Genomic DNA, 125,976 nt, shown 5'->3' with positions numbered 1-125,976 from the left:
CTACCTTTTTGGGCTTTCCTTATAGCTCAATTGGTAAAGAATCTGCCTACCAATGCAGGAGACCTGGGTTCGATTCCTGGGTGGGGAAGATCCCCTGGAGAAGGAAATGGCAACAGACTCCTGTATTCTTACCTGGAGAATCCCATGGACAGAGGAGCCTGGCGGGCTACAGTCCATGGGGTCACAAGAATCGGACATGACTTAGTGACTAAACCACCACCACCACTTTTTCTTTCAGACTCCTCCAGCCTGAGAGGTCTAGGGGAAGGATAAGAAAGGGAATAAAACTTTGGAAAGGGACCTGGCAGGTGAACTCCATCTTAGTGGGGAGTTCAGACAGCTTCACTGTCTACCTCTCAACCCTCACCTCCTGCCAGTTCCCCAGGGAGGCCATAGGCTCCCGCTAGTGCAAATCCCTTGCTTTGTCTTGGCCACCGTCTCTTTCCATCCACTGTTCCATCTGCCCCATGCAGCCCTTACTCAAGCATCATCTCCTAACCCTAAGTAAATTGCAATGCACCTAACAAGTCCTAACTATTCTGTCCTCCCTGTCAGCAGAAGATAGGAAAGTAGGGTGTTGAAATGGCTGCACTGTGATCAATCAGGCTCCCCTTCAGTTATGACAACTGGCGCAGTTAGTGACACCTTCCATCCAGCTGGTGATTCCTATCAACCTTGAAGTCAGCCAGAATGCTTTGGTCGGCTTGGGCAGACTCATCACATGTGACTCAAGCCCACTCTGGTAGACCTCTTTCAACAAGAAAGAAGTCAGGGAATTCCCAGGCAGTCTAGAGGTTGGGGGCTTCCCAGGTGGCACTAGTGGTAAAGAATCCTCCTGCCAATGCAGGAGACTTAAGAGGAGTGGGTTCAATCCCTGGGTTAGGAAGGTCCTCTAGAGGAGGGCACGGCAACCCACTCCAGTGTTCTTGCCTGGAGAATCCCATGGACAGAGGAGCCTGGTGGGCTACAGTCCATAAGGTTGCAAGAGTCGGACAAAATGAAAGCAGCACGCACAGACACATAGACACACAGACAGACAGACAGACAGACAGACAGACACACACACACACACACACACACACACACACTAGTGGTTAAGACTCAGTGCTTTCACTGCTTTCAGCTGCTGGGGCCCAGGGTTCAATCCCTGGTTGCGGAACTAAGATCCCACAAGCCATGTAGCATGGTGAAAAAAAGTCCAGAAAACAAAAACAACGAAGAATTCAAAACTCTTGCCTAAGATAAAGTGCAGATGGTTATATGTTATATGCATATAACCTCTCCACTCTGTTTTAGCTAACTGTGTCAGCTGTGTATAGACGTGATTTCAGGAATACATCTAAAATGCAATACCCCTTTTCCTGGATAGAAGCTCCTGCTTTTTTAAACAAACCCGTTTATTTCCAATGTCTGCTAAACTTGCCATCTGGACCTTCCCGATGCCCAAGAATATGGCACTTGGTGCAGTAAAAACAAGATGCAGATAATTGTTTCTCTATTGTAGCAATAAAAACAAACTCATTTGCAAAACTACTAAATGATTTTCAAATGTGGAATGGTAATAAAAGGCAAGTCCGAAACATTCCCCTGCCCATACGGTATAGTAGCAGATTCAGGGCAAGGTTTCAAGCATCACAGGACATGACATTCTCGAAACACTGCCTATAATTAGGTATAAAAGCTAGAAAACAGAACTGGGCTTAAGTCTGAGAGAGACAGACTGAAACACAAAAATACGTGTAATCTCTCTTGAATTACCAAACTTGTCTTCAACAACAACAAAAAAAAGAGAGATAATAAGTAAATAGTAGCCAGTCCTAAGATTCCAGGATAAAACACATTGGGTCACAGGGGACTTCCCTGGCAGTCTAGTTCCAGTACAGAGGGTATAGGTTCGATCCCTGGTGGGAGAGATAAGGTCAGGCATCCAAAAACCAAAACATAAAACAGAAGCAATATTGTAACAAATTCAATAAAAACTTAAAAAAAACCCCACGGAGGCACACAAAATTAAAGCCGTACATATGTACAAGCATATTTGCAAAATGGGATGCATGGTTCATGCCTATATATGGACCCCGCCAAAACTGAGAATGTGATAAGGAAATTCTGAAGTTAGGGGCTCAGATTCTCTTACATAAAACTTAAAAATAAACTTATCAATGATTCAGTTGGCCTCAAATAAATTCTTCCTGTTCATCTTAATATAAAGGATAGAAGGTGATGAACCCTGGATATGAACGCTGTCCTCAAAGATAAGCAGAGAGAAAGTGGACAGACCTTGCCTGACTCTTGCATTTAACTGAAAGTTGCTGCTCTAAGGCAAGATCTGCAAACTCCATGAATGGCACAGTCAAATCTGGCTCACTGTCAATCTGTATAAATAAAGGTTTATCAGCATACAACCATGCCTATTAATTTACATATTGCCTATGCTATTTTTGAATAGTTGTAACAGAGAGCATAGGGCTTCCCAGGTGGCCCAGTGGTAAAGAATCTGCCTGCCAATGCAGGAGGCGTGAGTTTGATTCCTGAATTGGGAGAAGAAAATGGCAACCCACTCCAGTATTCTTGCCTGAAGAATCCCATGAACAGAGGAGCCTGGCGGACTACAGTCCATGGGGTCGCAAAGAATTGGACATGTCTTAGCCACAAAGCCAAAAATATTTATTACCTGGTTCCTTACAAAAAGGGTTTACAGACCCCTGCTATAGTGTCAGCAGCTTTCTGTGTTCTGTCTTTGGAGGAAATGGAGAAGGGCAAGGCACCCAATTTTACTTCTTCACATGTTAAATAATATATAAAGAACTTTTCTAGAAAAAAATTCAAATTTCTCATTCTCAGGTTTGAAATAGACATTTTACTTTAATCTAACCCTTTGGGTTTCCCTACTGGCTCAGACAGTAAAGAATCTGCCTACAATGCAGGAGACCCAGGTTCAGTCTCTGGCTCAGGAAGATGCCCTGGAGAAGGGAATAGCTACCCACTCCAGTATTCTTGCCTGGAGAATCCCATAGACAGAGGAGCCCGGCAGGCGGCAGTCCATGGGGTCACAAAGACTCAGACATGACTGAGCGACCATCACTTTTTTGGTGTTCAACCCACTTGGGAGATTTAGCTCCTTCTCTGAATATTCTCAAAGATCTCTACCGAAGAGGAGAAGCCCAATGCAAGAGGAGAGACAAACATTTTTGAACCATCAATCAGGAGCTTCTGTACAGGGACACCTCTTTTAAGCCCAGAACTCTGTGAAGCAGGGTCATTCTTGCCATTTTTCTGAGGATGTCTCCTGTTCTTAAACACTTGAGAAAGCTGAGAGTCGGAGAGCTTAAAAAACTCACCCGAGGTCACACAATAGCCTAATAAATTGCAGAGGCAGAATTGGAATCTGGGTCTGTCTCATTGCAACACACATCCACCATACCTTGCTGCCTGCTCGATCCAGTGAATAACCACTGAGCACTTCGTGGGTATTTGCTATGTTCAGTCTCTACACCAGAGCCTGAGGACACAAAGATCATGAAAAACAACGAAGAGGGGCTGCCACCAGGGTAAAATACATTTCCGATAGGATTGATGTGACCTCCTCCAGGTCAGAATCCCCTGAATTCATAATTTAAGTTTAAAAATTAAGAGTAACCATATCCTTCTGAAAGACAGTCCCATGATTATATCTTCCTAAAAGATGTAGCATTGACTAATTAGATTGTAACCCTGAAGTGTAAGCGTACATAGACTGTTGACATCATGTCAGAGAAGTCATCTGACTCATGGATTAAAGCAATTTCTCAAACCAGTTTAGTTCTTTAAAAATCTAGATTACCTTAGAATTTCTATTAACCACCATACCAGACCTAATTCTAGAGTTCTGTTGGTGCAGAACTCACCAGACTGTGATGACATATAAAGTCACTATTTCCTAGTCTCTAACTTGGGTGTCATTATTTTTTCAATGTAGTCTTGAGCTTTTTTTTTTTAATGCTTAAAAGTTGAAAGTTCATTCTATAATCTTGATAGAGCATCTTTAGTTTCCAACAGCAGCTCTAGCTACTTAAGGGATAATTATATTATTTCTTTCCCTTGAATCTTCATGGCTATATGAAGCCTTTTATAGAATCCTAAAAGTAGTAAAGAAAGTAGTATTATATACATTGCAACTCTAAATGTTTTAAATGTAAATAGTGAAGATTCTAGTAAAAGCAGTAAATGTGAATCTGTCTGTGCTGGAACAAGTGACTAGGATGTCATTTCACACAGTCAGAAAAGTCGTTTGCTTATTTGTTTTAAAAAAGCAAGTAGGAGGGGAATTCTCCAGACGTCCAATGGTTAGTACTCGGCACTTTCACTGCTGAGTGACCAGGTTCAATCCCTAGCTGGGGAACTAAGTTCCTGCAAGCTGCACAAGTGGCTCCCCCCACCCCACCACCACCAGAAAACAAAAACAGAATGAATAAGCAAAATAAATTAAAAAAAAAAAAACAAGTAGGAGGTTTGACAGTGAAGATGTGAAATCTGATCATCATTGCATAAGCAATCTACGGACCCCTAATGCTCAAGAATTGTCTGTTTTGAAACTTTCAAACAGATGGCAGGAAGTCATCTATAACTTTATAATTGTCAAACTAAGCACAGTGACAGAACCACAGTTACAGGTAAACCAAATTCTCCCCACTTGCCCCAGAATAAGTCATATGTTCCAGTGTGAAAATGACCAATTAATTAATGGTTGAAGAAAAGGACTAGGGCTCTAGGGCTTCCCTGGTGGCTCAGACTGTAAAGAATCTGCCTGTAGTGCAGGAGACTCGGGTTCAATCTCTGCGTTGGGAAAATCCCCTGGGGGAGGAAATGGCAACCCACTCCAGTATTCTGGATACAGTATTCCAGTATCCTCTTGCCTGGGAAATCCCATGGACAGAGGAGCCTGGTGGGCTATAGCCCATGGGTCGCAAAGAGTCGGACACAACTGAAGCAACTAACAATTTATCTTCATTTTACACTGGTGCGTGACTCAATTTTGAACTCCTTACACCAGGGACAGAAGTGGTATGGACCTAACAGAAGCAGAAGATATTAAGAAGAGCTGGCAAGAATACACAGAACTATACAAAATGATCTTCATGACCAGATAACCACGATGGTGTGATCACTCACCTAGAGCCAGACATTCTGGAATGTGAAGTCAAGAGGGCCTTAGGAAGCATTACTACAAACAGAGCTAGTGGAGGTGATGGAATTCCAGTGGAGCTATTTCAAATCCTGGAAGATGATGCTGTGAAAGTGCTGCACTCAATATGCCAGCTGCCGGGGTCCAGCCCCAGTGGATCCAGGGTGATTCAAAGTTGGGGACGGTGTCGGCGTCCTTGGAAAAAATACATATTTAATCACAGATATATAGAGAGATTAGAAACGGATAGTGTAGTAGGAAAATTAGTGGAGAAAAAGAGGCTGAATAACTTGGTAATTCAGCCAGAAAAACGGGGAGCAGGAAAGAAACGACATGGGGAAATCAGTCTTTCCGGAAACTGATCCCATTTCTTTATTTTTGGGTTTGCTTATATACCTTTTGTTACACATAGGGATGAATACAGAGTCACTCGGGGGTCAGCAGTCCTGACCTTTATCAAAATCAGGTGCTTCACATAAATGTATAAAAAAAAGGTCTTAGGGATATTACATCATCTTCTGGCCACGAGACTTGCTGACATTTTATGATCCTTTCTTTCTGATAACCAAAAAACTTATTTCTTCCAAGGGTGTTTTTTCTTAAACCAGGCACTACCCTCCAAATAAAGTTGCATTCCTATAGGGTGAGGGTATAGTGAGTTACAATCAAGAAAGGAACTTATTTAACCCAAGGTTAACATGATTAATCTTAAACGTTAATACTTATTTCTCCTATATGCTAGTTATATTCATTTTAAGGGCAGGGAACATGGAGATTTAGCAGCAAACATCAACCCAACAAATGAAAATCCTTTCACCAATGTTCCCCTTAATATCTATTTAGTCTTAAGATAATGATAAAGTTACATTTTTACATAGCAAGGACACAGTGATTTACAACAAAGTACAGTGATCTATTACAAAAGAGAAAATTCATTAACTCAAAAGGTCTAGTATTGCTAACCTTAAAAACTACTGTATCTCCTTTTCTATATTCCAAATACATTGATTAATATATTCCCAGGTGCCTAAGGATATGGAGGCCTGGCGGCAATCATTGACTCAACAATGAGAAAAGCCCTATGCTAATCAAGACTCTCAAAATACTCCAAAACTCTCTGTGCTGTTTATGGTTAAGAGGTAGTAAACAATCATGTGCATAGTGGCAGGAGTATGGATAATCCTGTCACACAAGCTAGTCTGTCAGCAGAGAGGTTTGACCTAAGACATCCTTGTCACACCCAGGGCAGGGAATTAGCAGCAATTATTGGCACAACAAATGAAAAACCCTTCACCAATATAATTCCTAACCAACCCACTATACTAATAATTTCCAACTCCCCAAAAGAATTTGCCTTTAGTAAGTCTAAAACATCTCGTGCCTCTCAGATTGGGAGGCTGTAAACAATCACATGTGGCCGGACGAACCTATACAGATGGGCTAGATAACCTTCAGAGGAGTCCGTAAGCTGAAACACTCTTGTCATGCCCAGGAATTTTTATTGACTTGGAGCTGCAAGTTAACTCCTTCTCCGAGAGAAATGGTTATGGGGGAGAGCATAAAACAAACTCTGGTTTTGGGGTAGATGCTCAGGAACAGGGGGTTTCCTGAGGCTTGATCACGCCTTTGCGTATGCCAAGCCTCCTTCCTCATGACCTTTGCCATGGGCGGAGTTCCTCACGCTGGCCCCCAGCAGCCAGCAAATTTGGAAAGCTTAGCAGTGGCCGCAGGACTGGAAAAGGTCAGTTTCCATTCCAATCCCTAAGAAAGGCAATGCCAAAGAATGCTCAAACTACCGCAAAGTTGCACTCATCTCACATGCTAGTAAAGTCATGCTCAAAATTCTCCAAGCCAGGCTTCAACAATATGTGAAAAATGAACTTCCAGATGTTCAAGCTGGATTTAGAAAAGCCAGAGGAACCAGAGATCAAGTTGCCAACATCCATTGGATCATTGAAAAAGCAAGAGAGTTCCAGAAAAACATCTACTTCTGCTTTATTGACTATGCCAAAGCCTTTGACTGTGTGGATCACAACAGACTGTAGAAAATTCTTAAAGTGATGGGAATACCAGGCCACCTGACCTGCCTCTTGAGAAATCTGTATGCAAGTCAGGAAGCAACAGTTAGAACTGGACATGGAACAATAGACTAGTTCCAAATTGGGAAAGGAGTACGCCAAGGCTATATATTGTCACCCTACTTATTTAACTTATATGCAGAGCACATTATGAGAAATGCTGGGCTGGATGAAGCACAAGATGGAATCAAGATTGCCAGGAAAAATATCAATAACCTCAAATATGCAGATGACACCACCCTTATGGCAGAAAGTGAAGAAGAACTAAAGAGCCTCTTGATGAAAGTGAAAGAGGAGAGTGAAAAAGTTGGCTTAAACCTCAACATTCAGAAAACTAAGATCATGGCATCTGGACCCATCACTTCATGGCAAATAGACGGGGAAACAGTGGACGCAGTGTCAGACCCAAAGCATGGCACATTCACAAGGGAGAAGCTCTCAATGACTTTCATGTACCGGGATGAGAGATTGTTTGGGCAGCTCTGTTGTAAACTGGAAAACAAGTGTTGAACCAGGGTTGATGGAACATCAGCCACACATGAAGCAAAAAAGAGCGTATCTGTATAGTTCAGGGCATGTTCCTGCAGGCCAATCCATACACAACTTTATTGGCAGAAGACAGGCAGTGACTGACCATCAGCGTGCCCTCTGGTCGTTGTATCCGGTGGAGGGAGCCAGTGAAAATGGCAAACATGATCAATTCACGGTGACTTAACCTCCACTCTCTCGGCATGCAGTGAGAAGAAAGGGGCAACAAGACTCTGTTTAGCATGGTTTGTATGAATCACATTCAAGTAAGATCACAGTCAAGAAGTGTGCTTCCATTAAATTATGGAAAGGAGGATGAGGTTATAAAAATGTTTTTTTTTCTTGTAACTGATACGTAAAGAAAGACTTCTTTTATCATTCCAAGTGGGCTTCCCAAGTAGCGTTAGTGGTAAAGAAACTGACTGTCAATGTAGGAGGCATAAGAGACTAGGATTCTATCCCTGTATCAGGAAAATTCCCTGGAGAAGGGCATGGCAACCCACTCCAGTATTGTTGCCCAGAGAATCCCATGGACAGTGGACCCTGGCGGGTTATAGTCCATAGGGTTGCACAGAATAAGACACAACTGAAGCAACTTAGCACGTGATTCCAAGTGGCAAATGGCAGTGACATTTTCAATATTTTAGAGATGGTTGAGCTTCTAGCCTCAAAGCTAATGATGTATCACAATCATAAATATCCAAAATAAGATATCAGAGTAATTCCCTGGAGGTCCAGGTGGTTAGCACTCTTCACTTCCACTGCAGGGAGCACAGGTTTTATCCTTGGTTGGGGAACTAAGATCCCACATGCCACATGGTGTGGCCAAAAAAAAGAAAAAAAAAAAGATATCAGAATTTCACAGGGAGGTTGAACTCTGGTATAAAAGACTTTAATCACCAAGTACGAATTTTTTTCTCAATGTTTATTTTCTTCATTCATCAGAGAAAGAAGTCATTATCATATTATCAATTAGGTTGACAAGTCACATTCAAACACTGCACCAGACCATGAAGAAATTGTCTCAGAGGCCAAGTTAGTCAAGGGCAGGACACGGCTATAGGCAGTGCTCCACTCCAGGTTCAAACATTCACCCTCCTGGGCTCCCCGGGCAGTAAAACCGTTGACCTAGCAGCCTCGAAGGATCCTCTGTTCCTAAAATTATGATTTAGTAGAAGCAAAGAGTTAGAGAAGAAAACAACGAGGGAGTTATGATGGCCTATTATTGAAGCTGACAGTTAGATACACTGGTGGTGGAAAAAAACCCTCTTCTCCTAGGTGATCTGAAACTATTGTTATTAATCTTGACTTTTTAATGTCATGCTTCGTAACATTTGAAAGTTGTGATGATTTTTTTTTGAACTAAAGTTGGTAAATGGTGTGATCTAAATTCCCATGGGTTGTTGAAATTTAAAAACAGAATAAATTATCAAATAAGCATATTAAAAACAAACAAAAAGAGACGGAAACATAGCTATTTTTGCAGTACGAAAGCAGGGCAGGGCAGTCACGGCCGAGTCTGAAGAGCCATTGTTCTGTGTGGAGTTCTGGTCTTTGTTTTCCACACTTGCACAGAACCTTCTCAGTTTGAAATCTCAAGAATTTTGCAAGCGTTCCATGAATCTTTAGACCATCCCACTTACACTGCGAGTGGGTGGAGAGCAGGAGACCCAGGGAAGTGAAAAAGCCTCTTCTGTGTCAGAGAGGAGAATAAGGATGAAAAAAAAATGTCCTTAACTTTGTTCTGGTTCATTTTTAATCATGTCATTTGTGAAGCATTTCAGCAACAATAAAATCAGAAAGAAAGAAAAAAAAAACAACCCTCCAATCATCCCTAAGTTTCAGAGAAGGTAGAAAATGTAGATTTTGGTAAAGCTATTTTTAGGAAAGCATTTAAAAAGCACAATTATCTAACAAAGCAAAACTGATAATTATATAATTCCACAGTATTTGGCAGCAGGATGACTTTTGTTTCAAGGAACGGGTGGGATTCATTGGATGCCTTCGTGTCTGCAGCGCTTGGTGCCTCAGACTGCTAGAGATCTCTGGTGCAAAACAAGGTTAACATCAATCAAAGGTCTTGCAGCAACAGACACTATTTATCTTCGTCTTTGGGAAAACAAAAGTTGAAAAGTACAAATGGAAATTACTAGTAATGAAAAAGTCAAGATACGGTTGAAAGAATGCTGTCTCTGAAAAACGAAAGCAAATGACATAATCAGCAACAGAAGACTTGACTCCCAGAAAGATGGCACCTCCTACACCTTGAACTTTAAGAAGGGATCAGCAGGTCTTTGGAAGAGGTGTTGAGACAGGAGGATGTGATGGAGAAATGATGAGCACACCAGAGAAACTGAGGCCGCAGGCGTGAAGGAGATGTTCTGTGGGAAACATCAGGAAAGACAAAAGAGAAGCAGAAGGCAGAGCTCAGAGGACAGCATTTATTATCCACCCCTGCCCCCGCCAGCCAGCTGTCCAAGCTCCTCCTGCACCAGCAGCATCCTAGTTGACCAGATGACTAAAGACTTCGGTCCCCTTTGCTCAGTCAAAACTTTTATCCCAGGCTCTGCTCTCTGTGGCTTGACAACTGAGGCTAATGGTCCAACCAAATTTCTTCCTTAAGATATTGATGCCTTTGTGCCCTGTGCTCAGCTGCGTCTGACTCTTTGCAACCCTTTTGACTGTATCCCACCTGGCTCCTCCATCCATGGGATTCTCCAGGCAAGAATACTGGGGTGGATTGTCATTTCCTCCTCCAGGGGATCTTCCCAGCCCAGGAATCAAACCCATGTTACTTGAACTGGCAGGTGGATTCTTTACCACTAGCGCCACCTGGGTTACCTCTTCTTCAAGAGTTGCTCACAAAGCTATGCCTTAATCCAGTCCCGTGGGCTAAACTGCATCACCCCACCCCTAAATTCATAGGTTAAAATCCTAATTCCTAGTACCTCAAAATGTGACTGTGTTTGGAGATAAGGTCTTTAAAGTGGTGATCAGGTAAAATGAGGTCGTTAGGTTGGACCCTAATCCAGTAGAATCAGTTTCCTTTTAGGAAGTGGAAATTTGGACAGAGTTCCACAGAGGGAAGATCGTGTGTAGACACTGGGAAAAGACAGCCAGGAAGCGAGGCCTCAGGAAAGACCAAACTGCCAACAGCTTCATCTCAGCTGTGGAGCCACCAGAACCAAGAAAATACACTTTTGTTGTGTAAGCACCCCCAAGCAGACCTGATTATCATTAGTGGGGAGACAGCCCTAGTCACGAAGCCCTCTAGTTCTCCCCTCCTTAAGCCAAACATACTGTCCCCTCCCCGCTACGCAGAACTCTCTCTGCCCCTCCCTGACGACCCCACCCCACTCACCTACTCCCGTCACTGCAGGGTGGAAAAGAAGGAGGTGTAGACCCTTCAGATTGCAGGCTCTCACTTGACTTTTTCAAATATCTCCTATAAAAAGGGCAGACAAAACAATGTTTCTCCCTTGGCAAAGACTGCTTCTCAGATATATTTGCGGAGTGCAGTTCACTTGAACTAAACTGCGGTGGCTTCGTTCCACCTGGACACCTCCAAGCAGCCTGTGCACTTTTCTTCCTTTGAGTTAAACACAAAGAAGGGAGAGAAGGAATGAGAAATTCAGCCACATGCACCTTCTTTCATGTCCTGACTCCTCTACACACACACACACACACATGCACACACACATATGCACACATACACACGTGTGTCCTGCCTACTCACAGCTGGGCCTGGGGACAGGCCATGTTTCCGCCTCCAGCAGTCAGCCTGACAGACTAACATTTCCAGAGTCTACTTTTGTTCTAAATAGGATTTCCGCTTCTTTAAAAAATTTATTTGAAAATCCTTGATAGGAGGAAGATTAGAGTTCTTCTGGAAAGTGTTTCTATTACAAACCCAGATCTCCTTGAAAACTCTAACCTGACTTTTGATGAGCTGAGAGGATAAAGTCAGCCATCTCTCAGTTAGTTCTGAGGACTCCGATGTTTGGCATCCGGAACAGAATCTCCAGGAAGACAGACGGCATCTTCTCACTTTGGTCCAGCTGTTCAGCCATCTCACAGCCTCAATGGGGAGTGGGGTGGGGGGGGGTAGATAAAGTGTTTCCTCCTTACTCTGACCCAGAAGCTCTGCGTAAAAGAGAAAAACGCACCAACCTGGTCTGTTCTGATTCCTCCTCTGTGAAGTCAGGAACATTCCAGGTGAGAGGCTCTTTCCCTCCCTCGGTTGTGACTGACCCTGTATTGTCCCCGGGGGCTCCGCTCCTGGGCCAACGTGACCAGAGCCTTGGTGGGAAAGAAGCCCTGAAGCTATCAGCCAGGAAAAGGGACTTTGTGAGCAGTGATTTAAAACAAAAAACATTTGGGAACGCATGTACATCCGTGGTGGATTCATGTCAATGTATGGCAGAACAAATACAGTATTGTAAAGTAAAAAAAAAAAACAAAAAAAAACAACAACAAAAAAGTAAAACAAAAAACAGGTTCTCCCCAACTCCCCACTGCCAAATAACCACCTGCAAAGTGAGCAGTCAAAATAGTCAAAACGATTCCAGAAAACTGGGGACATGCTGACATCTATGTGAAGGAAAACTGAAAGAGGGAGGAAATTGGTGGAATAGAAAATGGAAGAAAAGTGTTTTTTATCCCAAGAGAACTACCACCCTGTCTGTCTTTGTACAACTGAAGCAAACTTACCCGCGATCCCCACAGGCTAGTGCTGGAGAGGTGAGTCCTGAGGGGCGGGGCTACATGGAGCTCTCGCAGCCTCAGTTCTTATCTGCATAATGGGTGTGATCCCGACACCTGCCTCATGGGGTCGCTGTGGGCACTCACTCGCCAGTGTGAGCCGGCAGGGAGGTACTCCATTGGAGCGTCCCTTGTGGCTCAGTTAGTAATCCACTGCAATGTGGGAGACCTAGGTTCGATCCCCGGGTTGGGAAGATCCCCTGGAGAAGGGAAAGGCTATCCACTCCAGTATTCTGGCCTGGAAAATTCCATGAACTGTATAGACCCTGGGGTCGCAAAGAGTCTGACACGACTAAGCTACTTTCACTTTCACTTTTCAAGCTTCAGAGCTAGATGAGCGTGTCTTCGAAGCTCAGGAAAGAAGGCAGGGAAGGTAGCAGGAAGACGTCATCGGTTGGGAGACTCAAGGGCAAGGATACTCTCCGGAAGTATACCTGCGCGAAGATTACTAAGAGGCCATAGCAGGGTCAGGTAATAAAGTTCAAGGTGTAACTGATGGATGCCCTTAGAAGCTGAGGTGCCCTCTTATTACCACTGCCTGTGGATGCACACCAGTTGGACGGGGGTCAGCTGGATAAACAGCACAGGACAGAGCTAGACCTATGGGACCTCAAGGGGTGTCTCCAAGAGGATCCTTTCCTACTGGATTATCATAGCCTCTTTCTTTAAAAGATTTTTTGACATGACATGAACCATTAAAAAAAACTCTTCGTTGAATTTCTTACAGTGTTGCTTCCGTTTTATGTTTTGGTTCTTTGGCCCCAAGACATGTGGGATCTTAGCTCCTCCACCAGGGATGTAACCCACACTCCCTGCACTGGAAGGTGAGGTCTTAACCCCTGGAACGCCAGGGAGATCCCTATCATCACCTCTTAATATCACTTTGTAAGCACATGAGTGGACTGAGCATGCTCCTCTCTGACCACCTCTTTGAGCAACAGATGTGTGCCCTCCTGTTCCTCTCTGTTTTCATCTCCAAAAATATCTTTATTGTTCTTTGTGACCACACATAGACTCCAAACTATTTTTAAAATCCCAGGTCTTACAGAGTACTCAAGATCACCACCAGCAGCAATTTGGAATTCACTTTTATTTTTGTTTGTTTTTACTAAAGTGGATTGAACCATAGAGCCTCCTCTTCAGCATGAGTTTTTGACCCATATTCAAGGTATCCATTTGAAATTTGAGTTGTCTCCAACTCTGCACTTTCCTGGAGGCTCTGGAAGTGGACATTTATCTGGGTACTTCTAGGAATGTTTCTCTAATGGAAAGTCCTAAAAGTAGAAACGCTGATAATATACATACAATGAAATATTCTTCGGCCTTAAAAGGGAGGGAAGGTCTGCAGTATGCTACATGGGTGAACCTCGAGAACCTTATGCTGCGTGAAATAAGCCAGTCACAGAGGGAGAAAAGCTGCAGGAGTCCACTTAATTGAGGTCCCTAGAGTGGTCAAAATCAAAGATGCAGAGTGGAATGGGGGGTGCCAAGGGCTCGGTGGAGGGGGAGTGGGGAGTTGTGCGGTAGGTGCAGTCTCAGTTTTGCAAGGTAAGAAAATTCTGGAGATGGTTGCACAATAGTGTGGATGTGTTTAACACTGAAAAATAATAAAGATGGTGAATTGCATGTTGTGTGTATTTTACAATTAAAAATGATGACAAGAAACAAAAAGTAGAAATGCCGAGTCCTTTTTTAAATTTAATACTGTCAGCGTGCCCTCCAGGAAGGCTGTCCTGGTTTTGTTCCTGTGGCTGTGGGTAAGCCCACCTCCCACAGCCTCCTTGGCAGGAGTGTCACCAAACTTTTCTCCACCGTGATTTGGTTTTGGTAAGCAGAATGGCAAAAAAAAAAAAAAAAAAAAAAACGTTGGAAGAGGACAAACACTCTCAACTTGAAGTGTAGCAAGTGTTCCTCTGGAGACTTCACTGACGGTCCAGTGGTTAGGGTTCCACACTTCCACTGCAGGGGGCACAGGTTCCATCCCTGGTCCGGGAACTAAGATCTCCCATGCCAAGTGGCAAGGCCTCCCCTACCCTGCAGAAAAGGATGTTTATCAGCTTGGTCCCTCCAGAAGCTCCAGAATAGCCACAAAGCAAATGGGGGCTGCAGCATTCTGCAGGGTAGGGGTAAATCTCCCAACGATGCATCTAGAAACTCAGGAGTTATTCTCGTTGTCTTCCCCCAACCCACTCCCTAACCTTAAAATGATGACTCCAAATATCACAGAGTGGCCTACATACTTGCCTGAAACAGCTGTCCTGCAGAATCATAAAAACGTGGGCTAAAAATAGCTTCAGTCTCTAAAAAGGTTGGGCCCCAGGGAACAAAGCCCTCATAGAAAAATATCTCCACTTGCATCCAGGCCACACAAAGCTGACCCAGCTCTGTCCCCGGCGCTCGTCATCCTTCGTGACCACCTCTCCCTGCCCTGGAAATAGATGCCTGGCATCTTTTTGCCTTCTTGGTTCCTCGAGGGAAGGGAGGCAGGGTAGGAGGGAAGATAATGCAGTTACACCCAAGCTCCAAGCTTGTGTCATTATTTCCATGTTATAAATGCCTGCACGGGCTCAGATTTTAAATAACGTGTCTGAATGCCCACGGCCAGAGTAAGTAGCCAAATTTCAAACTTAGGGCTCCCTTCCAAGATCCTGTGGTGACAGTTCTCCTTTCGGTGCAGCCCATCACCCCAAAGGGTTCTATCAGACACTCAGGTCACATCCCCACTGAGGAGGGTGAGATGCTGTGTCTTAAGCAGAGAACACAGGCTCTGAGTAGGGTAGGATCCTGCAGAACTGGGAGGCAGGTTTCTCAACAACAACCCACCTAAAGAACGCCTGGTACCTTGCTGATGGCTTTCTCTCCCTCTTAGTGAGTGAGGAGACACATTTTTCTGGGTGGCAGGTGGGAGTGTGGCTCAGCTCCGTAGTCATTGGCAGGCCTGCTGTCTCTGCCATTGTAAAGTATGTGGGTCTGTCAAGTTCAACTCAACCTCTATGCTGTTGTGGGGGCTGCTTGATGGGGGGATGCTGCTGGATGGCTCCTGGTGGCCCCCACCTGCCTGCCTTGCACTCTATAGGCACAATCTCTAAAGCACGTTTGGAGGGACAGGCTCGATTGGGTAAAGACAGTCTCAGTGCCGAGGAAAGAGACTTAAGGGGTGAGGGAGAGGGGTTACCTGTCCTTTGAGTCAGGAACTTAAGGACCATCCAGGAGTGCAGATTTCTGACAATCACATAGTATCAATCTGGGGACATGTTGAAGGGATCTCAGACTCTTAGTCAGCTGGAGATAGTCAGGGCGTGTGTATGTGTGTGTGCGAGAGAGAGAAGGAGGTTAGGCACTGAGAAGAAGCTGGTGTCGTGCCTGGAGAACCCATGAATGCCAGATTCCCGTCCTGCAAAGACCCCAAAGAGGCAGATGCATGACAAGAAATGACCAGCACACGTGGCACAAGGCAACGTGCATGTTCAGTCGCGTCTGACTCTGCAACCCCATGGACTGTAGCCCACCAGGCTCCTCTGTCTACGGGATTTCCCAAGCAGGAATACTGGTGTGGGTTACCATTTCCTCCTCCAGGGGGTCTTCTCAACCCAGGGACTGAACTGCATTGGCAGGTGGATTCTTTACCATGGTGCCACCTGGGAAGCTACTGACACAAGGTTACCTTGTTATTAAATCCTGGGCCCAAAACCTGCCATACCAGATCCCTAGTCTCTAGGGGTTGGTGCCGCATTCCAGCCCTAAGGGCGTGTGGACCGTGTCTGACTAGTCCCAGACTAAATGGCTCCTTGGACAGGACTAGGATTCAAGGCTGGCTCTCCTGTCTCCCAGGGTAATGTTCTTGTCACCTGTTCAGAACCCTGTCTGTGTGGAAATACCCAAAGGGAAAGAATTTACACAGGCAGGCCCTCAAGAGATGGTGCAACCTGCTGTGGGTCTTTGGGCCCCTGGATTTCTCAGTTTCAGAAAACACAGCAAGCTTCTGTCTGGGTCAGTAGCCACCAGCTGACCCAACCCTCCCCCACCTAAGATTTACCAAGTTTTAAGATTTACCCCTTGAGTCTCTAAGTAAAGAGATGAGGAATAAACAAGTGGACAGAAGTATATAAGAGAAATGATTTAATTTTATAAAAATGTGATCATACAGCAAGATTTTTTTTTTCCTTTTTCTTCTGGCAAATGAAGTTTATAAAAACACCTGGAATAAAAAGTAGAACCATAACCTAATAAAAATTAAAACCCTTACATTTCAAGGAAACAGAGTTGTTTCAGAAAGACAATGAAGAGAAAACAAGGAGCAGCCGAAGTGGCAGCGGCACGGGGAGAGGGGAGAAGGCAGGTTCTGGGGTGATAAGGAAGCAGCGACCGACCAACGTGAGCCTGACCTCTGGCACCAGGGTGGGCTCAGGACTGGGGGCAGGGAGGGCAGTGATCGTGAGAGAGGCTGGTGGGCTTCCGGAAAGGGACAGACCAATGGCTCAGTGGGCAGCAGTGGCCTCCTGCAAATAGGCCCACGGTCCCCTCCTCTTCCCGGACCTACAAGCCACGGGGCAGTGACTCACAGCCAAATCCCTATGAATTTGCCCCGGTGGGGAGCTCAGTGCGGTGAAACTCATCGGAATGTCCAGGTCAGCTAGGGCGACTTGCCACAGAGACCCAAGGAAACTAGACAGACAGGGCTACACACAAAACTGTTTGGAATGTCTGCACCAGAGCCAAGAGAGGGTGGAGACAACCCTGGAGAGACAGGCCGGGAACCCACCGCAGCAACATCCCCCAGCCTCTCCTTCCAGGGAGCTGGTCCTGAGGCTGGCTGCTCCCCAAGGAGATGGGGAATTCTTGACTACATCCTGAGGTAGTCTAATCGCCACTTGCACAGGTGGCGGAGAATGACCTCAACAAACGGGGGCAAGGCAGGCTGAAAAGTTTCCACGGAGAGAAAAGGCTAAAGTATATAACAGAAGGAACTGTGTCACAAGTGGGCTCGGAGAGGACCAGAGTGCAGCCCGGGGTCGGGGGTGGCTGGCAGTGTGAATGGAGATAAGCAGATCTGGGGAGCGCATGGTTCTTATGCCAGGGAAGCGTAACACTGAGGTGAGGGGTGTACCTGCCCCTGCCTGGGGTCATGCTGATGATGAGCCAGAGAACCTGGGGGCCTCAGGGGGCGGAGGGTGGGTCCCAAGGTTTCCTGCAGCTATGACTCTGGTCATTTGAGCTTGTTTTAGGGAGAACCAGTCCTGCTGGACTTGAACTTGGAAAAGCACTTAAGAGGCCCCTTCTCTGAGGAAGCAGTGTACCCTAAGCCACGAAACGATGAGGATGAAAAGCAAAGGTGATGTTAGACCCCTCATCCCACTTTCGATGCTAATATATATTCTTTTCCTCTTCTGCCCCAGCACGTGGGATTCTAAGTCAGGATGGAACGTTCTGAAGGTTTAAGAAGCAGCAGCCATGCGGATGTTAGTGCTTCTTCCGCTTTGCACATTTCCGAGGACGCCTTCTGGGTCGGAGCTCACCAAAGTCTTCCACTTCATTTTCATAAACATCTTCCTGAACGACACCTATTTAAAAAGCAGAAAACAAAAAGCAGAATGGTGATTTTTTTCATTCTACTGTAATATATAATATCCCAGTAACACCTAATGTTGAAAAAAAAGAAAAAAAAACAGCCAGAGCTAGAGTAAACATTCTTCTCCAGAACGTTCTTTTACAGACTAGCTCCTCTGCCCTTCTTTTAGAGGCCCTTTAAATGAAAAATAAGTCCAACAAAAACTAAATTCAACCGTACCTTGAGGTGGTATCCCAGTTATGTTCTTCTGTTTGAAGCAATCACAAAAAATTACAGTGTCACCAGAGACTAAAATCTAAAGATTACTGGCAGAGACATCTATGTCAAGTCCTGCCCAGTCTTCCCCAGCTCCAGGGTTTGGATTTTCCAGTAGCATCTGGGTCACGAGAACTCACAGAAGGGCAATGTGGGGCAAGCGAAATACTAGGAGGACAAAGAAGAAAGATCCTGCCAAGAGGGGGAGGTGTTCCGGATCATACGGAATTCAGCAAGAAGATTCTGTTAGGAAAGAAACCCCGGCTCACTCTATACCAGCTTTCAATTCTCTGAAGGAAGACATATGCCAAGTTTCCCCAAAGATTTTGTTTGTTTCGTTCACAAAGTTGTTTTATATCCCCAAGCCCACAACAGTGCTAATACATTTCAGACGCTCAATATATAAATACTCTCATGGAATTACATGAAGGGCTTGCACAGGCAAATATTTATCAAACGATACACTCCACCCATCCTGGGAGTCACCGTACAGAGTATGAGTAGTAATAGAGCATCAGTGGTAGCAGCTCATGAGTGGCAAAGATTTTTGGAAAAACAATAAGCTGAGTAACAGCCCTCACAGTCAGATAGGGGAGCACAGTCACTCTGCTGCTACTGATCAGAGTCGCTGGGGGTGGTGCTCCTAGACAGTGAGTGACCACTGCTCACAACATAGGCAGCCCCACAGCAGACTGACCGGGGAGTCAGCAGAACCAAGGACCACGAGACCCAGAGCATCACCCTGGGATGAAGCACTCCTCACCTTCCTCTTGGTGCAGCTCTGTTTTCCTCAGCCACTCCTGTGCATCCCTGACGGATGGGATCAGAATGTTCACCAGCCGAGCCATGACCTCCTCCGCTAGAGAACCAAAGAACCAGGGCTTTGAGTGAAGGGGTGGCTGTAGGGATTAGGACGCTCAGTACTAGCGTCAAAGCGCCCACCTCCCAGGCCCTTGTCTCCGCTTCCTCTGAGACAGGCAGTGAAAGGCTGCTGTCTGCCCCCAGGAGCAGAAACTACATGTCCCTGTCTAGAGGTGCTGCCAATAGCAAGCCTTCTGAGGAAGCTTTGCAAACTGTTCTTACCGTCAACTGGACGTCTGAATTCTAGAATGATTTAAAAACATACAATTTCACTAATTTTATACATAACTTCCCTCTTCCCTAGTGGCTCAGTGGTAAATAATCCACCTTTCAATGCAGGAGATGTGGTTTGAGCCCTGGGTCAGGAAGATCCCCTGGAGAAGAAAATGATGACCCACTCCAGCATCCTTGCCTGGGAAACTCCATGGACAGAGGAGCCTGGCAGGCTCCCATGGGGTTGTAAAAGAGTTAGACATAACTTAGTGACTAAACAACAACATACCTAACTTCTACTCAGCGTTGCTAAGATGTAGCTAATAAGGATGTCAGAGGAAGTCTGATTCACAGATCATGTAAGAATTCTGTTTAGAGGCTCACACTGGTTATGGTGTGAGGACCCTCTTAAAAGGGAAGGACCAGGTTTGGAGGCTAGATCTTAGTCAAGTCAAAGTGTTAGTTGCTCAGTCATTTCCGACTCTTTTAGACACTGTGGCCTGCAGCCCACCAGACTCCTCTGTCCATGGAATTCTCCAGGCAAGAATACTGGCGTGGGTAGCTATTCCCTTCTCTAGGGGATCTTCCCGACACAGGGATCAAACCCAGGTCTCCTGCATTGCAGGCAGATTCTTTACCGTCTGAGCCACTAGATCGGGTTCAGCCCATAGCAGGTGCTCAAGAAATCCCTGAATGAATGAACCAAGGAAGGTTTAAAGAATTTTCTCAAGACTGGAAGCATTCTCCCTCTATCTTCTCCATAGAATTGGTTAGCAAACCCTTTTCTTATCTGTCATGCCAGGGGAAACCATCCTGCCCTAAGATTATGACACATTGTTTAACTGGGGGAGGGAGGATCCAAAGAAGGGGCTTTGCTGGGACTGGAGAACACGTGGTCCTCACTGGTGTTTCTGCTACTGCCAAGATTTTAGCATCCCCAGGTCAGACCTCACTACAAAGGGGCTCGACTTGGACACAAGTCCTCAAAGCCCAGGTTCCGCCACCATCTGGGCCCGCCTTTTGAGGACCCTTACCATCAGCCCAGGCCTTCCGCCTGTAGAGGTCCTCTACCGAGTCGGAGACCTTCTTGATGTTCTCCTGGACCTTCCTCTGTAGTACGCGGCTGTGCTCTTTGGAGCCCAGGTGTCTGTGACCCCACACGCTCTGCTCCATGTCCTGCACCACCAGCTTGCCTTCCTCCATAGCCGGGTCCACCTTCTCACGGAAAAACTCCAAGTACCTCTGGTAGGCCACTTGCTGACTCTGGTGGCTTTCCAGGCGGATGTGCTGCTCGTAGGACTCACTGCTCCTCTCCCAACCTTGCTCATCGTCCAGCTCTGCCCCAGAAAGGGCTACAGCCTCGGGAGCTGCACCCTCAAATGCCTGATCTGGGGTGAAATAGTTCTCAGGCCCGCGGGCGAACTTGACCCCACACAGGTCGCACTGGGTCCGGTCCACGTCAGCCTTTTTGAAGTTCCCAGCCGCGGGCTCCCTGCCCTCCTCCCTGAAGTGCTCGGCCTGGCCTCCCGCCCTTCCTCTCCTCCATCTGATGCACAAAGACACCACCAGGCATACCCTCCGCATCTTCCGGAGGATGGAAGCCCTCCGCTGCTTCTGCGAGAGGATGGCGTCTAGGAGGTGGTCCCCCTCCAAGGCCAGCTCCTCTGGCTCGTCCTGGCTGACCTCGTATTCGGGTTCGGCCAAGTAGCCCATGGGATCCACGGAGAACAGGCGGTTCAGCCTGACCTCCTCGTGGTAGAGGCCCCGCACAGCGTTCCCTTTGGCGTGCCCGCTGTCCCACTGCCAGTGGCAGTCCATCAGGAACTCTTCATCCCGCTCAAAGAGCAGGTCCTGCAGCGCCTCCGCCACGGACTTCACGTTGACTGCCAGCCGCACTCGCTTCACCACTCTGAGCAGGCGCTCGGGGACCTGGCCCGCCCACTCCGTGTTCAGCAGCTGCAGCTTGGCTTCGAGCTCCTGGAACTGGCTGGACAGGAGAGGCTTGCAGGATGGCTGCAGCACGCCCTCGGTGTTCACCAGCATCACCAAGCACAGCACTAGGGTCCGCTCGGCCTCCCCGGAAACCACGTAGTCGATGTCGCTGAAAGCGTCCAGCAGGACGTTGAAGTTGGCATTCTCGCAGCCGCAGAGCACCTTGACGAGGTAGGACAGGTGGAACCGGAACTCCTGAATGGCCCTGGTCAGGTCCTTGGGTCTGTACTCCTGAATGATGGCGAACACGTCCCCGGGCTCCCGGTCCTTCTTGCTAAACAGGAACTCCCAGTAATGCAAGAGCGCGATGTAGCTCTTCGGGAGGCACAAGACGGCATTCTTGGAGAGGCGGGCCAGGACCGCCCCGCAGTGGACGAACTGAGACTCCAGCAAGGCCACCGTGTTCCCGATGCTGGGGATCAGCGGCTCTTTGCACCTCTTGACCAGGACATTCATGAAGCGGAAAAAGCGCCTCTTGTAGTCTTCTGGGCTCCTGCACACATAGAACTGGTGGATGGAGTCCTGCAGCAGTCGGATGAAGCACAGGTGGGGCTTCTCCGCGCTCCCGTCATTCTTGTTGGGCGCCAGCATGCCGAATTTCCCTTCTATCCCTTTCATCCTGCTGCCTCTGTCCCTCCCCCTCTTCTCTTGCTCAGACTGCAGGGCTTTGAGTTCCCGGTTGTACTGGTCCTCCTCCTGGTGCAGCAGCTTGTCGAGCTCATCGGGGTAGCTGGAAGAGAGAAGAAAAGCCTGCATGGCGCTCAGCCACAGGTCCGTGGACTCCCGGCGGCTTCGGGCCCGTTCATTTTGAAACAGGACGTGGATGTATTCTTTCAGGGCAGACCTGTAGGATCGGAAGGATTTGTAATGTGGCTTGAAGACTTCTTTGCACGCCATGGGGTTTTCTGACAACACTCGCTGGTGGAAATGCTTAGGGAAGACGACATTCAGCAAAGATTTGCAAAGGCCGTGCTTGTCCAGAGACAAAATGTAATCGATCTCTTCAAGTCCTTCAGCTAAGACTTTAGGGAATACTCTTTTGGCTTCCAACAGTAACCCCTTGATGGCCACCAGGTGTATTTTTGATTGGACCAAACACTTGGCCTCGTGACGCCGCAAAGGCCTGTGGAAGTCTTCACAGCGTCCATCCTCGCATTTTAAGCCTACAAGAAATTTCATGCAGACACCCGGGTAGGTCTTTGCAAGCAGGCTCTCTGTGATCTGACATAGTCTTCTGAGAAGGTGTTTGTTTAGGGCTAATTTCACCTGATCCATCATTATCAAGAAATGGTCTTTTGTTTTCTTCTCTTTCAAGTTCAAATCCAGGTCAGAAATGATGCGTAATATGGGTCCAGGGTCGTTCTGAGCTATCTGACAGTACTTGGCATCCACCTGCGAGATCCCAAAAAACTCGAAGCAAGACTTGACCATCTCCTTCTCAGCGTTGGTAGTCACCTTTCTGAGGGCCCTGACCAGATCGAGGAGGACCCCGAGGCCCCCCGGAGCCAGAGCTAGGACTTCCTCGGGCTGGACCTCGCAGAGGCTGGTGGCTTCGTAGAGCGCCTCCACTGCCCCTGCCGAGTGGTTGAGGGTGTCAAACCTCAGAAAAGCGTCCTTGAGCTTCAGGAAATCTCTCATGATCACCCCCTGCAGGAAATGGGCCTCGGCGATGCCAGACACCTGGTTGGTCTGATGGCAGAGGTCCAGGGCTTCTCTGAGGATGGCCTTGGTAAGGTCAACGTCAGAATCCCTGGCTACGTTGAGACGGGCGGCCGCTAGCAGACACGAGGCCTGGAAGTCCTTGTCAGCAGTGAGCCTGGCAGCCTCCAAGAGGCAGCCGTGCTGCTTCATCAGCAGCGCAGCCTCTTCCCTCCGACCTTCCCTGTTGAGCAGGTCGGCGGCCTCCGCCAGCCGCTTCCGAGATGTCAGGAACACCAGCTGGTCTTCAGTGTCGAGCTTTGAGAGCACAGCCATCATCTCCTTCGTTTTATTCATGCTCAGGTACTTGGCTGCAGCTTCCAAGTAAAACTGACTGGCAGAATAGGAGAGCTTGGAGACAGGAAGGGCCTTGGCCCTTAGCATTTCTTCATACCTGCAAAGACAGACAATACCGATGTCAACTTGGCATCACACATATAAAATTTATAAAGTGCAGAACAGAGCAACTTATATAAAATGCCACTTGTAGATAGGACCTGCCAAACTGGACCTGAAGTTAGCCAGCAAGTTTATCAAGACTGCATTTTATACTATAAAATTAATTCTTTATTCCCCAAAGGAACCCAGCATTAGTATGTTTAATTAATGAAATATAGTAGTATTGCACAAAAAGAAAAAAATAGTTTAAAAAGGAAAAAGAAACCCAAACAAAACTGAAAAAGAATAAATTTTTTTTTTTAATTTGCAAAAAACAATATAATGGAGTTGCATCCTAGGCAAGTGACAGTTACATTAGAAGTCAACCTGTAGGGCATAAAGTATGCATAGTCAAAATTATTCTTGGGGGGGAAAAATCCCTTAAATTTGTATAAGAGCTTGCTAATCATTTTGGGTATACAGTCTATGGAGGCTGATAGCTGATAAAGGAAAAAGTGTGGAGATGGGGGCTGCAGACATACCAGCCATTACGTCAGTCTTCCTCTTATTATCCAACTTGTGACTTTTCTCTTTTTACCAAGAATGCATGTGATTGATTTAGTGTGAGATGGATGAAGCCTTGAAGTCAAGTTCCCTTTGACACTGTGGATCCAAGTGAGTATATCCCACATACCAATTTTCAAGGCACCGGGCCAATCCAGTGAAACATGGCTACTTTTGAACTCTTGCAGGGGACAAAACATATTTTCTCACAACCAGAGATCCCCAGGAACCTCCTGCTGCCCTGGGGTCATCTTACAAACATCAGATCCCCTCTTATAACAGGACCTCTCTGAATGGGTGTGACTGAGGATGAGCTCCTCTCATAAGCTTTGGCTGATAGAATAGAGGGTATTTATAGCACATTTAAGGAACTAGCCAGGTATTTGGTTTTCAGATCTAAAATCTTCTCATTACATGTTAAGTCAGGCCAGCTAGCAGTTGAATTCTATATCCAGTAGGTAGAGCATTCAAAAGACTCAGATAAATCAAGTGCTAGGCTCCAATTAGTACTGATGACACTTAGATCTCAACTCAACATATCAATAAAGAGTAGGTTGAATATCTCAGGAAAGCTGATAAAGATAAACAAAATGAGAGACTCCAAAAAATGTTTCTGGGGAAAAGGCAATGATTATTCAATGCTATCATGGCAAAGTGACAACAGAAGATTAAAATAATTGAAAGTACAAAAAAAACCCCAAAACCCTCTCAATTGCTTTCATCATATGGCTTCACAAGGAAACTGTCCTGGTCAATTACTCAGAGTACATAGCACCCTGACAACTGGGTACACAATCAATGCCACAGCCGGCATCCTGTTATGGACTGATGGTTTGTGACCCCTACAATTCATATGTTGAAATCCTCACCCCTAGTGTGACTGTATTTGGAGATTAGGCCTCTAAGGGAGTAATTAGGGTTAATTGAGGTTATAAGGGTGGAGTCCTGATCTAACAGGATTAGTGTCCTTGTAAGAACTGACACCAGATAGGGAAGAAAGAGAGCTCCACCAGTAGCCCAATTGACTGGAGCCTGGATCGTGAACTTCTAGCCTCCAAAACTATGAGAAAATAAATTTGTGTTCTTTAAGCCACCCAATCTATGGCATTTCATTATGGCAGCCTGAGCTGACTAATATATACATGCTGTGTGTATCTTATGCATAATAGCACCAAGTGAAAGTGAAGTCGCTCAGTCGTGTCCGACTCTTTGTGACCCCATGGACTGTAGCCAGCCAGGCTCCTCTGTCCATGGGATTCTCCAGGCAAGAATACTGGAGTGGGTTGCCATTTCCTTCTCCAATAGCACCAAAGACCTGGATAAAGAAATATGTTCGTTTACTAACTGTGACACTAGACACTTACTGTTCCATTTCTAAACATAAAACTCAATTTCTTTATCTAAGTGCTGGTTATACAAGTGTGGACTTCGCTGGTGGCTCAGACTGTAAAGCGTCTGCCTACAACGCGGGAGACCCGGGTTCGATCCCTGGGTCGGGAAGATCCCCTGGCGAAGGAAACAGCAACCCACTCCAGTGCTCTTGCCTGGAAAATCTCATAGATGGAGGAGCGTGGTAGGCTACAGTCCATGGGGTTGCAAAGAGTCGGACACGACTAAGTGACTTCACTTTCTTTCTTTCTTTATACAAGTGTAATTATTACATGCTTTTTAAAAATATATGATATACTTTAATAAATGCTAACTTAAAAATATAAAGTTTGAACACCTGGTCAATCCCGTTCATTTTGTCACATGTATAATTTGGTAGAAAGCAAAGAAAATACGGAACCAAGCCACAGCTTAATTTTCCAGGAGCTGCTGAGCAGAAATGCAGAACAGCAGCCTCTGCAATTTTAGCTGTCTCCTTCCACCTGGAAGACCTCCTACCACCTGGAAGACCTCCTACCAGGAGGCATCAGGAGGTCTGATGTTTTCTAGAGTCCTTATCAGCTGTTAACCCCATCTGTCTCCACTTCATCTTTGGACCATCAGTTAGGCTGAAGGCTCAAGGAGGCTCCTCTAGGTCATGTATGAAACTTGTGTGTCCTATAGCTACGGGCATGTGGACATACATGTGATATATACAAGTATCAGTGCCTGGCTGGGTGTCTGCCGGTAGATCACGATGAATCACCACCCTGACTGCCCACTAGTGCTCTGACCTCTATCCGTCCACATCAGTGAAACTGTCAACTCAGCTGGTAAAGGTGGAGAGGTCAGAACCATCAACAGGCAACTGCTGGGCATGTGATATACATACTTGCAATACATCCTTCAATCCTTCATCTTCTTCTGCCCCTTCTCCTCATGACACTGTGTTCAAGGAACTCTTGACTCAGCACCAAGGCCACCACTCAAGTGTAAGGAGGGTGACTGGTCAAGCCACTTCAGAAGAGATAGGGACTTCCCTGGTGGACCAGTGGTTACGACTTGGTGCTTCCACCACAGGGAGCACGGGTTTGATCCCTGGTCAGGGAAGTAAGATCCCACAAGCCTCATGGTCAGGGATAAAAACAAAAAAAAGAGCAAGATAACACCTCCCCAAGGAGCAATGGAAAGGTAGGGCTTGGGGATGGGGAAAAGGAAGGAAGAGAATAAAACCACCTACTTTTCCACTGCCAGAGCAGCTTCTTCAAACAGCTCCTCTTGGCAGTACATTTTGAGGGCTAGATCAAATTCCTGAATCTGCTCAAAGCATCGGGAAGCATCTTTGTAACACTGACTTCGCTTATAGAAATAGGCGGCATCTCTTACCTAGGACAGAGTAAAATTTTGTTCAGAATATTTATAACAATTTTTCATCTTAAAAGGAAACCAAAACCATAAATAATAAAGAGGATGTTAGTATGTCTGGAACCTGTTAGAATCCAGTGGAAAACACTCAAACCTAGGTAATTTAGGAAAACTAATTCTTTTCATGAAGAAAAATAAAGTGAAATTCCAACCTCACACCATACACAAATAGAAGCTCCGGGTGGTTACAGGTCTAAGTGAGAAAGCTATTGGAGGAGTGTGTGTGTGCGTGTGTGTGTGTTAGTCGCCAAGTCTTATCTAACTCTTTAGTATCCCATGGACTTCCAGGCTCTCTGTCCATGGAATTTTCTAGGCAAGAATCCTGGAGTGGGTTGCTGTTTCCTCCTCCAGGGGATCTTCCTGACCCAGGGATCGAACCCAAGTCTCCTGCATTGCAGTCAAAATCTTAACTGTCTCAGCCACCAGGAAAGCTACATTGGAGGAGAATGTATGAGAATATCGCTGACTTTGAGGTCAAGAGAGTCTTCAACAAAACTCAAAACACACAAACTTTGGGGGAGATATTGATGGATTTGATTACAGTTGACAACACAGATTTGACCTTCATGGGTTCACTTAGACACAGATTCTTTTTTTCAGTATTAAGTACTACAGTGCTACATGGTCTTCAGTTGGTTGAATTCCTGCTGTGGAACTGAGGACACAGGCACCTCAGATATGGAGGGACAAGTGTAAATTACACATGGACTTTCAGCTGTGTGGAGGGTCAGAGCAACACCAACACTGTTTAAGGGTCAACAGCACATCTAAACTGTTCAACTAAGGGCGTATGAAACGAAGTTAACAGAGAGAATGGAAACATTATATCTAGACCAGCACTGTCAGAGGGAGTCTTTTGTGAAGATGGAAATGTTCTATATCTGTTTATCCATCTATCTGTCCAATTCTGTATCCACTAGACACATGTGGAGGCTTCCCTGGTGGCTCAGACGGGGCACCTGCAATGGGGGAGACCTGGGTTCGATTCCTGGGTTGGGAAGATCCCCTGCAGAAGATCACTCACTCCAGTATTCTTGCCTGGAGAATTCCACGGACAGAGGAGGCTACAGTCCATGGGGTCGCAAAGAGTCAGACATGACTGAGCAACTAGGCACACATGTGAACAGTGGGCACGGGGAATGTGTGAACAGTGCAAACAAGGGACCGAATTTTTAAGTTTCATTTAGTTAATTTTAATATAAATTGCCACATGTGGCCACTGGTTACTATCCAAGAGTAGGCAGGTCTAGAACATAAGATGGATTCCTGCAAACATAAGAAAAAGACATTCGAGAAAACTAGACAAAGGGCATGAACTGGCAATTTGCAGTGGGGGAATCTTGAATCCCATTGACTTGGCTCTCCCAACATTTCTTGGACTGGACAGGACTTCTCAGCACCTGCACCACCGGGAGGCAATCCAAGCTAAAACATCTGAGCCTAAGCCACTACTCGACCCTCCTAACTAGTCTTTCTGCTTCTGCTCTCACTGCCTACTGAGCTCTCTTATTCCAATAAGTTGTTTCACATCATTCCTCCAATCAGCACTTTCACGGGCTCCCCCTCAGGCCCGAACAAATCCAGTCCCTATCATGGACCTGCAATCTACCCTAGTATTCTTGCCTGGAGGATCCCATGGACAGAGGAGCCCGGTGGGCTACAGTCCTTAGGGTCGCATGGAGTCAGACACGACTGACACGACTGAAGTGACCTAGCAAGCATTCATACCATGGACTGGGGATCCCCACGTGGCGCCAACGCAGGACACGGAAGAGACGCAGCTTGAAACCTGGGTCGGAGAGGTCCCCCTGGTGGAGGAAGCGGCAACCCTCTCCAGCATCCTTGCCTGGGAAATTCCATGCAGAGAAGCCTCAAGGGCTCCAGACCCTGGATGCAACTGAGCACACCATGAACCACGAGATCCTATCTGATTTGTTCTAGCCATCCTCTCTGGCTCATTTTGCCATCTTGACCCCACTCCCTCTGCTCTGGTCAAACTGGCTTCCTTGCTGTTTTTCAAACTCGACCACACTCTCCCACCTCTGGGGCTTTTGTCCACAACGCCCCCCAGCTATCGTGATCTCTGTGCAAAAGTCAGCTCCCTGACGCTGCCTCCATCTCAAACAGCAACACCATGAGACTTCTCTGGGGGTCCAATGGTTAAGACTTCGCCTTCCAATGCAAGCGGGGGGTGGGGGCGGGTTCTATCCCTGGTTGGGGAGCGAAGACCTCACATGCTTCAAAGCCAAAAAAACCCAAACATAAAACAGAAACGATGTTGTAACAAATTCAATATAGATTTTAAAAGCGGTCCACATTTTAAAAAAGATTCTTTAAAAAAACACCAACGAACACTTGACATCCTCTGTCCCCTCTGCCAGCCCTCACCCCTGCAGACACCTTCTGTACTACACTGCTGGCTCTGGCATCTCCCTCCCACACTAGAAAGGGAGACTACAAACGCAGAGGCCCCTGCTCTGCTGCCTGCTGGTCGCCAGACACCCACAGTACCGGGCACACCCCCGGGAGGGAGCGGGGGGTCTACTTATTTGTTGAATATTTCATTTCCTAACTTGACTGGCTGCATCTGTGTTCCAAAGAGAAAACAGAATCAAACTGGGACCAAAAAATGCAATATGCGAGACCCTCTAATAAACCTCAGCTGGGTTTTATTTAATAAGAGAAGCGACACAGAATGCCAAAATATGAACAAGATTCAGGTGTGCATTTTTGCTACATCCAGAGACCTCACAGACCAGGGAACTCCCAGACCCATCTTCATAATCTCCATGATCATAACCTCTAGCCACCTTTTCCTCTCCTCAACAAGGCTGACTACTCAGAAGGAAACCCCTGGGGTGAACACAGGCGCCGTTAGGTGCAAGCGTGCACCCAAGTGGACCGAGAGAGAGGAGGGCTGACTGTTTTAAGCAGGCCCCCAAGTGGGTCTCTGGGCTCCAGCACCCAGAGCAAGGGCCCTGAGCAGTTTCCAGGGAAACCGTGTTGCTCTTTAGAGAGGTAGCAAGCAGGCAAGGCAGAGGAATCCCTAAAAGGAAACCTGCCCCCATGGCCCTCCGCACACACCCTCTCCCCAGGATCAGCACGTGTTTGGGGGCAGGGAACAGACAGGCCGTTTGGCCTAGGGATTTTGCAAAAGATGGTCAATTTGTATCACGCTGGCTAGCTTGCTGGATGACCACAAGAGGTCTCATGCTGGCTGAGGGCTGAACAAACATCCTTCCAGGGAGGGGCTTGAGCAAAGAAAGGGACCAGACTCTTCCCCGGATGGGGCTCCGAGATGCTGGAATGTGCTAGAGAGAGAAGGCAGAAGGAGGTGGCCCCAGTGGTCAACCATGGGGACACGAGGAAGGTGGGCATGCGTGTCTCCAGGAACAGGGTGGCCTCCACATCTTGAAGGGACTGAGGTCGTAGAATGGGACACGGGCTGGACATCTGCCCTCCTGGACCCCATCTCATTTTCAGAGGCGGAGCTTGGCAGCCTTGGGGAGGCAAGATGAGCAGACAAGGATGGGGTCTCTGGCTCAGCCTGCACAGGTGCTGCCAGGCAAACAGGGAAAAGTGACAGGTTCAGGCCTGTCCCTTGCAGCTGTCACCACTTAGGGTCCAAGGGGGTGCTGTGGAGATTGGAGGCTGGGAGACAAAGGAAGATGGAGAGTTTGGAAACCATCTGGCTCCTGGAATCTTACTATTCAAACTTCCTACCCACACTGAAGTCCCCGTTCCACCCCCTTCTCCCACATCCTAATGAGTCACATACCATAGTACACATGGGGCGAGCCGTGGAAGGGGGGAGCATCTTACCTTTTCTGACACTGACTGGGGGCCACACTTCAAACTTCCCAGTAGGTACCATCCCCACCCCGCCCAAAGCCTTGGTTCAGGAGTTCCTCCAATTCACATACAGACACGGACACTCTGTTCCCTACTAGAGGGTATAATGCTCAATGCAGGCAGAAATACATCTGGTAAGGACCAGATGGCTGCACATCCAACCCACCACAACAGGTACAGTAAAACGAACTGCTTCGTATTATTTACAGTAGCCAAGATATGGGAACCACCTAAGTGTCCATCCACAGATGACTGAATAAAGATAAGGTACATACACACAGTGGAATACTATTCAACCATAAAAAAAAAAAACAACAAAGAAATTCTGCCACTGGCAGAAACATGGATGGACTTGGGGACACTATGTTAAGTGAAACAAAAGTCAGAAAAATACTGTATGATATCACTTACACGTGGAATCTAAAAAAATATAACACACCGGGGAAAAAAACATAAAAGGAGACTCACAGATATGGTGAACAAAGGAGTGGTTACCAGTGTGGGGGGAGGGGCAAGAGAGAAGTAGAGTGTTAAGAGGTATAAAATAAGCCACAGGATATTTTGTACAATATGGGGGATAGAGCTAGTACTTTATAATGACTATAAATAGAGTATAACCTTTAAAAATCGTGAATCACTACACTGAGCACTGTTAACATTAATATCACTGTACTTCAGCTATACGTCAATAAAACGTTCTTAATTTGAAACGAACTGCTCCATGTACAGGATTTGATTAGTTAATAATATTGCATTGTATATTTGAAAGTTGATGACAGGGTAGATCTTAAAGAAATTTTTTTATTGTAATATAGTTTATTTACAATATTATATTAGCTTCAGGTGTAAATACCTGAATTTGATATTTGTACAGATTACACTCCATACATAGCTACTATTAAGTATTGGCTATACTCCCTGGGTTGTACATTGTATCTTGTAACTTACTGATTTTATACCTGGTAGTTTGTGCCTCTTAATCCTCTTCAACTATTTTCCCACTCCTCTCTGGCAACCACTGGTTTGTTCTCCATATCTGCGATTCTGTTCCTGTTTCGTCATATTTGTTCATTTGTTTTTCAGCTCCCACATACAAACAAAGGTGATCTTAGATTTTTCTCGTCATAAGAAAAACAGACTGTCACTGTGCGTGGTGATGGACATTAACTAAACTTACTGCCATGATCATTGTGTAATGTATCTTTGAGTCGAATCATTACTGCTGTACAATTAAAACCAATATAATGATACACATCAATTATATCTCAATAAAAAAGGACAGATGAATCTCTAAGAAAATCATCACCACTCGGATGTCAGAGCAATGCCAAATGGCCACAAAACTCTCTCGCCCTGGGAGTTCATCTCATTACAGACAACAGCAGTCTGTGCTGTGCATGGCTGACCAGGCTTTCAGTCCTGTGTCCTGGACACCAGATCTCTCCACTGGCGCTTCTAGAATGACGGACATGTTCCATCACAGCATGCAATGAATGTGGCTTGGGAGACTTCGGAACTGAATTTTTGAGTTTATTACACTTTAATTAACTTAAATGTTTCATTAGGTAGCCACTTGTGGCTAGCAGCTGCCAGACTGGTCCCTGCAGACCTAGAGTAAGTGCTGGGACACAGAGAAACCACCATGTATGAGCCAGACCGTCCACCCAGGCTGACTCCAGACTGAACACAGAAAAAGAGAAGGCAGGACTCTTTGAAAACCCGTTTTCCCTTATGTGAACATGTGGCCTCCCTGTGGTTAACAACGGGTCACAAATGTTCGCAGAGACATGGACACACGAACACACACGCACACAGTCCTTGGAACCATCTAAATCTTTGAGCAAATGGAGAGAGAAGGGCCAGCCACAGAGTCAACACAGCCAACCTCTCTCTCTTGGGAGGACAGGAGCCCTCCCTGATAGAGGAGGAGGGAGGCTGGGGTCCCCCCTCCACTTGCCCAGTGGAGCCCAGTTCTCCCAGGAGCAGCTGTGGGCCGGGCGTACCTTTCCCAGCCGCTCGCAGAGCTGGGCACACAGCTGGAACTCCTTGGCGTAGCTCAGACACTTAAGGCACAGCTTTGGCTCCTTGCACTCCAAATAGGTCTTAGCCAGCTCCAAATACTCCACCTGCTTTTCTCTGGGAAGGGGAAACAGAACAGGGTTTCATGGCACCACCATGGAACAGGGTTTCATTGGCACGACACCAATAAACTGAACTGGCGGCTTCCATCAGAGCAAGCCTGAAATGACCCCTGAGACTCTTTGTTTTAAAATTTTATTTATTTTTAATTGAAGGATAATTGCTTTACAATATTGGTAAATTCATCAACATGAATTAGCCATAGATGAGCATATGTCTCCTCCCTCTCACGCTTGCCTCCCACATCCCAACTTTCCCCGTCACTTTGGGTTACAGACCCCCCGTTTGAGCTCCCTGAGTCATACAGCAAATTTCCATTGGCTGTTTTACATATGGTGGTGTATGTTTCCATGCTGCTCTCTCCATCTCACCCCTCTTTCTTCCCCTGCCCTTGTCCGTAAGCCTGTTCTCTATGTCTGCGTGTCTACTCCTGCCCTGCAAATAGGTTCATCAGTACCATCTTTCTAGCTTCTGTATATAGGTGTTGACATGTGGTATTTGCTTTTCTCTTTCTGACTTACTTCACTCTGTCTAACAGGTTCTAGGTTCATCCACCTCACTAGGGCTTCCCTCATAGCTCAGTTGGTAAAAAATCTGCCTGCAGTGCAGGAGACCCCTGTTTGATTCCTGGGTCAGGAAGATTCCTTGGAGAAGAGAAAGGCTACCCACTCCAGTATTCTTGGGCTTCCCTTATGGCTCAGCCAACAAAGAATCTGCCTGTAAGGCGGGAGACCTGGGTTTGATCTCTTGGTTGGGAAGATTCCCTGGAGAAGGGAAAGGCTACCCATTCCAGTATTCTGGCCTAAAGAATTCCATGGACTGTATATCCATGGGCTTGCAATGAGTCGCACACAACTAAGCAACTTTCACTTTTCATCCACGTCATTAGAACTAACTCAAAGGCGTTCCTTTTTATGGCTGAGTAGTATCCAGTGTATATGGACAACAGCTTCTTTAGCCATTCAGCTGTTAATGAACATCTAGGGACCATTGTTAAAGGCTTTATTGAATCTGTTACAGTATTCGCTTCTGTTTTATGTTTTGGCTTTTGGCCTCAAGGCATGTGGGATCAGACCTGTACAACCTGCATTGGAAGGCAGAGTCTTAACCACTGGACCACCAGGGAAGTACCCCCTTCCCTCCAGGACTCTTACTTGAGGCTGACTTTCTTGGATTTCATGTTCAGGGCAGTGTTGTGGGCCAGAGCCAGCTTCTCCTTCTCAAGTGCCCCTCCCTTCTGGTAACATTTGGCAGCAACCTGGAATAGACCAAAGGTTTCTATTCCCAGCAAGGTCATGGAGAGGACGCAGGAATAAGAGTTAGACCGTGCGTTGTTCCATGTTGGCACAAAGCCCTGGGCCTCACTGCAGCTGAATTCAAGAGGAGGGGCCTCACTGTGGCCGAATTCAAGAGGAGGGGCAAGAAGATGCTGAGATGTTGACGAAAACAGCCAAAGAGGATAAAGCCCAACAGAGTTCACGGTTAACACTTCAGACTCAAAGCTTCTTTTTGGTAACACCCAGAAGCCATGGAAAAGGCACTTCAGACATGTTTTTACAGGTCACCATAACAACACTCTCATCTCATCTTCAACAGCCATGCAGGAGACGTTTCATCCTTCTCACTGTATTTGATAGCATCCTCAGGTCAAGGACATGAACAAACTGGCCCAAGGTCACCCAGCGGCTTTTCTGGGTGCAACACAGGTCCCCTCTAGTTGGTAACAACCAAGGCTAGTGGGCAGGATTGGTGGGGCAGGGGTAGAAATGGGGACAGAGCTGCTGTGCCAACACACATCCCAGAAGATGACTGACCAGAATTTTGCCACATGCAGACCTGGGTGGAGCAAACAGAAAGTGGCAGATCTCTGTCCCAGGGGAGTCGGCCTGTGTCCCGCTGGCAGAAAGCTGCTGACATCATGTCTCCAAGGCAGAAGTTCGCGTTCTGCCCAGCATGTAGAGATTAGGTCTCAGGGTGGGGAAGGGAAGGATTAAGTGGAACTTACTGATGTCCTGGAGAGGACATCATCTCTCCCCCTACCTCCACCCCAGACTCTCTGTCCCAGACTCCCCAGTCCTGTGGGCCTCCTCTCATTGCTGACCCGTGCCACGCTCCTTTCTGCTGCAGGGCCTTTGCACACATTCTTCCCTCTGATTGAAATGCTCTTCCATCCCTCCTCTGCCTGGTTAACTTCATGTGTCCTACAGGTCCCAGCCCAAGGCTCCCCTCAAAGCAGCCTTCCCTGGCTTCTCCATGCACGACAGGTGGCTCTGAAGGCAGCTGGTCATTCATCTATGACACAGGGGACAGCCAGCACCGTGCCCTCTTCTGTACACCTGTCATGCCTACCGTCACAGCCCCCCGACCTAAACACAATGCAGGGCTCACTGCTCAACAGGAATATGCTCAGTGAACGAATCTCAAGGGGTTTCCATTTGTACGGTGGTTCTGGGACACTCACTGACATGCAGCCAAAATCAGTACGCCTCCTGAGTCCCAAAGCCTTTGTGCAGAGCCAAAATAAACTCAGGTGAGCAGGAGGCTTTTTATAACAGTCTCATCCGTGCTGCTCCCCTCGAAAGATTTTAGAGGTAAACATTCAAAAGGTATTTTCAAAGGGATAAAGCATTGGAAATCCATGGCAACATGTATAACACCAGCTGTGTTCTGCAGGGAGTAAGGGAAAGAGTGAATATGGTTTTCCTATTTCATACCCAATACCCACTGCTCACACAGTCCCTCCATATCCCCTCTCTGAAAAAAAAAAAAGAAAAAAGTCTTGGTTTTATAACAACAGCCAGGTGCTTAATGTTCCTTGCCGATTACAAGAAGGATGGGCAGTGAACACAGCTAGGGGCTCAGTCAACTTTTGCAGCTGCAGGTTTATGGAAATCCTATCCTGACACAGCCAGACACACAACAGTGCAACCTGCCTTCTCCTCCCTCACGCCTGACGGCAGGGGTGGCCACAGGCTTTCACGCTTCCCATTCCCCTTAGGGAGCAGCTCTACAGCTTCCCCCCTGGGGAGTGCAGCCTGTTCCCCGTCCCTCCTGATAGAAGGACTCCTCAGCAGGCAGAGGCCGGGACCCTCCCTCCTCCTGTAATCATCTGCTGGCACTTGGTCAAAATGAAAGGCTGTCCTGACTGTACAGGGGGAGGAGGAGGACAGGGAGCGTTCTGCATGGCGGGTGACCTGATGTTACAGAAGCAAGAGCAGCACCAGCAACATGACCAATGACCCCCTCGTTCCGGTGACAAATGTAGGGATGAGAGACTGGCTGGTGAGGCCCAATGAGGCCCCAGGACACGCAGACGCACCACTTACCTTCCAGCACTGGTGTTTAGCGTAGTAATCTCCTTGTGCGATCCACTCCTCAGGGGTCGAGGTCTTAACAAACATGCTATCATCAAGGTCTAAAAGGAAAGAGAAACGTGGGTTTGCCTCTCTGCAGATTCCTTCACTGAAACCTGTTGTTAATGGCTCGATTTTGTTGTGACAAATTTCAAGCGTTGAAGCCCTCAACTTTGTCACTTGGAGTTTGACTATATTTGGAGACAGAGTCTTTAAAGAGGTGGTTAAGGTCTTTTCCAGTGAGTCAGTTCTTCACATCAGGTGGCTGAAGGATTGGAGTTTCAGCATCAGTCCTTCCAATGGATATTCAGGAGTGATTTCCTTTAGTATTGCCTGGTTTGATCTCCTTGCAGTCCAAGGGACTCTCAAGAGTCTTCTCCAACACCACAGTTCAAAAGCATCAATTCTTCAGTTCTCAGTTTTCTTTATGGTCCAAATCTCACATCCATACATGACTACTGGAAAAACCATAGCTTTGACTAGATGGACCTTTGTCAACAAAGTAATGTCTCTGCTTTTGAATATGCTGTCTAAGTTGGTCATGGTTTTTCTTCCAAGGAGCAAGCATCTTTTAATTTCATGGCTGCAGTCAAGCTACAGCCCAAGAAAATAAAGGCTACGGTCCAAAGGGTCGCAAACTGAAGTGTGACATGGAAACCAAACCAGTGACTAAGCATAAGAAGGGAATCCTTATAGAGACTTCCCTGCCAATCTAGTGGTAAAGACTCTGAGCTTCCACTGCAGTGGGCACGGGTCTGGTCCCTGGCCGGGGAACTAAGATCCTGCATGCCGTGTGGTGTGGCCAAAAAATAGGAAAGAAAAGAGAGATTAACACATACAAAGAGACACCAGGAGCTGACACAGAGGAAGGACAGTATGCAAGCAAGAAGAGAGGCCTCAGAAGAAACCAAACCACTAACAGCTTGATTGATCTTAGACTTCTAGCCTCCAGAACTGAGATAATAATTTCTGCTGTGTAAGCCACCCAGTCTGTGGTACTTTGTTGCGACAGCTGGAACAGATGAACACCTGTGCTGTCTGTCTAGCAGTCATGTAACACAGAGTTTAGCTTACCAAGCCAGGTCATGGAGGGTTTGGGGAGAAGAAGGTGGGGGTGAGAAAGGACACTCTTTGTTTTTCGAACTGTGTTACCTTCCTTTCCTGTGGCCATGAATTAGAAGACAGACAGTAATTTCTAATTCCTTCTTGAAAACCCAAAGCCACATTGCTCTTGGCAAACTCCCATGCTGGGCTTTAGCAAGGGACAAGGTGACGGGATGTGACAGTATTTCCAAATGTGCACTTTGCCCTCGTCACAGGAAGCAACCCGACACATTCTTTTTTTCTTTTTCCTGGCCACACACCTTATGGGATCTTAATTCCCTGACCAGGGATGGAACCTGGACCCTCAGCAGTGAAAGCGCAGAGTCCTAACCGCCGGACCACCCAGGGATTCCCACAGTCTGACACATTCTTGTTGGTGGATACAGACTACTGCATCCACCTCATGTGGGTCCCGTCTATGAGCCTCAGCAGCTGGTGGTGACTGTACTGGGCCTCCCTTTTGACGACCCCCGAGCATCATCAGCCGGGGGTCGACACTCCCTGGGGGTTCCGAGCCACAGCTTCACGAAACACAAGAAAGGCTGACTCTCTGGCAAATGCCACAGCCAAATCTGAGCCTGAACGATCTGAGACCCCCGGGGCAATGGCTGTCAACCAAAGGAGCCAGGCAGACAGGCCAGCTCTCTAGAAGGCACACGAGCACATGCTAACCCTTGCAGCCTGATCCTCCCTGGTGCCATGCACTGTGTGCAAAGCTGACTGTGCAGCATCTGGCTGTGACACCGTGTGCACTGAGTGCCCGGGTGACATCTTATTCCCACAGCAAAGCCCTGTGGGATCTCTGCATCTGGCCAGTGACCTCTGCCGGTGTGCAGTGAAGAAGCCCCCCAACTGCAAGGTCACCACACTCATCCCCAGTTCCCCGCATGGTAGAAACAGCTGTCCTCAAAGACTACCATGTGCAGCTCACAACTCACAACGAACGCTGGATTTCTTGTATTCTTCACGCAGCCAAGAGATAAATAGCAATCTTGGATTTCATTTTGAATTTTTTAAATTAAAAAAAAATTGCTATTTTTGAAATAACCAATAAGGACCTGTTGTAAGTCACAGGGAACTGTATTATTACACAACGACCTAAGTGGAAAAAAGGAGTTGAAAAAGAATAGAGACGTGTACATGTAAAATGGAATCACTTTGCTCTACACCTGAAACTAACATAACACGGTTTATCACGTATACTCCAATATAAACTAAAAATAATTTTAAAGATGTCCTATCTTGATGATCTCCTATGATGGGTACCAAATTGTGAGCATAAAAGTGACTATGAGCTGCCGGAAAGAATAAAAACCACCATGGTAGGCCAACCCACTCATTTTGCTTTTATTAATAGTTGAGGAAGTGGAGGCCAAGGAGAGAAAGTAGAAGCTAAATTAAACCCTGCGGCTATACAGGTGGAGAGTTCTAACGAGAAGGCAGCTTACCCTCAAATCTTTGACTTTTCCCTTTACAGCACCACGCTCAGGTCCCAAAAACAGAGCGTCTAACCCCAGTCCCCGACTGATCCTTTGGCTCGAACGGGAAACAGTCTCCATAAAACTGGCTTACTGGTTTGTTGTGGAGCCTGGGACTTTCCTCCCATCTTTAGAGGAATTCACCCTGGCTTGGAGGAGCCAGCCTCCCCCCAAGAAAGAGAACAGTTTTCTTTTTCATGAGAGTTGATTATTTCTCTCCTAGTTATCCCATCAGGAGAACTTGATTTCATTTTTTAATTAGTTAGCTTTTGTAAATTATGAAAACAATACATGATAATGTTGGTCTTAAAAAAAAAAAACCAAAACACTGCAAAAAGCACAGAAGGGTATGATGGTGAAAAGTTAAAGAGGTTCGTATCTAATTAACAACCTCACACCCACCAGTCCAACACCAGAGGAACCACTGGGAACAGTTTCACGTTCAAGGACACTTAAGTCGTATCTAGTTTCTTATAATTACCAGTGGGGCTGTAATGGTGCACGTATTGTTATCTTGGAGATTTTATACAAGAGTATCTCTGGATGGATCCCTAGAAGTGGAATCACTGGGTTAAAAGGTACATGCTTTCTTTATCTTAATAGATATTGCCAATCAGCTGCCCAAAAGCCCATAGAAATTTGTCTTCTTCCAATAAAGCCTATTTTCTCTAACTTTTGCCCGTGACTCTCACCTTTAAAGGACAAATAAAAGTTCTTCCTGAAGGAGTCAATGCTCCCAATCTCATTACAACCCCACTCTCCCATGAACTTCAGCAATAAAGAGGAACACTCATTTCTCAGAAGAATACGGAAAAAAAGTGCTTTCCAAAAACTATACCCTTTACATCTGGCCATAGAGCTGCTGAAGAGTAACATGCTTTCTCGCCAACAGCCAGAATATTTTGAGTGCTCACCTTTGTTTTCATCCGTTTTCACAACTTCGACAAATTTCCTCTTCATGAAATATTTGAATGCAGGAGCCCGCTTCTCTGGGTTTTCATCAAAGATCCAGAGGTTGACCCGAGCCCGGGTGATGGCCGTGTACAGCTGCTTCAGCTCCCCGTTGAGGAGCTAAAGACAAGATCGATGCAAAGACTTGAGTCTTCAGGCTACAGTACAGGGTGTCTCCCTTCAACGGGCTTACTCCCATTTTGGAGAAATATTCAAATAGTAAGTTTCACAAAGTACAGCTCAGACTTGAGCACATGTGGGGAACTCCCCGAGGCCACAGTACGGGGAAGCTCTAGCAAGGGGTACCCATAGTACCGACTCACCCTTGCACCTGCTGTGCTTGTCCATTTTGAAATAATTACAGATTCATAAGAAGTTACAAAGATACTACAGAGAGGTCCCATGCATTTTTCATTCAGTTTACCCCAATGCTTACATCCTACACAATGACTGTAACTTACTTTTCAAAATGTCTTTTCTTATTTGACTGCACTTGGTGTTTGTAGTAGCACGTGGTACCTTTAGTTGCAGCTTGTGAGATCTAGTTCCTGACCAGGGATCAAACCCGCGCCCCCTGCATTGGGAGCAGAATCTTAGCCACTGAACCACCAGGGAAGTTCCTATTGTAACTTACTTTAAAAATCGGAGCAGTGAGAATTCCCTGGTAGTCTAGTGGTTAGGAGGCTTCTCTCGTGGTTCAGGGGTAAAGAACCTGCCTGCCAACGCAGGAGACTTGGGTTTGATCACTTGGTCAGGAAGATCCCGTGGAGAAGGAAATGGCAGCCTATTCCAGTATTCTTGCCTGGGAAATCCCATGGACAGAGGAGCCTGGCAGGCTATAGAGTTGGACACAACTGAGCGATGAAACAACTAGTGGTTAAGACTCTGAACTCTCAGTCCCAAGGGTATGTGTTCAATCCCTCGCTGCAGAACTAAGATCCTGCTAAAACAACAGTGGATTTGTGCCCACCCAGAGGCTTGTAAAGCTTGGCGGTAACTTAACAACTATGCGCAGAGCCTTCCAGGTATTTATAGGAACAGCTGGATAACTGCTCCTGTGTTTGTTTTCTACTTTGTAGGAGACATAAAACTAAGCTAGTATCAATAGTTTCTCCCAAAGCTTTCAGTCTGGCAGGTTCGGTTTTCTGTAGTGTTGCCTTCACCCTTGACGCCTCTCAAGATCTCTGCAGAGCTTCTCATCTCTGGCCTCCTTCCGAGTGATGGAACTGGGATGCTCAGGGAAGCAGGGTCCCTTCACAACAAGGCTGGAAGACAGCAGTCTCCACTGACTACAGTCGTGGACTTCACTTCTGAGTTCCCCATTTCTGAACAGAGACGAGTTCCAGAGGTGAACAGAAGGTACTACCCTCTGTGGTCCCTCCCATCAAGCCTGGCTGTCTGTTGAGAAGCGGGGCTCACCAGCGCTGAGACGGCCTCCATTCCTTTCCTGTCCTCCATGCCCTGCAGCTGACAGTCAGGAAGACCTGCAGCACAGGCTCCACCTCTAACCCCATCTTCTCAGCCGAGCCCTGCTCACTGCTGCTGCTGCTGCTAAGTCGCTTCAGTCGTGTCCGACCCCGTGTGACCCCATAGATGGCAGCCCACCAGGCTCTGCCGTCCTTGGGATTCTCCAGGCAAGAACACTGGGGTGGGTTGCCATTTCCTTCTCCAATACATGAAAGTGAAAAGTGAAAGTGAAGTTGCTCAGTCGTGTCCAACTCTTTGCAACCCCATGGACTGCAGCCTACCAGGCTCCTCCACCCATGGGATTTTCCAGGCAAGAGTGCTGGAGTGGGGTGCCCCATTGCCTTCTCTGGCCCTGCTTCCTGGCTCCCCATCAAACCAGAGTGTGGACCCCTGGCTGATACTCACCTTGTACATTTCCGGATTCATGGTGGCAGCCCGGCCCTGGGAGGAGCTGCAATTTTCCAAGGGCACCTCAATCATCGGCCGGCTTTCCTCTCTGCACCCGGAGGGTGAAGGAGCAAATGAAGAAATGATCTTCCATTCCTTGTAAGCCTGAACAACGAAGACAAATGCAAGACCAGCAGAAAACGCTTCCGTAGCATACACCCATCCTCCCTGGGGCTCACGGAGAACTCAGCCCCTTTGCCTGGCATAGGGGCCAGGCCTTCAGCACCATCTGGGAGGACAGGGCTTTTGTACAGCCCCAGTGGGGGTCCTAGCCCAGGTGGCCCAGCCAGGGACCAGGGAAGTTACCGCAAAGACCCCAAGATGCTTGGCCCGGACAGCCAAGAAGCAAATACAACTGCTCACTTCCAGGAGAAATGTTAGGGCCTGGAGCTTCCTGTTGTTGAAAGCGTGCCACACACAATGGAGAGAGGAAACCTGCGTCCTCACCTCTATGCACAATGTGTTTAAGAAATTCCACTTAGGTTCGGTTGTTAAGACACATGTGACGCTTAGGGTGGTACCCTCAGGGTCCATCCATGTTGTCACAAATGGCAAGCTATCAACTGTATAGTGACAAGTGGAAACTAAGTTTTTTAAGGTTCATTTTATTTTCTATTTTTCAGCCATGCCCTCAGGGCATGTGGGCTCTTAGTTCCCCTACCAGGAATTGAACCCACACCCCCTGCATCGGAGGCACAGAGTCTTAATCACTACTTGTGCCAAGAAAGTCCCAGAAACTAAATTTTTGGTGGTCAGTATGCTGTACAGTATGTATTAATAGAAGTAGACATACAACTTTGTACATAAGCAACTTATAAGCCAATGTTGCCTCAATAAAAAATGTCTAAAAATATAAACACAAACAACTTTGTGTTAAGCTCTGGGTTTCATATGGCTAAGAATCACAAATAACAAAGATTAATCACAAATAACAAATTAATAAAAATTTAATTACTGCTGTTACATGTGAATAGTTACCAATATTCAGATGAATAACAGAATACAAATTTATTAATTCATAAATTATTTTTACATCTATTTTATAAAATATATAGTCTTGCCTTTACGTCAGCAAAATTACTAGTTGTGTTTTAACTGGGGCGGGAGTGGGGATGGCTTCCCAGGTGGCAATAGTGGTAAAGAACCCACCTGCCAATGCAGGAGACATAGGGAAACAGGTTTGGTCCCTGAGTTGGGAAGATCCCCTGGAAGAGGGCATGGCAACCCACTCCAGTATTCTTGCCTGGAGAAGCCCATGAACCGAGGAGCCTGAGAGGCTACAGTCTATAGGGTTGCAAAGAGTCACAACTAAAGTGACTTAGCATGCTGTTATAATGGACTTTTCACATAATTGTGCTTCAATAAATGACCAGGATTAAGAGATGTAATTGCATCCAAAGTGTAAATAATTTGAAATATTTTCACTGTAAGTATGAATGATAGGAAATGTAGGAATAAAAAATTAAAATTATTTTCTTATGATTTAGAAAAAAAAAAAAGACACATGCGACAAGATTCCCTAACCAAGTGATTCAATCAAGGAAGGAACAAAGGAATTCCCTGGCAGTCCAGCGGTTAAGACTCAGTTGGACACGACTGAAGCGACTTAGCAGCAGCAGCAATACCATAAAATGGTATCTTTTGACACTAAAATTGAACTTAACACAATTTTCACGTGCCACGGAATATTATTTTCATTTTTTTCCTAACCATTTAAAAATGTAAAAATCTTTTTTAGCTGGGTTTGGCCCCCAGGCCATGGTTTTCGGACCTGGGAGAGGCAAACCTGACTGGATTACTCGCAGTATTTACAGCTGGGAATTCCCATGCAACTTCAGATTTCCTACTTTACTGTGTCTGTAGGGAGTCGGTACTCAACTCTCCCATCCTTCAGTTTTTTATAAAATGGTGATACCTGCCACCTATGTATCTTTTCAAGGATGATGGAGACGTAGAGGCATACAGTGCCTCACCTCCCTTCGGCTCCTCTGTAATGAACTCCATACATACTAAGCTAAATGCTTTAAACACTATTACATAAGAGTGGTTATGCTACTAACCGACTAGGGAATTAATCACCACGTTCTGAGAAGAGATGCGAATCATGTAATCATTTAAGTAACTGGAAGCTGAAAAAAATTCTCCAAGACACATCTGTGAAATGTTTTCATCTTTGTAAAGCTGTTTACCCAACTTGTTTGCCAGAGGAAGCAGGCCCAGACCCACGTGCTGACATCTGAGGGGGTCTGGCAGCCGGCAGAGGTGCAGGCTGGCTGAACTTGGAAAGGCCAGAGGAGCACCTGTATTTCAAAACTGCTCGGAGGAGGAGCAGAAGCTGCTCACACAGCACACGATTAAGCTGCTGCCAGGAATAAACCACATCTCACTCTCAAGACAGAGCCTCCGAGGAAGGAGCACGTGTACGGATCGCAAGAATGCAGGCTGGCAGCGACTTTGGCAATAACAAGAAGAAGCATTTAGAAGTCTTCCAGCTTCTTCTCTGGGGATTAATAATTGTGAAGGAAGAAGGCTTAGAATCTGCCAGCAAGGCTTCCTTTGTGGGGCTTGTTCTCTAGGTTGGTTCAGCAACCCTTCCAAGTTGTGGTTTTGAAAGTCCCTTCGGTCTTAGTTAGACATGAGTGGGGAGGAAGGGGCTCCCCGCCGGTGCAGAGTGTCAATGACAAGCACCCCTCAAAGTCCTCACAGGAGGAGAATTCGGGGGTGGCTGGGAGGATGACTGCCCCTCCCAGTGAGGCAGCAATCTTACAAGAGAAGGCCTTGACCTAACCATTCCTCGGTTCCTTTCTCATCTCAGAAGATAGTCCTAATGTCCACGTGGTTGAACAGGTTACAGCCAAATTCTCTGAAGAGAAGAATCACAAGCCAGGGCAACAAGAAGCCCCCTACACACACACACACAGGGTGTCTGCCAGACACACACTTCAGGGATGGAGATGGGAGTCCTCCCCTGTGTCAAACAACAAATACCCTTTAGCAGCCTTCTTTCTTCAAAAAAAACCCCATGTGAGCAGCCAGACCATGGACATGTGGGGACTTATGTGACTTCTGTCTTTCCTCCCTTTTGACTGAAGCATCTCCTCTCATTTGCTGACCGGCACCTTTTGGTCTTGTGGTTGTAAATGATAAACTAAAGGTGACCTCTGTGCTGGGAGTGCATGATTCCATTCTCTGGTATTTGGGAAGCAACATACCAGAAATCTTTCTAGAATTCTCATTCTGTTGTGGGATGAAGTGGTGTTACCACAGGTTTTAGTTTGTGACTGTTTTAATTTCATGCAACTCACTGAGCCACTGGTGGGAGTTTGGGGTTAAGGTATCCAGGATTTTGCCATTCCAAGATCAAGGTGAGAGACATAGAGTGGACCACAAATTATGAGCCAGAAGCCCAGATCTCGTGGAGCGTCTTACTAGCACAAGCATACAACTGGCACTTAATAAAGGACAGGAACAACAAAGTCTTACCCCTTCCTCTTTTAGAAGAGCCTCGGTCCAACCATGACCAATGGATGTATTATGAGAGAAAAAAGTTAGTCCTCAGAGATTAAAAGTGGTTCTAGGGTTAATGAGAGTGCACTGATTTTATTAGCAAAAGTCAATAGAAAAGGAACGCACTTGAGCTACCACAATGATATGTTCATTGTGGAAGATTCTGGAAGCTGATTTGCTTTGCATGCGGGGCATCAAAAGGAAAGGAGTACAGTGGAAATATCATGAGATTTGGAACTCAAAGCATCTGAGTTCATCTCCGAGCTCTGCCACCTATATTAGGAATTCAGGCAACTTAACTTCCATGACCCTCGGTCTTACATGTAGAATGAAGGTCATAGAAATACACACACCCTCAGAGGGTTGGTGGAGGATAAAGTGAGATGATGCATTCAAAAAGCACTTTATAAACCGTAAAGCACCCATAGCAATATTAGTCATAATTATCGTCAAGGGAAATGTGACATTTAAAAAAAAGACGAGGAACAAAACCCAAAGGACCCCTTTTAAAGGGTTGTTTCTGGGGCAGATTTTAAGGAGTCGAAGCTAACAGTGCTCTTGATTTGAGTATGAAAACAGCCCCTTAATCCATGCGCCATGTGCAATGGGAAATCTGCCAGGGGGACCGGGGTGCAGCCAGCAAAGTCCCCCCAGGAGACCCAACAGCATGGTCAGCAGTCAGCCTGAGCTCCCACCAGAGACAGTGGTGAAGAGCAAGCAGTGGCTGCAAAACTCAGAACCATTGAGTTGGTGGCTCTATCCACAATGTACTGAGCTCGGGAAGAAAAACCATCACAAGGACTCAGGAGCCAAGTCAAAACCACCAGGCCAGCAGAGAGGTTACTGGGGGTCAGTCCACGGACTCTTTCACTGCCATCGTGGGCAAGGGCAGCAAGCAGTTGGTGGCAAAGCCATGCCAGAAGGGCGCTCAGGCAGGGCGGCTGTTCTCGTCCCCTGCATCACCTGATCCTGTGGCAGGAACCAAAGCTCCTGTGCCTTCCCGGAGTTGTCTCTCTATGAATGACCTTGCCCAGTTCTGTCCTCAGAGGGCAGACACCGCTAACCTTGCCTTCATTTGTCAGGCTCTCCTTAGACCTTGCTCCAACTTGAGCATCCTTGGCAGTCAAGGATAACAGCAGCTAGTGAAACACAGAAGCTGGTACTTGGGCACCAGGCATTCAGAAAAGATGAATCCAAGAGAGCAGGGAAGGGCAGGGCACGGGGAGAGCCAGCCCAGGACACACTATGAACCAATCCACAGCCACTGTCAAAACGCACATCCAAACTCAGAAAACCTCACACCACATGGATGATGCTCCAAAACGGAAATGGTCACCTGCGGCAAACTCTTCTATTCAGCTCCAAACGCTTTTTCCTGGAGTGGAAGTGAAGTTCAGACATACACATGCTGTGCGAAAAAAGAATTCAGTATGGCATACCTCAGAGTCAGTAAAAAAGTTGTAAAGGAGGACATCATCGAATTCTAAGCCTTTGGCTTCGTAAACTGTTAACACAAGTGCTAATCCCAGCTCTTCTGGAATCTTCTCCTTTGCCATTTCATTAGCTACAAGGATTACCTTGGGGGAGAAAAAAAAAAGGATTGGAGAGAAAAAACTTCAAATTGTACAAACAGAAATCTAATGAAGCTGAGTCTATTCTTCTGGGAGGCAGGTAATGTCTCCAAAGAGGAGTGGCTGGCGTGGACTAGGTCAGCCAGACTGGTGGGAATATTAATAACAGTCACTCACTCATTTTTGAAACCTCCTCATCCTAGGACAGGAACTACTGAATTCTACCTTGTGGAAGAGCTCAGCTTCTCAAACCTTTTCTCAATTGCAAACTGCCTTTTGTTTTAAAACATACAGTCTCAAGAAACTCACCTGGTGGGCTCCAAATTCAATGGGCTGGGTTTTTCTTTTGTTGCCTCGAAGCAATATTGCCAGGTCACTCACACTACAGGACTCCAGGACAATTGGCCGGGGACCATCGAAAAGGCCAGAATCCCTTGGGAGGCGGTCGAAAGACTCGGGGAAATAGAACTGAAGTAAATCTACCACACCAGATGCCAGATTGAGGATTCCTGGGATAAGACAAGGAAAAAAAAAAAGTCAGATGTTACGCAACACGCCAACATGGCTGGACTTTTTTTTTTTTTGGTCACACTGAGCAGGTTGTGGGATCTCAGTTCCCCAGCCAGGGGTTGAACCTAGGCCCTTGGCAGTTAAAGCCCAGAATCCTAACCAGTAGGCCACCAGGGAACTCCCGTGTATTCTGTTTTCTTATTTTAGTTTGCTTTTTTCCCCCGAGAAGCGGTATTGGTCCTGAGAGTACATCTAATTGTGGACAATTTTCAGGTCCAGTTAGATTTTATCATTTTGGCTCTGGGCTGTATTACTCTGGGTACAGCGGACAAAGGCAGGGATGTGTTTACTGTCCTAAGAAGGTTTTGTAGAATCTCACTCCTGGACTACGTTCATGTTAGAGAAAATGACCTCATGAAGAAGAGTCAAGGCAGAAATGTAATCTAAACACTTAGGGCTGTTAGAATGCTAACACCAAGGGCTAATATACAGTGCAAAAAAAACAAGAATTATCACGTCCTCTGTCATTGGCACTTAGAGCTCTGGAAACAAGGTTACACGGTAAGAGCCGGATTTTTTTTTTTTTTTTTTTTTCTGCACTGGGTCTGCATTGCTGTGCATGGACTTTCTCCTGTTGCAGGGGTGGGGGCTACTCTCTAGTTGTCATGGGTGGGCTTCTCTTGTTGTGGAGCACATGCTCTAAGCGAGCGAGCTTCACTGGCTGTAGCGCATGGGCTTAGTTGGCCCACGGATTGTGGAATCTTCCCAGCCTAGGGATCGAACCCGCGTCTCCTACGTTGGCAGACAGATTCTTAACCACTGTACCCCCAGGGAAGTCCTAAGAGCTGGATGTTAGCTGGGACAGCAGCCTTGGCTTGCATCTCCCTTTTACACTATGTTTATACCCAGGGGAGAGAACACTATACTAAGAAAAATTGTCAGTGCTAGATGAAGGATTTCCCAAAGAGCTTTCTCCCTGGGTCCCGTTTCTAAGTGCTGAAGTAACAGTGATGGTGAGGCTTACTATACAACAGGTTCCTTCATAACAATTCTCCTGTTTAATCCTCACAGGAGCCTGGTAAGACAGACCAGACTACCCTACTTTTACAACCAGGGACTCCGAGGTCCGAGAGCTTCAAGAGTCATGAGCTGGACTGAATACAGATCATCCCAGGTCTCCTACCACTCTTAGGGGCAGTGCGCTCTTTGCCCGACACCAGATGGAATTCTATGAAATGGGCATAGGTGTCCTCATTACTATTACCAAATAGTGAAGGTAAATTTTACTATTCAATGCTACTATTATTAAAAGCATGCAATATAAAGAAATCAAGAATACAAGTGGAAACTTGAGTTTAAGCACATCAGCTGCCCCAGTGGTTCAGAGATGTACATTAACAAGAGGACTAGAAAAAGGCATGGAAGTGTTCATTGCAGCGAAAAACTGGAATCCACTTAAATGCCTTTCTAGGCAACTAGACGAACATTTTTTTAGATGAAACTATTTTATATGAACATAATCAAAGAATGGGCTTCCCACATGGCTCAGTGGTAAAGAATCCACCTGCCAAAGCAGGAGATGCAGGAGACACAGGTTTAAACCCCGGGTTGGGAAGATCCCCTGGAAAAGGAAATGGCAACCCACTCCAGTATTCTTGCCGGGATAATCTCATGGACAGAGCAACCTGGTGGCCTACAGTCCATGGGGGTCACAAAAGAGTCAGACACAACCTAGCAACTAAACAAAAAATCAAAGAACAGACAATGGTTCAACCATAAAAAGCAGTGAAGTACTGAAACATGCTACAGTGTGGAAGAACCTCGAAAACACTGTGCTAAATGAAAGATGTCAGACACAAAAGGTCACATATTGTGTGATTCCATTAATATGAAATGTCCAGAACAGGCAAACCTACAGACACAGAAAGTAGACTGGTAATTCACAGGGGTGGCGGGGGCCAGGGGTCGGGGAGGGGGACGAGGAGTAACTGCTAGTGTTCATGGGGTTTTTTAATCACCCTTTGGGGGTGATTAAAATGTCCTGGAATTAGTAATAATAATTGTACAACCTTATGAATATATTAAAAAAATGACTAAATTGCCCATTTTAAACAGGTGAATGTTATGCTATGTAAACAAGGACCTCAATTTTAAAAAAGAATAAATGATGAGGAGAAATATTCATTGAACATATATTCACTACCTAATCAATAAATATATGTGATAAATGCATATATGCATATGGGAAAAAGATCAGAAGGAAATGAAACAAAACGTGAGCAGTGAGCAGCTTTACAGGTGGCTTGACATTTTTTTTAATACTTTATGTGTTTTCTAAAGTCTCTCAACTCTAATACATATTATTGGGTTTTTTTCTGGTTCTATACACAGAAACATTTACACAGTCTTCCCTCCATCCTGAGAGGAGGTGGAAGATGGGGCTTAAGCAGTGATCATCTGGGTGGGTTGCTGAGTATATTAAAAAAACAAACAAAACACTGTTCACAGGAACAGTTCCCTCTGTCTGTGGAAAAACTTTAGCCAAGGAAAAAGTTTAATCAGAGAAGTGAGACAATGTAGAAGCAAAGAAAAGCAATCCAACAAGACTAAATAATAAACGTTTAGTCATTAAGCAAAGTCAAGGACCTTTAGCTCCTCCTCAAGGATCAGAGGTATTCTGAACCATATCCTCTGAGCAGTCTAAGAGATAATGAAACCCCACCAGCTGGAAGACGTTAACCACAATGAAAAGACTATGGTAAGGACATGCTGCCACAATTCTAAGAACTGGCCTCAAGCAATATGGGAACAAACTGGCCCTGGAACTGAAGAATGACTGTACTTAAAACAATCAGAATGGCACTGATCAGACCACCACACGACCAATTTCAAGATAATGGTGAGAGCTGACTATACTGTTTTTGCACGTGCCCCGTCTATAAAATCACTTGTCCGCTGATAGGGCAGTCGGAGGGCAGGGTAGCCGACCTTTGAACCATCTGCCTGCCTCAGAAATAAAGCAAACATTCCTTTCCACCAACCCTGCTTCTTTATTAGCTTTTGAGCAGTGAGCATCTGGACCACTTGCCCTAAGGTCTGGGCACACAATGGGAGGCCGCACTCTCGCGACATCTGGCTCCCGCGGTTTTCTGGAGCGCAGCCGCTGCCATGACACCGTGCAGGGAAGGCTTTGAGGAACCTGCTGCTCGTGGCTTGCTGGCCCTGAGAAGGGGGCCTGGGGAGATGTCCTAGCAGCTGCTGAAACCATTTGTTTTGAGGGTCCTCCCTGTTTCTCCGCTGTTCGGCACTGGCTGCCAAAATACTTTCCCTTGGAGGAGTGGAGACACGAATCTGGAAGAGCTGAGGCGCTCCAAGACCCAGTAAGTCCACTGGTGGTGCACCCAGCTAACTTCTCTTTTGAGCATGAAGCGCTCTTTGGGCATTTTGTCAGTTCCGACGTCTGTCTGCCATTGAGGACTGTTTGGAAGCAAGAGTGTCATTTGGGCATTTTTGCCACTTGGTTCTGATAGGTGTCAACCACTGAGGACCATTCATGTCGGGGAGGTGTTTGGGACTCCATATGGGTCATCTTCTCAGTGGATCTGTGACCATTCTATCTTCTAATGTGTGAGTTTATATATATATATATATATATAATTTATATTTATATTCCATTTGTGTGATTGGTATTTTTGCTGCCTTTTGTAAAATGGGAAATTCAGATTCAATTCATTAAGAAAAATTTATCTATGAACCTCTAAGAAAAAAAGAAAGATAATCTTTTTTTTTAAAACACTGTGGGGCCAATGGCATTCTTCAGACTCCAGAGAAAATTGGTTAAGATGAAATTGGTTCTTTTTGCAATAGGCAGTTAGAGAAAGGTGGCTTTATAAAATGCTGTTTTCAAAATTCTGACCCCAAGAGAATAAAAATATACCTAGAAGAAAGCTTGAAGTTAACTCTTATCAAGTCCTTGAAATAAAAGCACAGCTCATTCCCTGCAGTTTCACCCCTGGATTAATTAGTAGAACTTCAAAAGATATTTGGGTTCATTAAACACTTATCCTGTGCCACAGTAAAGAGAAACTGTGCTGTGAGAAAAATGTATGTTTTTAAAGATTATGGCATATGTTAAGTTTGCAAATCAGAAAATGCTGACATAACAAATAGTTCATTTACTTGTTTCTTGGTTTTACTATCATCTTTTAAAAGTTAAAAACTCTAAATATGTAAAAATGATAAGGGAAGCATTTCAGGAAGTAAAGCAAGTAGGAGATGTGTTGTCAATAAGGTATAAAATATGAAAATATTTTTGCTGAAGGATAAAAGAATAATAATTTTGTCTGGAACGTGGAAAACAAAATGTGCAACAGTCATAAACTAGATACTAACAGCACTGAGAAACGCATGAACTGCAGCTCTGTATTAACATGCAGAAATCCCAAAACATTGTTATAAGCAAAAAAACAAAGTTGTAGAAAGGTACATCTGACATGAGTCCATTAAACGAAATTTTCAAACATGTAAAATAACACTCTATGTTGTCCATGGTCGTAGGGGACATCGATGGTGAATTGGTGAGCAGTCTAAAAACCACACAGGAAGTATTCTCTGCGCCTCAGTTACCTCCTTTGTAAAATGGGAGAGATGCCTTCTTTATAAGGTTGTTGTGAGGATTAAAAACAGATACCCATGGGAGTTCCCTGGTGGTCTAGTGGTTAGGATTCTGGACTTACATCACCATGGCCCAGGCTCAATCCCTTGTCAGAGAACTGAGATTCCACAAGCCATATAGCACAGCAAAAAAAAAAAAAAAGCAGATACTTTATGCCAACTGCTTGGCATCATGCCTGGCACAGGGAAGAGGAATATGTGAAGCACAAATTAAAATCACCTGAGTTTGCATTATCTCCCACCACCTCCTACCACCCTACTTTTCTTGCTTCTTCTGAAAGAAAAGCTGCTTTCTTTCAGGATTAATGACTTGTAATTGGTGTATCATTATACATTACAGAAGCATGTGCTTCCAAAGTGCTTTAACAAAAGTTCTCAAGCAGTTGTTTACATGTTCCCCTGAAATGTTTCCATGTCATGGCGAACACCTTAAACTGATATTACCTAGAGGTTTATTTCCATTCAACCACAGCTTAAATCATCAACCTAAGAATGAGTAGTGGCATCTACTTAATTTATGGTTACTAAAAGGGGGAAAGCAGGGAAAATAGGAGTTTGGGATTAACATGTACACACTACTATACATATAATAGATAACCAACAAGGACATACTGTATAGGCACAGGGAACTATGCTCAGTATCCTGTAATAATCTATAAGGGAAAAGAATCTGGAAAATTCTGTATAACTGAATCACTTTGCTAGATACCTGAAACTAACACAACACTGTATATCAACTATACTTCAATTTTAAAAAAAAGAAAAAAAGGGGGATTCCCTGGTGGTCCAGTGGTTAGGACTCCCTGCTCTCAGGGTGGAGGGCTCAGTTCAATTCCTGGTCTGGGAACTAAGATCCCATAAGCCACATGCCACCCCACCCCAAAAGAGAGACAGAAAAGAAAAAAAAAAAAGCAGTGGCAAAAATCCTAAGATCTCTTGTTCATAAGGGTATTTACTAACAAACGCCAAAATACTGAAGTTGGCTCAGCTACAAGAGCCCAGCAAAACTAAGTCACAGCTTTCAAACCAGCCCAAGGTCAGTGCCAAGCACCTCCCCCATAAGGCAAGCCCAAGGCCTGGACGTACCGGAGTGGGACCTGTAGTTCTGGTACAGCTGGTGGATCTTCTTGGGCTTGCGCACTGCGCACTGCTTGTCCACAGCGTTCCTGCTGGCGTAGTGGAACAGGGAGCGCAGGTCGCTGAAGCGGAAGGCCACGCCCTTCATGATGCTCTGGGCCGTGTCCCCCGTGAGGAACATGGCGTTGGGGTCGTTGATGCATTTCATCAGCAGCGCCAGCTCGGCTTGGGTGAAGTCCTGGATCTCATCACCATAGAGCTCGTGGATGGACCACGGGAGGACCTTGAGCTTCGACAGCCTCTCGGACAGGTTGTACAGAACATCCTCATCATCAAAGTACCCTTTCTGAGACCTAATCTGCTGATACAGGGAGAAGAGGCCATAGATTTCGCTCCGGTCTTCCTTGAAATTGGGGCACCGCTTCCGCCCTAATTGCTTATATGCTTCTTCCGTGAGTCTCCCCCCGGGGCAACTGAGGGCCTCAAAAGACCCCTTCAGAAAAGATTTTATTTCTTTCCAGATCAGGGCAGGGTTGTGGGAGGTTTTCCCTTTAATCATTTTGGGCCATATCTCATTGACGAACACCTCAAATGTCACATACACCCGGGGGTCGCTGTCGCTCGGGCGCGTTTCCACAGTTTTTTCCTCCTCGCAGTAGTCCCCATCAGCCTCAGCCTCCTCCTCCTCCTCCTGCCAGTTGGTGATGGTCAGCTCTTCCTGCGTGGACCAGCCTACGATGGATCTTTTCAAGCTGCCATCTTCGTTTCTCTGAAAAAACGGTTTGGGCAGAGAAGCATCAAGCAGGAGGAGCAGCTGCTTGGAGGTGACAAACAGGGGAAAGTTCTCATCCCTGAGATCCTGGAGCTTGTGGACATTGGGTTCCAGCGGTTTGTAGTGACTGGTGGCCTTGGTAGACTTGGAAAGCTCCACGAAATTCCTCTGCACCTCCTGGCACAGGACGTGGTTCTTGGTCACGAAGATCTGATGTAAGTGCTCCAACTCGGGGGGCTCTTGTGGGGCAAGTTCTTCCTCCCCTTGGCCGGGCCCTCCTGGCTCCCCACTGGCTCCCTCTGCGCAAGCTTCACTTTCCTGCTCCTCCTCTAGGCAGCCCACTGTTCCCTCCTCCACGGATCCTCCCTCCTCTTCCTCCTCCCCTTCTTCCTCTTCCTCTTCTTCCTCCCCACCCAGACCCTCCTTTCTGGGTTCCAGTTCCAACCTTCGCTTCAGCCAGATCTGCTTTGCCAGCAGCGGGCTCTCCGCCTGCTGGGCTTTCTCCCAGTAGCCGTGGAATTTCTTCCACAGCCTGTAGAGGCAGCAGGTGGTCTTGCCCGTGCCGCTGCGCCCGATGAGGATAATGGGTTCCAGCGGCCTGGGGTTGAGGCCGATCACGGCGTACTCGAGCTCGCCCACCCGGAACGGGTACTCCACCGTGGCCGTGGTGTCGTTGAGGATGTTGGAGGCCATGTTGGTGCTGAAGCTGTGGAACTTCATGATGTTATATTCTGTCTCCACCGCGCTGGCTGGGGGGAAGTACTCGGGCTCGGCGCGGGCCCCGCCCTTCTCGGCCTCCGTGTCCTCCACGTAGCAGCGGGGGATCCGCTTTTGGATTTTCATACTGGCGGACACCTGGCCCTTGTTGATGCCCTTCAGCTTCTTGCGCAGGATGCAGGACAAGCCCCGGTTGTAGGCGCCGCAGATGGCCTGGATGGAGCAGGACAGCTTGTTGTGGTCTAAGACGATGTCCCAGATTCGTATGATTTCCGTGTAGACCCGCCCGGACTTCTCGGTGGGGTGCGTGCTGCGCTCCGCAGCCATGATCTTCTCGGGGTTCTCGCTGCACCGCGGGGAGAAGTCAATCGCTAGCTCCCACAGCATCCGGGCCGCCTTGTCCAGCTTGGCCTCGAAGAGCTGGATGCTTCCTTTCAGGTTCCTCAGCCGCTTCCGCAGGCCGGGAGTCCACTCACCATTGCCCAGCTTCTGGATGGCGAGGATGATTTTCTTCTTCATGACCTTGGTCATGACCTTGCTAGACAGCTTCTTTAGCATTTCTGAAGTGCACTCAATCTCCCACGTCATGTTCTCAAAGTCCAGGAGGCAGATGTCCATCTCTGACACGCTCCAGTCCTCCTGGTCGTCACTGCCCTCTGCCTCCCTGCTACCCTCGGGAAGGAGCCCCGGGGCCGAGGGGCCTGCCTGCACACGTCCCTCCGCAGCCTCCAGGGCTCCGGGGTTGTTCCCGCTGCAGTCAGAGCTCTCTGCTTCCGGGGCACCCTGCAGCTCTTCTTTCTCTCCTTCTGTGACAGCTCCTGTCTCTAGAGTCTTGAGGCCCTGGGGACAGTCCTCCGGGAGGGATGAATTCAATTCCAGCTGCTGAATCAAAGCCGTGATGTCCTGCACGAGGCAGTCTCTCCGAGAGCAGGGCCTGGCAGCCTCAGGCTCCGGCCTCGTGGCCTGGGCATCGGGAAGGGTCTCCCAGCTGTCAGGGACCCTGGCTTCTTTGGGTGGGGCTCGCACAGCGCCCAGCAGCAGCTTGGAGGAGCCCTTGACCTGAGCAGTGTGAGCAGGGGCTGCCGGGCGTGGGGGCTTCCCGGGGTGGGCAGTGGTGTCCTGCCGGCCCCGGCGCCTGCTCTCCATCAGGGCTTTGTTCCAGGCCAAGAGCAGTGGGTCGTTCTTCTTCACGCGGTGCCGCGCGTCTTTGCCTTCCTTGTTCTTCAGGTTGAGGTTGATGTCAAACTTCGCCAGCAGACCTACCAGCTTTCCTGTGCGTTTGAGCATGCCTTTCTGGAAGAGGATATGCATCAGTGTGTTCCCGTTGCTGTCCTGCACATTGGGGTTGAGGTAGGAAAACTCCTCTGGCTTGGACCAGAACAGATCCAGCAGGTGGCTGAGGAAGTTAAAACCGATGTCAGCTGAAAGACACAAAAACCCTGTGAGTGTTAGACAGCTATTCTGGGGAGCAGAGATGCCAGCTGGGGAGGGGAGGGGTCTTAGAACACAGAACTTCCCCAAGCATTTCATAACCCAGTGGTTCTCAACTGGGGCCAATTTGCTCCCCAATGGACATGACACTGTGTCTGGAGACACTTTTGATTGTCACAGTTTAGGAGGTGCTTCTGGCATCTAGTGGGTGGACATCCCACAAATGCACGGCATAGCCCCAAAACAATGAATTATCCTGCCCAACTGTCGGTAGTGCCAAGGCAGAAAAACCCAGAAATCATCTTAACATTCCAATAAGATCTTTTACGTCAGGACCCTTGAAATGATGTAAACAAATGAAAAGTACGTGCAGCTATGGATGTCCGACTTTGAAACATAAGAATCTTCTTCATCAGCGCACACTGACCATTCACAGTGATGGTCACTCCTTCCCATTGAGCTATGGGTGAGGGGCCAAGAGACAGGGGCTTGGCCAAGAGATAGGGCTTTTCCAGATCGCTGGCTTTCCCAGTAGGAAAGACCAAAGGCCACAGCATCCTTTCTAATATCCAGTTTCGTCCTCAAGAAAAAGACTGCTGACAGAATGAAGCCTACCTTTGACATCTAGAAAGATGTGGAGCGCAGCATGCAAGGGAGTGTCACCTTCCGTGAGAGAAATACTTCGGGGCTCTGCACCCTTGGTCAAGAGGAGGAAGGCCAGGTCGAAGTCCTCATGCTTCATGCACACAGCGAGCGGCGTCTCCTGGCTGCCCTGGAGACCCTCCAGCAAGGCTGGGGGAGGCAGACAGGACACAGTGAGCCACATCCCAGGGGTGGGACCATTTCTGCCCTTTAGTCTAAAGTAAGAAGGGGTGCTGACCCCACTTCCAAGGCCCTCCTGGCCTCGTCTCCTTCCCCGTCTCTCCAGCTCCCTCTCCCATGCTGCAGCAGGACCACTGTCAGCACTGTCCTGGAGTAGGGCCGGTGTGAGCGACTGAACTCCCGGTGTCTGTCCAACCCTCGCCGTGACCCACACTCAGTGACCAGGACGTGAGCAAGCTTCCCACTTCCTCTGCTTCTGTGAAGCTTCTCCCCGAGAATGCCCATCGGCCCTCATTTATCATGTTCCCTGACATGTCCCCATGCGCACATCACCTTCTTTTTAGCTCAGTCGTTTCCCCTCTGCACTGCAGGCTCCCCGACCTCCACCCTCTTTGGACCTGCAGCCTTCCTGCACTGCTTGCTAGCAGCCATGAGTTCACTCTCCATCCTTGGGCCCTGGCACCTGACCCCAGGGAGGCCTTCGATAAGTGCTTGCTTCATCAGGAACAAAACAGGAATTCCACAACTGCCATGGTTTTTGGTCAAAGATAGTAAGAGTCCACGTCAGGAATGGGTTTGAAGACATTAATAGGCAACCTTCCATCTATCTCTTGAAATCCATGGGTAAGGCCAACACTGGAAAGCTTTGTAAGGCTCTCTGAGAGCTGGGACCAGTGTGGCATCACTTCCTCTGAAGGTGATTTCCCTTAAACTGTGAGGCGGGTGGAAAACCATGAAGCCAAGGCGCTCTGCCCAGATCCTGCATCCATGAACACATGGAATATTCAAAACAGCCCTGAGAAAGGGGGACTATTGTCACTCCCATTTTATAAATGAGGAGATGGAGGCCAGTTCGTAGTGGCCTTAGGAAGGGGTTTTGGAGGGGTGGAGGTGTAGGGAGAGGAGGCTGGTGTTTCCAGATTAGCTTTAAATAAAACCGGATCCAGCAAGCTGTCTGCACGCTCCAGACACACATCCAGCCAAGTGTGACTGTGCTGATGAAAGTGGCAGATGTTTCCACCCACCCATTATCTGGCCGTCTCTTTAAAAACAAGCATCACAAATCCCCATCATGGATCAGGAAAGAACACCGCCAAGTTTGACAAGGACCCACGCAGCGTATCAAGTGCAAGGAATGGTCCAGCTGAAGGTCAGGAGGAAAGGACCACTGTGGCTGCACCAGGGCTGACGCCCCTCCACAATCCTGACGTTTCTCACACAGAATACAAAGGGAAGGGAAGAATTCACAAAAGTGCCTTGACCTGATCACTGCTTCCAGTGAGAAGATATGGAGGAGAAAGAGAATGAGGCGGAAGGAGAATCCGAGGGACTTCCCTGGTGGTCCAGGAGTTAAGACTCCATGCGCCCAATGCAAGGGGTGTGGGTTTGATCCCTGGTCAGGGAAAGCCCCACGGCAAGGCCAAAAAATAAATACATTTTTTCAAAATTAAAAAGGAGTGTCTGAAATCAAGTGAAAGCGCCGTAACCTGCGGCACTTGGACTCCCCAGGCTCGACGCCGAGGCTGACTCAGCATCTGGGACTCACCTCCATGGTCTATCAGGCGGTCCAGGAGCACGGTCCTCCGCTGGTCCCAGGCCCTGAGGTGGGGGAGGATGGCACAGAGGTCGAGGGTCGAGAGGTCGCAGTCTTTGATGAGACAGTCCCCGAGCGGCGGCTGCCCGCTCACCTTTCGGGTCAGCAGCAAAAGCACTTCGGGCCATTTCTGTTTTTCCAGTAAAAGCTTGAGGAAGGTGTTGGCACAGTCGCGGTCAATGTCATAGACCAGGTCAGAAGGGATTTCTTTCAAAAACAAGAACACACCACACTTGGAAAAAAGGTTCCTGTGATTTCTGTCCCCAGCCACAACCCTAAAGAGAGGGACATCACTGCCCCAAGTTACAGGAAACCATAGACAAGTTCTTAGTTATTTCGGCCGTGCTACTCAATCACAGGTGAGCCGCAGTGACGGCACTCGCCAGTGAGCTTTTTGAGAAGGCTGGAAATACCCAAGGAGTGTACAGTCTTAGCCAACAGAAAAGAGAAACATCTGTGGTATTTTAAGATAGGGACTTCCCTGGAGGCCCAGCGGTTCAGAGTCCACCTGCCCACGCAGGACACATGGGTTCGATCCCTGGTTCAGGAAGACCCACATGCCAAGGGGCAACTAAGCCCATCTGCTACAACTACTGAGTCCATGTTCCACAAGAGAAGCCTCCGCAAGAAAAAGGCTGTGCACACCAACTAGACAGAAGCCCCCGCTTGCCCCAACTGGAGAAAACCCGAGTTCAGCAAAGAAAGTTCAGCACAAGCAAATGTTTAGTTGTTTAAACACTCGTTTAAATAAAGTTTACAAAAAATGAAGAAATAAAAAAATGTAAATAGATCACATATGCAAATTCCAGGAGGATGCATGAGAAACCAATAACAGAGGTTGCCCTAGGGAAGAGATTTAAAGACGGAAGTTCAAGAGGTGGATGATCCACTTTTCACTGGAGAATGTTCTGTGTTGTTTGAATCTTCTCCATGTAGATCATGACATTTATTTTTTAATCAATTCTTAAACAGGACGGTAGAAAAGAGTATTAAGGTGCATAGAGCATCTTTGAACACAATTGAAGGTTGTCAGAAACCTTACCTTGCAAGGAAGAAAGGAGGCGCAAGAACCTCTGAACCAGTTCATGCTTCCAAAAGTTTTTCTCCAACAAGTGACTTCCTGAGTTCATGTTTGTCACCAGCTGCTTGCAGACGTTCCGGAAAATGTCCCCCTCGTTAGCTGGTCCCTCACCAATGCTCAGTTCTGCAAAACACCCCCAGATGCTTCTTGTGACTTCAGAGATCACACAGGCATAGATTGCAAAGACGATCACACCTCTCCACCCCTCCATGTAGCCAGGCAACTGCAGAGCACCTGTTCCCCCCTTCCACCACTCTAGCCTAGCTTCATGACCTGCTATGACAAGGAGAATGTAGTGATTGTGAGTTTTGTGCCAGTGTTGAGCCTGAGCCTCAAGAAGCCTTGTTTAGTTCCATTCAGGTCCAGGCTAGATAAGAAACATCATAAAACAAAGATGAATCAACCCAGTGGTCCAGACTGAGGCACCACAGATATGAAAGAGCCCAGTCAAGATCAGCAAGAGGCAGACACTTGAAGAAGTTCTGTTACAGCTATGAGAATAGCCCAGCCTCAGTGGCTGAGCTGTAGGATCATGAACTAAATAAGTGCTTGTTGCTTTAAATCCCTAGGTTTGAGGGCTGTTTCTTAAGTAGCAATGGATAACTGATACAACAGTTCAACGATATAACAGCAGGAGGGTAGCTTACTGCAGCAGTAACATCCAACTACACACCAGCCACCCACACATCTAATTGGAAAGTGGAAAAAGCCAGGAGTAAGGAGCCAGCTCTCCAGCCAAGAGGGAAGACACTAACTGCTCAGTTCAATTTACTGAGAAAGTAGTTATGATTAGAAATCATCCAATAAAGGAAGTCTGAAAAGGGGCAAATGCTTTATTTGGTATCAGATTATACACTCAAAAAGCCCTTCTGGTTAACATGGAATCTTACTAAACAGATCAATCAGATGTGGGCTTTTCACACCTGGCTTAAGTACTATCATGTGGTGAAGAGGTGAATGCATGTTCAATGTCATGTTCTAACAGAAGCAGGGACACTTTAAAGGAGATGGAAAAATAAAAGCATCCCATCAGTAGTCAGACCCCACAGCAGACCCCAAGCCAAAGATTTGTGTGCAAGCGGTTCAAGAAAGAAGAAACCAGTGAGGGTGGGGAGGAAGCAGGCAGGCTGTCCGCCCCACGGTTCCCTGGGGGATCTGGAGTGAATCATCAGAGCTGCGCTGTCCAAGGCAAGGGGAATGGGCTTTCAGATTCTCGCCTCTCTCTGCCACAGTCCACAGCCTGCCTTGAGTGAGTGAGTGAAAGTCGCTCAGTTGTGTTGACTCTTTGTGACCCCGTGGACTATACAGTCCATGGAATTCTCCAGGCCAGAATACTGGAGTGCCTTTCCCTTCTCCAGGGGATCTTCCCAACCCAGAGATCAAACCTAGGTCTCCCGCGTTGCAGGCAGATTCTTTACCAGCTGAGCCACAAGGGAAGCCCAAGAACACTGGAGTGGGTAGCCTATCCCTTCTCCAGCGGATCTTCCTGACCCAGGTATCAAACTGGGGTCTCCTACATTGTAGGTGGATTCTTTACCAACTGAGCTATCAAGGAAGCCCTCAGTTCAGTTCAGTTCAGTCGTTCAGTCGTGTCCGACTCTTTGCGACCCCATGAATCACAGCACAACAGGCCTCCCTGTCCATCACCAACTCCTGGAGTTCACTCAGATTCACATCCATCGAGTCAGTGATGCCATCCAGCCATCTCATCCTGTCGTCCCCTTCTCCTCCTGCCCCCAATCCCTCTCAGCATCAGAGTCTTCTCCAATGAGTCAACTCTTCGCATCAGGTGGCCAAAGTACTGGAGTTTCAGCTTCAGCATCATTCCTTCCAAAGAAATCCCAGGGCTGATCTCCTTCAGAATGGACTGGTTGGATCTCCTTGCAGTCCAAGGGACTCTCAAGAGTCTTCTCCAGCACCACAGTTCAAAAGCATCAATTCTTCAGCGCTCAGCCTTCTTCACAGTCCAACTCTCACATCCATACATGACTACTGGAAAAACCATAGCCTTGACTAGACAGACCTTAGTCAGCAAAGTAATGTCTCTGCTTTTGAATATGCTATCTAGGTTGGTCATAATTTTCCTTCTAAGGAGTAAGCGTCTTTTAATTTCATGGCTGTAGTCACCATCTGCAGTGATTTTGGAGCCCCAAAAAATAAAGTCTGACACTGTGTCCACTGTTTCCCCATCTATTTCCCATGAAGTGCTGGGACCGGATGCTGATCTTTGTTTTCTGAATGTTGAGCTTTAAGCCAACTTTTTCACTCTCCTCTTTCACTTTCATCAAGAGGCTTTTTAGTTCCTCTTCACTTTCTGCCATAAGGGTGGTATCATCTGCATATCTGAGGTTATTGATATTTCTCTCGGTAATCTTGATTCCAACTTGTGTTTCTTCCAGTCCAGCGTTTCTCATGATGTACTCTGCATAGAAGTTAAATAAGCAGGGTGACAATATACAGCCTTGATGTACTCATTTTCCTATTTGGAACCAGTCTGTTGTTCCATGTCCAGTTCTAACTGTTGCTTCCTGACCTGCATACAGATTTCTCAAGAGGCAGGTCAGGTGGTCTGGTATTCCCATCTCTCTCAGAATTTTCCACAGTTTATTGTGATCCATACAGTCAAAGGCTGTGGCATAGTCAATAAAGCAGAAATAGATGTTTTCCTGGAACTCTCTTGCTTTATCCATGATCCAGCGGATGTTGGCAATTTGATCTCTGGTTCCTCTGCCTTTTCTAAAACCAGCTTGAACATCAGGAAGTTCATGGTTCACATATTGCTGAAGCCTGGCTTGGAGAATTTTGAGCATGACTTTACTAGCATGTGAGATGAGTGCAATTGTGCGGTAGTTTGAGCATTCTCTGGCATTGCCTTTCTTTGGGATTGGAATGAAAACTGACCTTTTCCAGTCCTGTGGCCACTGCTGAGTTTTTCAAATTTGCTGGCATAGTGAGTGTAGCACTTTCACAGCATCATCTTTTAGGATTTGACATAGCTCAACTGGAATTCCATCACCTCCACTAGCTTTGTTCGTAGTGATGCTTTCCAAGGCCCACTTGACTTCACATTCCAGGATGTCTGGCTCTAGATGAGTGATCACACCATCATGATTATCCGGGTCGTGAAGATCTTTTTTGTACAGTTCTTCTGTGCATTCTTGCTACCTCTTAATATCTTCTGTTTCTGTTAGGTCCCTACCATTTCTGTCCTTTATTGAGCCCATCTTTGCATGAAATGTTCCCTTGGTATCTCTAATTTTCTTGAAGAGATCTCTAGTCTTTCCCATTCTGTTCTTTTCCTCTATTTCTTTGCATTGTTCACTGAAGAAGGCTTTCTTATCTCTTCTTGCTATTCTTTGGAATTCTGCATTTAGATGCTTATATCTTTCCTTTTCTCCTTTGCTTTTCGCCTCTCTTCTTTTCACAGCTATTTGTAAGGCCTCCCCAGACAGCCATTTTGCTTTTTAGCATTTCTTTTCCATGGGGATGGTCTTGATCCCTGTCTCCTGTACAATGTCACCAACCTCCTAGAGGCTATGAATCTCAGGCACTTCTGGTTTGAAGGAGCCTGAGCAAAGCAGGCTCCATAAGCCCTTAGGTTGTTCTCCTTGAGAACAAGCCTTAGTGTGGGCTGTGCGGAGTGAACCCCATCAGGGAGCACACAGCAGTGGGAGGGACCCAAGCAGAGCTCCGACACCACCTGCTGTGCCTTCTGATACACACCTCGCTCGCCTCTCAAAAGGCTGGGTCAGAGAGCCAGAAACGCGAGCACACACACAGCCACTTCCCGGGCAAATCCCCGCTGCCTTCTAATCAAGAGACTTTCCAGTGCCAGAGAGAAGCAAGAGCACTCTGGCACTAACCTCTAGAAAAAAGGAAGTGGAAATCCTTGGCACGGGAAGACCCACTTCACCTAAGCAAGCAGCCGGCTCTGAGGCAGAGAACATGAACCATGTGGTGTAACAGTGACTGAACAATACCACTGGGCCTGGCATCCCACCTTCATCCTAGAATGCCTCTGAAGACACAGAAAACTGTGATAACGCACAATCAGGATGGAAACCTGGCCACTTGACCCCTGCCTCCTGCCTCAGGGCATCATTCTTCCACCAGGGCAGTTAGTTTAGTATAAAAGTCATTTGAAACTGAACAGAAAGACTACCAAGCTTGACAGCAGAGGCAGTTAGATGCAGTTGTATAATAATGCTTGGCTGTGTGGTTCAGGATAAGTAAGAAGGTGGTTATAGACCAGAGAAAGGTACAGAAATCAGGCAAGAAACTAGAGAGTGATATCAGCCACACAGAAGAGCATAAAAGGAAATGTGCTGAAACACTGACAGTGGTAGCTGTGTGTCGGCATCTCTGGGTAGGTACACGTGATTTATCACTCTGAACTTGTCTGCTTTTTCCTGAATTTTCTATAAGCTTAAGAGAGAGAAGAAACTTTAGGTTATAAGGTTGTTCATACATTACAATCACAGGTTTTTTTAAAAAAGATGACTATGTAAGTAATGAACAACCAAAAGACTAGATAAAAATATGCCAAAGTATAATTACAATAAAGTTTTGTTTTTATTTTTATTTATTTAAAAAATGTATTTATTTTTCTCTTTTTTGGCTGCTTCCTAAGACATGTGGGATCTTAGTTCCCCGACTAGGGATCGAACGTGTGCCCCTTGCAGTGTAAGTGTGGAATCCTAACCAAGTCCCTCTGTGCTTATATAAAATGATATTTTTACAAATTTTCTACAATGGTCATATTTAATAGATATATACAAGCAGATTCAAAATTAAAAATTAAAAGAGATCTTTTAAAGCTGCAGTAGTGCTCAGCTGTAATAGTTCTTGTTGTGTATGTTAGTTGCTCAGGTGTGTCTGACTCTTTGTGACCACATAGATTGTAGCCCATTAGGCTCCTCTGTCCATGGGATTTTCCAGGGAAGAATACTGGAGTGGGTGCCATTTCCTCCTCCAGAGGATCTTCCTGACCCAGGGATCAAACCCACATCTCCTATGTCTCCTGCATTACAGGCAGATTCTTCTTGTTAAAAAACCAGAAATATATCATTTCAAAAGGAGACTTTGCTTTCGTAAGAAATCTTCCTTTCGAGTTAAAAAAGATGAAACTGACAAGCTTTATTACAAACACTTTATCAAGTGAAATTTATGTAGCCATCCCATTTTCATAAAAGAAAATTAAAATATATCAGTGTAAATGCATGGAATAAGAGTAAATGACTAAATCACAACTATATTAATGTTTCCAGGCAGGTGGGCTTATGAAGAATATTTTCTTTTTTTAAAAAAGAATCTATTGATTTTATAATAAATAAAAAGTATCATCAATATCGCATGCCTTCATTTACTGAAAAAGAGGGCATTTTGTGGTGCTAAGCAACTCGAGGTTGACACACCATGGCCTCTGAGTCACAGGCTCCATCTATGGGGGAAACGCACACAGAGAAGGTCAGAATCCTCTTAGTCCTGGGCACGAGGCACCTTCACAGAGCAGAAAGCAGCTGGTGCCTCGGGGAGGACCAGAGAGAAAGGCTTCAGATGCCTGGATTTATTCTCTGAAAAGCCATGCACCAGTGAATCAAAGGAAAAGTCACCACCAACCGAGAACAATGACAATAGACGCGCCAGTCTCCTAGGTCCTGACAGCAGTCCAGCTGCTCGAGAAGGTGGACATGCCGCCATCTAGTGGTTGTCCTGAGAGGCAGAGAAAGACAGGACCCCGACCTCTCAGGTTCACCCCGCCCCCAACCTCCCTACCGCCCTGTGGGCCCTGCCTTCCGCTGGCAGCTAGTGAGAAAGGCCCTGCCCTGAATCTGCTGAATCAAAATCTGCATTTAAAAGGCTCCCAAAGGATTCACGTGCACGTTAATGGAAGTTCTTATTTAAAGAACAGCAGAAATCTTCACCAAGACCCTATATTTCTCAGGCTTTCTCACCTACATGCAAAAGCCACCCAAAGATAACCATCTCCATTTTCATCAGAATGGGGCACAGTAATAGCCAGAAAGAGCCAAAGGTGAGAACATCTTTTATCCTAGCCTATATCCTAGCTTGTTCATCTGGGCACACAAGCTAGTGTCCTAAAGATGCTTTACTCAGGACCACAGATGTGAAAAACGAAACCCATCAAGTGGACTTCCCTGGTGGTACAGTGGACAAGAATCTGCCTGCCAATGCAGCGGACATGGGCTCAATCTCTGGTCCAGAAAGATTCCACATTCCTCGGAGCAGCTAAAGCCCCTGCACCACCACTACTGAGCTCGTGCTCTAGAGCCTGCGAGCCCGCAGGTCTCACCGCCTGAAGCCCCTTCGCCTAGCGCCTATGCTCTGCAACAAGAGAAGTCACCACAATGAGAGGCTTGTGCACAGCAGTGAAGCCCCAGCACAGTCAAAAACAAACAAACTGTTGTTGTGGTTTAGTTGCAAAGTTGTGTCTGACTTATTTGTGACCCCATGGACTGTAGCCCACCAGGTGCCTTGTCCATGGGATTTCCCAAGCAAGAATACTGGAGTGGGTTGCCATTTCCTTCTCCAGGCCATCTTGACAACCCAGAGATACAAACTCACATCTCCTGCATTGGCAAGTGGGTTCTTTACCACTGAACCACAGGGGAAGCCCTAAATATAAATAAATGAATTTTTAAAAAACCCCCCATCAAGTTAAACTTAGGTCAGGAACAAGGGTACCAACCCCTAGGGAGCATCTCTTCCTAAAAATAATGCCTTCCATTGTGCCCACTAACGTGTGAATGGGGAGAGATTAAAATCCATACAATCTTCATTTTTATGAAGAGCTACCTTCATTCCCACGGCCCCAGGCCCTCCTTCTGCCCTTCCCCCCTCACTATCTTCTCAACTACTACTCTGCACAGAAAACCATTCTGGGTTAAAGTCTAAAGTGACCCTGTCCAATACAGAGGCCCACTAACTTAATTACATAAAAATAAAGTTAATTAAATAAAATTTCAGTTCTTCAGTTGCTTGTTGTTGTCGTTGCTAAGTGGCTCAGCCATGTCCGACTTTTTGCAGCCCCATGGACTGCAGCACACCAGGCTTCCCTGTATTTCACTATCTCCCAGAATTTGCTCAAACTCATGTCCACTGAGTCGGTGATGCCATCCAACCATCTCATCCTCTGTCGCGCCTCCTTTCCCTCCTGCCTTCAATCTTTCCCAGCATCATGGTCTTTTCCAATGAGTTGGCCTTTTCACATCAGGTGGCCAAACTATTAGAGTTTCAGCTTCAGCATCAGTCCTTCCAAGGAATATTTAGGACTGATTTCCTTTAGGATTGACTGGTTTGATCTCCTTGCTGTACTAGGGACTCTCAAGAGCGTTCTCCAACACCACAGATCAAAAGCATCAATCTTTGCTGCTCAGGTTTCTTCACAGTCCAACTCTCACATCCATACATGACCACTGGAAAAACCATAGCTTTGACTAGACAGACAAAGCTTTGTTGGCAAATGATGTCTCTGCTTTTTAATATGCTGTCTAGGTTTGTCATAGCTTTTTTCCCAAGGAGCAAGCATCCTGTAATTTCATGGCTGCAATCACCATCTGCAGTGATTTTGGAGCCCAAGAAAATAAAGTCTGTCACTGTTTCCACTGTTTTCCCATCTATTTGCCATGAAGTAATGGGACCAGATGCCATGATCTTAGTTTTCTGAATGTCGAGTGAGTGGGTGAAGGAATCCTGTCTGTGTGTATGTTGAGGGTGGAGGGGTCAATTTTCCAGGAGGTGGTGATGAAAACAAACCCCACTGTGGCCAGGTGGAAGACAGCCTATTCAAAATGACCTAAGCACCCAAAATGACTTAGACATGGTCCAGACATCATGGATGTTCGTGCCCCCCGCCCAGAGAGGAACTGGGACTCTAGCACTCATCTTTTCCAAGCTCTTCTGACCTTTGCTCTCCCTCCTTTCACCTGAAAGATTTCTTCTTCCCCGCACCTGAAAGCTTGCCTGATCATTGCTGGGGAAATTAAATCCCAGGAGATAAGAGGCAAAATAGTCTTCCAGACTCAGGGGAAAACGATAAAAACAATCGCCCCTTCATGTTATGTTTCTGTGTCTAAGAACTGCCAACAGGCACATCCTCTTTTAGGGCCCCCTTCCCAATAGTACAGCTGCTTTTCTAGACGGCCTCTATGTGCTCAAAGCAATAGGAAAAGACTAGGTTTCACCACTTCTCTGACCGTCTCTTTGTTTTCTTAGGAGGGCTCGACTGCCATGTCATGTCAAACTTCAAAAAAATACAAGCGTGTGCTTTTCTCCTTCCTTGTAAATCTAACATATGGAAGATCCACTTAAAAATCCAAAGGAGGATAACAAAGGGAGGGAGGGCTGGGTAAAAAAATCCTCGTGGATACCTATCATCCCACACCCAGCAGAGCCCCACTGATTTCTATCTCGACGTCTGAAAGATGCTCAGTCCTCATTTTATCCACTTGATGATGATTCCCCTTCTGAATACCTGACGAGGCCTAGGAAGTACTGGACTCCTTGAATCCATACCTGCTAACAGGATCCAAGGAGTTTTCAATCAATGGCAGAAAAAGAAATGATCCTCCTGAACATAAAACAGCCAAGAAATCCTATCTACTCTATGACGTGACCATAGACTCTAGAGTAACAACAGCAACAACAAAGATAGCAGCAGGCGCGTTTTCCTGCTTCTTAATTAAAGGAAGGGGGCCGGGATACTTATATATGCACACAAGTTTTTAAAGTAAAAAAAAGAAAGAAAGAAACAGAACCAGATAGAGTTCTTGGAAATTAAAACTGAGTTTCAAATTTAAAAAATGCAATAGACAAGCTAAATTATAAAAGGAAAAGCTAAAGTCCTAACGATCTGGAAAGAAAAAAAAAGAGAGAAAGCATTAAGGAGAGCAGAGGGGGAGTGGTGAAAGTGGTGGCAAAGAGACAGTGGAAGGAAACAAAAATGATAGAAGATCATTTCCCTGAGCTAAAAAAAAGTTAGACTAAAAGGGATCGTAAGGTGCTAAGCAAGAAGAATGAATAAGGACCCACACCTAGATACAGCCCAGGGAAATTCCAGAACTCTAAGGACAGGAAATTCTAGAAGGGACAATAAATAAGACTGACATCACTTCTAATCAGTAATGGAGGCGAGAATACAAAGTTGTGAGGGACAAGGTTTTACAGCGTATTTCACAAGTCCAAGAGGTCACAGACTGTCACACACCAGAAACGGCTGCCGTTAAACTGCGACACGTCACTGATCATGAAGCACAACCCAATTCAAAGACGGCAAAATGTGGGGGGAAAGTGCAACTGAGGATCGATGAAATGCAAGGCCTAAATGCAGACCAGTTCTCAAGCTAAGGACAGAATAAAGACATTTTCAAAAACCCTGTAAGTCTGCACATCTCCTCACTGAAAAACTTAATGGAGTTGGTACTCAGCAGAGCAAGAGAGAAATCTAGACAGACAGCATGAGCCACAAGTGCTGCATATGAGTGCAAGAACTAAAAAAAGCATATGTGTGCTGGGGCTACAGTCTAAATAAGAGTCTAAACAAACCTAAAATCATTTGTGTGTACTGATACATCTGTACACACACACACATACAATGATGTGTTTGTATGCTTCACCAAACTAGGATGCTTAGAGAGTATAATATTTCGAGAGCAAAGTTTTCAGGGCATTTGATGATTCTTCTCATTGGGTGCAATATGCGACTAGTTGTAGAAATCATACTTCCATATACAGGCAATTTAATGTGTTTTCAAATTTTAGAATCAGTCTATAGGTGAAGCACAGAAAATCAAGAATTAAGGAACAGAATGTAAATGGCACAGATCTCTTTACTAGGCAAAATTCAACAAGGGCTGACTTGCTGCGTTTTATCTTTATAGCAGTTAGTCCATAGATGCTATCCAAATTGACAGATTAAGAAACAGAATTACAAATGTACTTTTAACTGTTGTCTGTGGTTGTTTCTCAGAAGTGGGCTTGATTTTTGTTATCTCCTGTTCTGATTTTTTTCTTTTTTACTATGTGCACGCATGGAAAAGAAAAAAGTCACGCTTACTGCCCAAGGGTAGACTTGGCCAAGTTCCTAGAATGTAGTAGACACTTTTTAAATAACAGTTGTCTCATTCTGTCTTTCAAAAAAAGCACGCAAGCTTTCCAAAGACTGGGAGGTCTCACTTTCATCTTCATGTGCTAAGACAAGATATACTGATTTGTACCTAATTTCACAGAACCAGTTTTGCCCCCTCGAAAAAGTTAATTCCCCGGAAGCTGTACCTGAGAGGTCCTTAGAACACGCTGCCAGCTTTTCCAAGTGGCTGTTGATTTTGTCAATGGCTCTGAAGTTCTTGTTCCTCTTCAGCACATCCACAGCAGACCGGGACTGTCGATCCACCAGGGTGGGGTCAGCCCCAAAGCCCAGGAGCATCTGTACATCCTCTGTTTGCCCTAGAGCAGGCCAAAGTGAGAAGGGGGGGTTGTCACGGTTTCTTCCATAAGGAGATGTCCCCATGAGCACACGTCCGCCCGGTTCCCAGCCTGAGCTGGGGCAAGGGGACCAGAGTCCCTCTGTTTACAGAAGCTGAACTGCTGGCCTTGGGCAATCCAGCCGAGTCCCCGGAGCCAGGAGTCCTATGTGGAGTGGGAAGGACAATAGCTTTTAAGAGGTTCAGAAGTGCACTCCTCTCTACCTTTCTCCCATCTCCTTGGCAACAAGCAAGGAGAGGGGGACTCTTGTTACTAGGCAACAGTTACAGCTGTAAGGATGACAGCAAGCTGTGCCTTCAGATTTCTTTATTCCTTAGAGAGGAAACAGAACATACTTCCAAAAAAAAAAAAAAACAGTCTGGGGACAAGAGAAGAAAGTGGCAACTGCTTTTGCACCAGGGTTTTCTTCACTGTTTGAACCTTCGTTAACCCCACCTCTGGCTGCTGGCTCCATTTGCTGCTGTAACATTTATTTGCCAAGCATCAAGGGGTCTCTGTGATCACAGATGCAACTGTTTTCAGAATGTAACAGGTATATTCCTGGAGGTACGAAGACTTATGTGACCACCGAGAGTTACAAGAATTAGTGCCTGATTCCCAGCTTCCAAACACTTGCTTTCTGACAATTAACCACCTTGACAGAGCACCTCTACACCAGGTACCATCCTGCTTGTGATGCTGTCCTTTCCCATCTCCCCACTCACAACTGCTCGCCTCTCATTTTACAAAAATAAGGCAAAATTTAAAGAGTCATACTTCTCACCCATCAAGTATCGCACTGTGAAAGGCAAAATTCTCAGATCCTGAGACTCTCAACCCCTGGTATACACACACCTTCTCCCAGTTATCAATTTAATATTAATCTAAACTCTGCTGTGATGAGACTTTGCAAATGTATTTAACTTCCCAAAGCAGTTGACCTTAAGATGGGGAGATTAACCTGGCCTGATCACCTGAGCCCTAAAGGTCAAAGGTCTAGAGGTCAGAGATGGAAGAGCCCAGAGATTCAGAGTATGAGGGATCTGATGCACAAGAAATTCTCCCCTGCTGCTTTGAAGACAGAGGAGGCCGTTAGACAAAGAATGCGTGTGGTCTATGGAGACTGACAGCAGCCTCTGGCCGACAGCCAGCAAGAAAACGGGGCCCTCGGTCCTACAACCCCTTCATGGATCACAGCCTTGTCGTGGAGAACAGGCTTGCATAACTCAGTGAAGCTATAAGCCATTCTGTGCAGGGCTGCCCAGGACGTATGGGTCACAGTGGAGAGTTCTGATAAAACGTGGTTCACGGGAGAAGGGAATGGCAAACCACTCCACTATTTTTGCCACAAGAAACTTGTGAGCAGTGTGAAAAGGCAAAAAGATATGATACCAGAAGATGAGCCCCCCCAGGGCGGAAGGTATCCAATATGCTACTAGGGAAGTAGGGTAGGCAATTACTAATAGCTCCAGAAAGAATGATGAGGCTGGACCAAGGAGGAAATGATGCCCAGCTGTGGATGAGATCACCACCTCAAACGTGGTGGTGAAAGTAAAGTCCAATGCTATAAAGAACAATGTTGCATAGGAACCTAGAACTTTAGGTCCATGAATCAAGGTAAATTGGAAGTGGTCAAGCAGGAGATGGCAAGAGTCAACATCAGTATCTCAGGAATCAGTGAACTAAAATGGACAGGAATGGGCGAATTTAATTCAGAGGACCATTGTATCTACTACCGTGGACAAGAATCTCTTTGCAGATATGGAGTAACTCTCATATTCAACAAAAGAGTCCGAAATGCAGTACTTGGGTGCAATCTCAAAAATTACAGAATGATCTCTGTTCATTTCCAAGGCAAACCATTCAGTATCACAGTAATCCAAGTCTAGGTCCCAACCAATAATGCCAAAGAAGCTGAAGTTGAACAGTTTTATGAACACCTGCAAGACCTTCTAGAACTAACACCAAAAAAAGATGTCCTTTTCATCATAGAGAATTGGAATGCCAAAGTAGGAAGTCAAGAGATACCTGGAGTAATAGGCAAGTTTGGCCCTGGAATAAAAATGAAGCAGGGAAAAGGCTGACAGTTTTGCCAAGAGAACACACTGGTCATAGCAAACACTCTCTTCCAATAACACAAGAGATTGACTCTACACATGGACATCACCAGATGGTCAATACCAAAATCAGATTGATTATATTCTTTGCAACAAAAAATGGAGAAGCCCTATACAGTCAGCAAAAACAAGACTGTGGCTTAGATCATAAGCTCCTTATTGCAAAAATCAGGCTTAAATTGAAGAAAGTAGGGAAAACCACTAGACCATTCAGGTATGACCTAAATCAAATCTCTTATGATTATACAGTGGAGCTTATGAATATATTCAAGGAATTAGATTTGGTAGACAGAGTACCTGAAGAACTACGGACAGAGGTTCGTAACATTGTACAGGAGGTGGTGACCAAAACCATCCCAAAGCAAAAGAAATGCAAGAAGGCAAAGTGGTTGTCTGAGGAGGCTTTACAAGTAGCTGAGAAAAGAAGAGAAGCGAAAGGCAGTTGAGAAAGGGAAAGATATACCCAACTGAATGCAGAGTTCAAGAGAACAGAGAGATAAGAAAGCCTTCTTAAGTGAAGAATGGAAAGAAATAGAGGAAAACAACAGAACTGGAAAGACTAGAGATGTCTTCAAGGAAATTGGAGATATCAAGAGAACATTTCATACAAGGATGGATATGATAAAGGACAGAAATGGTAAGGACCTAACTGAAGCAGAAGAGATTAAGAAGAGGTGGCAAGAATACACTGAAGAACAATACAAAAAACATCTTAATGACCCAGATAATCATGACGGTGTGGTCACTCACCTAGAGCCAGACATCCTGGAGTATTAAGTCAAGTGGGCCTTAGGAAGCATTACTACGAACAAAGCTAGTAGAAGTGACGGAATTCCAGCTGAGCTATTTCAAATCCTAAAAGATGATGCTGTGAAAGTGCTACACTCAATATGCCAGCAAATTTGGAAAACTCAGCAGTGGCCACAGGACTAGAAAAAGGCCAGTTTTCATTCCAATCCCAAAATAGGGCAATGCCAAAGCATGTTCAAACTACCACACAATTGCACTCATTTCACATGCTAGCTAGGTAATGCTCAAAATCCTTCAAGTTAGGCTCCAGCAGTGTGTGAACCAAGAAATTCCAGATGTTCAAGCTGGGTTTAGAAAAGGCACAAGAACCAGAGATCAAACTGCCAACATTTGTTGGATCATAGAAAAAGCAAAGGAATTCCAGAAAAACATCTACTTCCGCTTCTAAAGCCTTTGACTGTATGGATCACAACAAACTGGAAAATCTTTAAAGAGATGGTAATACGAGACCACCTGACCTGCCTCCTGAGAAACCTGTATGCAGGTCAAGAAGCAACTGTTAGAACCAGACATGAAACAACAAACTGATTCAAAATTGGGAAATGAGTACAACAAGGCTGATGTTGTCACTCTGCTTATTTACCTTATATGCAGAGTACATCATGCAAAATGCTGGGGTGGATGAATCACAGGCTGAAATCAAGATAGCCAGGAGAAATATCAACAACCTCTGTTATGCAGATGATACGACTCTAACTGCAGAGAGATGAAAACTAAAAAGCCTCTTGAGGAGGCTGAAGGAGAGTGAAAAAGTTGGCTTAAAACTCAACAATCAAAACACAAAGATCATGGCATCTGGTCCCATCCCTTCATGGGAAATTGATGGGGAAAAAGCGGAAATAGGGACAGATTTTATTTTATTGGGCTCCAAAATCACTTGAGGACAGTGACTATAGCCATGAAATTAAAAGACACTTGCTCCTAGACAACATATTAAAAAGCAGAGACATCACTTTGCCAACAAAAGCCTGTCTAGTCGAAGCTATGGCTTTTCTAGTAGTCACGTATGGATGTGAGAGTTGGACTGTGAAGAAAGCTGAGGGTCGAAGAATTGATGCTTTTGAACTGTGGTGATGGAGAAGGCTCTTAAGAGTCCCTAGTACAGCAAGGAGATCCAACCAGTCAACCCTAAAGGAAACAACCCTGAATATTCATTGGAAGGACTGATGCTGAAGCTGAAGCTCCAATGCTTTGGCTACCTGATGTGAAGAGCTGACTCGTTGGAAAAGACCCTGACGTTTGGAAAGATTGAGGGCAGGAGGAGAAGGGGGTGGCAGAGGATGAGATGGTTGGATGGCATCACTGACTCAATGGACATGAGTTTGAGCAAACTCCGGGAGACAGTGAAGGACAGGGAAGCCTGGCACGCTGCAGTCCAGGGGGTCACAAAGGGTCAGACGTGTCTTAGCGCCTGAACAATAGTCCTACAAACACAAGGAACCAGATTCTGCCACAATCATGGGGGCCTGAAGGAAGGCCCAGAACTCCAGATGAGAATGCAGCCCCAGTCAATACCTTGATTTCAGCCGGGAGAGATTCCAAGCAAAACAGTCAGATCACACTGGACTAGTGACCTATAAAGTAGTGAGCTAATAAATGAGTGTCACTTTAAGTCACTAAGTTTATGATGATCTGTTACACAGTAGAGAGAACCAATGCAATTACCAAAGTTGCCCCAAAGGTGGTGAACATGCCTGATTTCCAGAGTACCAGCCTGAGGGAAGATTAAGTAGCTGGCAAGCCCCTTTGAGAAGGCATCACGACCCACGATCCTCCTATCTTCTTCCGCCAATTTTTTTTTTTATCTTTCATAACTACTTACAGAAAATTTAATATACTTAGGTTGTTTTAGTGTTCTCTGTAGTAATAATAATTTTGTAATAATTAAATCCAGAAAAAAATTAATACTTAGTCTGGAGTCACAGAATTTTTTTTAATTTAAATCTATGTAAGTAATTTTTCTCCAGAAGAGTTATCACTAGGTAAGACTTTCAAGCACAAAACATATCAGAAAAAACTTTTTTCTGAAAAGCAAACTGAAAATAAAAAAAAAGGGGGGGGCGCATAATTTGATATTTTTGATTATTAAAGCCCGTCACGGGATGGAATAGGTACAGTGGTCAGTCGTGTGGGTTCCCTACCCCTGAGTCTGAAAGGTGCTGCCACTTACGCTTGGTGAGGTACCCTGGGGAGTGGGCGGCAACCACGTGGAGGACAGTGCAGCCATCCTCATCCTTCTGGTTGATGTGATCTTTCAACTCGGGCTTGTAGTCCATTAACCACCTGAAAAGATGGCTTTCCCCTGAAGGAATGAATGACTGGTGTTATTTCCAACAGACCAGAAAGCAGCAAAGCAAACCGCGGTGCACACCAAGGGAGTCCAAGGGGGCATCCAGCGTTCACTGTCCCTGGCCACACACAGGCGTGGAGACAAGAGTTTGTGTGTCGGTGTTTTTTCTTTTTCTATTTTAAAAACCTGTGGCCACACCACGCAGCATGTGGGATCTTAGTTCCCGGACCAGGGATCAAATCTGTGACCCCCTGCATTGGAAGTACAGAGTCGTAATCACTGGACTGCCAGGGAAGTCCCAAAATGTGTGTCTTGAAAGCACAAGTCACAGGAAGTTATTCACAGAAAACTTAAGTTCAATTCCCTAGAAGCAGAGCTGTGCTTACTTGCTCCGTCGTATCCAGCTCTTTGCGACCCTTTGGACTGTAGCCCACCAGGCTTCTATGTCCATGGGATTTCTCAGGCAAGAATACTGGAGTGGGTTGCCATTTCCTCCTCCAGGGGAATCTTCCCGAACCAAGGGGTCAAACCCATGTCTCCTATGTCTCCTACGTTGCGGGCAGTTTTTACCCACTGAGCTACTGGGGAAGCCCCACTTCCTAGAAGCACAGCCTGTGACAAGGATTCTCGTATGTGTAATTTATTGGCAGAGGGAGCTGGGGAGAAAGAGAGGAGGGAAGCAAGCAGAGACGCGGCCTCAGCTGAGCGGCCTTCAGCCTCCACCCACAGGGAGCTTGTGGGTCAGGAACTGCACCACAGCACTGACCCACCTTGAGGCAAGTGCTCTCCTTCTGTACCCCAGTGGCAGTCAGTCGAGAGCTACAGACCCAGCCCCAGGGAGGGAGGGGGTGCCTACTGGCAAACAGCAGCTCACTGGCGAACAAGGCAGCTGTGGTGCAGCAGGAGATGGGGGCACTGGTCACAGAGGACCAGGGCAGGGCACCCACAGCTCCCCACTGCATGTCTATAGATAGGACAGAGATTTCAAAGCCCTCTCCTAGATTCCTTCCAGTGGGTTCTGAAAAAGCCGCACAGTTCTGCTAACTCTGTGGACACCATTTGTCACCATGTCAGAGGTTTCCTCTGAGAAGAGAATCAGGCCTAAATGCGAAGACTTGATCTTTTCCACACCTGCCTGTAACCACAGGAACAAACTTAAAAAGTAGACACAGAGAGGGACTGTGACTGTCATACCCAGAGACACTCCTAATTTGAAACTGGGAGCATTGGATTAGATTGCTTTTATTCAGACTTTATACTTTTAAATAATTTAGTCACCAAAATGTGTGAAAGTAAATGCTCGTATGGATTCTCCAGTAGATAAAATGCATAATGACAGGGTAAATCTGGCTAAAGCAAAGATGGTGGCTTAGGTCTTTAAGCCCCTGGCCGTGCCAGTACTATCCTGAGAAGATGCTACAGCCTAGAAAGGGAAGACAGTGTAGACAAGTCCTCTTGGTTCCTTCTGGCTCTAAGATTGTTTGGGTCAGTGTCCAACACTGATGCTTTGAAGACAAAAAATAACAGGTTTCTATCTAAGGTATAAATGTGGATATTGTATGTGTGTGTGTTTTAATGATAAAAAATATTTTAAAATTGAAATCCTACAGCCAGGTGATAAAGAGTAAAAATGCAAGAAAGTTCATATATATATATATATATATATATATATATATATATGAAAACAAGATTACTTAAAAAAAAAGCAAAAAACAAAAAAAAACCAACAAGCCAACTGTATCAGCAATAGTCAATTTTTACCTTGGGATTCCCCCCACATACACATTAGTTGGTCCTCTGGTTGAGAGGGAAAAATGAACTCGGAAAAAGACCACAGCTGACTTAGCCAGCAGGAAGAAATTCCACAGCTCCCCTGAGAGCTCTGTCCAGCAAAGGCTGTCTGTCCCAAGGCCCATTTCTGAATCCCAGGGCCCCAGTCTGCTGCCAGCATCTGTCTGAGAACACAGAATCCTCTCAGTGTGGGCCTCCTGTAGCTGTGAGGTCCCAGGAGAAAGGAAAAGTGGTACCATTTCCTTTCTGCCTTCATATATTTGAATAATCCAATCGCTGACTATTCAGATCATCTGAATATTCCACATTTATGTGGCCACATTCTGGTTTCACTGGGTTAAGCGCAGTCCCCGAGGTCTGAGCTGGAGGGCAGCGTGGAGGGGCAAGAACTCTGTTTTCCCTGTTTTCCACTGGGAAAGAACTCACCGGCTTGGATGCAGAGGCGCATGAGGGTGTGCAGAGGGTACGGTCCTATGCTCTCCACATTTGCACCCAGGCAGATGAGCCACTGCACTAACCTGGGCACCTGTTCCACTTTCTCATAATGTCCGATGAAGACATATTTCTAGGGGAAAAAACACACACAGAAGAATTATGGCAGCTGCCACATCAATATGAAACTTCAGACTCTCCTTCCCCATAAAGTCTGGGGTTCTTCCCTTCAAGTTTTATTGATATATAATACACATAAGGAGCTGTATTTAAGGTGTATAGCATAATAATTTGACTTAGGTACATTGTGAAATGATTATTACAAGTTTAGTGAATATCCTTCATCTCATAGAGATAAAAATTAAATTTTAAAAAATGTTTTTGTGATGATAACTCTTAGGATTTACTCTCTTAACAACTTTCATACATAACACATAGCAGTGTAAATTATATTTATCAAGCTGTACTTATTTATCATCCCTAATACTTATTTATCATATAACTGGAAGCTGGTGCCTTTTGATTGCCTTCATCCAATTCCTCCTCATCCCAGCCCCCACCCATAGAATTTAGAATCAGTAAAGTCCTGATTCGCTGTGGCCACAGCCTACAATCATCATAAACAACAAATCTGCAGTGAGGCAGCTGAAGGGGAGAGTCCCAGTCACCATAAGTGGGAAAAGGTCTGACTTGAAACCGTGCATGTCAAGAAGCTACCTTACCTCAAAGAGACTTTTCAGTGATAAATCTGGGACCTGGAGATTTCTTGGAAGCCGGTCTTTCTTCACTGACAGAAGCAGAAATGACTGATGAAAGGGGAGAAACAGAAAAAGCTGGAACAATTATGTTCTCCACATGGGTGATTAAAACAAAAGTAATCTTAAACTTTAGGAACTCAGAAACAAAAGACAAAACCGGACAGCTTCTAGCCCTGGTTCTTTTTTTAAGCCACCTGCCAAACTCTTTGGCCTTAACCATGATAATCCAAGTGTCTCTAGTGAAATTCCTATTTGTGCTGAGATATGGGTTTTCTCCACCTTTCCTCAAAGCCTGCTGAAGACAGGAGCAGCTGACGGCAGTCAGCACTGGGAGAGCCCAGGGGCAGATAGGTAAAGAAGTAATCTCCTGCAACGTTCTTAAAGCTTAGCAAGCAGAAGAAACACATCCTTTTGAAATAACCCATCCCAATTGATTCTTCAGCACCTTAGTGGTATTTGGGGTCCATGAGATCCTACTAAGGGCTGTGTTGGAGCAGCTCCTATCAGAGAGGGAGCTGACTGTGCACATCTCTTCCCAAATCCGAGCCCTGCTGTTGACTTAGCAGCTTGAGATTGGACATGGAAATCGAGAGCATTTACACTATCAGTCAGTCAGTTCAGTCGCTGAGTCATGTTCGACTCTGCGACCCCATGAACCGCAGCATGCCAGGCCTCCCTGTCCATCACCAACTCCCGGAGTTTACCCAAACTCATGTCCATTGAATCGGTGATGCCATCTAACCATCTCATCCTCTGTCATCCCCTTCTCCTCCCGCCTTCAATCTTTCCCAGCATCAGTCTTTTCAAATGAGTCAGCTTTTCCCATCAGGTGGCCAAAATACTGGAGTTTCAGCTTCAACATTAGTCCTTCCAATGAACACCCAGGACTGATTTCCTTTAGGATAGACTGGCTGGATCTCCTTGAAGTCCAAGGGACTCTCAAGAGTTTTCTCCAACACCACAGTTCAAAAGCATCAATTCTTCGGCACTCAGCTTTCTTCACAGTCCAACTCTCACATCCATACGTGACCACTGGAAAAACCATAGCCTTGACTAGATGGACCTTTGTTGACAAAGTAATGTCTCTGCTTTTTAATATGCTGTCTAGGTTGGTCATAACTTTTCTTTCAAGGAGTAAGTGTCTTTTAATTTCATGGCTGTAGTCACTATCTGCAGTGATTTTGGAGCCCAGAAAAACAAAGTCAGCCACTGTTTCCACTGTTTCCCCATCTATTTCCCATGAAGTGATGGGACTGGATACTGATCTTTGTTTTCTGAACCTTGAGCTTCAAGCCAACTTTTTCACTCTCCTCTTTCACTTTCATCAAGAGGCTTTTTAGTTCCTCTTCACTTTCCGCCATAAGAGTGGTGTCATCTGCATATCTGAGGTTATCGATATTTCTCCCAGCAATCTTGATTCCAACTTGTGCTTCCTCCATCCCAGTGTTTCTCATGATGTACTCTGCATAGAAGTTAAATAAGCAGGGTGATGATATACAGCCTTGATGTACTCCTTTTCCTATTTGGAAGCAGTCTGTTGTTCCATGCGCAGTTCTAACTGTTGCTTCCTGACCTGCAAACAGGTTTCTCAAGAGGCAGATCAGGTGGTCTGGTATTCCCATCTCTTTCAGAATTTTCCACAGTTTATTGTGATCCACACAGTCAAAGGCTTTGGCATAGTCAATAAAGCAGAAATAGATGTTTTTCTGGAATTCTCTTGCTTTTCTGATGATCCAGAGAATGTAGGCAATTTGATCTCTGGTTCCTCTGCCTTTTCTAAAACCATCTTGAACATCTGGAAGTTCACGGTTCAGGTATTGCTGAAGCCTGGCTTGGAGAATGTTGAGCATTACTCTACTAGCGTGTGAGATGAGTGCAACTGTGCGGTAGTTTGAGCATTCTCTGGCATTGCCTTTCTTGAAGTGGAAAATGCCACAAATCGGGATTTTTTTTTTCCCTTTTTTTTCCCTCGAAAACCCTGTTGTTAAATCACTGACCCTAAACTAAATCTGAGAGAAGTTAAGCAAGTTTTCCTTTTCAAACACTTAGCACATCCTGAGAGGTCCCTACTGGGATCATCCAGGTATGCTGGCTGGTCCAGGAATTCTAGGCTCGGCTAGAATCACCTTGACTGGTGATCCAGACTCAGGATCCACTTCCCTCATGCATGCTCTTGCAAGTGGGCATGGGGCCACAGGAACTCAGCGTGTGGCTACATCTTGCTTCCAACTTCTTTCAGTTTGATACTCACATTTTTATTTTCTTTTTAATTTTTAAAATGTATTTATTTGGCTGCACCAGGTCTTAGCTGTGGTGTGCGGGATTTTCCATCTTTGTTGCCGCACGCAGAAACTTTAGTTGTGGCATGCAAATCCTTAGGTGTGGCATGTGGGGTCTAGTTTCCTGACCAGGGATCCAACCCCAGCCCCCTGCATCAGGAGCTCAAGTCTTAGCCCTTAGACCACCAGTGGGTGATGCCCACTCCTAACTACTCACCATAAGCAGGCCCCACAGCCTAGACTCACCCAGATGATAGGTTCAGAGCTCTGACAATCCTGCTGGCTGGCTTGGTTTTTATAAGATGTCTCTGCCTGCAGTGTTTGGAAATGGCCTGGGCCCCACTGCTGGTAGGATATGGGGCCACCACTTGGGCTGGATTCCTGGGCCTCCTTGGCTGGCTAGGTGGCAGCCTGCCAGGAGCTGCTGGGCTCCCACTCCCTCCCTTCCCACCCAGGGTCCGGAGCTCTATCCGTGTTCATCCCACATGGGGAACAGGGGACATAAAATGTTCTTTTCCGGGGGCTGTAGACAGAACTACTTTCCTGCTAATGATGCCGGAGCTTCCCACTTACAGATCTGCCCTAAATCACTGAATTTCAGAACTTACAGTAATAAAGCTAGAAAGAGTTCTTAGTTTACCCATCTTATCAGAAAAGAGATCCTAGATCTCTTGTTACCAGGGCCCTGGATTTCTGATTCCTGATTTCCCAAGAGTCTAGCCTGCTTTCCTCCCCATCATTGCCTCATTCTCTAGACTGTAATATGGGGGTGAGCTTCTGGGAGCCTGTGGCTGGACTTTAGGGAGTTCCTATGACCTCCCTGAAGCTACACACATAATTGTGTATTTGTGTGTGCCTGTGTGCATGAGCACACACGAAAAGAGAGTCCCGTTGATCTCATTAGATTCCCAGCAGCACCCATGACCTTCTAAAAAACTGAAGAATCCTGTATCCTAAAGTCACCCAACCTTCCTGGGTCCAGAGTCCTTTCAGGCTGCTCTTGCTTTTGTGATTTTTCTGGTCTGCGTTGCTTTAAAAAGCCTGCAGGCCTTTTCTAACCAAACTCCCTCTCTGGGCCAGCCCACTCTCAGGAGTGATTATAGGCCACCTATAATTGTCATTATGGTCAATGACAGCCGCTGCTCCTTGGACACTGAGCACACAGGTGCCAGGTGTTACAAAACCCCTGGGGCTCAGCGTCTGGCACACTGCAGGCCCTCAGTGAACATTATTATCACCAAGGGCTTACCATGATAAGAATGATAAAATAATATAATGATATTATTATCAGGTGCTATTGGTCCCTTATTTCTAATCCTCCCCCACAACCAGGAGGGAATAGGTTTATATCCTGCAACTTACAAGTGAGGAAGTGAGGCCCAGAGAGGAAAGAATTAGCTCAGAACAGACAGTGGAGGACTCGGATTCAGGGAGGCACCTGTGGGGCAGGGAAGCCACTGGGCTCCTTCATCCTATGGATTCCTGGCTGTGGGTTCAGGTCCTGCAATCTCTCTGCTACCCGAGGATAACAGTCTCTTGATGTCATACAGAAACCCTTTGAGAAGCACAAGCAGGTCATCATGCCCCAGCTAGCACATGCTGCCGTATAAAGAAGATTATAAAGATGAACAATTACTTATTTTCCTCATTCCACGTCACCATTAGCATCTGGACTTTACACTTCCTTGATGGCAATCGAGACAGAGAGCACAGAGTGAGGTTGCCACAAACTGTTTTCCAAGCTTAAAAAACAGAAACTGGTGAACTAATATTATCTCAGTGGCTTTTCATCTTTCATGACGTGACAATGAAAAAGTTACTTTGGCATCAAGATAAACAAGTACTGAATTATAATTCCCCAGTGCCAGCAGAGAGAAATAAATTTAATCAAATTAAAGAAATGCAATTTGCCTTTCCTCACAAGAGAGCTATCTCCGTTTACTTACATGCCATAAGCCTTTCTTTGCCAACTTTTCTATTACAGATTGCCACACTTCATTGGAGAAGCCAGTAGTGAAAATACGATCAAAGCAGGGCAAGAAACTCTGCAAAACAATGGGGTCACCTGAAAGAAAGTTCCAGAGTTTAGAAATTTTAACTTGGGGCAAGTCTAGAACATCTAGGAAAAGGTCCTCCAATTAAGAGCACACATAGACAAATGATAAATTTAAAAATATCAGAAAGAAAAGAGAGCAACTTCCCTGGTAGTTCAGTGGTTAAGATTCTGAGCGTTCAATGCAGGAGGCATGGGTTCCATCTCAAGCAGCCAAAAAAAAAAAGAGGGGCCATAGAGGATTATGGGAGTGGGCGGCATGAACAAGTGGATATAAGACAGACTCAAGGATGTTTTGTACAACATGGGGAATACAGTCATTTTGTAATGACTATTAATGGAAAGTAACCTGCAAAAAGGGCATAAAAATTTTAAAAATTAAAATAAGAAAGAAGGGCCTTTTCAAACCATAATGTCCTATATAATTGAAGTGGCAATCATTTTAAGTTCAGGTTAAAGTCAGTCCCTTAAGGCAGTTTATTGTGAGCTATAACATAATAGCTTCTCTATTTGCTGAGCCCAGTGATATATGCTGTATTGATCCCTCGGACCAACTAATAAGGCAGTGCCTGTTAGTTCCATTTACGGAGGAGGAAGTGGGTACTTGAGGGAAATTATTAAACTCACTTCCTTTAAGAAAAATGTGACACATATTATTTTCATTCAACAGTGAGAAGCTGTGACAAATGAGGTCAAGCTTTGTGGCTTATCATGCAGCTAGTTCATGACAAAACCAAGACGGAATCCAGATGGAGCAGTTCTTTTAGTCAGTTTGTGTTCTTTCAACCTAGAGGCCCATAAACATTTTGCCTCTCATGACCCTGCAAACTTGTGGATGACAATATCCAAGTGGGACAGGTCAGGGGCCAGTATAACAGGGTCCCTCTTCTAAGGTTATCAATTTCCACAAATGAGTAGCCAAATAGCAAAACAAACATACAGTGTACAAACAGGATACACAATTTTCATAAATATAGTTTTCAAAATTTAGAAATTGGGCGATGGGCAAACAGTCATCCTCCAAACAAGTAGAAAAGTCAGGATTACACTGTCCTAAGAAGTCCTGTTAACTGCCCCCCTCAGGATCCAGATTTCTTAGAGGGGCAGCCACACCAGAGAGTCAGTTGTCTGGAATTCCCAAACTCTGGACTGGCTTCTGACAGAGCAGTGCTGTTAGTTTTTCTTAACCATTGGATTGTACACTTTTTTATTTTCTGGCCGTGCCACACAGCGTGTAGGATCTTAGTTCCCCAACCAGGGATCCAGCCTGCACCCGCTGTGCTGGAAGTGCAGAGTCTTAACTAGTGGACTGCCACAGAAGCCCCAGAACAGCGGCTTTTAAAAGACACAAAGGGAGGACTTCCCTGGTGGTACAGCGGATGGGAATCCGGCTGCCAGTGCAGGGGACATGGGTTTGATTCCTGGTCCGGGAAGATTCCACATCCTGCAGAGCAACTAAGCCCGAATGCCGTAACTACTGTGCCCTGTGCTGCAACTACTGAAGCCTGCACACCTGGACCCTGTGCTCGGCAACAAGAGAAGCCACCACCGTGAGAAGCCCGGGCCCCGCAACGAGAAGCAGCCCCCGCTCGGCGAAGCGAGAAAAAGCCCGCATGCAGCATCGAAGACCCAGCGCAACCACAATAAACAAATAAATTAAGTTTAAAAAAAAAGACATAGAGAACAATGAGGACATGTCGGGAATGGGACAAACCAACAGGCTCAGAGGAAAGGGAAGCAGGCTTTAGTCACCGTCAGCAAAAGGCAGATGGGAGAGCTGTGATTCATTAGCACCTGTCTGGACACTGACGTCTCTGCTGGGAGACACGGCTAAGCCCACCTCTAACTACTTCCCACCTACCACCCGACACTGCTCTCACCCCCTCTCTGTGCCAAACTTGCCAAAGTCTGTAGGATCCCTTCCACAGATCACAGAAGTTGCTTTCCCACAATCGGAATGGGAACGGTTGGATCTGTGTCAGTCAAATGTATCATCAGCAGTAATTTACCTGTTTCTGAAATCTGGGACCATTTTCCAGCAATTCTAACATATGCCATTGCTCACATTCTACCATCTCTAGAATCGGGACGTGTGTTGCCCTTGATGCTGTCTCAACAGCAGAACATAAATTAGTGGCACAGGGATGTCCCTGGCAATCCAGGGATTAAGACCCCCTCCCCAATTCCCCCTCCACTGCAAGGAGCACAGGTTCAATCCCTGGTTGGGGAACTAAGATACCACCTGCTGTGTGGTGTGGCCAAAAGATAAAATCATAACGATAAAATTTAAAAATAGTGGCACATCTTAAATTAGTGCAATCTTAAATTTGATCAAAAACAGTACTGGAAAACAACAGCCTGGCCGTTGGTAGAACTTTAGACCATGCTGTGATACCCAGGGAAAGAACGCCTTTGTCCCTGGCAGGGAACCTTTCATATTATGTTTCATACTTGTCTGTTTTTGCCAACTTAAGGACACGGATAAAGCCATATCACAGGCCAGGTCGTCAGACTAATAACCTAATGGTCCATGCAATTCACCACCTCCCCCAACATGCCCACCCCTACCCGGGTGTGTTCCTAGCAGACTGTCAGCTTCCGGAGGACCCTCCCTCAGTCCCTTCAAATTATTTTCATGGCAAACAGGAACCCTTTCTTGACATACTGGAGAAATACATGCAAAAATCAGGTAAAACATGTAGTATAAGTAGGGACAGGCCTATGGATAGCAACATAGAAAGCTTAAGAAGTCTGCAACAAAACTGGAAAACTGGGACAGCTTTAAGTGATTTGTGCAAAAAGATGAAGTTGTTTCCGCAAAGGCCTGGGCCATCAAAGCTTTCCATGTGTTTTCCACTGTCAAGTTTCATTCAAACTGCATATAGAAGCCACAAAGAAAAACACCCTGTAATTATCTCCCCAGAAACCAGAGTCCCCAAGGAGCCATTCAAAGACAATCACAAGACCTTTAAAAGAAAGAAAGAGGGCAGGCCTCCCCCAGTCCCGACTTACTGCCCATCGTGGTGAAGACTGCCACCAAGAAATCAGCAATCTGGGTCTTGTCCTGGCTGCTCCTCACGAGCCACAGACCCTCAAAAAACATGCGAGCGGCTTCATAAGGCTGGCGCAACCTCAGCAAGGAATAACCAGCTCGGTAGTATCCCTGCAACGAGAAAAAACAGAAGTGTTAACATGCCCATCTCTTCCAAACTGCTGCTGAAGGCAAGGCAAGATTGAGGATCAGAGGCAACAGACTACAGGTAAACACTGATTTCCAAGTAAACACAGATTTCTAACGAGCTCTGGATATAGGCTTTCCACATCGGATTCCATGCCACAATGCTCCTATCAAGTGGTAACTGGCGAGAAAAGAATCCCTTTCAAGTCCATGACACATACAGCATCTAACATTGGAGCCAGCTGGTGTCCTCTGTTCCCAGGTGACTCAGTGATAAAGAATCGCCTACCAATGCAGGAGACACAGAAGAGACGCAGGTTCGATCCCTGGGTGGGGAAGATCCTCTGGAGGAGAAAATGGCAGCCCACTCCAGTATTCTTGCCTGAGAAATCCCATGGACAGAGGAGCCTGGTGGGCTATGGTCCACGGTACCGCAGTCAGACATGACTAACCGGCTGAGCACACAGCGTAAGAATCAGAGAGAAAGGAGTGGGCCTGGTTCCAATGACGTATGTGGTTTATGTATCTGTGCCTTAAAACACAGCCTGAGCAAGAAGGGAGAAATGAAACCATGTAGTCCTACAGCTACAGTGTTCTAGAAAAGAATGAGATTGTCATGTCAACACAGGAGCTGTTCCCTGCTCCTTTCAATCCAAGTAAACACGATTTTCAATGGAAATGGCAAGCACTGAGGGTCACTCAGCTCCATATTACAAGCAATATACACCAGAGGCCAAAAATTTTTCGGTTTCTGTAGGGAGAGGAAACTTACAATGATTAATAGAGGAAAATGGTCTAGTTTTGCCTGTATGCAAACTGTTAGGCTCCTGAGAAGGAACAAAATGATCCATATTGCCTTCCCCACTTTGACCACTGAAATGAATCAGTATCAAGGGCTACCAAAACAATGTTCTGTCTAAAATAATACAAGGTGTTCACCAACTGGGTTCATAAGAAAAAAGCAAGCGCCTGTGACGTCCCTGATGGTCCACTGATTAAGAACCTGCCTTGCAATGCAGGAGAAGCAGTTCAATCCCTAGGCAGAGAACTAAGGTCCCACATGCCACAGGGCAACTAAGCCCTTCCACTCCAACTAGGAAGTCTGTGTGCTGCCACGAAAGATCCTGTATGATGCGAGGATGATCCCAAGTGCTACAACGAAGACCCAAGGCAGTCAAATAAATAAACACTTAAAAAAGAAAAAGAAGCAAGCACCTGAAATTCAACTTAAATTTTGATGAAATTCAACTTCACCAAACTTCTGATTATTTACTGATTTGTTTGCATTTTAAAAAGTCTAAAACCTTAGTTGACAGTCAGAGGAAGCAAGCAGCCAAGTAAGCTGGTACAGAATTTCCCATTTCTTTGCCTTTCTCAGGTCTAAGTTTCACCTTTTATTTTGGAGGGAGGTGAAGGGGATCAGAATATATCACCCCAAAATGTGATACTTTGGCAGAAGGATTCTTTTGAGATGAAGGCATCTGAGATTCAACAGATGCAGAAAGAAGCCTTTCTGGAGCCTCCCTTCTTTGATTAGAAGCAGAAACTCCAAGAAGTAAGGATCGCCATAAAATCCCTCTTGCGGGGAATTCTTATGACCAGGAAGGAGAAAAAACTGAAACTTGCAAACAGCAAAGAACACGCAGAGACTATGACTTTGGGTGTAAATACATCAGAACAAAATAAGCTCCGAGACCACCACTGGACTGAACCCACCTTAGGCCTGGCTCCACTCTCCCCTGCAAACGTCTTTCAACACTTGGCCACCATCCTTCCTACTCGCCTCCAGATGCTGTGCACATCTGTCTACAGTGCAAGGAGAGCTGAATGAGAGGCACTCCTAAAAACACAGAGACTTCCCTGGCAATCCGCCTTAGGGCGCCCAGCTCTCAATGCAAGGAGTGCGGGTTCGATTCCTTGTCGCCCAGCTCTCAATGCAAGGAGTGCGGGTTTGATTCCTTGTCGGGGAACCAAGGTCCCACATGGACCTCACAGCCAACAACAAAAAAAATAAACATGAGAGATGGAAGAATAAAGACAAAACAAACACCAAGGAAGGGAAGGAGGCAGCAACTGCAGCGTCCACAGTCAGCCTACCTTTATGTAGGTCGGATCCCACTGGAGACACTCCTTGGCAGCCACGTAGGCCTCATTCCATTTCCCAAGGCTGTAAAACGCATTGGATTTGTTGCACAGCAGCACAGCCAAGTCCCTGGGGGGAACCCTGTGGGAAAGGACCAACCGGTAGGCGGTAAATAGCTGTATTGTCCTGCAAATACAGAACCCAGTCCTTGAAGGCCACAGTTGTGATACTTATTATTTTTGCCGTGGTGATGGGGTTTCAGCAGGAAATGTCCCAATTATACCTATGACATCTGACCCTCACAGCCTACAAAGGCGAGGTCATTTGCAATGTCCCAGGTGCCCTTCCTCACTCCCAAATCCTCTCCTCCCACTTTTTCATGACAAATGTTCTCAGCACCTCGAGTCCACCTCCTCTTGATCTCCACAGGACTTTTATCCCTTAGAGTCCACTGGTGAAGATGCTGTAAAACGGACAACTGGTCCTCAGGGTGGAGAGGTTGGGAGTTCTCACTGAGCCTTCACAAAGTCCAGACACCGTGGGGGCCACCGCACATACACGTGCATGCTGAATGGAGGCAGAGCTCCTCAAAACATGTGACCACACGGTCCCCACGGAGCCTGCGAAAGATGCTGGATGAGCACTGTCCTAGTACATAGGCAGGGCCACCCAAATGGGAGGGGACCCAGGGCCAGAGTGCAAAAGGAGGCACCTACGTCATGCGACCAATCTTCCCTGTCCGATACAGTGGCCACAGACCACATACAGCCATGTAAATTTAAATTAATTAAATCAGAAAGGCAAGCTTCAAATTTAGAACTACAGGCACTCTTTCAGGGCCAGGTGAGCCAGGCTGGTGCCCCTCACCACTCCTTCTCTTTCCAGCTCAGCCTTCATCCTGCATGGCAGGAGATGTGATGTCCAAGCTCAGTCCTCACTCCTAACCTTGGAAAGCACTCTGAAAACTGTCTGCAGGTAAGAGGCCCGTGCAGATGCTAGGAGCAGGGGCCATAGACAGGAATTCTGGGGTCCTGGTGGAAGGAAGCAAGGCTCTGAGTGGGTAAAGCCTCTGCCCCAGACTCCCTCCATAGCGAGGGTACAGCTGGATTAAGGCAAAATCGGGCCTCAAAAGCACAGCAGGTCAGGGCCTCTCCTGCCTGGTTCTTTGTTGTTCAGTCAATAAGTCATGTCTGACTCTTTGTGACTCCATGAACTCCAGCATGACAGACTCCGCTCTCCTTCACTATCTCTCAGAGTTTGCTCAGATTCATGCCCATTGAGTCAGTGATGCTATCTAACCATCTCATCCCTTCTGCCGCCTTCTTCTCTTGCCCTCAATCTTTTCCAACATCAGGGTCTTATCCAATGAGTCAGCTTTTCACATCAGGTGGTCAAAGTACTGGCCTGGGTCTAGGGGTCATACTGCTGCAAGGTTATTGCTGAAACCAAATTGGAAGAAGCAAAACACAAAATATACCATAAAAAGTCAACAGAAGTCCAAGTGCTATTTAATTCAAGACACACAAAGTGGAAAAGCAAGGCTTATACTTCCTTTCTTTGAACTACTTGCATTATAAAAATGATACAAACAGAAAAGTTAGGTAATACAGATACCCACAAAAATATAAAGCAAAGTAAAAATCTCCTCTACTATGTCCCCACCCGCAGGGCTTTCTGTATCTAGTTTTTTCCGTAAAGTATGAGGGCCCAGAAGCTCAGGAGATGTGGTGAGTCTATCAGAGGGTAACTGACAAGGGAGCTGTGACCACAGTGTAGTAGACACCAAGTGTCCAGCCCAGAAACCCTGGCCAGTGCAGCCAATCCTAGCAGGAATGAGTGTGGGCCGCAGCTAGGGTCTCCTTGAGCCCCATTTATCCTCAGCCTAATGGGAGCTGCCTTCTCCCCAGGAAATTATACCCTGGTTATGGACTGTGTTTCCACCAAATTCATTTGTTGAATCCCCAACCCCTAGAGTGATGGTATTTGGAGCGGGGGCCTTCAGGAAGGTGATTAGGTTTAAATGAAGTCAGGAGATCGGCGCCCTCATGATAGGATTAGTGCCCTTATAAGCAGAGACACCAGAGTGTTCCTGTTCTCTCCACCATGGGAGGACACAGTGAGAATGAGGCCATCTGCAAACCAGGAAGGGGGCACTTACCAGGAACTGAACTGGCCGCCACCCGGACCTTGGACTTCCCAGTCTCCAGAACTGTGAGGAACAAATTCCTGTTGTTTATTCCACCCTGTCAATGGCAGTTTGTTATTGCAGCCTGAGCTGACTAATCGCCCCACTCCCTTGGACAATTCCTGGGGGCCAGACAGCCTATCTACCAGCTGGTGATTGACTGACACAGGTATCAGAAAGGTCAGCCTCCTTGTCTTAAAGAGAGACAGTTCTGCAGTACAACTCAGGGTCCAGAGCTGACTCCAGTGGAGACACCATCCCTACCCGATCCTGCTTCCCTCCATCCCCTTCTCCCCAGGACACCTGCTCGTGGACCACAAGCCCTGTGTCAGCTGGCAGCAGCAGGAAGGCAGGTGACAGGTGATGGGCACCGGGAACTGTATCAGGAAGGTCCCATGAAAGGCAATACATGAGGGTGCAGGCAGGAGTCCCTTTAGCTGTCATGCATCTGCTAAGTGGCGGCGTTGAGATGTGAGTACTCATCACGTGGTCAGTACTCCACCACCATGTGGTGGTACTCCCACCACAATCTGACATTACCTTTTTCTTTGCAAGACAGAAGGGGAAGTCAACGTTTCCCCCGATGAATGAGGCACTCTCTGACACAGCTCTGATCTGAACCACGAGGGGGCAGAATGACAGAACTACAAGCCCAGGTCAGTTACAGTCAGTTCCAATCCAGCGCAGACACAGGAGATAGGAGGGAGGAGGTGGGAGCCATGTGTCAGGAACTCAGCTCAGTGCCACTTCGAGGTACAAGTTTACGCTGCATACGCCCTACAAATGCCAACGTCTGCTTCCTCTATTACAGCTGTCCCCAAAGAATGATGCGGTAACCTCTGGGGGTGCCCAAGACCACTTCAGGTGGTCCCCAAGGTCAAAATATCTTCACAATTGCAGTTAGCTGAATAATGGTTTCCAAATAATGTTTTCTTTTATGGCAAAAGGAACTTGGGAGATGGGATTAATTTAGGATCTTGAGATTAGGATCTGGACTAGCATACGATCACAGATGTCCTTGTAAGCGGGCGACTGAGCGAGTCGGCCACAGGCAGAGGAGGAGATGTGATGACAGAAGTAGCGACTGGAACGATGCGCTTTGAGGAGGATGCACGAAGGGACCCCAAGCCAAGGATACAGGCAGCCACTCAAGGGTGAAAGAGACAAGGAAATGGAGGCTCCTCCCCAAGGAACCGGGCTTTCCTGGTGGCTCAGACGGTAAAGCGTCTGCCTACAATGCGGGAGACTGGGGTTCAATCCCCGGGTTGGGAAGGTCTCCTGGAGAAGGAAATGGCAACCCACTCAAATATTCTTGCCGGAAAATCCCATGGATGGAGAAGCCTGGTAGGCTACAGTCCATGGGGTCGCAGAGTCGGATACGACTGAGTGACTTCACTTTCACTTTCCCCAAGGAACCAGCCCTGCCACCACCTTGCTTTTTAGCCTCACAAGACTCATTTTGGACCCCTGACCTCCAGAAACACAAGGTCATAAATGTGTATTGTTTTAATCCACGAAGTCGGTGGTCATTTCTTACAGCAGCAACAGGAAACTAATAAAATAATGCCGAGACAGCAGGTGCCTTTTTCACAATCCTCCTCTCACATGTGGATGGGGGATTTTCCAGAGGCTACCTGGAGTGTGATGTCACAACAGACTCAGTGCAGAAACAGATGTGAGAAGCCAGATGTCTTCCACTGAGACAGACATTAAAGAGACTTGCAAATACATAAAATGTGAAACTCTTCTCACTAAATGTTTGGTTTTGAAAAGTAATTCCTCATAAAAACACTGCTTGTGTCAGCATGTCATGGGTTTATTACTGACATTTTAAAATAAGGAATAAATACATATTTTAAATGTTTCTCAGTTTTGAGTTCTAATGCAGGCTTTATTGATAACTACACCAACAAAAGCTCTCTGGGGTCCTCCATAATTTGTAAGCAGGCTGTGATCCTGAAATGTTTGGGAACAGGTCTGCTAGAAGCGGAACGGGGCAGGGGAAGAGGTGAGCCTTAGTTCCTGGTGGCTTGCCCTGTGGCCAGGCCAGTGGGTTGATAGCACAGATAAACAAGATCAAATGAATGACAAGCCCAGAGGCTTGGAGACAGAGTCAGTCATCCCAGGAACTCTGTTGGAACCAGACAAAAAGGCAAGTTTTGCAAGGTTTATCAACAGTCCCCCGCGTTTCACTTTCTGTTTCCTGAATTCCTCTAGCTCCACTGAGACTGACACTGCAGAGAAGATAAACAGAAAGTGGGAGGAGAAAGGAAACTGATACTAGCTGGTGTGATAAAAGGTGAGAAAAACACAAAAGCGAGAGTGCGTGCCCTTCCATACACAAGAAGAAGAGGCAGGGAGAAAATCCGAACACTTACCCCCACTGGTACAACTGCAGGAGAATCTGGATGGCTTCATCGTACTTTCTGATGGCCAAAGAGAAGTTCCCACTCTTAAAGCCCTGGTTGCCAGACTCTTTCAGCCGCTCAGCGTAAGCTGTGGGGTCCATCCTGTGAGGAGAGGAGGGAAGGCTGGCGGCGCGGTTTCCGTCCTCTCCACATCTGCAGCGCTCGGAGTCTGAAGGGGCAGGTTGTTCATCCTGGCCCCTCCCACTAGCTGAAGGCACACCCTGCCCACACCCCTCCCCACCCAGGGACCAGACGGAGTGTCTGATCGGAGACGGTTTCTTTCTCAGTTCTTTTCTGACCTCTGGAGCAGCGGCCAGAACGATTCCATTTATTCTGTATTAATGACCAGGCAGGCTGTAAGGAAGGAGGCAGCTTCCATGCACGAGACGATCTGAAGGACCTCCCTGGTCCAGTGGTTAAGAATCCGCCTGCCAACGCAGGGGACGTGGTTCGATCCCTGGTCCAGGAAGATTCCACAAGCTGTGGGGCAACTAAGCCCATGCACCACAACTACTGAAGCCCAAGTGTCTATAGCCCACGCGCTGTGCAGAGAAAAAAGGCCTTGCAGTGGGGAACCCGTGCGCCGCAACCAGAGCAGCGGCCCCCACCCCGCATGCGCAGCAGTGAAGACCCAGTGCAGCAACGAAGACCCAAGGCAGCCAAAATAAAGAATGAACAAAATCTTTTTAAAAAGACGACATGAAGCTGGCAGGCGGTGTGCACTAGATAAGTGGCAGCTCTTCCCACAACCGCAACAAGCGTTACTCTCATTTACCCATCACAGCAGCTCAGAAGGAGGCACCATTTTCACTGTTCAGATGAGGAAAACTCAGGCTCAAGAAGTTCAACTCACTTGCTTAAGGATGGGCTAATGGGTGTCCCCAGTTCCGACCCCAGTTCCAAGTTTCTGCCCTTGACCCTGTACTGCATTGCCTACTCATCCAAGGAGTTGAGAGTCCTTCCACTGTCTCCAAAGGTCCTAAAAGCCTCGAAGTATTTTGTCCCTGAGATTGCTATTGCCCACTTACCTGTCTGCGTCCCCTGGGAAGCCCTTACCTCTTTCCTGACTCCTGTTTCATTCATTTGGTGGCCCTAGCACAGAATGGGTACTTAAATATTTGCTGTGTAATGAATTAGAATGCCAGTCCCAGAGAGGCTGCTTGTTACCGATTCTCTCTGGTGTGGCCTGGAGCCCTGCCCACCTGATGAGGCTTCAGGAAGTGTTTGCTACACCAAGGTAGTGGACAGGAGAGGCCTCACAGAGCCTCGAGAAGCAGCTGCCAAGGAGGCAGGGGAAAGGGAGGGGTCAGGGACTTCCTTGGCGGTCCAGTGGTTAAGACTGCTTCCCCTGCAGGAGGCATGGGTTTGATCCCTGTTCAGGGAACTAAGATCCTGCATGCCACACGCTATGGCCAAAAGAAAAGTGGGGATCAGAAGAGATGTCCCTTAGAATTTTCTCTTCTCAAGATGGCAGCAGGAAAAGGAAGGCAGTGGGAAAAGTCTTAAAAAATGAGGACACTTCAGGTGGCTGCATAGGCCCTGCACCTGTGGGGTAGTACAATCTATCAAAAGCCTTCTTGACCAGCACAATCATTGTACAGAGAATAATCCCTGTTGGTTTGTATCATTTCAAACCTTGGCAAAGGGTTTGGGGGCTAGGGAAGCCAACCCAAGCAGACAGAAGGGGTGGCTTATTTTACTTTTAAAATATTTATTTGTCTGTGCTAGGTCTCAGTTGTGTCGTGTGGGATCTAGTATCTCCAGCCAGGGATCAAAACCGGGCCCGCTGCATTGGGAGCACAGAGTCCTCGCCACTGGACCACCAGGGAAGGGGAAGTCCCGGTGGCTTATTTTAAGCCCATGAGCTAACTGGACTTTTGAACTGCATTCCTCACTCACCATGCAGAGCTATTCCAGAATGAGGCATGTTATTGCTAAACAAGTCACAATTAAAAATTCCACCTAGACTTTTCATTAAATAATTCTATAACTCACATTTATACAGAGATGACAGAGGAGACCGTGAGAAAAAGTTTATATAATTGATTAGAGACTAAAAACATGTGTTTCTCCTTCAAATACTGCCAGCCAGGTGTCAAATAAATAATTTTAAAGTGGCCATTTTTGGACAACTGGAAACAGGAAATGTCTGTAACAACTGACAAAGGGTTAATATCTCTCCCCCTCTTTTTTTTTCCTTTTGGCCGCACCATGTAGCTTGTGGGATCTTAGTTCCTCAACTATGGATTGAACCCAGGCCCACGGCCACGAAAGCACAGGGTTTTAGCCACTGGACCACTAGGGAATTTCTGGTACCCCTCTTTTATAAATACCTTTTCACTGCAAGAAAGGGTCAATCTGATCAAAATGTGTAAGGCCACAGACAGAAAACTCACAAAGGAATACAAGTACCCAGGATCACCATCGCAAGTAGGCAAAAGGATGAAGAATTAAAATAGTAAAGGGTCACTAGGAAATATTTAAGAGTGACCCCAAATGGTGGGAGCTGTCATATACGGCTTACAGGAGAAATATATTAGATCGCTGATATACTTAGCCTCATAGATGTTCACCACAGTGAAAAACCAGAAATAACCCTAAATATTCCATAATGTGTAACGGATTTGAATCAGTCATAAAACTCCCATATAGTGGAACACCACACGGTTATTTTTAAAGTCATGTTGTAAAAGAACATTTAATGATAGGCTACGTTACTAAATGAAAGATACAGGCTACATAAAAAGGCACATAATCCCAAATTAAATTTTAAACACACCTAATGTACTGAAGACATGTCAGAATGTTAACAGCCTCACCACTGGAATTAGGTAGGGTTTTAATTTCCCTCCTTGAGCTCTTCTGACTTTCCAATTGCCAGAAAATGTGCCACCTTCATAATCAGACCATAAATGTTATTAAAATGAGACTCTTCAAGGGCTTAATTTAAGAATTCAAACACAAAACGTTTCCACTGTACTTACAAATACAATAAAAACGATTCACATCTGATTTTTCTCTAGAAATTAAGTGAGCTCTAAATGTTATGAGTAGACATCCAGTGTTTTCATCATCTTACATCTTGGCTTTTTCTTGGTACGGTCACGCAACAAGGGAAAGGGGGATTGCCAACCACAAAGAAAGTCTTTTGCTTCTCAACAGGATTTATTGACAGTTACACCTTCATTACAGGGAAGAATGCTTTATATCGCTGCCTTAGAATGCTTAGAGCTCTGCTGTCGAGTCTTTTTTTTTAAAACAAGTGAGCAGTCTATATAAATAGATGAAACTGTTAAACACAGTGGTAATAATGTACTGTAATGACAGTACTCCTGAGAACGAATCTGTAATGAGCACCTACTATGTGTTTTACATTATCATGTCATTTCCTTCTTACCAGAAGCCCCAGGAGGTAGGCTTGATTGTGTCCCCATTTGACAAATAGGGAAACTGAGGCAAGGAGAGATAAGGGCCTTGCCATAGTCCCAGGGACAGGGGCGGTGCTGGAATCCAAACCTAGGTGGACTGGCTTCGGGGGCGAGACTCCACTCTGAAGAAACCAGGCAGAGGCTAAACAGTCAGCGGCGCTGGCAGGCCTGGATCCATCACAGTCTGTACTTTCAGCTTTTCTGTTTGTTTTGATGCGGACCGTTTTTTAAAGTTTTTATTGAATTTGTGACAATGTTGCTTTTGGTTTATGCTTTGTTTTTGGCTGGGAAGCATGCTTAGTCCTGTCCAACCCTTTGCTATGCTATGGACCATAAACCTCCAGGTTCCTCTATGAGACTTCCCAAGTGAGACTACTGGAGTGGGTTGCCATTTCCTCCTCCAGGGGATCTTCCCGGACCCGGGATCGAACCTGCATCTCTTACTTCTCCTGCATTGGCAGGCAGATTCTTTACCACTAGTACCCCCTTGCTCCCTGACCAGGGATCAAACCAGCACTCCCTACACTGGAAGGTGAAGTCAACCACTGGACTGCCGGGAAAGGCTCCTGCACTTTCAGTTTTGTCAGCAGGGCTAACGCTAAAAGATCAGAAGGTAAAGACAGTTTCACAGGGGCAGAGTCTGCTTTTGCTCAGTTTCACTGTATCCATAGGAGGAGTCAAGGTCCAGTTGCTGGGAGGTGGCCAGGGCTGCTTGGCAACAACAGAGGAAGCAGACGTAAGAAAAATGCAAATGTGCTGGCGAGGTTCTGAAACCAGCAAGTTGAAAACAAGGCAGACACTGGTTGCTGTCATTTTGTGTGTGCGTGTGTCTTTATTCGGCTTTGTCTTTTATTGAAGGATAGTTGATCGTTACAGTGCTGTGTTAGTTTCAGGTATACTGCAGAGTGATTCGGTTATACATGTATATATCTATATTCTTTTTTAAAAAAAAAATTCTTCTCCATTATAGTTGCATTGTGTGTATACACATGAAGAGTTCTATAACTGACTTACAGGAGCCAGACCGCAAACAGGGTGGGCTCTGGGCAGCTGAAAGGGGCAGAGAGAGAGGCTTTTCCTCTGTCCCTTATCTGGGTACAACATAACAACTTAACAGCAAATTTGTTTACTTTTTTTGTTTCCTGGTGGTAGGTTTTGTTTGTTTGTTTGTTTGTTTTTGTTTTTTAATTGAAATCCTTTCAAAACATCCTCAAAGTAGTGAACAATCCAAGATCAACTCTGGAAAGCTGGGGATACAGACAACTGCAAAAACGGAGGGCAGAGACAGCGATTTTTAAAACCGACTCCTTCCTGTTCCCACAGGAAGGTGGGCACAGACAGCATGGGCTAAGAATCCAAAGTCAGAACTCAATCTCAACTGACTTTGAGGACTACGATTTGCTTACTACTAACAACACCTGTGCGTGTTCAGTCGCTCAGTCGTGTCTGACTCTTTGTGACCCCGTGAACTGTAGCCCACCAGGCTCCTCTGTCCATGGGATTTTCCAGGCAAGAACACTGGAGCGGGTTGTCACTTCCTTCTCCAGAGAAGCCCTTATCTAGGTGAGCCCAATCTAATTATATTAACCCTCTAAAGCAGAAAACTTATCTGGCTAGAGTCAGAAAGATGCTGGAGAAGCAGAAGGCGAGGGAGATGCAGAAGCAGACGTGAAACCTGAAAAAGACTAACCCCGTCGGTTCGTGCCTCAAAGATGGAGGGGGAGCAAAGGGGAGGAACGTAGGTGGCCTTGGAAAGAGAGAGAGGCTCCTGGGTGACAGTCGGGTAACAGGAACCTCAGCCCTACAGCTGCAAGCAACTGGATCTTGCCAACAACACGAATGAGCTTAGAAAAGGATTCTGGGCAGACCCTCCTAGCCAGGCAACATCTTGATTTCAACCTAGTGAAACCTGCCACGGGCACCAGACTTCTCACCAACAAACTGTGAGATGATCAGTCTGCATGGTTTTAAGCCACTAAGTTTGTGGACATTTGTTACGGCAGCTATAGAAGACGAATACACATCATACACCAGAATTCCTTCTAAGTCAATGGAAAAAAAAAATGCTAGTGTCAAAAAGACACCAGGGCAGTGAAAAGCAACTGCTGGCACACACAGCAATGGAAAGAACCTCAAGAACATTATACTAAGCAAGAGAAGCCAGACTCAGAAGACTACAGACTGTGGGATTCTATTTGGCTGATGCTCTAGAACTGGCAAATCTGAGAAAGCAGAAGAGCGGTTACCCGGGAAGGAGGGAGGGTTACCGAGTGGAAAGAGGGATAAGAGCACTTTCTGAGAGATGGAATGTTCTCTACGGTGATTGGGGTGGGGTCACATAGGCATATACACTCATCAAAACTCACTGAACAGGATCCTTAAAGTCTGTGCCTTCGCTTAGATGCAAATCTCTCATTTTTTAAAAAGCGTTGAGGAAAAAAAAAAAAAAACCCTAAGAGAAAATATAGCCACAGGTTTCAAATCATCTTCAACTGCTCTAGGAGGAAACTTGGTCAGATCTAATCAAGTGCCACACACACAGGGCCTTTGCCCCAGTAGTTCCACTTCTGGGAATCAACGTTGCAAACTGATTGTACACACAGGAAATGGTATGACATTATTCACTGTCTAATTGTTTATAATAATAAAAGACTGAGACCAGCTTGAATGGCCATCAACAGAGGACTGGTTTAATAAATTATAGTGCAGCTGCCCCCACAATGAAGTAGGCACTTTCTTTAAAGAGAAAGAAAAAAAAAAGGGTGAAGATGCTTTGTATTTACTGATCTGGGTTAACCTGCAAAATATATTTGCACAAAGCAAGTGCAGGATAGTGTATACATTACACTCCATTTTGTGCAAAATTTTAAAAGACAGAGGGGAGAGCTAAATAAGAATATATATATTTGCATTTGCTTATATATGAATAAAGAAATTCTGGAAGGATGCATGAGAAATAAAATTACCTTTTTTGGGGTACAGTGGAGGAGGGAGACCTAATCCACCTTTTCATTGTAACCTTTCTGTATTTTTGATTCTCAAATTACATAAATTTGAAGAGGCTTTAATGCAATAAAAAATTGTAAGTAATCTTCACATTTGAGAAGGCCATTCTAATGATACCAAAAGCAGAAACCACACAGTGATAGCCATGAATTCATTCACTCAACGTTTAAAACTTCTGTACATCAAAAACCCCAGAAAGTAGTTTAATAACACCCTATGCAGCAAGATTATGGATGGAGAATCACTCTCACACACAGCTGATGACAAGACTTAAGTGGTACAGCTTCTCTCTACAGAAATACCCTAGCTTTTCACACAGCTGCTCGGAATTTATTCTACAGACATATTTCATTCAAGGACATGAGGATATTAATTGCCACATTGTCTGTCAAAGCAAAAAGGATACAAATCCAAGAGCCCAACAAGTGGAGACATTTATATAAAGAATGTACCACTCAGAATAGAACACTATCATTGTGAAGAATAAATAGGGCAGATCCAAAGGAAGAGATGTCAAAATATGCAACGAAGGTGAATAAAGCCAGTTGGAGAACAATTTGTAGAACTTGGAGGGTCTGAGGACAGGCTAGTGTACGTGTATATATTTGATTTGATCTATTGGAAGAAGACATTAGAGAGACACCTAAGAGGGGATTAAGTGGAGATCTCTGGGGAAATCTGAAAAAAATGGGGAGAATGCTCCCAAACCATGGGAGAATAGCTTTCGGTTAAATCACCCAGTTTTCGGTCATACAATTTCTTACTGCAGACCTAGGAACGTAATACAATACCTCTCTGAATATGTTCTCAGAATTACTAAAATAGAAAGGATTTCAGAAAGGGAGATGGTTGGGCTAAAATTTTCAGAGCAAGGGAAATGTTCTAAGCCAAATCTCCCTAGGCTCAGAGATTTGAGGGGCCTGGCCACGGTCACACCGGGGTGAGTACCAGGGGTGAGATCCAGGCTGATTCCTGCCTCCACCCAGCATCCCGGTCTACAGCACCTGTGGGTGGGCAGGGAAGCCAGGGCTAGAACCCACTGTTGCCAGAAATCCAGGAAGGTTCAGGTTAGTGGTACAGGCCATGGCGATCTCCATTATTTCTGTGTGATCCTTGTAACATTTACAGAACCTTTGCTTTGTTTACCCAGCAAAGAGAAAATATTTTGTTAAAAAACACAGCCCTGAGGTTATACAGAGTGAAGTAAGTCAGACATAGAAGCACAAATATTGTATGGTGTCGCTTACATGTGGAATTTTTAAAAAGGTACAAATTAGTTTATTTACAAAACAGAAACAGAGTTACAGATGTAGAAAACAATCTTACGGTTACGGGGTGGGGGTAGGGAGGGAGAGCGATAAATTGGGAGATTGGGATTAACATATACAGACTACTATACATAAAATAGTAGTGACTGGAAAAGCTCAGTTTTCATTCCAATCCCAAAGAAAGGCAATGCCAAAGAATGCTCAAACTACCGCACAGTTGCACTCATCTCACACGCTGGCAAAGTAATGCTCAAAATTCTCCAAGCCAGGCTTCAGCAATATGTGAACCGTGAACTTCCAGATGTTCAAGCTCGTTTTAGAAAAGGCAGAGGAACCAGAGATCAAATTGCCAACATCCCTGGATCATGGAAAAAGCAAGAGAGTTCCAGAAAAACATCTATTTCTGCTTTACTGACTATGCCAAAGCCTTTGACTGTGTGGATCACAATAAACTGTGGAAAATTCTGAAAGAGATGGGAATACCAGACCACCTGACCTGCCTCTTGAGAAACCTATATGCAGGTCAGGAAGCAACAGTTAGAACTGGACATGGAACAACAGACTGCTTCCAAATAGGAAAAGGAGTACGTCAAGGCTGTATATTGTCACCCTGCTTATTTAACTTATATGCAGAGTACATCATGAGAAACGCTGGGCTGGAGGAAGCACAAGTTGGAATCAAGATTGCCGGGAGAAATATCAATAACCTCAGATATGCAGATGACACCACCCTTATGGCAGAAAGTGAAGAGGAACTAAAAAGCCTCTTGATGAAAGTGAAAGTGGAGAGTGAAAAAATTGGCTTAAAGCTCAAAATTCAGAAAACTAAGATCACGGCATCTGGTCCCATCACTTCATGGGAAATAGATGGGGAAACAGTGGACGCAGTGTCAGACTTTATTTTTGGGGGCTCCAAAATCACTGCAGATGGTGACTACAGCCATGAAATTAAAAGACACTTACTCCTTGGAAGGAAAGTCTAGTCAAGGCTATGGTTTTTCCTGTGGTCATGTATGGATGTGAGAGTTGGACTGTGAAGAAAGCTGAGTGCCAAAGAATTGATGCTTTTGAACTGTGGTGTTGGAGAAGACTCTTGAGAGTCCCTTGGACTGCAAGGAGATCCAACCAGTCCATTCTGAAGGAGATCAGCCCTGGGATTTCTTTGGAGGGAATGATGCTAAAGCTGAAACTCCAGTACTTTGGCCACCTCATGCGAAGAGTTGACTCATTGGAAAAGACTCTGATGCTGGGAGGGATTGGGGGCAGGAGGAGAAGGGGACGACAGAGGATGCTATGGCTGGATGGCATCACTGACTCGATGGACGTGAGTCTGAGTGAACTCCGGGAGATGGTGACAGACAGGGAGGCCTGGCGTGCTGCGATTCATGGGGTCGCAGAGTCGGACACGACTGAGCGACTGAACTGAACTGATACATAAAATGGGGCTTCCCCAGTGGCTTATCGATAAAGAATCCACCTGCAATGCAGGAGACTCAGGAGACCTGGGTTTGATCTCTGGGTCGGGAAGATCCCTTGGAGGAGGGCACGGCAACCCACTCCAGTATTCTTGCCTTAGAATTTATCCTACAGACATATTTCATTCAAGGACATGAGGATATTAATTGCCTTAATTGCATCCCACGGACAGAGGAGCCTGGCGGGCTACAGTCCACAGGGCCCACAAAGAGCTGGACACGGCTGAAGTGACTGAGCACGCACACGCACATGAAACAGATAACTAATAATGACCTTCTGTATAGCACGGGGAACTCCACCCAACACACTGTAATGACGATATGGGAAAAGACTAAAAAAAAGAGTGGATACGTGTATGTGTATAACTGATTCACTATGCTGTACACCAAAAACTAACAATATTGTGCATCAACTATAAGCCAATAAGAATTTAAAAAAAAAATCTCTGAGGGGAGGGAGGAAAAGACCATAGCCCTTCGATCTGTCTGTTTTCACAGGGGTTCTCTGAAATTACCAGTCAGTTAAGCAGCTGAGAAAAATCTGTGAATGAAGGCCTTGAATGAAGAGTGCAAGGGGTCAGTGCTGTCAAGTATTGAAATGGACCCAAATCCTTCTCTCCTGCAATTGTTCCTTTGAGTGGAAGGCCAAGGTGCATGCAGCGGGGTCCAGGATCTCGCATGGGCTCTGGGTGCCAGACCTGCAGGCCCGAGAGTCCCCCTCCCCGGGGGTTTTGGATTGGAACTTTGGGAAAGGTTCCCCACTCAGGTAGGCAGCTCCAGAGGGGCGCAGCCTTACCCCCTACTCCAACCCTGAGAAGAAAATCCTCTCGGTGAGAGATGACAGTACCTTCACCCAGAGAAAGGAGGGGCAGAAGGAGGGCCTTCTGGTGCCCTACAACCCCACATTTTCCCGCCTCTGAGGCCCACAAGCTCCTTGCCCCTTCCCTGGTTGCCAAAAACAGTAGCAGCCTTCCAGAATCTTCCACCTTTTGCCCAAGTCCTTGGCAATTTTTCTTTCATTGACTAGAAATGCAGGAAGTAAGAGGACTTGCCTATTTCACCCCTCTCTACAACTTCACATTAGACACAGGTCCCTATCAGGGGTTCTGCCTCCCCCGACCCACCACCCAACCCTCTGATCACAGTATTCCTTCCTGCATGGCCTGATGAGGCTTCAGAATCCCTTCTGCATCATGCTTTCTAGGTGGCCACACATTCACACCCCAGATGAGTCCTGTGTGCCATTCCCAGTTTGCATAACAAAGACTTGAGCCAGAATGAATTTGTGCATCCAAGCATGAACACTTAAAGTGCCCTACAGCAGCCCGATGCAAGCCACCTGTTCCCCACCCTCAGCTCTGTCTCCCCTAAGAGGCATGCAGGCCCCGCAACAGCCATCCCCAAGCTGGGTTCACACCCCCTCTGGACGCATCCTCCCCATCTTTGTTATTAGCTCTCCCTGCCCCAGACTAAGGGGCTTCCCAGGTGGAGCAGTGGTAAAGAATCCACTTGCTGATGCAGGAGAAGCAGGAGGACGAGGTTCAATCCCTGGGTCAGAAAGATCCCCTGGAGAAGGCAATGGTAACCCACTCCAGTACTCTTGCCTGGGAAATCCCATGGACGGAGGAGCCTAGCGGGCTACACCCTATGGGGTCGCAAAAGAGCTGGACACGACTGAGTGACTGAGCGCGCACACACACACCTCAGAGTCACCCAGCTCCTGCTCAACTTCTGTATCACCATCAGTGAGACATCCCTGGATCCATCAGATCACAGGCTGTGCCCAGGTCACAAAAGCCCTCCAGGGTCCTGAGGCCCCACCCCCACCTCCTCTCAAGCACAATTTCCATAAAAGTTCCAAAGGACTTTCAGACCTGTGGTCCTCCTCCCCCACAGACACTCTGAACCCCAGCAAACCTGTCACCTGCCATGCTCACCCCAGCTAAAGTCAACGCTGCTGTTGTGAACATTTCTGCCCAGGCCCTGTGTGTGTAGCTTTTAAAACCGCTTAGGGCCCTGAGTTAGGACCTAACCAGTTTCAACATATTAAATATATTTCCCCCATAGTCCCAGTATTTCAGGCCCTGTGCTAGGTCTCAAAAGCTCCATGCTAGACACTTTTTCTGCTTTTCCTTGTAGACTGAACTCTTAAAGTACAAACTGAATTTTACAACAGTGGTTCCTTTGGACACAAATGTTAAGAAAAGCCAGCCACATAAAGTACAAATCAAAAACAACCAAGATCGTACTGCCAAAGCTGCTGGTTATTGGGGAAAACCAAGGAGAGAGATGTTGACCCAGATTTATAAGCACCTGTTGAAAATCCAAAAGTCAGCAAACAGGGCCACATGTCACCTGTGATATGACAGTGCCAGGGATTGACAAATGCTAACAGCAAAGAATAATCCTATAAATCAGTGACTCCTAGATTATTTTTTTTTGACAAACAGTAACCTTTGCACACACACGAAAGAAATCAAAGGGAGCCTAAATAAGGTTGCCAACTCCTTGATTTGCCAAATCAGAATTTTTTCTTAAGTGTACCATCTTAAAAAATAAATAAATGTGTACCATCTGCTGTCTGCACAATTTCACAAGAGATGGAATCTTTTAACTCAAAAAAAAAAAACAGACAAGAAAGAATGTAAACTCAGATTAAAGAACTTCATTCTCTAAGGAAGGACAAGCTAAGAGCTTTTGGGCACATTTTAGTCTTGGACAGTATGCAGGTGGTTTGGACCCTGAAAGGCAAATGTTCCAAGTTTCTAAAACCACCAGGGCCCTGGAAGATGCTCAAGAAATACTGCTGAAGGGCCGAGAAGGATACATCTCAACTCGTGGCTCAGAAGTGGAGTCTTAATCACTTGACGCCCAAAGAGGAAGGCCATAAGGAGACCCCCCAGCCCTCCCCGTGGTGGCCAGAGGTGGGCACAATTTCTCCTGTGTGTGCCACAGACTGGCCTGTTTGCACTGTACTATCTGAATGAGAGCAGTCCTGGGTAGCTGCATGATAACAGGTAAAATTCACCATGCACTTACTACATGCCAGGCCCTGTGCTAAGCCCCTCTCAGACATTTTATCATCAAATTGTTCTGAACAGTGCCAGAGAGGGAGGTGTAATTATGATCCCAGTTTTACAGATCCAGAAACAGGTTTAATCAAAGAAAAGTGACTTCTCTAAACAAGGCACAAACCTAAGTCTGATAACAAAATCTGTGTTCAAAACACCCTGAGAGGTGAAGTGAAGAAAGGATCGGGGGACTGGGGCAAACAGAAAGGGTGGCCTTGAAAATGAAAATCAAACGCCCAAAACAGTGACTCTGAAAAGTTGGCATTCCAGACTCTGCCTGTAGACAAATGAGGACGTTCCAGAGCGGGGCACACAGGCTGCTCAGAAGTCTTGATTCAGCACCTGTGCTAAATCCAGGCGGCCCAACTACTGCCACAGTCCCTGTATTTAGGCTTCCCACTCTCCCTCAGGGCACCTGGGAGCTATAGATGGTTGTGAAGTGGGAGCAGCCCCAAGGAGGGCACAGCCCCACCTCCACCCCATGACAGCCCAAGGACAAAGGTGCTTTCTCACCTAGCGCAGAACTCGAGTTGGATAACAGCCGCCCAAGCGGGCTCAGCTCCTCATCCCTTCCCACGCCCCTCTGTAATATTTTGCTGCTGCTGCTCTTCATTTGCTAAGTTGTGTCCAATTTTTGCAACCCCCTGGACTGTCGCCCTCCACGTCACTCTGTCTGTGGAATTTCCTGACCCAAGGATCAAACCCACGTCTCCTCCGCGGTAGGTGGATTCTTTACTGCTGAGCCATCTGAAAAGACCCTGTAATATTTCAGATGCAGATTAACGGCCTCTGTTCCTCCTCCCACCCTTAAGACCACAGCAGTTTTTCTTCCCCATGTCTGAAAAGCAAGACAAACCCACTGGAGAGCCTGAAACACCATCCACTGGGGCCTGGGAAGGGTCCAGAGGTGCCCAGGAGCTCCCCTAAATAAGAGTCTCACCCAGACAGGGTCCCTGAAAGGCACCTCCTCAAAGGGAGGTACCTTAGCAATGCTGGGGAGATCTGAGTCCCTCTGAAGTTCTGGTACCAGCTGACAGTTTTCTGAAACACAGGGCTTTGCACTTGGTCTTGAAAAAAGTGTGAACTTTGGCCAGGCTGAAAAGACAGCCATCCACTTTCCCAGCCTTCTAAATAAAATACAAAGCTATTTAAACACAAACACACATCCTTCAACTTTCCTTTTCAGCCTTCTCCCTGTTGTAACCACATGATCCCAAATTCATCTGGCCCCTTCCCTGTCACTCACCTTTGCAGTCACAAGGCTGGGGCCAGCCCCACAGGGAGGACAAGCGTGCCTCCTCCTTGCAAAAGACCAAGTCCACAAACCTGGGATCCAGTCCCACTGGGCCTATTCCAGGCCTGGGGTCAGGCAGCCAATTCCCTAACCCTCGCCTTCAGTTTCCTTAATGCTAAACAGGGTCAGAGTCACCTCTATGACTGGACTTCCTCTTTCCTCAGCCAGTCAGCAAGTATTGAGGACCTTCTGTGTGCCAGGCCCTCTGCTAGATGCCAGGACATGTGCATCAAGAATGACCCAAATCTCTGCTGCCCTCGTGAAGCTCATATTCAAGGGCAGAGAGACCTGTAAAACGGGAATTGCTTACAGTATTTCTCTGAGGAATAAATACATGAAATGCATTTAACATAGAGCCAGGCTCAACTAATGGAAGCATGCATGAGGGCTAAGTCGCTTCAGTCGTGTCCAACTCTTTGCGACCCTACAGACTGTGGCTTGCCAGGCTCCTCTGTCCTTGGGATTCCCCAGGCAAGAATACTGGAGTGGGTTACCATGCCCTCCTCCAAGGGATCTTCCCAACAAAGGGATTGAACTCGCGTCTCCTGCATCTCCAGCACTGCAGGTAGGTTCTTCACTCACTGAGCCCCATGGGAAGCCCATATTGGTAGCACACAAGGTAGCATATTATACTGGTTTAGCATACAAGACTTTTTGCTCACCATTTTTCTTTTTTCCTTTTTTATAAAACAATATTGTTTAAATATAATTGATGCATAACCATTTGTAAGTTTAAGGTGTGCATCGTGTTGATTTTTTTTTTTTTAAGTGTTTTTACTCTTTTGGCTTAGCCTCGCTGCATGTGGGAATCTTACCTCCCCAACCAAGGATCAAACCCACATCCCCTGCATTGGAAGCCGGAGTCCCAACCACTGGACCACCAGGGAAGTCCCCAAGGTGTTGATTTTATATTTATCTGTTTCAATATGCTTGCCACCATAGCATTAGCTAATACCTCTACGATGACAGACAAGTATAATTTCTTTTTTGGAATGGGAAAAATTAAGATCTAGTCTCTTGGCAACATTGCGGTTTATAATACAATGTTGTTGGCTATTATCATTATGCTGCGCGTTAACTAGATCTCTAAAACTTATTTATCTGGGAGTTGTTAAAAAAGACATTTGCCCACCTCCTTCCTCATGGCCTCCTGCACATGTCCAGTCCAAGAGGACCATTCCAGGTGGGGTGAACCAGCGGCTACGCTCACCTAGAAGAACCTCTACACACGTCCTCGTGGCGTGTTTGTATATAAGGAAATGGTGCTCGTCATTATTCTTCATAACACGCTGCCCCCTTTACCTGGAATGACCCTCTCTTCTCCGGTGCCCCTCAGTCCGGCCTGCTGGAAGTACCCTCCATCCGTCTGGGTGTAGCACAAAGCTTACCTCCCAGACTTTGTCCAGGGGCAGAGGATTCAGGAGCTGGGAACCCTTCTGGAAGGCTTGTCTGCATGTCCACTCACCCTTTCTCCCTGGGCTGCCTGGCACCAACTCTGTTCTGGCCCTGTTAGCAGTGCCTAGGTCTCACGTGCTTAAATCCTCCATCGGCCAGTATATGAGGTATACTGGCCCTCAGGTATGTGAGCAGCACAACTGCCTTGGAAAGCGAAAAAGCAGGTAAGACGCTGACGGGAGAACAAAGGGTATATCAGAGACAAAATCTGAGTCCGTATTACGGAGACCCTTAGTACCTGATTCCAGACGCCCGTGAGCCTTCGAAGTTACCAATTTTTGAGCCTCGAGGTAGAGTGGACCCTGATGGACAATGGATGAGGTGATCCAAGGGTGACCATAGGCGAGAACCCCGGGGACTGCAGCTGGACACAAAGCTCACCCCAGTTGACACTTGTGATCCAAGTATTTTCCACAGTAAATAAACTACTCAGTAGTGTGTTTAATTCTCTATATTTTCTGTTGTGCAGCTTCCCCCCAAATGGCCTGGTTTCCTCTGAACATGCTACCCTGTAATGTGCCACTCTGGCATAGTGATTATTATTTTGTATCAAAGGTATTTGAGAAACAGCTGGTGCAAAAAGGACACTCTGACCCTCCTTCCCCCTCTGAAAGCAAAAAATAAAATTTCCCATGGGAAAGGCACCCTCTCTGTACCAGAAGGGTAAGAGGCATCCTTATCAGCAGAGATAGGGAATTTAGGGTGAGAGAGCTGTGTAAACAAACCTTGTTATTTTTTCACCAGTTTATTACCCCAAGCCCAAGCCCCTTTGTCAATGGTCGTTTCTTTGCCTAAAAGGCAGGCATAAAAGCTTCCTGTATCAGTTAGACTTCTTTGAGTCTCATATTTTTACGGCGCACCCATATGCAGGAAATTAAATTTGCTTTTCTCCTGTTAATCCCTTGTGTCAATTTAATTAATAGAGCCAGCCAAAGAACATAAAAGGAAAGAAGGGAACACTTTTCTACCCCTGTACCTTCAAAAGGTGATCACTGTTTTCTAAGGTTAGCAATCTTTCTTTTCATTGACAGAAGGACTCAGCACTTACAAGACGAAAACATCTCAATCTAGATGTCATCAGAACTTCAAGCAGAAATAGCTAAATCCAGACTCGGCTTGTCTCCGACCAACACACAGGAGGTCCTACCAGCTCACCAGGCTCAAAGAAGCCAAGACAATGTGCTGTGGGGATGCAGGTGGGCACTGATGCTGATGTTCAACGCCCAGGCAAAAGACGGAATTGATTCAGATAAACTGGGTCAGGGGGTTACAGGTAAGGCTCAGTCACACTTTCAGATTTTCCACAAAATCAAGGAAACAAAGCAATGCTTACTTAGGAGATCTGAGACAAAGAAAAATGTCTGATCAGGCAAAATGGACAACCTTAGTGACCAAAGGGAAGATTACTAATCTTGGTTTGGGCACTGTGACATTTTGGGGTTTGAAAGATGTCTGTTTACCTGCTTCAATACCTTTCTTTACAGTTTCTTATTTTGCCTTTTTAAAATTTTGTATTGAGATATAGCCAATGAACAGTGTTGGAACAGTTTCAGGTGAACAGCAAAGGGACTCAGCGATCCACATTGCTTCTCCCCCAAACTCCCCTCCCATCCAGGCTGCCACATAACATTGAGCAGAGTTCCTTGTCCTTGCTGGTTATCCATTTTCACTATAGCAGTGTGTAGTTCCCCAGGGGACCACTGGTTAGGACTCTATATGCTTTCACTGCTGAGGGTGCAGGTTCATTTCCTGGTCAGGGAGCTAAGACCCTGCAAGTGGCACGGTGAAGCCAAAAATTAAAAAAAATAAAGTTTAAAACCAAATGTTCTCTCCACCCTTGCCACTGTCCCACCATAGATCTCAGTGGTAACATAAAGAGTCATCTTTGCTAAAGAGACTGTCCATTTCCCCCTAGTTCTTCCTTCTTATAAAGATTTGTCCAAACAAAGATTTCTGGGCCTTAAGAAACTCAGGATACACTTCAAGGAAACTTGTTACAAAAGTCATGAGACACGGTCAGCTGTGTCAGTGACTGGAAACCCAGAGGCAGGGTGCCAATCGGTCAGCTCGACTTTTCTGTCTGGAAAGGCAATGAAATTGTTCTTGGAGGCCAAGGAAAGCACTACCACACCCATGAAAATGACCAGAGGCCCACAACCCAACCCCGCTTCAGTTTTTAAGAGCATCTTCAGGGTCACTTACCTTTCCCACCTAGACAGAGGCTCGCATGCTCTATTTTGCCCACTAACAGAATCTTCATCCCAAGAAGCAAAAATAAAATACTAAGAGGGTACACAGCATAGCAATGGGCCTTTGGTAGCAAGTGTAGGAAAAAAGAACCGATCAACAAAGAGACGTTGAAGAATTCCATCAAGTCTCTTCGGTTCCTGAGAGAGTGGGTGTCTAAGGCCAGATCTACTAATTAGCTGTAATGACTACCAGGTGATGAGCCTCAGCTTCTTCATCTATAAAATGTTCACTGCCCTGCTGCTGACCCGGCTATGAAATTCTGTGCAGAGACTTACAAGAGTCCCCTTTGGAATGTATGAATACAGAACTCCTGGCAGCCTTTCAGCATTCTCCTTCCTGCTTACTCAAACAAAAAAAAAAAGACAATGGCAAGAAGCCATTACTCTGCTACCTCCCCAGCACTCACAGGAGGCCCCACCCATTCACTGGGCTCCTGGCAGGCAGGCAGCCTGGTGGGGCCAGACAGATGGAACCAGAGGAACCAGAAGCATCCTTCAGCCTGCCTTTGCAGCCACAACCTCTAGTACTCTCTTTACTCAAGTTTGAATCTCAGCTTCCTTCATGTCTCCTAAACCCATTCATCCCTTCCAGAGTTAGTTCCCAGGGAAATATGAATACTCTCCTCCATCTCTCTGGGGGTGCCCCAAAGAAAGCTTGCACTTGCCACCTTGGACTGATTAGTCAGTGATCAAACCAAGTTAACGGATTATGACTAGGTTTAAAAAAAAAAAAAGAATATGGAATAGAACAGAAAATATCGCTGTCCTCACTCGGTAGAGTGTAAATATCCTGTGAGGCTCTTCTTGGGGGCTTCCCAGATGGCACTAGTGGTAAAATAAGAGACTCCGTTGGATCCCTGCGTGGGCAAAATCCCCTGGAGAAAGGCATGGCAACCTACTCCAGCCAGTATTCTTGCCTGGAAAATCCCATGGTCAGAGGACCCTGGCAGGCTACAGTCCATAGGTTCACAGAGAGTCCCACATGAGTATATCGACTTAGCATTCATGGCGCTCTTCTTGCAGTTTTATACTGATATATGTATGTGCCTGAGTGTGGGTCTCTATTGTGGATCTTGGTCAGGAAAAGACAGAAAGAAGCTGGAAGCAGTGGGATCTGACCCTGGGGACAGATGCCCCCACACACCCATCCCCGCCTCCATCTCCTGTGGAGGATACAAAGGCCGGCACAGGGTACTCAGAGCTCATGCATCCATCCTGCAATTGTACAAAACACAGATGACTGCAAAACAATTGAAACAAACTTCTGACTCTCCTCCAGGGTAGTACTTCCTATAAAGCACAAAACAGGATAATCCACAGAAGACCAAGCGATCCGGGTAACAGTCTTGCCTCAGAAAAATGCCTGGCACTTGGGAAGCTCAGCGCCAGGCAGGGGCAGAACCTGGGTGCTGAAGGCCATGGGCTCCCTGCTTTCCTCCCACGTAAGGACTGATTAGGTCAACAACAACTGGACTGGGGACTAGAAACCTCAGAGCCCACCCCTTTCTCGCTCCTCTTAAAAAAATTTTTTTTTTTTTTGCAAATTGTACATCTCCCGATAAATTTTGCCTAGTATGAACCAAAGCTTGCAGCCTCCTAGAATCGCCCCTAGCCGGGAATCCGGCTGAAGAAAGGCAGTTTCAGCCAGGTGGCTAATGCTCCGGGCTCCCAGTAGGCGTGCGGCGAGGGAGCGGAGTGCATCTCCCAGGCTCCAGGCTCCGAGCCCGCTTTTACAAACGCTCGAAAGCAGAAGCCTGGGTTTTTGGGACTCCGCCTCTGAACCCTGGGCCCTTAGTGCTATCCCCTCCTCCCGACTCTTCTGGCCGAGGACGGTGGGCCTGAGGCAAGCCCAGCTCACGATCGGGCGGGCTGGGGAAGAGGCCTGCTCGGCGATGGATTCGCCAACCTCCTCCAGCCAGGAAGCGGCCAGCACTCCCCTAAATTCCCGGCAAATCCCGCCCCGCGCCCGGGCGCCTGCCAGTCCAAGGAGTGCCCCGCGGGCGCGTCCTCTGGTCTTAACCTTCGCGGCCCCCGGGGTCTACCCGAGGAGGCGGGAGGCGGGCCCCGGAGCCGCAGATTTGGTGCCGGGGTGGGGACGTGGCAGGCCGCGCGCCGCCGCAGTCCTGTCGCAACGCGCGCCCCTTCCCCAGGCGCCAGAACCCCGGAGCCGCCCCCCACCCCCACCCCGCGCCGGACCCCGCGCAACAGGCCCGCGCCTGCACCTAGATGAGCGCAGGGACCGCCTGCCCCAGCGCGCGGCCGCCTCCCCTCCGCCGGGGAGAGGCACGGCTGAAGGCCGGAGGCGCCCCCCGCGCATCCTGCGCCTCTACGCACCTAGTTACCCGTGCGTCCCACATGGCCTGCGCCGCCGCTGCCGCCTCGGGAGCCGCTTCCCCGGGGACAGACTCAGCGGGCGGGGTCGCCTGCTCGCGGTAGCTCGGCGCCCTCCGCCGCGACGAGCGGGGCGGGGGCGCGGAGACCCCGGCGCGCGGCTGTATGCAGCCGCAGACCTATTCCAAGTTTCCACGTAGTTGCGAGGGCCCGAAAACTGTCACGTGCACGTCGCCGCTGGGTGGGAGGGGGTGTTTGTCACCGTGTGTTTTAAAGAGGCGTTTCGATGTCTCCCATCTCGCGGACGAGCGCTCCAATGGGATGGCTCTCGGCCACCTTTGGAACGAGTGCTTCGAGCCGTGCACCTCGAGGGACCGGGCGCGCGCACACCCCCCTCCGACAGGTTTTGGTCTCGGTGACTTCTCACAGGAAATGGTCAGCCAATGGCCTTGAGCCCCGCCCCCGGACCTCTCGTCCCCTCCAACAAAGAAACTAGGTGGACAAGCCCCGGGTAGATGCGCCTCGTGCGCATCAGCTCCCACTTACTACCTGCCCCGGCTGAGTCTTATCTTGGACATGGAGTACTTCTTGTGTGCTCGGCCTTCCATTCTGGGGGTGCTGGTGGAAAGAAGCCGGCAAGGCCCCAACATCTTGGCGCCGGTGGAGGAGTAACCCTCTCACTGCAGGAGGGAATAGAAAGGAACCTCCTGGAAGGGCAGTGGTCCCCGAAGGAGTTGGGGGGGGCGGTTAGGACGACCTCAGACTGCATTTCCCTGGCGCCCACAAGATGCACAGCCTCCTACCCATCGCCTCTGCTTGGTCCTCAACTTCTCGGGGACTGGGATCCCTTTCCTCCACGCTGGGGATTTGGCCCAGAGAGCGGAGCCTGCAGGCCTCCCTTGAGCCTACTGGGGCCTACACTGCCTCCTGGTGATTCTCACACCCGTCTGGGGGAGCACTACAACCGAGGGGCTTGAACCAGAGGAACGGTAGAGTTTTCAGTGAGACAAGGAAGATTTGGTGACCCATGGACCCACCTATGGATGTGAGAGTTGGACTGTAAAGAAAGCAGAGCCCAGAAGAATTGATGCTTTTGAACTGTGGTGTTGGAGAAGACTCTTGATAGTCTCTTAGACAGCATGGAGATCCAACCTGTCAATCCTGAAGGAAATCAGTCCTGAATATTCATTGGAAGGACTGATACTGAAGCTGAAACTCCAATGCTTTGGCCACCTGATGCGAAGAACTGACTCACTGGAAAACGCCCAGAGGATGAGATGGCTGGATGGTATCACCGAAGCGATGGACATGAGTTTGAGTAGGCTCGGAGAATTGGTGATGGACAGGGAAGCCTGGCGTGCTGAAGTCATGGGGTCACAAAGAGCCAGACACAAGTGAACGACTGAACTGAACTGGGCACACCTAAGGCACACAGCCTATGGTACTTCTCTGCAGCACTTCTTCTGAGTCAAAAAGTAGCCTATCAGTCTAGCCAGTGTTCTCTGTGCTTCTCTAATCTTACCTCCTCCCAATTCTTCAGCGCATTAATCTCCCCAGACACCGAATCACATCACATACAGTTCAAAAACTGCCAATGGCACCTTCTATTGCCCTTTAGTAGCTGGGCACTTGAGACCTTCACAATTTTACCCTACCCTTCCAGGCTTAGCCTCCTCATACACACTCTACCCCAGTGGTTCCATGAGTTGACTGCACACTGGAATCATCTGAGGGTCTTTCAAAACTACTGGTGTCGGGGAATTCCCTGGCAGTCCAGTGGGTAGGACTCTGAACTTTCACTACAGAGGGCCTGGGTTGGAAAACTAAGATCCTGCAGGCCTGTCATGGGAGGGGTGAGTGGAGGGCAAAATAAAAGAAATTACTGATGTCTGGCCCCTTCTCCTACTTAATCTGATTTAATTGGTATGGGGTATGATATGGGCCTGGGATTTTTAAAAGCTCACCTGGTGACTATGGTGGCGGTGGTTCAGTTGCCAAGTCCTGTCCAACTCTTTTGCGACCACATGGACTGAAGCCTGCCAGGCTATCCATGGGATTTCCCAGGCAAGCATACTGGAATGGGTTGCCATTTTCTTCTCCAGAGGATCTTCCCAACCGAGGGATTGAACTTGAGTCTCCTGCATTGCAAGTAGATTCTTTACTCCTGAGCCACCAGGGAAGCCCCCTGGTGACTATAACATGGGGCAAATTTGGGAAACAATGTTAGTCTCCAAATCATTGAAGCTGTTTGCCATTTCCCAGACATCATTGGTCCTTTCACTTTTAAGAAATTTGACATATCCTTTCTTCGTTTCCCCAACATCTCCCAGTTCTGCAGTTAGGAAAGGCCCATGAAACTTCTTCCAGCATGTCTCTCTGTCTCTGATGTGGGTTTGTTTGTTTGTTTGTTTTTTTCCAACTGCAGGGAATCACTTTTTCTCAGAAGGCCTAGCCAAGTTCTTACAACAAGGAGGGCAAGCCAGGAGATTGGTGAGTGCAGAGAGTTTAAAAGATGCCTCTGAATTTCGATGCTTTGACCAGTTTCTATAGCATCTCAGAATCTTTTTGTCGTACTTCTTCTGTTTCTTTTACCATAGTCTTCAAAACAGTCACATCAACTTCATTCTCAAGAGTTGCCTTCCTTTTAAAAATTGTTTATTCTCTCCCTACTATTTTTATGTCTTTGTCAAAATTATTCATTCTCACAGTTAAAAGAGCAGTCCCCCCTTCCACCTGACCTATCCCCCCGGGGGCCACAAACCACTTTTACCTCTGTCAGTCATTTTGATGGCTGTGTTCATGTCCTGAAAAATGCTCCATTTCTTGTTGTTGTGCCTGTTTTTTTTTTTTTCCAGTTTTGTTCATCATCAAATAATTTTTTTTTAAGATTGTACTTGTCTGAAAACCTTCACTCTCAATATCATTTGGCTGGGTATAGAATTCTAGGTTGGAAATCATTTTCCTTCAGGACTTCGAAGCTATTATTCCAATGAGCACTAGCTCTCACTATTGCTGTTGGAAATTCTGAAAGCATACAATTATCCAATTTATGTGACCTCTTTTTCTTTTAATTTTATGAAACACCCAAAATCTTTTTATCCCAGTGCTTTGAAATTGCACACTGATAGTCTGTGATGTGGGCCTGTTCATCCATCCACTGAATACTGAGTAAGTTCTTTCAGTATTTCAGGCTCTTTGATTCTTGGAAATTATCTTAAATAATTTTGTTATTTCTTCTCCTTCATTTTCCCTATTCTCTATTTTGGGGAACCCTATTATTCAAATATTGGACTTCCAGGGTTGATCCCTATCATGCTGCTGCTGCTAAGTCACTTCAGTCGTGTCTGACTCTGTGCTACCCCATAGACGGCAGCCCACCAGGCAAGGACACTGGAGTGGGTTGCCATTTCCTTCTCCAATGCGTGAAAGTGAAGTTGCTCAGTCGTGTCCGACTCTTCGTGACCCCATGGACTGCAGCCTATCAGTCTCCTCCATCCATGGGATTTTCCAGGCAAGAGTACCAGAGTGGGGTGCCATTGCCTTCTCCGGATCCCTATCATAAAGTCCCCTAATTTTCAAGCCACTTCTCGCCTATTTTCCATCTTCCTGGGGTTTCTGTTTTTTTTCTCCCTAACCTCTGAGAGAGTTCTTCTGATCTTTCTAAATGAGGCTTTTGTTTTTTTAATTTCTGATACCACATTTTGATTTTTCCGAGAGCTCTTTCTTATTCTGCAAGCATTCTTTTAGTGGTCCCCATGCTCTTTTCCATGATTACATACCTTTTCTAATTTCCCTGCAGATATGGTAGCTTTTGTTTTCTCTACATAGGCTCTGTTCCCTGAGTTCCTTTTTCTGTTTCTGCTTTTTGTTTTGTTCTCCTTGTTATGGATTTTCCTCAGATGGTTATCAGTTCAGGATTAAGAATGAGGGAACTAGATGTGCATTAACAGAGAACAACTGAATAAACCATGATATACTCACGCCATAGAGAACTATGCATGCTTTTGAGTCATCAGGAGGATCACTATTAAACACTATGGGGTAGTGGGCAGAAAATACTAAGTGGGGAAGAGTAATAAGGAGAGGTCAATATTTTAGTGCATGAGCTTATATTTTCAAAACAATGGAAGGAAAATAAAAAACTAAGACAAAAGATTACCTATAAGGGGAAACAGAGTAGAGGGGAAAGACAGGGAACCTAGGCTTCTTTAAATATACCTTGTTTTATAGTTTTGGCTTAGAAACCAAAGGAACCTTGAATATCATTGAAAATTTAAACCTAATTTCTGAAAAGTAGTTTCTAAAATTGAAACCATACTGTAACAAATTAATGTATATCAAGTGGGTAGCACCACCAAACAAAAATTATTTCAAATGACTTTAAAACAGATTTGTTTTCCCTAAGGGAAAAAAGAGCCAGCAGAGAAATCTTGACTTTTGTAGTCTTACATCCTTATTAAGTAATATTGGTATGTTTTACAAAAATTCTTAAAAGCATTTATTTAGAGACATTGCTTGGAAATATCTTTATTACCCAGTAGTGTGTATAAATTAGAATAATTCAAATAGTCAATTACAATCAATTTCATTCAGAATCAAGATTTTCAGTGTAAGAGAAAAGAAATACAAATATAAAATCAAAGAAGTTAGGGAAAATTGTATAAACTGAAAACTAAAATGGAAATATCAGAATGAATTTGCAGTTTATTGTCTGACTCTGTACATTCTCTTCATCTTTGATGTGATGCATTATTGCTGGGTTTAATAATAGCAGGCATCCCTGACACACAGGGATAGTCAAAGCTATGGTTTTTCCAATAGTCATGTATGGATGTGACAGTTGGACCATAAAGAAGGCTGAAGACCAAAGAATTGATTCTTCTGAACTGTGGTGCTGGAGAAGACTACTCCCTTAGATTGCAAGGATATCAAACCAGTCAATCCTAAAGGAAATCAACCCTGAATATTCACTGGGAGGACTGTTGCTGAAACTGCAGTTCCAGTACTTTGATCGCCTGATGCAAAGAGCCGATTTATTGGAAAAGACCCTGATGCTAGAAATAATTGAAGGCAGGAGAAGAAGGGGGCAACAGTGAATTAGATGATTAAATAGCATCACTGACTCAATGGACATGAATTTGAGCAAACTCTGGGAGACAGTGAAGGACAGGGAAGCCTGGTGTGCTGCAGCCCATGGGGTCACAAAGAATCAAACACGACTTAGCAACTGAACAACTGGCACCCAGGAGGCACTCTCTAAACACCATTTCTTTCTACAAGGAACCAGGACTCTTTAAAGAAAATCATTGATTCGAGGATGGAGAACGAAATGCACAAGTTGAACCTGGTATGTTCTGTTGTTCCACAAAGCAAAGAAGCTATCAGAGAGAATGAAAATGAAGAAAGCCTATGTGAATTATAGGATCATTGTTGTTTAGTCGCTACATCCTGTTTGACTCTTTGCAGCCCCATGGACTGTAGCCTGCCAGGCTCCTCTGTTATGGGATTTCCCAGGCGAGAATATTGGAGTGGGTTGTCATTTCCTTCTCCAGGGAATCTTCCCAGAAAGAGGTTGAACATGAGTCTCCTGCATTGGCAGGTGGATTTTTTACCACCAAGCTACCAGGGAAACCTGAATTATAGCATACTATCAGACAAAACGCTGGACTGGAAGAAACACAAGCTGGAATCAAGATTGCCGGGAGAAATATCAACAACTTCAGATATGCAGATGACACTACCCTTATGGCAGAAAGTGAAGAGGAACTAAAAAGCCTCTTGATGAAAGTGAAAGTGGAGAGTGAAAAAGTTGGTTTAAAGCTCAACATTCAGAAAACAAAGATCATGGCATCCAGTCCCATCACTTCATGGGAAATAGATGGAGAAACAGTGGTAACAGTGTCAGACTTTATTTTTTTGGGCTCCAAAATCACTGCAGATGGTGACTGCAGCCATGAAATTAAAAGATGCTTGCTCCTTGGAAGAAAAGTTATGACCAACCTAGATAGCATATTCAAAAGCAGAGACTACTTTGCTGACTAAGGTCCGTCTAGTCAAGGCTATGGTGTTTCCTGTGGTCAGGTATGGATGTGAGAGTTGGACTCTGAAGAAGGCTGAGCGCCAAACAATTGATGCTTTTGAACTGTGGTGTTGGAGAAGACTCTTGAGAGTCCCTTGGACTGCAAGGAGATCCGAGCAGTCCATTCTGAAGGAGATCAACCCTGGGATTTCTTTGGAAGGAATGATGCTAAAGCTGAAACTCCAGTACTTTGGCCACCTCATGCGAAGAGTTGACTCATTGAAAAAGACTTTGATGCTGGGAGGGATTGGGGGTAGGAGGAGAAGGGGACGACAGAGGATGAGATGGCTGGATGGCATCACTGACTCGATGGATGTTAGTCTGAGTGAACACCAGGAGTTGGTGATGGACAGGCAGGCCTGGCATGCTGTGATTCATGGGGTCGCAAAGAGTCGGACACAACTGAGCAGCTGAACTGAACTGATCAGACAAAGCAACATGTTATTGGAGTCCTTGAAGGAGAATCAATGGAGAGAGGAGCAGAAAGCTTATTTAAATAATGACTGAGAACTTCCCAAATCTAGGGAGAGATTTAGATATCCAAGTTTATGAAACTCATAGGTCCCTAAACAGATTCGGCCCAAAGAGATCTTCTCCAAGATATTAAAATAAAACTGTCTAAACTCAAAGACAAAGAGAATATTTAGAGTAGCAACATAAAAAATTCTCACATACAAAGGAACCCTCAACAAGCTATCAGTGAAACTTTGCAGTCCGGGAGAGAGTGGGATGATATATTAAAAGTGCTGAAAGAGAAACTGCCAACCAAGAACACTTTACCCTGCAAAGCTGTCTATTCTTCAGCAACAAAGGAGAGATAAACTCTTTACCAGGCACACAAAAGTTAAGGGAGTTCTTTACCAATAGATCTGCCTTACAAGAAATGCCAAATGGTGTTTCTCAAGCTGAAATGAAATGATGCTAAATAGAAATATGAAAATATAAAATAAAGGTAAGTATATAATCAAATCCGGAATACTTAAGTACTGTAACACAATGATGTTAATAACTTAATAATAGTATAAAGGTTAAGGGCTTCTCTTATGGCTCAGAGGGTAAAGCATCTGCCTGCATTGTGGGAGACCCAGGTTTGATCCCTGGGTTGTGAAGATACCCTGGAGAAGGAAATGGCAACCCACTCTGGTACTCTTGCCTGGAAAATCCCATGGATGGAGAAGCCTGGTAGGCTACAGTCCATGGGGTTACAAAGAGTCGGACATGACTGAGTGACTTCACTTTCACTTTCAGAAAGGTTAAAGAACAAAAGTATTAAAAATAACAGAAAGATTGAGGGCAGGAGGAGAAGGGGATGACAGAGGATGAGATGGTTGGATGGCATCACTGACTCGATGGACATGGGTTTGGGTGAACTCTGTGAGTTGGTGATGGACAGGAAGCCCTGGCATGCTGTGGTTCATGGGGTCACAAAGAGTCGGACACGACTGAGCGACTAAACTGCTTGACAGTTGACCCTTGAACAGTGAAGGTATTAGGGGCACCAACCTTGCACATAGTCAAAAATCCACATATAAGTTAAGTTGGCTCTCATATCTAAGGTGCCTCTTTATCTGAAATTATGCCTCCACATATTCAACCAACTGCAGATTGTGTAGTAGTACTTACTATTGAAAAAAGCCATGTACAATTGGGCAGCAGGTACATGAAAATGTGCTTAACATCTCTAATCATGAATGAAATGCAAATCAAAGTTACAGTGAGATATCACTCCTCACTGGTTTCTGTTAGAATAGCTGTCATCAGAAAGACAAGAGACAAGTATTGGTGAGGATGTGAGAAAAGGGAACACTTCTGGACTGTTGGTGGGAATATAAACAGTATACAGCTTCCTCAAAAAACATAAAAGGAGAACTGCATGATCCAGCAATCCCACTTCTTGATATTTATCCAAAGGGAATGAAATCAGTACATTGTAGAGATACTGTAAGCCCATATTCACTGCAGCTTTCTTCACAATAGCCAACATTGGATATGGATAAAGAAAATGTGATAGATAGATAGATAATGTATAATGAAATATTATTCAGCCATAAGAAAGGTCACTGCGGATGGTGACTACGGCCATGAAATTAAAAGACACTTGCTTCTTGGAGAAAAAACTATAATCAACCTAGATAGCATATTAAAAAGCAGTGACATTATTTTGCTGACAAAGCTCTGTCTAGTCAAAGCTATGGTTTTCCGGTAGTCACGTACAGATGTGAGAGTTGGTCCATAAAGAAGGCTGAGTGCCAAAAAATCAATGCTTTCAAACTGTGGTGTTGGAGAAGACTCTTGAGAGTCTTTTGGACTGCAAGGAGATCAAACCAGTCAATCCTAAAGTAAATCAATGGTGAATATTCATAGGACGGACTGATGCTGAAGCTGAAGCTGCAATACTTTGGCCACTTGATGTGAAGAGCCTACTCATTGGAAAAGACCCTGATGCTGGGAAAGATTGAAGTCAGGAGGAAAAGGGGCCAACAGAAGATGAGATGGTTGGATGGCATCATTGACTCGATGGACATGAGTTTGAGCAAGCTCTGGGAGATGGTAAAGGACAGGGAAGCCTGGCGTGCTGCAATCCATGGGTTCGCAGAGTTGGACACGACTGAGCAAATGAACAACGACAACATAAGAAAGAAGGAAATCTTACCATTTGCAAAAACACAGATGAACCTAGAGGACATTATTTCTGTGAAATAAATACTGTATGATCTTAGTTATATGTGGAATCAAAACAAACAAACAAACAAAAAAAACCCAAACCCATAGAAATAGTAGAATGGTGGTTAGTAGGAGGAAATGGAGGCATACTGGTCAAATCTTTCAGTTCTAAGTTCTGGTGATATAATGCACACCAAGGTGACTCGAGCTAACAATAATGTATCGAACGCGTGAGGGAATTCCGTGGTGGTCCTGTGGATAGCACTCTGAGCTTTCACTGCCAAGGGCCCAGATTCAATCCCTAGTTGAGAAACTAAGATTCTGTTAGCTGTTCAGGATGGCCAAAAAAAAAAAGAAAGAAAAGAAACCCACAATAGACACTTGAAATTTGCTAAGCGAATAGATCTTACACATTTTCACCACACACTCACACACTCACATACACATAGTAGCTACGTAAGGTAATGAATGTGTTCATTCTGGTAATCACTTCACAAAGTATACGTATATCATGTACATCGTGTTGTACACTTTAAATATGAACAGTTTTATCTACCAACTGTACTCCAACAGAGTTGGAAGAATATTAATTTGAAGGAGCAGAAAAGTCACCTGGCAAGAGCATCCGTGTATCTCTCTCATCCGAGTCTGTAGTTTGTCCCTTATTATAGTGTTTTCAGGGCCAGAGCCTTGAGCCACATAGCTCTCTGCTTTTCACATGCGGTTGGTTGGATTTTTGATTGGTTCGGTTGATTGAAAGAATATAAGCTCTTTTTTCTTGAAAGTGTCCAAAAGCTCACTTCCGTGACCTTGAAAAACTGAAAATTGATGGGCAAACTGGGGAATTAGGCCAGAATCATCACTGTCAAAAATACCGTGAACACAAATGACAATTGAGTGACTAGGAGCCCCGGTGGCCACTAAACCAAATGAAGATACGGACCCAACACAAATAACTAACCAAGCAAGAAAGACAAATACTTAGATAAATTATCAGGAACATAGAGTACACTAATAAGTGTCCGCTGATTTTTTTTTTTAAGAGAAGAGCTTACCTAATGAGGAAGTACAATTTATTTTCACTCAATATTTATCAGCATTTATATTTTTTAAGTCTTTATGATAATTAAGTTGTTGTCAAGAGAGTCCGCCAATTAAGTCTGATATTATTAGCTCCATTTTACAAAATGAGAAACTAAAGAAATAAAAGGGCTTCCCTGATGGCTCAGTAGGTAAAGAATCTGCCTGCAATGCAGGAGACCCCAGTTCGATTCCTGTGTTGGGAAGATCCTCTGGAGAAAGGATAGGCTACCCACTCCAGTATTCTTGGGCTTCCCTTGTGGCTCAGCTGGTAAAGAATCCGCCTGCAATAAGGGAGACCCTGGTTCAATCCCTGGGTTGGGAAGATCCCCTGGAGAAGGGAACGGCTACCCACTCCAGTATTTTGGTCTGGAGAATTCCATGGAATTCATGGGCTCGCAAAGAGTCAGACACGACTGAGTGACTTTCACTTCACTTCACTTCAAAGAAATAAAAGGTTAAATGGTTTATTAGACAACCAGTTTGTCAAAGGGCTAAGACTAGAGAACACAGATGAATTCAGAATGGACTTGGCTATGCTTTTTGGACTCTGAGTTCTGTCCACCCTGGAATCTGGTGCTGAAGTATGATGTCATTGAAGACCATTGGGGTTATCACCCATTCATTACACATACTGTGTAATGTCTTTTTTTGGCCATGTAGTACAGCTTGCAGAATCTTAGTTCCCTGACCAGGGATCGAACCAGTGTTTTCTGCAGTTAAAGTGCAGAGTCCTAACCACTCGACCACCAGGAAATTCCTAAAACTGTTTTTCATTTCAGCTTTACTAGAGCTGAGTCTTAGTGTTCTGAAAGTACCGATTAAGTGTCATATATGTCACTAATTTATCTTGCTGACATAGGAGGAGGGGCAGTGTGGACTATGTACAGTCCAACCTTGAAACACACAGATATCTATAGCCACACACAGATACCTACACCCACACTGAGAATTGTACCTTCTCAGAAATGTGTACACAATGAGTAAACCAAATAACATGCTCGATCAAATCCATGCAGCTACACACACAGACACACACACACAGACAGACAGCGTGCTCTGTTTTCATTTCCCCATCTTGAGCACACCTATTCACATCTGATGGAGAAGGAAGTGGCAACCCATTCCAGTGTTCTTGCCTGGAAAATCCCATGGACAGAGGAGACTGGCAGGCCTCCCTCTGTGGAGTCACAGAGAGTCAGACACAGCTGAGCATATATACATATTCACTCGTGAGCCCACCAATGCTCCATTCAAACCCCTGACCAGCAGGAGCCACCCTCTCAGTCTCTGAACCAACCCTGCAGAGGCCGGCATTTAATCTGGAGCCTTCATGCTCACATTCCTGACCACTGATGACATCGACCTTGAAGGGTCAATCCTGGAGCCTCCCGTCCCCTTAGAACCGTGGTTTTCAACCAGGCATGAGTTTTCTCCCAGGAGACGTTGTGCTTATCATTACTCAGTGGGGGACAGAGGAAGGGTCCTGCTGGCGTCTACTGTGTAGAACCTGGGATCCTGCTAAACATTCTACAATGCACAAGTCAGCCCCTCATGGGGCAAGACCGAGAAACCTTGCCTTGAAGAATCAGGGGACAACTGTCCTGGCCTCAGCAACTTGCTAATAAATCGCTTGGGGCTGATTCCTCTGTGACAGCTGGCCATGGTTTGTGCCACAGGACCCCACCCCTGGACACAACTGTTGTAGGAAGGGGGAGGCCCCCCTACAGGGCCCCAAGAGCAGGCTCTTGTCTAACACTCGGAAAAGAACTGTCCGAGGAGACATGTGCTGACAAAGCAAGAGATTTTATTGGGAAAGGGCACCCAGGTGGAGAGCCGTAGGGTAAGGGTACCCAGGAGAACTGCTCTGCCGCATGGCTTGCAGTCTCGGGTTTTATGGTGATGGGAATTAGTTTCCGGGTGGTCTTTGGCCAATCACTCTAATTCAGAGTCTTTCTTGGTGGTGCACGTATCACTCAGCCAAGATGGATGCTAGCGAGAGGGATTCTGAGAAGTGGACGGACACGCAGTGTCTCCTTTTGACCTTTCCCGAACTCTTCCGGTTGGTGGTGGCTTATTAGTTCCGTTTTCCTTCCCAGGATCTCCTGTCATAAAACAACTCATGCAGATGGTTGCTATGGTGCCTGGCCAGGGTGCTTCCCCTGACACGACCACCTGGACTAGATTGGGCAGCCATAGCCGACTAGCCGGTTCCCAGTGAGCCCAGCTGGTGCGAAAGGGGTTCCGACAGGGACCACAGCGATACTCTGAGCCAGGCCGTTTCTCAGTTGCTGTGAACGAACTCTAGCCTCCAGTTCCCAGTAACTGAGAAAACTGTCGAGTAGGGGCTTCCCCAGCGGCTCAGCCGGCAAAGAACCTGCCTGCAGTGCAGGAGACACAGGAGACTCAGATTCAGTCCCTGGGTTGGGAAGATTCCCCTGGAGAAGGAAGTGGCAACCCGCTCCAGTATTCTTGCCTGAAAAAAATCCATGGACAGTGGAGCCTAGGGGGCTTCAGTCCATGGGTCGCAAAGTCTGACACGACTGGGTGACTACGCACGCACAGAGCTAGAGCGGACACCCCGGGCAACTGATAATGGAGAGAAAGCAGCAATACGGGTCAGACAGATCAACCACGTTTATTGTCACTGATAAAACTAAACGTCTATGCCAGATCCAGTTGGCAATGGGAGGGAGCAGGGAGCACCTCAAAGGGTGGTTTGCCCTGACCTCCTGAACTCCAGGTAGCATGAAGAAATAATGTTGTTTACACAGGCTGTTTTTGCAGCCTGATAATGGCCTTGCTGCCCTCTTCCATGTGGTAAATTCCGAAAGTCTCTGGATGACTCATCTCCATCCTTACCTCCCTTGTAAACCCGGGCTGACCATCCACCAGCCCCGCCTCCCCCTCTTCACCACTTCCTGCTCAGTACTCAAGTTACAGCGCCTACCACAATTTACTTGTCATCTACGCCAGACAGCATCCAAATCTAGGATTTTCTTATCTTGTTGGTTCCGTACTCCCAGCTCCCTGGCACTTAGCTGACACAATGCTTGCGGAATTAAAGAGCAAATAAAACGTTATCCGTGAGGAAACTCAGGTCTCCTGGAAACTGCTGGCTGGGGTGGTGGGTGGGGGGAGGAGGGTTATTCAGCAGGATTTTGCCAAGAAATTTGCATTTGAACTGCGCGAAACCGATTTTCACGGGGCGGGGGTGGTGGGGAGGGAGGAGCAAAAGAAGAACAATACAGAAACGAAACCGAAAGCTTTTAAAAGGACTGAAAACCCTGCTGGGTTTTGAGGGTGACGATAGAAGAGGGCGCTGGGAAGACTGCAAGTGAAAGTCATTGGTGCGGGTTGTGTAAGGACGACGGAGGTGGCGCTTCCAGCGCCCTAACGACGGCCACCGCACTTAGGAAGGGCTTCCTCCCCAGCTAGCGGCGCCCTTGCTGCTTTGGAAATGCGCCACCGTGAGGCCGAGCGTACAGCTATACCCGGGGACGGGCTGGGGATTTACCTCCACCAGCGGAAACCGGTCCCATCACGTCCTGGCAAATAGTTGGGGGGAAGATGGAAACAGTGACAGACTTTATTTTCTTGGGCTTCAGAATCACTGCGGACGGTGATTGCAGCCATGAAATTAAGACTCATGGTCCTTGGAAGAAAAGCTATGACAAAACCGAGACAGTGTATTAGAAAGCAGAGGTGTTACTTTCCCTACAAAGGCCCATATAGTCAAAGCTATGTTTTTTCCAGTAGTCACGTAAGAATGAGAGAGCTGGACCATAAAGAAGACTGAGTGCCAAAGAATTGATGCTTTTGAAGTGGAGAAAACTCTTGAGAGTCCCTTGGATAGCAAGAAGATCAAACCAGTCAATCCTAAAGGAAATCAATCAACCCTAAATACTCATTGGAAGGACTGATGCTGAAGCTGAAGCTCCAATACTTTGGCCACCTGATGTGAAGAGCTGACTCATTGGAAAAGACCCTGATGCTGGGAAAGGAGGAGGAGAAGGGGACGACAGAGGATGAGGTGTTGGATGGCATCATTGGCTCAGTGGATGTGAGTCTGAGCAATTCTGGGAGATGGTGAAGGACAGGGAAGCCTGGTGTGCTGCAGTCCGTGGCGTCACAAAGAGTCGAATACAACTGACTGAACGACTGAACTACAACAATGAGCAGAAACCACTCTGGCTCAGCGCTTCAGGGATGCACCTTCAGTGGCCTCTCAATAGAAACACAGATTTCTCTTACAGCAGCTGAGGACAAGCAGAAGGAAGACCACGTGCCACTCATCTCACAATCCGCC

The 125,976-nt window shown here is 46.2% G+C and overlaps 1 protein-coding gene across 3 annotated transcripts; it reads right to left on the bottom strand.

Annotated features, from left to right (window-relative positions):
• Positions 1-16,635: 16,635 nt before the first annotated feature.
• TRANK1 (tetratricopeptide repeat and ankyrin repeat containing 1) lies at positions 16,636-111,993 on the bottom strand. Of its 3 annotated transcripts, XM_069561300.1 has the most exons (25): positions 111,848-111,993; positions 92,238-92,369; positions 89,833-89,883; positions 87,689-87,815; positions 85,426-85,576; positions 82,307-82,425; positions 78,046-78,129; positions 77,318-77,456; positions 74,981-75,112; positions 69,695-69,865; positions 59,363-59,524; positions 58,273-58,527; positions 56,520-56,696; positions 52,994-55,894; positions 47,033-47,232; positions 46,592-46,729; positions 41,604-41,750; positions 39,695-39,851; positions 36,172-36,260; positions 34,000-34,103; positions 32,710-32,842; positions 26,670-26,815; positions 20,464-23,513; positions 19,119-19,214; positions 16,636-18,092 (listed from the first exon to the last, which is right to left on the bottom strand). In XM_069561300.1, exons 1-25 carry the CDS (start codon positions 111,868-111,870, stop codon positions 17,992-17,994), a joined length of 8,985 nt encoding a protein of 2,994 aa, XP_069417401.1. In that variant the 5' UTR covers positions 111,871-111,993; the 3' UTR covers positions 16,636-17,991. The 3 variants fall into 3 exon arrangements, with proteins under 3 accessions (XP_069417401.1, XP_069417400.1, XP_069417402.1); XM_069561299.1 differs by lacking the exon at positions 89,833-89,883 and having other exon boundaries at positions 111,848-111,958; XM_069561301.1 differs by lacking the exon at positions 111,848-111,993 and having other exon boundaries at positions 82,307-82,405; positions 92,238-92,424.
• Between the last annotated feature and the right edge of the window lie 13,983 nt (positions 111,994-125,976).

This window comes from Ovis canadensis, chromosome 19 (assembly GCF_042477335.2).
Source record: "Ovis canadensis isolate MfBH-ARS-UI-01 breed Bighorn chromosome 19, ARS-UI_OviCan_v2, whole genome shotgun sequence".
Taxonomy (NCBI): Eukaryota; Metazoa; Chordata; class Mammalia; order Artiodactyla; family Bovidae; genus Ovis; species Ovis canadensis.
Note: the sequence above shows the minus strand (reverse complement) of the source record. Positions and strands in the feature narration are given on the sequence as shown.

Bases quoted from the DNA above. Each gene is read 5' to 3' on its own strand.
- TRANK1 (XM_069561300.1), bottom strand. From the start codon at position 111,870: ATGTGGGACGCACGGGTAACTAG. The intron at 69,866-74,980 runs GTAAGTGGCAGC...GGCCTGCTCTAG, and splicing joins CCCAGGGTACCTCACCAAGC to GGCAAACAGAGGATGTACAG. The intron at 55,895-56,519 runs GTAGGCTTCATT...TGTGTCTTTCAG, and splicing joins CATCTTTCTAGATGTCAAAG to CTGACATCGGTTTTAACTTC.